Source organism: Lethenteron reissneri, chromosome 20 (assembly GCF_015708825.2).
Source record: "Lethenteron reissneri isolate LAM-NWPU_2019-01 chromosome 20, ASM1570882v1, whole genome shotgun sequence".
Taxonomy (NCBI): Eukaryota; Metazoa; Chordata; class Hyperoartia; order Petromyzontiformes; family Petromyzontidae; genus Lethenteron; species Lethenteron reissneri.
The window spans coordinates 14,307,434-14,451,612 of NC_083798.1; the positions used below are offsets into that span (position 1 = coordinate 14,307,434).

General features: G+C 49.5%; 1 protein-coding gene and 1 long non-coding RNA gene across 3 annotated transcripts; both read left to right on the forward strand.

Moving 5' to 3' along the window:
* The first annotated feature begins 5,871 nt into the window (after nt 1-5,871).
* LOC133344826 (uncharacterized) lies at nt 5,872-58,233 on the forward strand. Of its 2 annotated transcripts, XR_009755376.1 has the most exons (5): nt 5,872-6,121; nt 9,483-9,644; nt 48,818-48,916; nt 49,109-49,245; nt 57,816-58,233. It is a non-coding gene; the product is annotated as an uncharacterized LOC133344826 (long non-coding RNA). The 2 variants fall into 2 exon arrangements; XR_009755377.1 differs by lacking the exon at nt 49,109-49,245.
* Nucleotides 58,234-62,553: 4,320 nt separating this feature from the next.
* LOC133344821 (homeobox protein Hox-A1-like) lies at nt 62,554-75,204 on the forward strand. The gene is made up of 2 exons (XM_061555039.1): nt 62,554-64,150; nt 69,025-75,204. Exons 1-2 carry the CDS (start codon nt 63,382-63,384, stop codon nt 69,498-69,500), a joined length of 1,245 nt encoding a protein of 414 aa, XP_061411023.1. The 5' UTR covers nt 62,554-63,381; the 3' UTR covers nt 69,501-75,204.
* The last annotated feature ends 68,975 nt before the right edge of the window (nt 75,205-144,179 follow it).

A 144,179-nucleotide genomic window follows, 5' to 3' on the forward strand; every position in this document is an offset into this window, starting at 1 on the left:
TAAAATAATTATTATATATATTGGGTCAGGCTTGGGGCAATGGTCCTCTTTCATAGCACATGAAGCAAAAACCATGTGTCGTAAACATAAGCAGCGGCGAATAAAGTATTTCGCCTTCAGCCAAGACACCGTGTTAAAAGTTGCAACATCCCCTCCCCGCCGCGTCTATTGTATTTCGTCCTAGTTTTTACACATCAACGCTCGCTCTCGCCTTCATCGCCCGCGAACGTGTGTGCCCTCGTCTCACCCTTGCCACTCATCATCACTCGATAGCAACATCGTGGGGGGGGGGGGGAGTCACTCCCCACCCGCCCCCCCCCCCTCTGTCGCGTGGCCCCCGCGGGAAGGCTATTTTTACATTCACTGCACAGGGCGGCTGGGACTTCGCATTCCTGCATGGGCGAGAGCCGTAGCGACGCGCCGATGTCTCTCTCCCCGCAAGCCGGAGCGCCACATATTTCGTGGCGTGACTGCACTTGAATGTGGCTGGAACTCTGCCCCCCCCCTAAACTTCTCCCCCCCTCCCTCCACCGCCCCCTCCTCGTTTCTGCTTTACACCACCAACACCACCACCCCCGGCCTACCGAATATAAATGGCGAAACTATGAGAGAGTCAGCGAAACCACTAAACGTGGGTGAACGGAATACATCACTCGCGATGCCAACGATAATTGTAACCTCATGAACCACCTCGTAGCACCGATCAAAGCACGGAGTCTGCCAAATATCACCGACTCTGACCGCGGAACGACCGCGGCACGGCAAATGTTGTAAAATTAACAACGCCAGCTCGATTATCATAACCATACCACCAACCCTAACCCACAGCACCAACATCTAACCACAGCCATTGCACAAACCCTTAATCATGCGCCAAATAGCACACACTATACTAAATATAACGCAAACTCGAGCTGTATAAATACCACAGACGCATTAATAAACATTTTAACAAAACCACAATCATACCACCAATCTCTAGTCAAAGTATCATCTACAAGGCTGATACCGTAACCGTAGCAACATCTCTATAACCATAGCCACAGCACAGCCTCTAAATCGATATAAACGCAGCGCCGACTCTAACCAGAAGCCTACAGTACCTGCTCGAACACGACCAATAACTCCTCTAACACGAACCACACGCTAATGCACACCATGAATATATATCCACAAGCATGTCTCCACCATCAGCGCCAGGCGCGTGGTGTAGACACAATAAACACAACTTTGTATTTTACCAAGTAAGGCCCACTGAGCTGTATAGCTCCTTTTCAGAAGCGATCTGGCAACAAATGATAGCTCAACGAAGTGGTTTGTCTTCTGGAAATGTATAGCAGCCAAGTACACTAAACGCGTGTTTCTAAACGTGGATGGAAAAACCGGAGGACCCGGAGAAAACAATCCACGCGACCACGGAGAGAACACCGCAAACTCAAAATACCGAGGCATCGTCATGGTCGGACTCGAACACAACCTCCTGTATACCGGGCGAAGCCGTGGACATCTCGCTTCCGCGGCCGCCGGATCAGAATCAGCGAAACCACAACATGACCACAACCGCCGCAACAACGGCTGTAAGAGATTTGTCAACGACTTTAAAGCCACTCGTAGTGCACGACCGCACGGATAGCGATTGTGTCGACAGCAACAAACAAAAAACTGCTTCCAACTTGTCACCCGCATCGCCTTCCTTCTCGCTGGGTTCCGTGCGGGACCTTGCGAAAATAAATTGCATCTTCTTAGTAATTCGTAACGAATACTAAGCGATTCGTCAATCAATATCGGTTGTTATCAGCTCGCGAAACGTGTGCGTACATCGAATAGGGCGCACGTAAAACATCGATGTCTGTGTGTGGTTTAGTATTCGTACGTCTCGTAAATAATGGGTTCATGTTAGCCCCCGTACGTAGCCACTAGCGGAGCTAACATTCATCACAATGTCATACTATATTCGAAAAAGTTTTGCCGGCTGGTGGGAGGAAGGGATGGATAGTTACGGCCAAAGGACGCGCGGGTTGCTAGTTAATAAAAAATTAGCCCGTAAAAACAAAGTTTTTCACTATAAATCCTTTATATGCGTGGCGGCTAGAGTCCTCTCGTCCTCTGGCTTGAGATAGCTGCCACCTATGGGTCAGATGATTGCCTGGCACCATTAAGCAATTGGTAAATAAGTATAATATTTTTTTCCTAAAAAGTGTAAAATTTTGGAGAAAAAAAATTCACGAAAATGTATTGTCACGCACAACGGGTCTGTGTGGAAAATGTCAGCTCGATCGGATCACGGGAAGTGGGTTAAAAAACGACCGAAAGATTTGCACGGTCGTAAGCGCGCAAGCAAGCAAGCAAGTGAACTTAATATAAAGGATTAAAAAAAGAATGGCACCTGTAATCGTGAACGCCGACCACTAAGATATGCTTCGTAGGTGTATTGCTCGACACCTACCTAATGATAATACCGCTACCTACCATCGCACGGCACTCGGGGTGACCAATGCGTGGGAATTCTGTGAGTAATAGTGCCAGCGCCATAGTGAGCTAAGATTCTCGCGATAAAGGAGAAACGCAGTGGTATTCGGAGTGTGGCTGCCAAAACACATGTCACGTGGGAGCTGTGCGTCCCTTTAATATCGCTTCAGGGGGTGGAGAGGTGGCGCATTGATACATGATGCCGAGAACCTGACCCACCCGAGACAGATTCCCGGCCGCGGCAAACGAACAGCAGCACCAGCGGCGAGCGATATCTGAATCTGTACTGCGACTCCATTCACCAGCCCGCAAAGACCATCACGGTGGGTTTACGATCAGTCATCTTTGCCTACACGGCATGGGAGGTGGGGGGTCGGGTCATCCAGCAGTGGATTGACAAAGGGGGGGGGGGGGGCTGTACGTTTTGTTATTACATCGCAAACGCGAGGCTCGACAGAAAGTTAAACTGACGTTCAACACGCCTTCTCACTTGGATGTCTACAGCGAGTTACCTGTTCATATGCACATTCCATTATTGCGTTGATGAACACGGGCACTGGTTAACGCGCCGCGTTCACTGGTGAGACAACCGCGGCGGGCTTGGGCAGGGCACGTCGGAGTTTGATAGATTATTGCATTGCGGGACCGCTAGATAGATCGCAGCTGCTGCTGATGATGATGGGTTATATTGCATTTTAATACTTATCACTGCGCATTATTGCGTTCGCATCAACTGTTCGCCGCTTCTCGTTGTTGCGCAAGTTGTGCCGATGTGTCACCTCCATTATCGCATCAATCAAAGGTATACACCTGCACGCAGGTTTCTCTCGATTTATGCGGGTTCGGTTTTGTGCGATTTCGCACATATGCGGCTAACCTGTTTCTCGCCAAAATTCGCCTATAGATGCGGTTTGAATTCGCTCGTATGCGGCTATGCGATCGGACGCGGGACAACATTGTCTGCACTGTACGCCTGTGCCGTAGGCAGCTGTCTCGTGCGATGCATTGTGGGGTTGGGTGACTGCGCTCTATGCTGCGCAGATTTCGCTTTGTGCGCCGTTTATTTCGGAACGCATCTGCTGCCGCGTAAAGCGAGGGAAACCTGGACACACATTGGCCTCCGGTCTTTCAAGTGGCGGACCGCGGGCCAGATCTCTTACCCGCGAAGGCTCTCGGAGTATGACGTCGAGAAGACATCAGTGGCGACATGTCAGTCACGTTACATTGTGAAGTCGCTCGCCGGGAATAATATCGAACTCTGATGTGGACAAAATCGGTTGGCTTTTTTTTTTAAATCCACAAGTCAGCATTTAATCACGGTGTCCCACACCAGTGCTGCCCCTTACAGATGGTAAACTTCACCCGAAGACACGTGAGCCCTGCGCAGATAAATCACCTGCGCCTGTACCTATACATCTGCACCTGACCACGCAAAATTTGAATAATACAATGATTTATAATTCTAGATTTGAAGCTTTCGTGACTGCAAGGATTCATACTCTTAGTTTTTTTCGGTAAAGTCACGTAGGTAAAAAAGAATAAAATTATAATTATCAATTTTAATTTTATTCTTTTTTACCTACGTGATGATTTATAGACGATTGTGTCGGGGAATAAATTAATTGGGACGTACAGCCCCTCCTCACTCCCCTGTTGCTCGTGGGGGCTTTAATGACCATACTTCCCCGCCACTGGTAAGCGTGGGTTGTTGGAAAAAAAGACGTGGAGTTAAAGTGCAGGTAAATCTCTCGCTACGGATGTTAGCCGTGGCCGAGAATCGGTCAATAAAGCATAATTGTAAACATAATCAGGAACAGAACACTTAATAAAAAAAAACTAAAATCTTGAGAAACAATTTTTTAAAGCCACAATTTAATCGAAATTGTTTTAAAGGTTTTACCCTTTCTGGCATGAATACATGAAGTATATTCGTGGTTCTTTCTTACGTGATTTTTACCGAAAGAACCAAGAATATGAATCCCTGCAGTCACGAAAGCTTTAAATCAAAATACAGGAAGTGGTTAAGGTGTTCGGACATCAACTAGACACCTCTTGCAAGGGATCAAGTCTGCATTACGCACACAAGCTTGTGGTAGAACATACGAACAAACATGCTGTGATAATAACATAAGTATTGTCTTATTATATATATATTTTTGTTTAATAATTTTGATGCTGGCGAAAGAAGGTGCCACAGTCACAATTTAGTTTTCTTTTCTTAATCGTGACCCTTAATCGTAACCATTAATCGTGACCTCCTGGCGCTAGTCACAGAGTACAATGCACGCATTGATGCTTTAGGGACCACTGCATTGACCATCCAGAAGCACGCGTGAGTTCATTTCCATAACCTTTTGTCAAAACTTCTTCGCGACCTCTCGCTGACCCCTAACCCCACCCCCTCCTCCAACATCCAGCACTAAACCCTGAAAACTGATTCATAACCCTCAACTGAAACCCCATTATATGCCTGGTTTTCCTTAAGAAGAAAAAAAGCCCTCTCTCAAATCTCCAAACCTATGAGCTCAACTCCTATGACATCACCATCACTAACGATGACCCTAACATCGAATTCTGACGTCGACTTGAAACACCTCACCCCAAATACCAGGGCCCTTAACCGTAACCTTGAATCCTGATCTCTTCACGTTTTCTTCACTCACGCGCCCGTAAGGAACAGTAACACCTCCTCCCCGAGACAACAAACCCCATAACACACACAAGACAAAGATCCCCCGTATAGACTGTAGGGGCAAGTGCTGTCAGCGAGCATCTATGAAGGCCGGAACAGTACACGAGGAGGTGGGTGGCCAGCACCACGCCCGACCGCCTTTGTCTCCCCAGTGACGATGTTGTTTACACACCGCACCGGGTACTCATTTGCGGCTGAGTCGACCTAGGGGAGGCCCGGGACCGGTTTAGATAATCGTCACTGGTGTTGGCCGTGAACGGGAATCGAACCCGGGTCGCCGGGTTCATAGCGCAGCGCGCTGACCGCTACACTACCGCTCCCCACTGCACTATATACTGCACACACACACACATATATACTGCACACACACATACACTGCACACACACACACATACACACGGCTGTCGCTGGACACTCGTCCCCGTAACCCTCTCACCACCTAAGTCGAGTCCGCAACCCGCCCGCAATGTAACCATCCGCGCCATTGCCCGGCACGGACCCTTGGCCCGCGTCTCTCGCCTCGGCAACGCAATTCGATGCGCCCCGATCCATTCCCACCACACAGTGGCTGCGGAGCGATGAAGCGGGTTTGTTGGAGGGGTGGGTGGGTGAGGGTTTGAGGGGTGGTGAATCGTGGGGGTGGTGGTGAGTGGTTTGGGGAGAGGGGGTGGGGGTGGTAAGCTGGCTGGCTGAGTTGGTGGGTGGGTGGATGGTGGTGGTGGACAGCGTGAAGCCAAGTTCACACGGAGTTAATCCGTCACTCGCTGCTTAAAGGAGAGAAGGAGAGAGAGAGAGAAAATGAGAGAGAGAGAGAGAAGAAAGAAGCGAGCAAAAAACAAGGAGGCGCCCAAGTTTGACAAGAGGCGAGTTGAGAACGCGACCCCAATGGAAGCCGTGGCGACATTCACTTCAAATCTCATCTCTCGGCCTCTCTCGGAGCCGCGCCGTCGAGTGAGTGTGGTGAGTGTGGTGAGAGTGAGTGTGGAGAGTGTGGTGAGTGTGAGTGTAGTGAGTTTGAGTGTAGTGGGAGTGAGTGTGGTGAGAGTGAGTGTGGTGAGTGTGGTGAGAGTGAGTGTGGTGAGAGAGTGTAGTGAGAGTGGTGAGTGTGGTGAGAGTGAGTGTGGTGAGTGTGGTGAGAGTGGTGAGTGTGGTGAGAGTGGGTGTAGTGGGAGTGAGTGTAGTGTGGTGAGAGTGAGTGTGGTGAGACTAAGTGTGGTGAGTGTGAGTGTGGTGAGTGTGGTGAGACTAAGTGTGGTGAGTGTGAGTGTGGTGAGTGTGGTGAGAGTGAGTGTGGTGAGAGAGAGTGTGGTGAGAGTGTGTGGTGAGAGTGGTGAGTGTGGTGAGTGTGGTGAGAGTGAGTGTGGTGAGTGTGGTGAGGGTGAGTGTGGTGAGAGAGTGTGGTGAGAGTGGTGAGTGTGGTGAGAGTGAGTGTGGTCAGTGTGGTGAGAGTGGTGAGTATGGTGAGAGTGGTGAGTGTGGTGAGAGTGGTGAGTGTGGTGAATGTGGTGAGAGTGAGTGTAGTGAGTGTGGTGAGTGTGGTGAGTATGGTGAGAGTGAGTGTGGTGAGAGTGTGGTGAGAGTGGTGAGTGTGGTGAGAGTGAGTGTGGTGAGAGTGAGTGTGGTGAGAGTGAGTGTGGTGAGTGTGGTGAGAGTGAGTGTGGTGAGTGTGGTGAGAGAGTGTGGTGAGAGTGGTGAGTGTGGTGAGAGTGAGTGTGGTGAGTGTGGTGAGTGTGAGTGTGGTGAGACTGAGTGTGGTGAGTGTGGTGAGAGTGAGTGTGGTGAGTGTGGTGTGAGTGAGTGTGGTGAGAGAGTGTGGTGAGAGTGGTGAGAGAGTGTGGTGAGTGTGGTGAGAGTGAGTGTGGTGAGTGTGGTGAGAGTGAGTGTGGTGAGTGTGGTGAGAGTGTGTGGGGTGAGTGTGGTGAAAGTGGTGAGTGTGAGTGTGGTGAGTGTGAGCGTGGCGAGTGTGAGTTTGGTGAGAGTGAGTGTGGTGAGTGTGAATGTGGTGAGAGTGAGTGTGGTGAGAGTGAGTGTGATGAGAGTGAGTGTGGTGAGTGTGGTGAGTGTGGTGAGTGTGGTGAGAGTGAGTGTGGTAAATGTGTGGTGAGTGTGGTGAGAGTGGTGAGTGTGGTGAGTGTGGTGAGAGTGAGTGTGGTGAGAGTGGTGAGTGAGTGTGGTGAGTGTGGTGAGAGTGAGTGTGGTGAGTGTGGTGAGAGTGGTGAGTGAGTGTGGTGAGAGTGATGAGAGTGGTGAGTGTGGTTTGTGTGGTGAGAGTGGTGAGTGAGTGTGGTGAGTGTGGTGAGAGTGGTGAGTGAGTGTGGTGAGTGTGGTCAGTGTAGTGGGAGTGAGTGTGGTGAGTGTGGTGAAAGTGTGTGTGGTGAGAGTAAGTGTGGTGAGTGTGGTGAGAGTGGTGAGTGTGATGAGTGTGATGAGAGTGAGTGTGGTGAGAGTGGTGAGTGAGTGTGGTGAGAGTGGTGAGTGAGTGTGGTGAGTATGGTGAGAGTGAGTGTGGTGAGTGTGGTGAGAGTGAGCGTGGTGAGTGTGGTGAAAGTGAGTGTGGTGAGTGTGAGTGTGGTGAGTGTGAGTGTGGTGAGTGTGGTGAGAGTGAGTGTGGTGAGCGTGGTGAGAGTGAGTGTGGTGAGTGTGAGTGTGGTGAGTGTGGTGAGTGTGAGTGTGGTGAGAGTGAGTGTGGTGAGTGTGGTGAGTATGAGTGTGGTGAGTATGAGTGTGGTGAGTATGAGTGTGGTGAGTATGAGTGTGGTGAGTGGTGAGTGTGGTGAGAGTGAGGTATGAGTGTGGTGAGAGTGAGTGTGGTGTGAGTGTAATGAGTGAGTGTGGTGAGAGTGAGTGAGGTGTGAGTATGGTGAGAGTGGTGAGTGTGAGTGTGATGAGTGAGTGTGGTGAGAGTGAGTGAGGTGTGAGTGTGGTGAGAGTGAGTGTAATGAGAGTGAGTGTGAGTGTGGTGAGTGTAATGAGAGTGAGTGTGATGAGTGTAATGAGAGTGAGTGTGGTGAGAGTGAGTGTAGTGAGTGTGGTGTGAGTGTGGTCAGTGTGAGTGTAATGAGAGTGAGTGCGTGTGAGTGTTTATTTCGACGCACATTCCACTGTTTTGAGGCAGTGTTATCGCAAGAGTGCTCGCTGTAGGACAGCTGCCATAGGTAGTGTGCACCTTACGCTAAGCAGTTGTGTGCATGTGTGTGTCTATAGCATGTGCTTTGGTACGTGCGCTTATTTTCGTATGCGGGTTTCTTGAGTTGTAGAAGGGGTTTTTAAATGTGCACACCCACAGAGATATGAGTATAAATCGCGATATATACATACGCACAGACAGACATACATACACATGTAAAATATACGTATTTGTAAACACACAAATACACACAAAGACACACACAGCCCAGACTCAACAACAACAATCGCCGCTCGCCGCTAAAGTAGCGGTGACGTCACCACGGCGCTTGTGCCAGGCTAGGTGCACTTGTAGGATACGCTGGCAGGAGGGGTGACTGACTGGGATGACTGACAAGACACGCACACACCCGTATAGCCTTAATAGACTGTTGGGGCAAGTACTGTGAGCGAGCGCCTATGAAGGCCGGAACGGCACACGAGGGGGTGGGTGTCCAGCACCATGCCCGTCCGCCTTTGTCTCCCGAGTGGCGATGCTTACACACCGCACCAGGTGCTTATTTGAGGCTGAGTCGACCTAGGGGAGGCCCGGGACAGCTTCAGATAATCGTCGCTGGTGTTGGTCGTGAGCGTGAATCGACATCCACAGACACCCAAGCGTGCAAAAACAAAGACAGATACATCCACACGTACACACACACAGACATCCACCCGTACACACACACAGACACACACACAGAGACACACACAGACACACACACACACAGACACACACAGACAGACACACACACAGACACACACACAGACACACAGACACAAAGACACACAGACACACAGAGACACACACAGACACACACACAGACACACATACACAGACACACATACACACACACACAGACACACACAGACAGACACCCACACACAGACACACACACAGACACACACACAGACACACAGACACACACAGAGACACACACACAGACACACACACAGACACACACAGACACACACAGACACTCACAAACAGACACACACACAGACACACACACAGAGACAGACACACACACAGACACACACACACACAGGCACACACACAGACACACACAGACACTCACAAACAGACACACACACACAGACACACACACACAGACAGACACACACAGACGACGCACGCTGCTCGCGCCTTCTCGTTCAGCTCACGCCGACCGCGCGAGGAGTCCGCGTGTCCAGGCGAGGCGAGGTGGGGGACCCTGGGACCCACCCACGGGGGGAACAGCAGCGACGCGAGACGTCGCGGTGCCGGCTACGAACCGCCTTCATCGCCGTGACTCGCAATGAACCCTAAAGCACGGCGCCTGTAAGTAATCAACACACACACAAATACACACGCACACAGGTACACACACACATACACGCGCACGCACACAGGTACACACACACACACGCACACAGGTACACGCACACACACACATGCGTGCGACGTCCAACGTAGACTGTTGGGGCAAGCGTTGTTGGCGTACGAGAGGGTTGGGGGTTTGTATCGGGCCTATCAAATGACTGGCCTTTTGTGTCCTGCCCGGTGCTGATGTTTAGACAGCGCTCCAGATGTGGAGGCTTTTTTTTGTTTTTTTAAGGCTGAGCCGACCTAAGTGTTGGCGCTGGATCGGTTCACGTGTTTTACTCGAGGGAATCGAACTCGAATGGCTCGGTTCGTGGCGCGGTGAAACTACTCACCCACTGAGTCGCGCACAGCGCTACCGCCCGATAGCCACGCACAGTCTTACAAAGATAAATATCCCCCGTGTAGCCTATATCAGGCTGATGGGGCAAGTGCTGTTAGCGAGCACCTATCAAGGCGGGTACGGCGCAACGAGGGGGTTGGTGCGATCAGAACTAGCATGCACGTACGTATTATTCAGAACACACGCTGTCTGTGAGCACGTATCTCGCAGCGTACAGACACAACATACAGCCAGGCACCGTATAGCCTCAACAAAATGTTGGGGCAACATACAGCAGTCACACACACACAGAGACACGATCACACGTCGTATCCCGGGGGGTATGTATCGTGCAGCATACAACGCACAACGATCCCCAGTATAACCCTAACGTACTTTTGTGGGAAGTGCTACAGACAGACGCACAAACACTTTCTCGGTATGTGAGTGTGTATTATGCACAAAAACAAAGATCCCCCGAGAAGCCTTAACAGACTGTTGGGGCAAGTGTGTGACTGCGCGTAGCGCGAGCCAAGCTGGCCGCTACCGCCGCTGCCGCTGCTGCCGCCGCTGCTGTTGTTGTTGTTGTTAAGTTCGCGATCTCGGTGGCCTCGCTGGCGGGGTTGAAGGCGGCCTTTGTTTTAATTCTCTGGTCTCGACCATGACAATGCCACCGCCGGTTCAAGCAGAGGACACCCACCCCCCCTCCTCCTCCTCCTCACCACCTCCTCCTCTCACCCCCTCCCCTCCAACACACACACAACGTTCTCCGATTGAACGCGGTGGAAGGCGTCGAATCCTCCCCTGACCTTCCAATCTTTTGACCCTCGGGTGGACAAGTTGTTGGCGCTTTTTTTGTCACTTCCTACGGTCATAGGGGGGGGGGGAGACAACGGGGGGCTCAGTTGCGAGTCGGGCCCGCTCGAGGGGGAGAATAATGGAGCCGAATCGAGGGGTCACCAGCTGTAGAGTAGATACGGCTCCCAATACAGACCGCTCTGGGCTCTCAACCCCCCCCCCCCCCCCCCCACGGTTTGGAACGCGGTGCCAAGACGCTGCTGCCGCTGCTGCGTTATGCGTCATCACCCTGATCACAATGAGCCTTGGCCAATCCACTGCTGGACGGTGAGCTCCCTCCAAGCCGCACCGCTACTAAATCCCTCGCGATTCGGCGACGGGAACGATCCATCTGGCAAGCTGAGCTGCACGCGAGCCCCGATTTGATCGCTCCATCTCCGCGGTGGTTGGACGACCCCTTATCGGATGCATTCCATTCCCTCCCTGGCCGCCGCTGCTGCTGCTGCTGCTCTGTCATTATTCTTGACTGCCGATCCATCAGCACCCCCCCCCCCACCACCAGTGTGCACGGCGTAGGCGATTGGCCTGCGTATGTCCGTCGGAAGCTTAATTTCAACTAAGTCTGCGACCCTAAAGATCATTTACACACCCGGTACACCACGGCTAGTGTCCCTCTCGCCTCTGCATGTGGTCATCCGGTCACCCCATCACCTCCTTCCGCTAGCCAGTGAGGAATAAAAGCCTGTGTATTGTATCTATAGGACTGTGGCATTGCATCGATGAATATTGGTTGCTCGAGTGTGTGTGTGCGTGATAATCGATTATTGACCGTTCATGACAATCTGACGTTCAACGTAACAACTGAGCTGATGGAGCCATGGAGACAAAACGAATACAAAACTGACAATCACAATAGGATACAGCACAGTCGAGGCGGCCACAAGAGAGAGGGTATCTAACTCAGATCGCCGGGTTCGTAGCGCAGCGAGTGAACCGCTACACTACCGATCCACATACATACATACAGACACACTTGTATCATAACACATGCCGAAACATCCGTAAGCACTGACTTAGGCCACACACAGGCGTACACACATACATCCGAACACACATCCCTGCATAAACACACACGCCAGTGCATAGTACAATATTAAGTAAGCCATTCCTCTTCTTGGTTCTTTCGGTAAAGTCACGTAGAAGTGAAATAATACAATAATAAAAAGAAAACATAATAAAATAATTCTCACGACGTTTCGGCCACAACGCAAGCAGCCGTCCTCAGGTGTGCGTTGTGGCCGAAACGTCGTGAGAAATATTTTATTATGTTTTATTTTTATTATTTTATTATTTCCCTTCTACGTGACTTTACCGAAAGAACCAAGAAGATGAATCCCTGCAGTCACGAAAGCTTAAAATCGAAATTTAAGCCATTCCTATTTGTGCTACTGAAATAACGCACGCGTGTCTCGTTAAGTAAACCATTCTCGTATAATTTAGGAACGAATATGCGGACTGTAATTTCTGTAATGGGAGTATTTATTTGGCTGAGTTTAAAATCCAGGTGAGAGGTAATTACTGCGTGAAATATTCAGCGCTATAGCTCCCGTGCGGACCGCGCGTGGCGATGTCGCATTTGTATTTTCCTTAATGAAAGCGAGGTTTTTATTTAAACATATATAATATACAAAATCATTCATCGCGTTTATCTGCGTCGTATATATAAAAAAAAGTGTGTTTACGTTATTACCCTCTGTTGAATAAAGCGTCGCCGCCCTCTATCCGCGCGCGTGTTTTATTTGCAGTGCTATTCGCCATTATTTTCGCGGCCAGAGTTTTTGCAGCCTCTGTAAATCCGCTGCTGGATGAAGGCCCTCGTAACGCGGTGTCGGCATTATGTAGGGTCGTTGAGTTCCACACTCGGTGATAATATATGAATGGTAAACTTTTGTTTGGTGATCCTATGCTGTGCTGTTTTTTTTTGTTGCGTGTGATTCTGTTACGGCGTTGATTTCGATCTGTGAATATGGTACAACATCATTTGGATAAACTATCGCTGTGCAATTCTAACTTGGGTTCGTGAAACTTTCCTAATATAAAAAAAAACACTTCAGCGTTCAACTCAATTTGCAACATTTTGTGCGATTAATCGATTCAATTTAGTTGAGCTCAAAATTGATTATTCATGAAATCGATGCCACTAAAGTGGATTTATTTTCGTGGGAATAGCTACTGCCAGTGACGTTGATAGTACTGCTACTCTATCGTACGAATACTGACAGACACCCGACTAACACGTACAGCCATATTCCATTTAAATAATTATCGTAACATTAATTTAAAGAATTCTCGCAACATTCAGCCTTTTTGTTGATCCATTGGCGGGTAAAGTTGGGCCTTCCCAACGCCGTGTCGACGGTCATGGTGATCGATTGACCATACTTCACCCTGCCGGTCGGTATGGTGTTGATGACGAAGAGTTGAGTGTGTGTAGTGAGAGTGGCACATGAGCCGCTTCAGACAGATGTATCACGTCACCGCTCTCACGCTGTACGCATCTGAGCGGTGACTTGCCACGTTATAGTGCCTTAACCACTGCGCCACCGCTCCCTCCACCCCGGCTTCCTTTCGCACGTCCGTTAAAGTACCGCCGTCTCGACAGATATACGGGACCCAGCGTCGGGACACAAATAAGTCCGCGAGACGCGGTTTAAACATATATGTGTGTGTGTGTATATATCTACACCGGCCACACACCGCCATAAGTCAATATTGCCAAAGGTGGGTCTCCTTCCGTTTCGCTGGGCCTGGCAATGTTTGCTCACTTCCAAAGAAAATGAGGCGAGCAACGTTACGAAAAACAACTTCCGCTCAGGCACAACTCCAAAGAAAAGAGAGAGACTGACTGATCACATTCAATACGTTGCACACTATACAGTACCGTATACAGTAGCAGGCCGACGTTTCGGGCAATGGGTCCCTCGTCATAGCAGAAGGAGCAAAGAGGGGCACAACTGCTCGTGTAGAGTGTGGTGGATATCGTGGTCCTGGGCATCACCTAGGTCGACTCAGCCTCAAATGAGTACTGTGCCCGGTACGGTGTGTAGTGAACATCGCCACTCGGCAGACGTGGGCGGCCGGGCGTGGTGCTGGCCACCCCCTGCGGCCCCCCTCGTGTGCCGAGCCGTCCTTCATAGGTGCTCGCTAACAGCACTTGCCCCAAGAGTTTGCTGAGGCTACAACTAAGGAGGGGAGGGACCTTTGTTTTTGGAGATCGCGCGTGGCTGCAATTGGGAGCCTTCGATAAGAAACAAATTCCAACTGGAACTGGGGAATGTATTTGTGACGACAACACATGAGTTGAGCATTTTTTATTTTAACTTAGGAGTGATAGGTTATTGTCAAGCGAGCACTTGTAAAGTATGTAACAATAGCTACGATGGAAACTCAATGTAGTCACGAGTGGAACGCACACAATTTACTTGACTGTCGGCCCACGTGGAAGGCCGAGTCGGTGACTAAAGCCTCGGTGGCTAAAGCCTCGGTGACTAAAGCCTCGGTGACTAAAGCCTCGGTGGCTGAAGCCTCGGTGACTAAAGCCTCGGTGACTAAAGCCTCGGTGACTAAAGCATCGGTGACTGAAGCCTCGGTGGCTAAAGCCTCGGTGACTAAAGCCTCGGTGACTAAAGCCTCGGTGACTGAAGCCTCGGTGACTGAAGCCTCGGTGGCTGAAGCCTCGGTGACTAAAGCCTCGGTGACTAAAGCCTCGGTGACTAAAGCATCGGTGACTGAAGCCTCGGTGGCTAAAGCCTCGGTGACTAAAGCCTCGGTGACTAAAGCCTCGGTGACTGAAGCCTCGGTGACTGAAGCCTCGGTGGCTAAAGCCTCGGTGACTAAAGCCTCGGTGACTAAAGCCTCGGTGACTAAAGCATCGGTGACTAAAGCCTCGGTGGCTGAAGCCTCGGTGACTAAAGCCTCGGTGACTAAAGCCTCGGTGACTAAAGCATCGGTGACTGAAGCCTCGGTGGCTAAAGCCTCGGTGACTAAAGCCTCGGTGACTAAAGCCTCGGTGACTGAAGCCTCGGTGACTGAAGCCTCGGTGGCTAAAGCCTCGGTGACTAAAGCCTCGGTGACTAAAGCCTCGGTGACTAAAGCATCGGTGACTAAAGCCTCGGTGACTAAAGCCTCGGTGACTAAAGCCTCGGTGACTGAAGCCTCGGTGACTGAAGCCTCGGTGGCTAAAGCCTCGGTGACTAAAGCCTCGGTGACTAAAGCCTCGGTGACTAAAGCCTCGGTGACTAAAGCCTCGGTGGCTGAAGCCTCGGTGACTAAAGCATCGGTGACTAAAGCCTCGGTGGCTGAAGCCTCGGTGACTAAAGCCTCGGTGACTAAAGCATCGGTGACTAAAACCTCGGTGGCTGAAGCCTCGGTGACTAAAGCCCCGGTGACTAAAGCCTCGGTGACTAAAGCCTCGGTGGCTGAAGCCTCGGTGACTTAAGCCTCGGTGACTAAAGCCTCGGTGACTAAAGCCTCGGTGGCTGAAGCCTCGGTGACTAAAGCATCGGTGACTAAAGCCTCGGTGGCTGAAGCCTCGGTGACTAAAGCCTCGGTTACTAAAGCCTCGGTGACTAAAGCCTCGGTGGCTGAAGCCTCGGTGACTAAAGCCTCGGTGACTAAAGCATCGGTGACTAAAGCTTCGGTGGCTAAAGCCTCGGTGACTAAAGCTTCGGCGACTAAAGCATCGGTGGCTAAAGCATCGGTGGCTAAAGCCTCGGTGGCTAAAGCATCGGTGGCTAAAGCCTCGGTGGCTAAAGCATCGGTGACTAAAGCCTCGGTGAATAAAGCCTCAGTGGCTAAAGCCTCGGTGGCTAAATCCTCGGTGACTAAAGCCTCGGTGACTAAAGCCTCGGTGGCTGAAGCCTCGGTGACTAAAGCCTCGGTGACTAAAGCATCGGTGACTAAAGCTTCGGTGGCTAAAGCCTCGGTGACTAAAGCTTCGGCGACTAAAGCATCGGTGGCTAAAGCATCGGTGGCTAAAGCCTCGGTGGCTAAAGCATCGGTGGCTAAAGCCTCGGTGGCTAAAGCATCGGTGGCTAAAGCATCGGTGACTAAAGCATCGGTGGCTAAAGCATTGGTGACTAAAGCCTCGGTGGCTAAAGCCTCGGTGACTAAAGCCTCGGTGGCTAAAGCATTGGTGACTAAAGCCTCGGTGACTAAAGCATCGGTGACTAAAGCATCGGTGACTAAAGCCCCGGTGGCTAAAGCCTCGGTGACTAAAGCCTCGGTGGCTAAAGCCTCGGTGACTAAAGCCTCGGTGAATAAAGCCTCGGTGGCTAAAGCCTCGGTGGCTAAATCCTCGGTGACTAAAGCATCGGTGACTAAAGCTTCGGTGGCTAAAGCCTCGGTGACTAAAGCTTCGGCGACTAAAGCATCGGTGGCTAAAGCATCGGTGGCTAAAGCCTCGGTGGCTAAAGCATCGGTGGCTAAAGCCTCGGTGGCTAAAGCATCGGTGGCTAAAGCATCGGTGACTAAAGCATCGGTGGCTAAAGCATTGGTGACTAAAGCCTCGGTGGCTAAAGCCTCGGTGACTAAAGCCTCGGTGGCTAAAGCATTGGTGACTAAAGCCTCGGTGACTAAAGCATCGGTGACTAAAGCATCGGTGACTAAAGCCCCGGGGGCTAAAGCCTCGGTGACTAAAGCCTCGGTGGCTAAAGCCTCGGTGACTAAAGCCTCGGTGAATAAAGCCTCGGTGGCTAAAGCCTCGGTGGCTAAATCCTCGGTGACTAAAGCATCGGTGACTAAAGCATCGGTGGCTAAAGCCTCGATGACTAAAGCCTCGGTGGCTAAATCATCGGTGACTAAAGCCTCGGTGAATAAAGCCTCGGTGGCTAAAGCCTCGGTGACTAAAGCCTCGGTGACTAAAGCCTCGGTGAATAAAGCCTCGGTGGCTAAAGCCTCGGTGGCTAAAGCCTCGGTGGCTAAAGCATCGGTGACTAAAGCCTCGGTGGCTAAAGCCTCGGTGGCTAAAGCCTCGGTGACTAAAGCATCGGTGGCTGAAGCCTCGCTGACTAAAGCCTCGGTGGCTAAAGCTTCGGTGGCTAAAGCCTCGGTGACTAAAGCCTCGGTGGCTAAAGCATCGGTGACTAAAGCCTCGGTGGCTAAAGCCTGGGTGGCTAAAGCCTCGGTGGCTAAAGCCTCGGTGGCTAAAGCCTCGGTGACTAAAGCCTCGGTGACCAAAGCATCGGTGACTAAAGCCTCGGTGACCAAAGCATCGGTGACTAAAACCTCGGTGACCAAAGCATCGGTGACCAAAGCCTCGGTGACCAAAGCCTCGGTGACTAAAGCCTCGGTGACTAAAGCTTCGGTGACTAAAGCCTCGGTGGCTAAAGCCTCGGTGGCTAAAGCCTCGGTGGCTAAAGCATCGGTGACTAAAGTCTCGGTGACTAAAGCATCGATGACTAAAGCCTCGGTGGCTAAAGCCTCGGTGGCTAAAGCCTCGGTGACTAAAGCATCGGTGGCTGAAGCCTCGCTGACTAAAGCCTCGTGACTAAAGCAGGCCTCAGGTCCCGCTGTCCACAGACCGTGCAAAGAGAGTGTATCTTCGCGATTAGTGCGCGCGTGTGTATGTATGTAGTACCCACGTGTATGTATGTAGTACCCACTTGTATGTTCTTAATGAGTGTGTTAATTCATTCATTGATGCCACAACGTCGCAACGTCTGCAGCGTAGGTATACTTGTGTGTATAGATTTTTTTTCAAGTGTCGTGAACACCTACAGCTCATACAACATAGCGTGCACTGTGTGTGTGTATAAATACAGCGGTAAGTCAGCAGCTATCGTTGAGCTATCGTTTCATCGACGTAAGGCCTATTATTGAGCCTTCGTGGTTTAAATAAACGTGTGGGTTTTTTTGTGTGGCTTTCATAGGTGATGGCTAACAGCACTTGCCCCCTCAAGTGTGTTGAGGCTATACGGGGGATCTTTGTCACGTTGGCCTTTGTGACGTCCTCGTCATCATGAGCAGTCATGATCGTTGAACTGCTGGATGAAAGCCTCAGAAGCAGTCGTTATTGTAATTTGGCATTGATTTGTCATTCAATGTTCGACGCTTTGAGTTAAGTTTAGTGTACAGTATACATGAATATACATGCACACGTGTTTGTACAGTGCACGTATGTATGTTTCAGGCATGTTTTGGCGTTCTCCAGTATGAAATAGAATTAATAATCATCATGTATATTTGTAAGTCGCATTTCATCCGTAAAACAAAGACGCACCTCCCCCGTGTAGCCCAGACTGGCTATTGGGACAAGTGCTGCTATCAACAAAGACAAAGATCCCCCGTATAGCCTGTAACAAACTGTAGGGGCAAGTACTGTTAGCGGGCACACAGACATACGAAAAAGTAAAAATAATCACATATATGACACACAAATGTGTACACAACACACGCCCACACGTGTATACAAGACACTATAAAACAAACATATACACAAACACACGTGCGCACAATACATATATATATCACACGCACATACAAGCGTACACACACCACACATACAACACATTCCCAGCACATTCCCAAACACACAGACGCACTAAATACACAACACACACACACACGCCACAACACACACACGCGACGCAGGCACACATCACACGATGCACATACACAACGTGCGTCTCGTGCACGCACGTAACACGTTCGTACACAGACCACGCGCAATGCACACCCGCACACACCGCACACACGCAACACAACAACATGCACACACACACACCACACACAAAGCACACGCAACACAACAACATGCACACACCACACACAACACACACAACAACACAACAACATGCACACACCACACACAACACAACAACACAACAACATGCACACACCACACACAACACACACAATACAACAACATGCACACACCACACACAACACAACAACACAACAACATGCACACACCACACACAACACAACAACACAACAACATGCACACACCACACAACAACACAACAACACAACAACATGCACACACCACACACAACAACACAACAACATGCACACACCACACACAACAACACAACAACATGCACACACCGCACACAAAACACAACAACACAACAACATGCACACACCACACACAACACAACAACACAACAACATGCACACACCACACACAACAACACAACAACACAACAACATGCACACACCACACACAAAGCACAACAACATGCACACACCGCACACAAAGCACACGCAACACAACAACATTCACACACCACACACAACAACACAACAACACAACAACATGCACACACACACCACACACAAAGAACACAAAACATAACAACACAACAACATGCACACACACACACACCACACACAAAGAACACAAAACACAACAACATGCACACACCACACACAAAACACAACAACATGCACACACCACACACAAAACACAACAACATGCACACACCACACACAACAACACAACAACATGCACACACCACACACACAACACAACAACATGCACACACCACACACAAAACACAACAACATGCACACACCACACACAACAACATGCACACACCACACACAACAACACAACAACATGCACACACCACACACGCAACACAACAACATGCACACACCACACACAACAACACAACAACATGCACACACCACACACGCAACAAAACAACATGCACACACCACACACATACAACGCAACGCGCGCACGAGACGCACACACGCACGTATGCTGAACTGTTTTCCTCTGCACCGTACACGTAGCCGACCGTGCGCTAATCGGAGGCACGGAACATCGCACGGGACAACACGGATCGACGCAGCGCCAGCGAACACAGCAACACACCAGACACATTTCTAGAGAGCGAGAAAGAGAGAGGGGGGTGGGGGGGGGGTTTGTGGCTGGAAACGACAGGAGGCGCCCAAACTTTGCGGGACACGTGAATTTAATTTCGGTGCCGTTGATGAATGTGTCCCCGGCGTGCGTAAACGTGGAGTGGGTTTCAATGCGACTGTGCCGGCAAGCTGAACTCTGCACGACCCCCAACCACCCCACCACCAACACCCACCACCATCACCATCACCACCCACCACCACCATCACCACCACCCACCCACCACCACCATCATTACCACCATCACCGCCCACCACCACCACCATCACCACCACCCACCCACCACCACCACCATCACCACTATCACCACCCACCCATCACCACCATCACCACCACCCACCACCCACCCACCACCACCATCATCACCACCCACCCACCACCACCATCATCACCATCACCGCCCACCATCACCACCACACACCCACAAGCATCACCAGCCACCCACCACCACCATCTCCACCACCCACTCACCACCATCACCGCCCACCATCACCACCACCCACCACCCACCACCACCACCACCCCACCACCACCACCACCACCCACCACCCACCTTCCACAATCGCATAAATTATTCCCGAGTCGCGACAGGGTCACAGACAGCCCGCCGGCACCGATACAACATCAGCAGCAACAGCAACAACAATAAGAGCAACACCAGCAGCAGTAGGAACAACAACAGCAGCAGCAACAACTGCAGCAGCAGGAACAGCAACAACAGCAGCAGCAGCTCCTGTGATGTTGGCAGAGTCGCCGGCTGCGGCCTCCACTGCTGTGTGGATCTGTGGTGCTCTGTGTGTGTGTAAGTATCGTGTGTGTCTGTAAGTATCGTGTGTGTGTGTGTGTGAAGTATCGTGTGTGTGTAAGTATCGTGTGTGTAAGTATCGTGTGTGTGTGTGTGAAGTATCGTGTGTGTGTGTAAGTATCCTGTGTGTGTAGGTATCGTGTGAGTGTGTAAGTATCGTGTGTGTGTGTAAGTATCGTGTGTGTGTGTAAGTATCGTGTGTGTGTGTGTGTAAGTATCGTGTGTGTAAGTATCGTGTGTGTGTGTGAAGTATCGTGTGTGTGTGTAAGTATCCTGTGTGTGTGTAGGTATCGTGTGAGTGTGTAAGTATCCTGTGTGTGTGTAGGTATCGTGTGAGTGTGTAAGTATCGTGTGTGTGTGTAAGTATCGTGTGTGTGTGTGTAAGTATCGTGTGTGTATAGTATCGTGTGTGTACGTATCGTCTGTGTGGTGTCAGTATCGTATGTATGTGTAAGTATCGTGTGTGTAGGTATGCATCCATGTATCGCGTGTGTAAGTATCCTATGTGCGTGGTATGAGTAAGTATCGTGTGTGTGTGTGTATTGTAAGTACCCTGTGTGTGGTGTGAGTGTAGGTATCATGTGGGGGGAGGTGTGTGAGTACCCTGTGTGTGTGTATTGTAAGTACCCTGTGTGTGGTGTGTGTACCGTGGTTGCGAGTGACGCTGCTCCAGGCCGTCATTATATGAGACGAAAAAAATCATCCTTGGGATGTAATCTCTGCTTAATTGTGTGCGCGTGGGCGCGTATGGGTTTGTGTGTATTCGTGTCCGTGGTTGTGTGTGCCGGGCGTGCGTGTGCCGTGCCCGCCTTCATGGGTGCTCGTTTGCAGCACTTGCCCTAACAGTCTGTTAAGGCTACACGGGGTGTCTTTGCGTGTTGTGTCTGTGTGTGTGTATTGTGTATGTGGGGAGCGGTAGTGTAGCGGTTAGTGCGCTGCGCTACTGAACCCGGCCACCCGGGTTCGATTTCCGCTCACGGCCAACACCGGTGACGATTATCTGAACCGGTCCTGGGCCTCTCCTATGTCGACTCAGCCTCAAATGAGTACCTGGTGCGATGTGTAAACATCGCCACTGGGGAGACAAAGGCGGTCGGGCGTGGTGCTGGCCACCCACCCCCTCGTGTGGCGTTCTGGCCTTCATAAGTGCTCGTTAACAGCACTTGCCCCTACAGTCTGCTAAGGCTATACGGAGGATCTTTGTTTGTATTGTGTATACGTGTGGGTATTTGTGTGCCATGTGTTCGGTGGCGAGTTATATCAGAACCGGTCCTGAGCGTCACATAGGTCGACTCAGTCGTAAATTTAACACGGCGGCTTTCGCGACCAATATCATCCACCTGATGAAGCTAGTTGTAATTACTGGCGAAACGTCGTACTCAGATTGTAAATGTTGTGGCTTTGCTCTCCAACACACCGGTGTGCTGTACTAGTATACTGCACTATACACTACACACTAGTGCTGTACTCGTAACGAATTTACACGTTTTGTTTACGTGACAAACCTTACTAATTGGCTGTGTCAGGTGGTGGCGGGTTTAATGACACATTTATATTTACGCGATCTTAGCTGTATTATGGAAAAACTCAAACGCTTATACCAAGTACCGCAGTGTAACGGACGTGCATCAAGTAGTAAGTTATGTAACGGGATTTTGTGGTATTTAATTTTTAAAGCAAGCTCTTAAAAACAACACAGGTTGACCATCAGTAGTCTGCAAACCTGTAGACCGCTTCTGCCCTTGTATTACAACAGTATTTACAAACGAGCTCAATCGCCTACATATCATTCCATATTTTTTTATATATAACATTATTCGCATAGAACGCAATGGGTTTTTATCTTCTTGAACGTAGCCCATGCGTTGCATGTAAACCGAGAACGCGCCCATGGCATGGATGGTGTAATCTGGTGGTATTTGTACGATAAAGATCCCCATTATATCCTTGGCAGACTTTTTGGGGCAAGTGCCGTTTGCCAGCACCTACGGTACACGTGCCGCCTTTGTCTCCCCAGTGGCGACGATCTTTACACACCTCACCAGGTGCAGCACTCATTTGAGGCTTGAGCCGACGTCGAGGGAGGACCGGTTGCGTTTCAGCAACATCGTCACTTTCGTGGGTTGGCCGCGAGCGGGAATCAACTCGGGTCACCGGGTCCGTAGCGATGCGCGCGCACAAAACCGCTACACTCCCCGCTCCCCACACACACACGAGCACGCCTCTGTGATAAGGCTGTCATTTGTCACCGCAGCGAGCGCCTTGGGTTCACGCCCCTAATGTGGTTTGATTTGCAGCAGCTATTGAAACGTGCTCCCACTGTAAATACAGGCGCGGCAACGGCCTGGCCCACCGCCCCGTGCTGTATCTTCACGTAGAAACATCGCACCCCCCCCCCCCACCCCCGCGCCTTTGAAATTGCAGCGACTCGCGTAAAAGAAAACATCAACGGAGGCAGCAGAACGATGAGCCCATCTTTTTGGTTGTACCTAATGTATGAAAGTTCTCTCGTGCCGCGCGTGGCCAACCGTGATGTTCGCATGTGCCTGGGGAAGGACAACAAACTAAGAAATGAGTTTGCAATCATTGATTGATAAATAAATAAATAAACAAGCCACGGTGGTGCGACTTTGGCCATGCAACCGAAACTATGGGCCACATAGTAGACCCCATCGGGACTTGTAGAGACGCATTAGAGACAAATAGTGACGCAGTCCATAGACAAACGTTTAATACAAACCACAGCAATGCGATTGTGGTCGTGCAACCCAAACTATGAACCACAGAGGCAACCATTGTGGTCTGCGCGCCTTCAACGGAGTATGAGCAGCAGCAAAACCACACGAACTCTCCCCCACGAAAATCCCTCTGGACGACATCGGCATCTGTAGCCCCTGGACGCATTGCTGCTGCCATTATGCGCAAGAAGAGAATTACAAATCTCGTGCTGACTATAAACTATTAAGAATATAATTTTTTAGAAGCGACCTGGCCACAAATGATAGCTCAACGAAGTGGCTTATCACGTGGAAATGAATAGCAGCCGAAAACTCTTAAACGCGTGTTTCTTAATGTGGAGGAAAATCCACGTGACCACGGGGAGAGTGACACGCAGACTCCAAATATACCGGCGTCAAGGTCGCGATGGAACCCACAACTTCCTGTATAGCAGGCGAGGTAGTTAACATCTCGTCACCTAAGCGCCACGGTATACAACCCAGTGCCAATCAGCAGCTGGATAAAAGCCTGCTCACACACAGTGTCGCTCCTGGATGTTGTATTGACCATATTTCACCTTCTTGGTCAGTGTTGGTTAGTGAGGGGGGGGCAGGGGATGACGGTGGTGGGTGGGGGGGGGAATCAGGACGGGTTCAGAAATCACTTGGCACTGATGGTAACCGCGTTTATAGAGCAGAGCGCTAATCACGCCATCACCACTGCTCCAGTCTATACCATACAACTTTTTTTTAGTAAATAGTGATATGTTTTTTCAGTTATTATAATGTGTCAAACACAGTCTTTTTTCATAATCAACGTTTTTGGGTTTAGATCGCGTTATTTATAAATGTGTCGTAACCCTCCACCACCCGACACGGCCAATCAGTAAAAAAGTGTCACGTTGATAAAAGACATAGTTCACTGCTTTAGTCCACCGGTGTGTTGAAGCGTGAAACCACAACATTTACAATCTTTTGTAAACCCAATAACGTTGATTATGAATAATATTGGTCGCGAAAGCCTACGTGTTAAACTGACAGTCTTTTTTTATACACGCATACTCCTGCCTCCCAGGTTTGAAATCCCAGGAGGCAAACACTCATTCGTGGAATTGGTCAAACATCACAATTACAGGATCCTCCTCCTGACTGAGACTCTTAATATTCAGTGGGTAAAATCATATAATAAAAGACCACCATTGCACGTGCATGCAATCGCAATGCTTCGTGTACAGATATCGGTGGACGCAAATCGATACATTCATAAATACATTGGACCAATACGACCACGCGATTATGGTATGACATTGTGAATGTTATTCCCACGTTGTTTCCCTGAACTGATCCCGTTCGTGTCCCCTTGTTCCAGTCCTTACCCCCAAGTTCCTCCTCCTCTCTCCTCCTCTGCCTTCTGATTGGCTGCATTCATCTTCCCATTTGCCCTGCCCTGGTGGAGCAAGCCAACCACACAAACCTACATCTTCGGCGCCTGCGATCCAGTGGCGGATTAAGCTAGTGCGGGGCCTGAAGCGTATGTTTTAAAGGGGCCCTAATTTTATTTTTTTTAACACGTAAATATTAAAACACAAATTGTTTTACTTGCATAGTAAATTAATTTTATTTTTTTAATTTGCTATACAGCCAGATAATACGACCAATCGCTAACCTTAAACACCCAGTCGATAATAAAAGTTGAAGACAGTATAGTACTATAGTTATAGAGCAAGTGCAGGATCACTGAAGCGGAATTGATATCTTGAAATCATTTAGCGCAGGGCCCTTGAAAGTGCGGGGCCCTTGAAAGTGCGGGGCCCGCAGCATATGCAGCTACTTTTGCTACGAGGATAATCCGGCACTGCTGCGAACCAACGCGGTTACAACCCATCGTGCCCCGTTCACTCCTTGTACATCTCCCGGACACGTGCTCTGTATTCGAATGCTGCACGGCGCCTTTGTGTGTATCTGCGTCGCCGTGCTGTGGGTGCTGTGCATACGGAGCGACGTGTTACAAACTCGCACACTCCGGGGGATGTTGTTTAACGAGACGCTCGCCGTCTCTTCCGAGCAGCAATTATGCGGAACAGACTGCTATCACAAGCCGCGATTGGAAATCGATAGCGTGCGCGCGTGTGTGTGTGTGTGTGTCAGAGAGAGCGTGTGTGTGTGTCAGAGAGAGAGAGTGTGTGTGTGTCAAAGAGAGTGTGTGTGTGTGTCAGAGAGAGTGTGTGTGTGTCAAATATAGCGTCTGTGTGTGTCAGAGAGAGCGTGTGTGTGTGTCAGAGAGAGTGTGTGTGTGTGTGTCAGAGAGAGTGTGTGTGTGTCAGAGAGAGTGTGTGTGTGTGTGTCAGAAAGAGCGTGTGTGTGTGTGTCAGAGAGAGCGTGTGTGTGTGTCAGAGAGAGAGTGTGTGTGTGTGTGTGTCAGAGAGAGTGTGTGTGTGTGTCAGAGAGAGTGTGTGTGTGTGTGTCAGAGAGAGTGTGTGTGTGTCAGAGAGAGCGTGTGTGTGTGTCAGAGAGAGTGTGTGTGTGTGTCAGATAGAGCATGTGTGTGTGTCAGAGAGAGCGTGTGTGTGTGTGTCAGAGACTGTGTGTGTGTCAGAGAGAGCGTGTGTGTGTGTCAGAGAGTGTGTGTGTGTGTGTGTCAGAGTCAGAGAGAGAGTGTGTGTGTGTCAGAGAGCGTGTGTGTGTGTGTCAGAGGGAGTGCGTGTGTGACTGCGTGTACACATGTTGGGCTGCGGTGGTGCAGTGGTTAGCGTGCTGCGCTACGAACCCGTCAAACCCGAGTTCGATTCTCGCTCATTGCTTTCGCCAGCCACCACTATTATCTGAACCGGTCCTGGGACTCCTCTAGGTCAATTCAGCCTCAATTGAGTACCTGGTGCTGTGTGCAAACATCGCCACTGGCGAGTCAAAGGCGGCCGGGCCTGTTGCTGGCCAGCCACCCTCTTCGAGTGCCGTGCCGCCGTTCATAGGTGCTCGCTAACAGCACTTGCCCAAAAAGTATGTTAAGGCTATACAAGGGATCTTTGTCTTTGTACACGTATACTCGTGTGCATATGTTTTTTTTCTGCTTGTGTGTGTACGTGTTTTATGTTCATCTGTTTATTATTGTGTGCATGCGTGCATTTAGCAATGTGTGTGTGTGAATACGTACGTACTCTCACATGTACAAAGACAAATATCCCCTAATATAGGCTTTAACAGACTCTTAGGGAAATGGATTTTAACGATACGTGTGTGTGTATGTGTTTGTGAACATAAGTACGTGCGTGTGTGTTTGTGACTATGTGCACGTGTGTGTCTCTGAATGAATATGTATTTGTCTTTGTGTGCGCGAGTGTGTATGTATGTGTGTGCATGATTGCGAAGTAGGGAGCGGTTGTGCAGTGGTTAGCATACTGCACTTTGAAGCCGGCCACCCAAGTTTCTATCCCGGTCACGGCCAACACTCGTGACGATTATCTGAACCGGTCCTGAGCCTCCCTTAGGTCGACTCAGCCTCAAATACGTGCAGTACCTCGTGCTGTGTGTAAACATTGCCACGAGGGAGACAGAGGCGGTCGGGCGTGGTGCTGGCCACCCATTTCTTCGTGTGCCATTGCGGCCTTCATAGGTGCTCGCTCACGGCAAAATCAGGATCTTTAGTTATTCTTGACAAATCAGATGAGCTATGAAGATTTTTATCACAACTGTCCGGTAGGGGCGGGGTCAGAAAGTTACGACAAGAAATAAAACAACAAACGCTAGGAGTGCAAAGTATAGGAAAGGTAAGCAAAGCACTAAAATGAAATTTTAAAAAATATCCTAAACTTTGCTGTTTTTTTATTTGACCGGGTAAAGCCCACTGAGCTATTCGTTATTTTCGAGAAGCGACCTGGCCACTAATGTTCGCTCAACGAAGTGGCTTATCGCGTGGACATCCATGGCAGCCAAATAATCCAAACGCACGTTTCTTGCACTCGCCCCTAAAGTATGCGAAGGCTATACGGGGGGCCTTTGCTCGTTGTGTCGTTCGTCGTGTGTTTCCGAGTCGGGATGTTTCTTTAGCCGATAAACAACCAGCCCGGGCCCAGGAGCCGTCTGCATCAAACTCAGAAGTGGGATGATTATTATTATTATGCAGGCTACGTTTGCCATTTTCGAGCAGTGTTAGCCGAGGTGAGGGAGGGAGGGAGGGAGAATACAATAATTAACTGAAGGTGTTTAATGCAATCAGCCACCGATTTAAAGTAAACGCGCTGCGGCTATAAAGCCCTGACTCCCGTTTGTATTTAAAAGTGAGCGATGTTGGTTTCAGTTTCATTTATTAGGTATAGCCCTGTGAGCCATGCGGCTCTTGAATCGGGTGCAACCGCAACAAACAAACACCATGAACAAGAAACATCTTGAAGTGACTACGCGCAAACAGAAAAATCCAGGAAAAAACAGCAAAGTCTTCCAGAAAAAAACACCAAACATAACATCTCAGATACGTTAATTTATTTAATCACGAACCAAAGTGTATATTTCGCGATGAACAAAGTTTTTTTGTTTTGTTCAAATGATCACCACCGTTTTTTATTGACGACAGCCTTCTGTATAATTGGGGAGAGGGCGAGCGGTGGCGCAGTGGTTAGCGAGTGACATCCGCAGCGGTTCTGCGGAGCTCCAGAACGTCACCAACTCGCCCTTTACCAGCCGTGGTGAAGTATGGTCAGACGCCGTCCGTGACCGACACGGGAGGAGAGGAAGACCCTCTCTAGCACTGGATTGAGAAAGAAGGTGTGGTCGTAATTTTGTTTTATTTGAATCACTCCATCAACATGAGTTGTTTTCATTGTATAAATGGAACTTCCGAGGTAAAAAATTGCTCTTAAAATGTTTATTCGGTAAAGCAGATGGATACCGTGCGGGTAATTGTGTACAATTTAACATCGAAAGTCATTCTTGATCAATAAATCATCGCACTCCTACGCCACGGAGAGTGGACCCTGTGGGCCAGATCGACTTCTTTGACGCGGGGCGATTTGCCCCGTGATTGGGAAACATAGAGACGACCCTCGCCAACAGCACGCGGGTCGGAACCGGGACACACAAAGACAAAGATCCCCCGTATAGCCTCGACATACTGGTGGGGCAAGTACTGTTAGCGATTAGCACCTACGAAGGCCGGCACGGCACACTAGAAGGTGGATGGCCAATCACCACGCTTGGCCGCCTTTGTCTCTTTATTGGCCATGTCTATACATCACAGCAGGTACTCATTTGAGGCTGAGTCGACCTAGGGGAAGCCCAGGACCGGTTCAGATAATCGTCACCGGTCTTGGCCGTGAGAGGGAATCACGCACACTTACATATGGACACACGCACACACGCACACGTACACGCACACACATACACACGCACACGTATACTCACGTACACGCTCACACGTACACGCACACACATAACGGTAATTTGCTGAACTGTTTAAAAAAAATCATATTCACGCGTAAGACGTCGAATTAATGAGGTCGTCAGAATGGAGTTGACCTCGTTAGGATACACTCGTCAACAAATCGGTCAATGACGAAGGATCATTGCTCGAAACGTTCGCCGCTTATATATTTTTTTCATTGTAAGGCCACGCAGTGTTGTTATTTGGCGACTGTGTTTCAGTTGTTGTTGTTGTTTGTGCACCACTTCCAACGCCGCAGCAGCAGCAGCATCGCCAGATCATGTGTTCAGTATCAACGTGAATAGCAGAAATATAAATATACAGTCGCGCGTGTGGCTGAGCCAGTGTCACTGTTCATAATAATCATAAATCTTGCATATATTTTTTTTCAATCCGGGAAGGGGGGGGGGGGCAGCGGTTAGCACACTACGAACCCAGCCACCCGAATTCGATTCTAAGTCTCGGTTAACATCAGTGGCGAGTGATGTTATCTGAGGCGGGCCTGGTTTCGCTGAAACCACAAACGCTGCACTAAACCTCCTCTGTTGACCAGCGTGGTGAAGTATGGTCAAACAAGTCCTCCCCCTGCCCAACGTGGTGTGGGGGAAAGCCTGCATATTGATGCATATCTGTAGATTATAGGCTATAGTTTGTATGTGAAATAGTTGCCTTGAATCAGCTGAAATTCTACCCACGAATTCCCATCGCGACGAATGCGTCACAAGCTTTGATTTATGTTAATGTTTTAAAATAGTACATATTCGTATTGTGTTCTATTTTTTAAACGCATTAATCACAAGGAATGCAAACAATGCGATGTCAATCACAGACCACTTTATTTCCACAATTAGAATGTTGAGAAACGACCAACACAATATCTTATTACATAACAAATCCGCGCGTGTGTGTGTATATATATTTAAAAAATGTGGCAATCTGACAGTCATCTCAAGTCAGTCAGCCCTGTTCCGTGACCACCTGCACCTAGCCTGGCACAGCAGTCAGCCCATGGCACCTGGGTCTGTCCCGTGACCTCCTGGCAGCATCGAGCCGACGGCACTTCACGTTACGCATTTACGGCCTCAAAGTGAACCGAGCCTGGCACGGACGCCGTGGTGACGTCAAACGGCGGTTGTTGTTCTGATCATACCCACGTGTTGGTGCGGGCATTTTAGTGTGATCCTCTTATTGGGGTTTCTCCAGGCAGTGTTGTTCTCCTGTTATATATATAAAAAAAAAACTTTAAATAATTCGGACAAATATTGCCCCAATGTGTGATCGCTTCGCAAGAAAAAACAAAGCCGAGTCCTCGGCCTCATCAACGGTGAGCGAAACATTTGTGGATAAATATTACAATGAGCGTGAACGCACGAAATTCCGGTGACTCACAGGCAACGCAACATTGCAGTCGGATTGCAAAGTAAAATTACGGACGCTCACAAAACAACAGAGTGGCAAATGGGCGAATATATAAATACGTATGTGGAGTTGCCAATTAATCGGGATGGACTGTAGGCACGTGCATACATGTATGTTGAACTTCTTTCGCACCGTACGACGAGCAGCAGTTGGTACCTGCTGCCTCAGAGTCTCATTGTCGATAGCAGCAGCAGTGCCTGCTGTATGTCATCACCAGAGCCTCATGGTCGACAGCAGCGAGCAGCAATGAGGCGCTGGTGATGACATACGATCGGCGCGCACAGGCTGTAGTAGTGATGCTCGCTCTCTTTGCAATAAAGGACTTGGCGAGCGAGTGTTTTAAACAACTATAAAAGAAAAGCCTCGTTTATTGCAGCAATAAAAGACCATGCGCTCCAGTCATTCCACACCCAACCTACCCCCCCCACCCACCGCTCCCTCCATCAACCACCCGTCCCACCATTCCACACATTACTGCAGACACTCTCTGATGTGGCAATGGTCGGTTGTATGTGCTTGAAGGACGTGGCTACGCGTTTTGGCCCAATGGCAGAATTAGCCAAATTGCCCCAAACTGCGCCTGTTCGGTACATTCAAGGGCCGTTATGAAACAATAAAGTTACGAGACTCCGCGAGACACTATACTGGGGTAAACAGGCGTCATAAGTAAGGCAATAATTTACATTTGCTGTACGGGAAATGTGTGATTATTGACGAATGTGTGTTTTGGTTTGTTGTGCACTGATGATACCCAGCGGCAACGCGCCATCACCAAACGCCATTTTGTTTACCTATGCGCACGTGTCGGATTTTTATTTATTTAAAAAACACGACCTCAGACAATGTTTCGCTGTGTTCGTGTGTGCAATGCTTTTTTTTACATTTAAAGTGATTTTAAACGACAAAAAATATGAATTATATTCTTGCGGATGGCAATATGTTGAGGAGCTCGATGACGAGAAGGCTTCAGGAGAGAGTTCGTGTAGATTTGCTGCCCTGTTGAAGGAGAGCAGGCTGCAATTTGTTTGCTATACGATCCGTGGTGTGGGTTGGATGGCCATAATCGCACTACCGTGGTTTGCCTTTCATTTTATTCCTATGTGTCTCGATTTATCTCTATGTGTCTCTATGCATCTCTATGCATCTCTACGAGTCTCTGTGGGTTTGCTATACGACCCATAGTTTGTGTTGCATGGCCACAATCGCCCTACCGTGGGGGTGTGTTTAATGTTCCGCTTGTAAGAATTGATAGCCTGTGGTTGTTGATGGCAATAATTTACTGTGGTGGCGAGCTCGCTATTTCGCCCGCTAACATAGCCAGGTGTAAGTTCTCATACTAGGAACGGGGGGAACTTGAGAAAGCAAACGGCACAAATGGTAACAACAGCAACGCGGAATCACAGTGAAAACAAAGCAATTACATGCAGCGCTTGAAATGTATATTAATACAAGCCGCTGTAAGAAGCACACACACACACACAAAGACAACGTTTCACCGTATAGCTTTTAATATACTGTTCGGGCAAGTGCTGTTCGTGAGTAGCACCCATGAAGGCCGGCACGGCACACGAGGGAGTGGGTGCCCAACTCCATGCGCGGCCGCCTTTGTCTCCCCAGTAGCAATATTTTACTCACCGCACCAGTTATTCTATTTAATTCTGAGTCGACCTAGGGGAGGCCCAGGATTGGTTCAGATAATCGTCACCGCTGCGCCACACACAACCACAAACACACGCACACACGCACGTGTGTATATAATAGAGAAAGAACCGTGCATCAAAAAAGTAACATTTGCGTGACCTTCACCGCAGTGTTTCGCAGAAATAAATAAATAAAAGCACGACATAAGCGGAGTAAAGTGTGGCTTCAAGAGAACGATAATTACACGTTCAGGAACACGGGCACCAGCATTGCGTGATTTACTACGCGGCACAGCTCTGAAGTTGCTCGCATCGGGGTCATAATTCGCCATCGGCTCCTCCAATTGAATTTGTCTTTAACACGCACACCCCAGTGGGGGGCGGGAGGGGGGATAGAGGCGTTCATCCAGCAGTGGAGTGGCTCACCATGGCTGATGATGGTAGCCACAGCAAGCGAGACGCATTGAGCACACAGCACGGCATCGGCCTCCATAGCTTACAGTGGTCACTCATTGCCTAAAGGGTTGCCCAAGGAATGCTGTTTGCGTGGTGGCTGCGCGTTTGAATTGCTCGCCTGCTCTGTCTGTCTATGTCCGGTGTCTTGGTGTTCCTCGGTCGGCTCAGCAGTAAATGCCCTGGCGCGGTTTGTATGCGCATCGGCGTCCGGGCACGGTTATGATCACACAATCCCCTTAAAGGGTGCTCCTAACAGCGCTTTCCCCAACAGTCCGTGCAGGTGTACACGCGGGAGGATCGGTACTTTTGTGAGTGTACGCGTGTGCCTTTGCGTATATTGTGTGTACGTTTGTACGTGTGATTTCATGTCGTCGTGTGTATGCGCGCTTGCGAATGGCTCATCGCGCGTGATCACGTGATGTGTGTTTGCCACGCAGAGTTGGATTCCCATTCACGGCCAACACCGGAGACGATTTTGTGAAACCGGTCCTGAGGTTGCTCACCTAGGTCGACTCAGCCTAAAACGAGTACCTGGTGCGGTGTGTGCGGGACAAAGGCCGTCGAGCGTTGCACTGGCCACCCACCCCACCGCCATCGTGTGCCGTGCCGCCACTCGGAGGTGCTCGCTTGCAGCACTTGCCCCTAAACGTCTGTTGAGGCTGTGCGGGGAACCTTTGCCTTGTGTTGTAGCGTGGCGCAGTCGTTAACGCACTGCGATACGATCTCCACGGCCTGAGTTCGAACCTCGGCCGTGGATAACATCAGTGGAAAGTGGTTTCTTGCTTAGCCTGTCCCTGCCGCATGTCCGAGGTTGACTCAGATTGAAATGTGTAGAGCTGGTGGAGCTTGCGTGTGAAGCATCAGAACCCGGGGAAACAAAGGAGGCCGTGCGTGTTGCTTACAAAACCACCACCACCCTTAATAGATGCTCGCTAACAGCGTTCGTCATTACAATCTATATGGATGAACGATGCTTTTTTGGCGTCTGTATGTATTTGTGTGTAAGTGTGTTGATGTTATACACAATTATTGTGTTGCGTATATGTGTGCTAATAACAGTGCCTTTGGCATGTACGTGTACAAATTGTGTTCATGCACGTGTGAGTGCATATGTGTGTTGATTTGTGTATTTTCCTCTGTAGGTATGCGTGCGTATGTGACGGCCACACCATCCCATCCGCACCGTTCCTGCCTTAATAGGTGCTTGCTAACAGCACTTGCCCTAACAGTCTGTGAAAGGCTACATGGGGGATCTTTGTTTTGTGTGTCTGTGCTTCAGTGGCGTCGTAGATAGCGCGCTGCGTGTTCGATTCCCGTTCACAGCCAACAACAGTGACAAATATCTGAACCGGTCCTGGGCCTTTCCTAGGTTGACTCAGCCTTAACTGAGTACCTGGTGCGGTGTGTAAACATCAGCAATAGGGAACCAAAGAGGTTCTGGCCACCAAACCCCTTTGTGCGCCATACCGACCGTCATAAGTGCTTACTAAGAGCACTTGCCCCAGCAGTCTGTTAGGGCTATACGGGGGATCTTTGGCCTGTGTCTGTATACTTGTGCGCGTGTACGACACGAAGAAGCATCATCATCACACACACGATGCCGAATAGCCTCCGTCACCTTCCCACATTTTAATAAATTACCCGTTATAACGCCCTTCCTATCATCTTTTACCATGCAACTTTGACATTTGACCTTCAGTGATATAACGCGCAAACAACAACAACAATAACCAGGATGAAGGGGAGCTCGTGTTCTATGTCCAAGATCACCACCGGCATCACAGCAACAACAAATCCTCACTCAAATAAACCGCACATCAACCCACAATAAAAAATATATATAACTGCTCAACCCGAGCTGTAAATGCTCTGAAGCGTGCAGTGTCTTTGTACTGTTCGCCTCGTGGCGTTCTCTGTTCAGACACTGGTGAGACACGGCTGGTGTAAGACCAATCAGTTTCAAAAACAATGCATATCAGAGCATGTTTGTTTACATGTTTTTCCCACACGTAATATGTGGTTAATGCCTTGCAAAAAAGCCATCTAGTTGGGTATTTGAACGTCTTAACACCTCCTGTTTTATTGCCAGAAAGAATGGCATCTATGTTTATAATTTCATAATTTTGATACGGGGGAAAAAAACAAGGTCCCATCGATATATCAACAACAACAACAACACGAGTTGCAAACATTTTAAGCCGTCACCATCACCACCAACCAACACGTTCGTTCCGTGCCTTCGTTTTGCTCGCATTTTGGTAGGAATATCACAGTCGCGTGTAAACACCTCCACCCCCGCCCCCCCCCCTGTCCAGAGCCGAGGCTGTAATTTATAAAATGCAAGTAGCGATTTTTTTCTCTCTCTCTCTTCTGCCCCCGCATTGAAATACGATTTAAGCCGAGTCTGGGCCGTAGGCGCGGCTGACCCGACCGCAGCAGATCTGCCCAGAGCATTGTAATGAAGCCGTGATTTACGAGCGGAGCGCCTCCCTAGCCGGGTTCAAGTAAAGTTCAAGCTGGGGGCCCCCAGCAGCTTTTGTTTCGCTGAGAAAACGAGAAGGGGAGAAGCCTGCCTGGGCTGCATGTTGGAGCCTCTGCAAGTGTACACCGTGTATATACACACACACACGTGTACACGCGTGTACACGTGTGTGTGTGTGTGTGTACACGCGTGTGTGTGTACACATTCACGCGCACGACACACAGACGCGTCGCGCATTTTGCGCGTTGTGGAATTGTGTGTTCAGACTCGTGTACACACACGCGCACACAGTTGCACGCGTGCGTGCGCGTGTGTGTACACGAGTCTGAACACACACACGCGCACACACAGTTGCACGCGTGTGTGTGTTCAGACTCGTGTACACGCGCACACAGTTGCACGCGTGCGTATGTGTGTTCAGATTCGTGTACACACACGCGCACACAGTTGCACGTGTGTGTTTGTTCAGATTCGTGTACACACACACAACGTTGCACGTGTGTGTGTTCATATTCGTGTACACACAGTTGCACGTGTGTGTGTTCAGACTCGTGTACACGCGCAGACAGTTGCACGCGTGCGTGTGTATGTTCAGACTCGTGTACACACACGCACACACAGTTGCACGTGTGTGTGTTCAGATTCGTGTACACACACACAGTTGCACGCGTGTGTGTGTTCAGACTCGTGTACACACACAGTTGCACGTGTGTGTGTGTTCAGACTCGTGTACACACACGCGCACACACAGTTGCACGTGTGTGTGTGGATTATTATCACGCGCCACCGGTCGGGATGTGTTTTTAACCAGTTGTTAATTTATCGCACGTACACACGTGTATGTACACGTACGTTCACAATTTGCACGCACACACACACACACACGTAAACAAATACAAAGGCCCCCCGTGTATCCTACCGCAGGATGTCATCGAGCGCCTATTGAGAGCGAGGTCGGAATGGCGTAGAACGCGGCATATCCACAAGCAACTGCCCGTCCGCCTTTGTCTCCACAACTATTGATTTTTATTGTTATATACAGTACATACACCGCACCGGGTTTTTATTTAAGGCTGAGTCGACCTAGACATGATGAGCTCGGTGATCGTGCGCGCACACTGTTGCCCACGAGATGCGTCTCGCGTGTAGATATATCACGAAGTCGATTCGACGCGTGCTCTGTGTCTGCGTGTGGCATGGGCGCTGGACTGTTGCACACGCGATGTGCGTGTGTGTGGAGCACGTCGCGTCTCTGGCACGTAGCACGTGTTGGTATTGGATGCTTGGCGCAAGAATAGCGAGCTTTGAGAAGAATGCAGTTGTGTTTTTTTTGGGGGGGGGGGTCATGAAAGCGCCCATTGAATACGTTTCAGGTTGGATGAGCAATAACGCCACGATAAATTAGCCCTATCGATTTAGAATATAGGGTATATTTGGACGTCTATTTTTGGATCAATTGATGCTCGTGTCGTATTATGCACACGTATGAAATTCAAGTATGCGGCGATCATTTTTGTTAACGGGTACTAGACGATTAAGACGAGAATTATAGTGTGTTTGCAGGACACCTGCAAGTTAAATAAGCCAGCAAATCATACGCTTGCATCTATGTACGTGTGTACATGTTGTAACGTGTACACGCGCGTGTCTGTGTGTATATGCAAGCGTGTGGGTGTGTTTTTATATGTGTATGTCTGTTGTGTACGTGTGTGTGTAAGTGTGTACGTACCCCGGTGACCCGAGTTCGATTCCCTCTCACGACCAATGACAGTCTCGAATATTATCACCGGTCCTGGGCTTCCGATATGTCGACTCAGCCTTAAACGAATACGCGGGGCGGTGTGTAAATATCATATCTGGGGAGACAAAGGCGGCCGGGTGCGGTGTGGTCTGTGTCCGTTAAACATCGCTTCCCCAACAGTCTATATAGGCGGTAGGTAAGCTCCGTTTTTGTACAGTATACGCGTGTGCATGTATGTCTATGCGCATATGTATACACACATATACACAGAGATAATGTTTACAATGCCTGTATGTATGTGTCTGTGAATATATGCTTGCTGACAGCACTTGCCTCAAAAGCACGCCAAGGCTATACGAGGAGTCTTTGTCTTGTGAATACATACTGTAGGTGCACGCGATTGACGCATGCATATACACAATAACCTCTCCGGCAGGAGGTGTGTGTGCCCGCATGTGTGTACACATATGTGTGTGAGTATGTGTGGGAGTATATGTTTATCACTATGAAGCGATGTATGCGGTTGTGCTCGAATTAATATTATTATTCTATCTATGCCGCGCTGTTCATCAAGGATACCAAGCAGCAGACACTCACCGAACAAATAATGATATTATAAATTATTTTTTTATGATAGAATATTTAAAAACACGACCAGAGTTCACCTATTTCGCTATTATTGACGCGTGTATATGAAGTCGATTGATTTTTTTTGGGGGGGGTGGGGGGGTCGGGATGGGCGAGAATTGCGACTAATTTAAAGCTGTATATAAATTAAATTAGCACGCATTATATTCGGATAACGAGTGCTGTACGTGATAGGCGGATAACGCACGCGGTGTAGTTATTGCTATGTAGGGCATACCTTACAATATATTTGTTTGCAACAAAAAACATTTAAATTATAATTTAAATTATTATTATTTATTTCCTGCTGCTGCGTTAACAGTGGAGCACAAATAACAACAACACAACACATTTGTCAATAAAACCGTTGGCTTAAAAATAAAAAAAATATATAACAGTTAGAGAGGTCACCCCTCTGGCCTCTCCATATGCTCTAAAGAAGGCCTATTGTCCGAAACGTCGCCTATTATATTATTTATTTTTAAGGCAGTGTTATTGACGAATGTGTTGATTTTAATTTTTTTATTGAAAATAGCGGATAGACGAATAATATGCGTTCGTACGAGGAGCGGTGGCGCAGCGGTTAGCGCACTACGCTATCAGCTCTCCTGAGTTCAATTCCTGTCCACGGCTCACGTGAGTGACGAGCGGGATATCCAAAGCGATCCCGCTCACTCCCACCGCCCCCTCTCGCTTCACCCACGCGCACCGAGCGGCGGGGTGAAGTATGGTCAGAAACCCCCCGAGGGTCCGACACATCGGAAGGGGGCATCTTTCATCCTGAAGTGGATTGACAGGTGCCTGTAAATTATGAATACCGTAACCGTTCAGCCTGTCGACAAAAACACATTAAGACACTCACGTTATAATGGTAACCTCTATATATATGACGACAGTAATCTCCATAGGAGGCTGTTGCGTCAAATTGCAACACTAACCCCCTAAGCCTAACCCTATATAGCATTAGTCTTAGTGCTATAGGGTTAGCGGGCGATCGATACAAAGTACATTAGAATCCTATGGAGATCACTTCAATAGAACCCAGTGAAATGTGAAAGGAGGTTGGGATGATACATCTCCATGAAAGTGAACGACGTTCACTAAAGGCAAACATCATCATCAGCAGCAGCAGTAGCCAGGATCAATCCACTGCTGGATGAATGTCTCCCCCAAGACGTCTCTTCTTAATCACGACCTTGCGATGTAGTCGTCGTTCGAGCGGCTGCACACGAGCTGATTTCGTCGTTCCATCTCCGCGATGGTACCGCCTATCGGACTCGCACTCTCTCTCTCTTGCGGCGTTCCACTCCATAGTTAGGGGCGCCACGGTGTTAACTACCTCGCCTGGTATACAGGAAGTCGTGGGTTCCATCCCGACCCTGACGCCTGTTTATTTGAAGTTTGCGGTGTGTCTCTCTCCCCGTGGTCGCATTTATTCGTCTCTGGGTCCTCCTGTTATTCCCCTCCACATTTAGAATCAACATCGCGCGTTTCGAGTATTTAAATCCTATACATTTCCACATGACAATAAGCTACTTCGTAGAGCGATGGTTGGCAGCCAGGTCGCTTCTGAAAAACTAACTATATAGCTCAGTGGGCCTTAGCTGGTAAAATAAATTGTTTTAATTGAATTAGTACTCGACCACCGGCCAGAATCATCTCTTCTAGCGACGCGTCCGACACCCAGTCGACATCGCGCCTTTAACCTGCGAGTCTTCCTTTCATTTGACGCATCTCATTTAATATACCGAGTCAACAAGTCGTCACTTGCACGCACATTCCATGAATACAAATTGGGAACACATCTTCCGTGCGGCACAAGTTGGAGTGGCGTTTGTTAAAAATAATAATAATCACAATTCCCCGTCTCGCCAAGTAAAAGCGCGGCTCTGATTTGGCTGACGTTTGACTCTCACGAGAACCGTTTTGTTCGGATCTAAAATTATTAAAGGTCACGACTCTCGCCCCTACCCCTATCCCCCGCCACCACCACCCCCACCCTCCCCCCGCCCACGCCCCCGCCCCCTGACCCGCCGATCGCCCCAGCACCCATGGTAAGTCTGCAGACGAGAAATGTTCCATGTGCCACCGCTGCCGTTGTTTAGAATCAGAAAATAGATTTATACTTGAGGAATCCGATGTGCTATAAAGCTCTTTTTTCCACAGATGTCCAGTTTAGGGTATGCTGGCAATTATTATTTCTGCTGTCGTCCGAAGACACCCTTAACGTGAAAAAAAGATTTGACGACTGTATCCTTTAAACGATTAACAACACATCGTATTGCTAAAATATATACCGCAGATGTTGTATATTCTTACGCCCCTTTATCAACCCACTGCTGGATGAAGGCCGTGTGTTGGTCACCATCACCACGCCGCTGCAGTGGGTGGCCACGTTACCCCAGAGTGCGATGGGGCGACGGGTGGACCCAGCAACCGGTTCAGATGTCCAACTGAACCCCACCGATGTTAGCCGTGGCCGAATTTCGAACTCGCAGTGCAGCCCGGCGCTAACTGCCTCCCGCGTCACATCCACTCATTATACTTCCCCTTGTTGCCACGGCAACTAGGGAAACAGACACAGCGCTAGTCGTCTGTCAGAGTCAACAAAAAACATAATGGCAATCAAAGCAGTGTTCTATAGTCCAGGCGTCCATTAATTAGCGTTCCCAACCAGTTTTCATCGCAATAACAGCGCATTTGAAATGCAAGTCGTGAAAATTCGTTCGCGTTTGTGACCGTCAAATATCTCGTTTGTTAGGGTATTTGGCTGCTTTGAATGTCCACGTGATAAGCCGCATTGTTGGGCTATCATTTGTCGCTCCTGAAAAAAAAAACTCAATGGGTTTCACCTGCTAAAATTAAACATTATTTAGTTTTAGTATAGTTCATTTTGTTGTTAGTAATTTGCTCACATTTTCTATACTTTGTACCCATATCGTTGTTTTGTATTGTTTGTTGTTGTACCTTTCTGAGCCGCTTCTACTAGATACCCACGACAGAAGGCTTCGTAGCTTATCGGATTTCTCCAGGATAAATAGAAGATTATGATTTCTGAACATTCGTTAAGGATCCTGTTCTGTACTCGTTCTCTGCAATGTTGATGGCGTTGTCTTTCTTGTTGCTGTTGTTGTTGTGCTCACGTAGCACCACGGATCTCCCGTGTAAAATATCCGGGCCACTGGCTAAACTGTGGATCATCCGTGTAACGAATATAATTAAATTAAATTATCATTGTGCCGTTGTTATCAAGAATCGCATCGAATATAGCTTAATTGATGTGAGTTATACGTTAACATTTTGTGTTTTTTGTGCGTATTCCACTGTTGTTAAAACATATCCAGGTTCCCTCGCTTCATGCGGGTTCGGTTCGTGCGATTTCGCGCTGTAAATGCGGCACACCCATTGTTACACAAAATTCGCTAAATGCGGTTTGAATTCACTTATATGCGGCTATGCGGTCGGACGTGGGACAGGCAAATACACCACTGCCGCCCCACCCTATATCAACTTACATCTGTATCGTGAAAACCAAGTTGACCATATAAATCATTACTTAACGAGATCAGATGCAACTGAATAAAATGTGTATTTTAGAGACATCAATATAAAAACCCATCGGTATCATCATCATCATTAATCTATCCACTGCGGGATGAAGGAGGCCTCTTCAAGCCTTTGGCGAGCTCTCACGGTGCCGCTATTCGCCATTTTCATGTTGACCCCCTGCCGAGTCGCCCCTGTTAACGAGCTCCGTAGCTCGGTGGGTTTTACTCGTTGGAAAAATAAAACGTCTTGTAGTCCACCTGCACCGGGAGAACAAACCACCCAGGAAGATCGCAGTTCCTGCCCAACGCGAGGTTTTTTATTTTTACAAGTACACCCATCAACTGGACGGTACCCATATTCTTAGGTTTTTTCGGTAAAGTCACGTAGGTAAAACATTCCACCTGAAGACGGAAGCTTGTGTTGCCTCCGAAACGTCGTGATTTTTATTTTATTTTACTTTTATTAATTTTAATGTTTTACCTACGCGACTTTACCGAAAAAACCTTACGAATATGAATCCTTGCAGTCACGAAAGCTTCAAATCTAGAATGGACGGTACCCCAAACACCCAAACAACAACAACACGTAGTATTCTTGGTTCTTTCGGTAAAGTCACGTAGAAAGGAAAAATATAATAATAATACAAATATAAAACAATTAAAATTCTCACGACGTTTCGACTGCAACACAAGCAATCATCATCAGGTGTGAAATCCACAGCAAGAAAATTTGAAAAAAGTGGTTTACACTACCAATATTATTTTTCGTAATAAAGTTTTTTTGGGTAAGATCGCGATCTAACCCAAAAACCTTTACTATGAACAACAACAACGACACACAACAAAGATCGTCACGTGACAGCCCCTCTGTCACCGCGACGCGTCACCGTGACGCGTCGTGTCACGTGACGATCGAGGAGTCTGCACGCTCAGGTGACCCGTATTCTAGACCCGCCCCCCACCCTCCACCCACAGCGCCTCCCACACCCCTCCAACCCCCTCGCGGTCGCTCCGTGCTACTGAGCCCAAGTAAAAAAGGTCACGGCCATAACTCATTGCAAATGCCGATCGCGTCTGTAGCGGATCAGAGATACCGCCATTACGATGGCTCGCCCAGTAAATTACGCCGCGTGCCGGGCACCGCGCGGCCATAACGCGTAATGTTTATTAATGGCGTCCGCCTCTTCGACTATTAATTACACCTCGCCCGCGCTCATAATCCTCAAGATTACGTTGATTAACAGATCCGACGGTAATAGCCGTCACCAGTTTAAAAAAATGTGTATTCCATCCATTCTCAATCCACCGTTGGATGGATGGGCGCGGGTGGTGGGGGAGGGGGGGGGGAGTTGAGGGGGGGGGTTGACCATACTTCACCACGCTGGTCAAAGGGGGTTCGTAACGGAGGGTGGGGGGGGGGAAGTAGGACGTATGCCCGGTCCGATTCCGATAGCACCCGATGTTGATGTCAGTCGTGGCCGGTAGTCGAACTTGGGTCAACGGAGTTCAGAGCGCAACGCTCTAACTCCCGTGCCACCGCTCCGTCATAGGTACGAGTGTGATTGTGTAACGGATGTGCGTGCTGTTTGCTGCTGTTGTTATTGTTGTTGCCGCTGTCATTCTCCGTGTACGTGGGATACGATAGCCCCACGCTTTGTGAGGCTGCGTCAAATCAATTAGCCCCCCCCCCCCCCCATTACGCCGTAATTGTATTTCTAAGCAAGTGAATATCCTCTGGGATGTACTATCTCTCTCTCTCTTTACAAGATAGATTTTATTCGAGGTCAGCTATTTGATGGCTGTGTGCATTATATTGCACTGAGCATCCACGCACGCGCATTGCTATGGCCTCCTTATGTCAGTGCAGGATTAAGGGTGAGCATCATGCAAGTTTTTAATAGAACGTTGCAAGACAGCGGCGGTGTTTAGATGTCGGCGCGTGATCGTCACTGCAAGTGGAACCCGGGCGATCTGGGTCCGCCGCGGTTTATACAAAGACGAAGGTCCCCCCCCCCCACCCCCACCGTGGAGTCGAGACAGTCCGTGGTGGCAAGTGCTGTCAGCGAGCGCACTTGTAAAGGAGCGGCACGGCCATCTCCACACACCGGTCGCCTTTGTCTCCCTGGTGCTGACTTCACGCGCACTCTGCACATTCAGAGACTCATCGCCGATGTTAGCCCCGGCCGGGCATCGAACTCCCGACTTTGTAAGTTCACAGCACTAACCACTACGCTACCGCGTGTTCCACCCAGGGGTTGTTTGTTTATTACTACGTTAACAGTGCTGATTGTTGCTCACCGCTTGGCGATTTTTGGAACATTTGGGTCTGTTTACAGCAACTGTGTTAATGTATACACAGTATGTACAAACAAAGACAACTATTCCCCGTATAGTCTTCACAGACTGGTTGGGGCACGTGCTGTTAGCGAGCACATATGAAGGCCGGCACAGCGCATTTGTCTCCCTAGTGGCGATGTTTACACACCGCACCAGATTCTCATTTGAGACTAAATCCGCCTCGGGGAGGCCCAGGACTGGTTCAGATAATCGTCGCTGGTGTTGGTGGTGGCGGTGATCGGGAATCGAACTCGGGTAGTAGGGTTCGTAGTGCAAACGCGCTAACCCGTGCGCCACCGCCCCCCCCCCCCCCGAATGTGTGCACAGCCGATGAGATACGCGCACGTGGCGTCACGAGGCGGATGTCTCTCTCTCACACTTGAGAGAGAGAGAGGGAGGGAGACTTTGAGATCAAATAAAACGCTCCGCATGGCAGTGACGACCGGGAGATTTGGAAGCCGAACCCTTGCAGAGCAGAAGGAAGAGGGTTTATGGAGTGGTGGGGGGATTGTTGTTTTAATCTCTCTCTCTCTCCAGAGAGAGAGAATGTGTGACAGTGCGCGCGACTTACACTTCGGACATGTGTTTGGCGACGTGCCAAAGGCGCCGGGAAGCAGTCGCTTTGATGACCCCCTCGCCCTTACATGTGAATCGGAGAGGGGAGAAAAGTGCAAGTCAGCTAGCTCCTGTGAGTTCTGCTCGACCATGTGTTACAGTCTTCCCCGTCTCCGTATACAGTCTACAATTAAAATGTTCTTTTTTTTTTAGCAGCGCTAAAGTCGCAACGTGCAAAAATCGCTTCGTAAAGCGATCTCCGAGGGGCGCGCACTCTGCCGACAGAGCGCCGCAGAGGTCAAGGTGGGCCCGAGATGGGACATTAACAGGACGCTCACTCCCGTTTATTAGTTTTTTTAAAATGTCACACCGAACGTTATTGCGCCCGTGCCGTTTGCTTTACGAGTACAATTTCAAGGATTCGCGCAGCGATATTAGGTTAGCCAGTAACGAGCGAATCGCTGAACGATGTATTTATGTTTGTGTTAAAGTCATAATCGCATTATAGGCGCCGTGCGATTGAGATGAATGCACTGGCATTCGGAGCTCTCGCAGAAAGCAGTGCACCACCTTGCGTCAGAGAACAGCCTCAGAAGATGAAGCCACGGCACTACCGATGAACTACCTTTCATTGCCTGGCTGTCCACACGAGGGGTGGACCTTTAATTTACTCTGAAAAGCATCAAGCATCGCCAAAGAAAATGTTGACGTAATGGGTTTTGTTTTGTTTGCTATTTGTGCGAACCTTTACCAAAAGTCAACCGCGTCAAAGTGATGTCCTGCTCAAATTAGCATCAATGCGTTGGTGCTCATCTCAGGTTTACGGTCCCGAGCCCTTGGTGGAATTCCCCATTCCTATGGCGGGCGGGGGCTGGTGGGGGGGGTGGAATATATTCATAGGACAACCATTATTGGACTTTCTCATAAATTGGTAGTAATTGTATCGACACCGGTGAGATGATGGGTTGAGTTAACCCCCACCCCAAAACAACACTCGCAACCTTCCGATTAGCAGCCGCTCGCTCACCGGCTCTGTCCACGCGACCGGAGTCACACGTGCGTTTTAATAATAATAACAACTCTTACACCGCGGCAGCATTACAAATGTATATAATGTAACGGGTTTTTTTTCTTTCATCACGATGATTCTGCTCGTTTACCCACGCAGGAAGGCGTCACTCAGTCTTCGGGCTCTTTTTTTCTTTCTAGATTTGAAGCTTTCGTGACTGCAAGGATTCATACTCTTAGGTTTTTTTCGGTAAAGTCACGTAGGTAAAAAGTAAATAATAAATAATAATATAAAAAGAATATAAATAAAATAATAAATCACGACGTTTCGGAGGCAACACAAGCTTCCGTCTTCAGTTGAAACCGTCACAGCACAATTGCTGTATCTTCTTCTTCTTCTCACGCGGACCCTTTGAAGGGCCATTAAACGTCCCCTCCTCACTCGGCGGCCAACGAAAAAGCCGCCACGTGTTTGCGATCGGGAATTCGTCGTCACCCGCCCGCCAACGCACGACCCCTCGACTCTTGCGCACCCCCCCCCCCCCCCACCAGCAGCTCGCGACGTCGACAGTTGCTGTCACAACAGCGACGCGGCCTCGTGACGCTGCTGTGCTTAGGCCGGACAGCTGCTACAGGCAACAGCAGCAGCATGCTGTTAATCCTGCATAATGCACATGCATATGCAGTACTAATCACATTCCTGCATTTCCCATAAATATGCTAAATTCCTTTTGATATGCAAATTCCTTTGTCAATGCGCCCAGCTTATATATATGCTCCAAGCTCGTGTGCTGTTTCATTCAGACTCTGTCGCCTCGACGGACCTGGTTTTCACCTGAGGACGGCTGCTTGCGTTGTGGCCGAAACGTCGTGAGAATTGTTTTATTATGTTTTATTTTTATTATTTTATTACTTCCCTTCTACGTGACTTTACCGAAAGAACCAAGAAGAAGCAGCAGCAGCGTTATTAATGGTGCTATTTATCATCAGCAGCAGCAGCACCGGCAGCGGTTAACGTCTTCATCAGCAGCGTCAGTAGTTTCGTTTCATTTTGACATGGCTGCTTCAAAAAAACGTTAACACTTCGGAGAATTTGCAACAACACCTCGAGAAATGTGCCGCCTCCGGGCTCTGGAGACCACCTGGAGAAGATTCCAGGCCACGTGTTGACAACGATGGCGAACGAGTGGAGACTCTTTGACTTTTTAAAGCTATTAACATTACATTTGTCATCATGTTACCGTGTGTTGTCCGTTCATTTTCCATTAAAAACGACATTCTCATATGAGTGTTAACATTTTTTGAAGCACCCTGTATGTTTGTTTTTCAGTGATTGTTCGCCTTTCCTATACTGTGCACTCCTATCGTGTTTGTGAATTGTTTGTTGTGTTACAACGCTGTGACTCGCCCCTGCTGGACATCTGTGAAAAAGAGCTTTGTAGCTAATCGGATTCATCCAGGATACATAAATATTCTGAGCAGCAAAAGCATCAGCAGTAGCAACAACAGCAGCAGCATCGTTAGCAGTTGCAGCAGCATCACTAATATCAGCATCAGCATAGATAGCATCACCATCGTCAGCAGCATTGACAGCACCTGTAGCTGCAGTAGTACGTGTATCATCAGTAGCAGCAGTAACAACAGCAATATTTCGATTTAAAGCTTTCGTGACTGCAGGGATTCATCTTCTTGGTTTTTTCGGTAAAGTCACGTAGATGGGAAATAATAAAATAATTAAAATAAAACATAATAAAAAAATTCTCACGACGTTTCGGCCACAACGCAAGCAGCCGAAACTCGTCTGCTGAGGACGGCTGCTTGCGTTGTGGCCGAAACGTCGTGAGAATGATTTTATTATGTTTTATTTTTATTATTTTATTATTTCCCTTCTACGTGACTTTACCGAAAGAACCAAGAAGAGAAAAAACAGCAGCAATAGTTTAGCTCTATAGCAGCAGTCTTATCTGTAGCAGCAGGAGTATTGTCAGTAACGCCAGTGGTATTGTAATCAGCAGCAGCAATATTATCAGTAGCAGCAGTAATGGCAACGGTACCCATCAGCAGCAGGAGCAACAGCAGCAGCAGCGTCAGTGACACGCCAAACAGTAGCAGCAACAGCAGCAGCCATCATCATCATTCTGCCTGTCTCCAAAGAAACTCGTCTGCTCGTGTTCATCAACAGCCTCAATTTAAATGTAAATTAGAGTGATTACCCATTACGTGCAGTTGTTAATTAGTATACATGTGTGTGTATATATATATAGTTTAACACGTAGGCTTTCGCGACGAATATTATTCATAATAAAGGTTTCTGGGTTAGGTCTCTACAGAGACGTGGAGTTGTTCTTAGAGATTCGGAGGGGAGGTCGCAGTGGGTGGGGATCACGGGGGAACCGAACCAGCCACACAAAGACACGGATACCCCTTAACAGACTGTTGCGGCTAAGTGCTGTTAGCGAGCACCTATGAAGGCCGGCACGGCACACGAGGAGGCTGGGTGGTCAGCACCACGCACGCCCAGCCGAACTTTGTCTCCCTCGTGGCGATCTTTACACACAGCACCGGGTATACTCATTTGAGGCTGAGTCGAAGTAGGCGAGACCCAGGTAGGACCGGTTCTGTAAAGTTGTCACTGGTGTTGGTGGCCGTGAGCGGGAATCGAATTGGGAATGCCGGGTTCGTAGCACAAAGCGATAACCCACGAGTCGGCAACCAAAATATGAAGAGACACATTTTTTTCGAATTCTGTAAACAAAATGAAAAAAGACCTCAATATTTCAAGAGGCGCAATGCACTGTGGTGGTGAATACGAGACGGGTGGGTCCTTAACAAAGAACTGTCACGAAGCGATGCCTTGAAGAGCCGCACGCGGAGACACTGGTTTCCGACCCCCCCCCCCCCATCCTCTGCTAACCGCTACGCTACCGCTCCCCACGAACAACACGGAGACACGCGCAACACAACTTCAAATCAAGACCCGAACACAACTCGTGCTATCTCGATGTTGCGATGGGGGTTTTCTCGTTACGTGGTACAATTGATTATTGGCCTCAGAGGTCATTGAAGATGTTTTATTTCACAATGCAATTACGCGCGCGCTCATCTCTCTTCGTCAGCCATCATCTATCCACTGCTGGCTCCTACCCCCTTTTTTGAGACTCAGCGACGATTTTTCGTGGTATTGACCAGCCTTCCTTCTTCCCCGCAAAATGGAAATGATTATACTATGAGACCTCCTTTACCAGTGGCAAGAAATAGTGATAGATTTTTACTCTTTCAACTGGTACAAAAACTGACACCTTTATACAAGGGATCATGTTTGCAATAACCGCAACACAAGCAGTCAAAATGTAAACAAAAAGAAACAACTCTGATAATGATATGCACTGTCCTTGAAGTTGATTGGTCCACACCCGAGACAGCTTTTCTTAGAGCCTAGTCTCCATTGGTGTTGGACCAGATGATGCCAAAAGGCGTACAACTCAAAAACAGTGCACTATCAGAGTATTGAGAGCTTGCGTTGTGGTTATTGCAAACATGATCCCTTGTATAAAGGTGTCAGTGTCAGTTTTTGTACCAGTTGAAAGGGTAAAAACCTATTACTGGAAATGATTATGTTGACTAAATATTCGCATAAATTTGCCTCGCTATAAGTAAGTCAGAACGTATTTTAAAAAAAAAATATTCAAACTGAGCGAGGAGTCCAATAATCGATGAAAATGATAATCGACTACTTTTTTATGGTCGATTAATATCGGGCCTCCCGAAGACGGGAAACCCCCGACTAGGTACACCCAGTGTGACGCGTTCGATGCTGCCCATGACGTCACAAAGGCCCGCCCATCAACTCCCGTCCAGCGACACACGTGGGCGCAAAAAGATATCAGATTGTTCGGCAACTATTTTCGAATAATCGAGCCGATGATTGGGAGAGTAAATTAATCGGTCGCGCAACGGAAAACACCTGCTTTATTTTACACCACTGAGATAAAATGATCAAAATTGTAAAGTGTGCTATAACGAAAGAGTCATGTCCCGAAACGTCGAATACGATACATTGATTTTATTGACGAATGTAAATTTGTATTGTCATTGTTTGTGCGTGTGCACCACTGCCAAAGGCAGCGCCATCACCAACCATAATTTGTTTGAATTCTAAAGCGAGTCTTGTGCTAGGGAGGAGGAGATTGATGGTTCGTTTTGTTCTCGCGAGATCTCGCGCGTTTTCAACTTTACACGAGATCTCGCGTAGCTGATGGAGCGTTTTTGTATTGAAGTTCAGTCGTGGTCTCCTCACCGTTTGACCCCAATAGCTCCATTGTACATCTCAGCAGACAATGCTGCAGCTGGGATCTTCCCCCCCATTTGCGAGAGGCGGCCACGTGACGGAACAGGCGGCGTCTTATAAAAGGATCGAGTCATGGGACCCGGTATGGCGAGTGAGGAGAAGCATCCACCCACTCACTCACGCACTCCTCATGCACTCACTCACGCGGTTCACGTGGTTCACGCAGAACGTACTTACATGCATACACACACTCGCATTTAAAATCACACACTGCATTCATACTCTCTCATTGGCACATTCTCGCAAAGACAAAGATCCCCTCCCCCCCATACAGACTTTGCAGACTTTTGAGGGCAAGTACCGTTCGCGATTCACCTATGAAGTCCGGCACGGCACACCAGGCGATGGGTGACCAGCACCACGCCCGGCCGCCTTTGTCTCCCTTGTGGCGATGTTTTCACATCGCACCAGGTATGAGTGATGAGTGGTGTTTACACATAACTTTTTTAGGCTAAGTCGACCTAGGGGACGCCCAAGACCGGTTCAGATAATCGTCACTGGTGTTGGCCGTGAGCGGGAATCGAACTCGGGTCGCCGCGGGTTCGTAGCGCAACGCGCTAACCGGCACGCCACCGCTCCCCACACATACATACATACAGATATACACACACGCACTCACTCATACACTCACATTGGCACACTCTTTCACGCACACATTCACACTCACGCTACCAATATGGTATGCAGTACGTAAACAGATGCATGTGGCGCATACACATACTCGCATTAAAAATCACGTACGACGTGAACACACATGATGCACACACTCATGCACTCACCTGCACGCTCACACACAAACGTTCACACTCACTGTTAATATGCTGCATGCATACGCAGCGCGCCTGACCCGGCAATCATTCACGTTCACGTGCCCACATTCACACACACACGCATTCACACACACACGCATTCACACACACACACGCATACAGATATCCCCCCGATAGACATGCAGACAAATATCCACACTCGCGTTCACATTCACACACTCGGACACAAATACATAATTCCCCTATATCACGAATACAGTCAGATTCACACTCATATTCACACACTCACAGAGTTGATGTGGGGACATACATAACTACACACACTACATATGACACACACACAGTATATATGACAAACACACTACATATGACACACACACATGTGCTTTCTCAGGCGACTGTGTGCGGCTCCCTGCTATTCGTGTATCATCGTAGTTTTCATAACAGCGCAGTACGCAACATCGCCACTCATGCAGCAGCATCGGCATTGGAGTCTCGCCTATGCGGTGGCTGCGCTCCTCCTGCAATGGCGGGGGTCACGAAACACACGGGGAGGCGCTGTGACACGGGAACGACAACAACAGGCCGCTTTGAAAAAAAACAAAGACAAATGTCCCCCGTATAGCCTTAACGGACTTTTGGGGCAAGTGCTGTCAGCGAGCGCTAATGAAGGAGCCGCACCGGCACACGAAGCGGTGGGTGACCAACACCACGCCGGCCGCCTTTGTCTCCCCCATGGCGGTGTTTACACACCGCACCAGGTACTCATTTCAGACTGAGTCGACCTAGGGGAGGACCGGTTCAGATAATGGGCACTGGTGTTGGCCGTGAGCTGGAATCAAACTCGGGTCGCCAGGTTCGTAGCGTAGCACTCTAACCGCTACACCACCGCTCCCCCCATATACAACACACAGTCATACACAGTACACATACAATTCAACTAAGCCCCCCTCTAGAATTATCCCTGGACCCCCCCCCCCCCCCGCGATGATGGAATGGACCCCCGTACCGGCACCTCCGACCCTGGAGAGGGGGGCTCACGAGGCCGCTGGGCGCAATGATTCGTAAGTATACCACGCCGCAACAAGTGAGCTTCCCGCATGAGTATCGGTTCGACAATGCCTATGCAGTTCTGATCTCGCGTATGGCAGCAATATTTGCAGGATCTGAATGGCAACGTCGAGGTCGCTGTGTGTCTGTATGGGTCGCTATGCATCTCTACGTATCTCTATGTATCGCTATGTATTTTTATTGCGTATGGCAGCAATATGTTCGGTAGCTAAATGCCAATGTCGAAGTCTGACCGTGGGGAGGTGTAAGGAAGTGCGTGAAATGGAGTAGGGTCAGATGAGAGGGGAGAGGTAGGAGAGTGCGTGGAGGGGAGTAGAGTGAGGTGAGATGGGAGAGGTAGGAGAGTGCGTGGAGGGGAGTGGAGTGAGATGAGAGGGGAGAGGTAGGTGAGTGCGTGGAGGGGAGTGGAGTGAGATGAGAGGGGAGAGGTATGAGAGTGCGTGGAGGGGAGTGGAGTGAGATGAGAGGGGAGAGGTAGGAGAGTGTGTGGAGGGGAGTAGAGTGAGATGAGAGGGGAGAGGTAGGAGAGTGCGTGGAGGGGAGTAGAGTGAGGTGAGATGGGAGAGGTAGGAGAGTGCGTGGAGGGGAGTGGAGTGAGATGAGAGGGGAGAGGTAGGTGAGTGCGTGGAGGGGAGTAGAGTAAGATGAGAGGGAAGAGGTAGGAGAGTGCGTGGAGGGGAGTAGAGTGAGATGAGAGAGGAGAGGTAGGAGAGTGCGTGGAGGGGAGTGGAGTGAGATGAGAGGGGAGAGGGAGGCTGGGGCGAGTCCATGAAGATTCTTGAAGACGGTGAGTCCGATATTGAAACTGATCCGGTTCAGGGTTATGCTTGTATGTATGTTGAACTTCTTTCGCACCGTACGTAGCCAACCGTGCTAATATAAGGTGCGGGGGAAGGACAACAAACTAAACACAACAAGCAGTTCTTAGAACATAGTGAGATGTACAAAATCACGCTGCAGATAAACTCGTTTATTGTGTTTTAGACGCTATATTAATTTAAATATAGTTTTGCTATTACACTCGAACTGCGTGCTACAGCGCCGTCACTTTGAAAGGGCAGTGGCTATGGAAGATATATTTTTATTGTTTTTAGCAATGAGAAATATAACTGTGATTAATAGTGGAGCCGACTGAGTTGTTTGGTAAGTTGCCGTGGCTTTGCGGACACGCTTATCGCACCCACGTGTCATCGGCTGGGGACATCGAGCAGACGGAAGGAAGCGATGGCGGTGTGTGGTGACGTCAACGGCCGTCGCTTGTGATGACCTCTTTGACCTGTCATAGGATAAGTTCAATGATGCTAGGGGGCTGCTCAGCGTTGAAAAACGATCACAACCTTTAGTCAGATATCGCACGGTGCACGTACAGGCGACGCGCCAGTGTCGATCCACTGCTAGGTGAGAGAGCCCCCCACCTCGTCAACGCCGTGTGGGGGTCGTGGTGGTTAATTGACCATACTTCACCACGCTGGTCAGTGCGGGTTGTTGGTGTGGGCGCGCGGGGAGGCGTGGGGGCGGGGGGGTCATAGTCGTAGGAATATTAGAATTACAAACAATGAGCGTGTCCGTTACTGCCCTCTACTGTCGAAAAATGTAGCGCACCTATAGCACCTGGTATGCATGGGGAGACCGGCAGCCCACGACGGGGTCGTTTGGGCGCTTTGGAAAAAAGAAAACCTCGGAAAAATTTGTAGCACCTTGTTCGAGAGCCACGGTTACGTGTACGTCTTGGGGAACGTTATTCGATTGTTGTTATTGTCGTCATTGTTGTTATTGTTGACCACGAACGGTGACCGAATTGGCCAAGTGTTCATTCACATGGCAGTACAATGGTGGGCAGGACGTCAGCGGCGTCGTATCTTTGGTTATCAGGAAAAGTAGCCCCTTCCCACCTCCCCGCCAATGCTCAATGCAAGGGTCATGCACGCATCCTGAAATAAACAGAACCATGACCACAACAACAAAAAAACACCCAGAAATAATCCCCGTATAGCCTCTGACACACTCTAGGGGGGAAGTGCTGCTCGCACCTATGAAGACCGGCACGGCACGTGGGGGGGGAGTGGGTGGCGACAACTACGCCCGGCCACCTTTGTCTCCCCCAGTGGCGATGTTTACTACACACCGCGCGAGGTACTCATTTGAGGCCGAGTCTACTTAGGGGCGGCCCAGGACTGGTCATTGTTAACCAGAAGTCATCGGCTGCGAGCGTCCGGTGCGGCGTATCCACACCGACCATTGTTTTTAAGTTTTGAAACATGTCAATTTAATTATTGTTTTCAATACTACATCTATATTTGTTTGTCTCTTAACTGTGATTCTTGAGATGTGGTGTTGTTAGTTTGAATGTTATGAGAGAAACACTTGGTCTGTGCTCTCCATTTGCCTGGGTGAAGAATGGGCTCCGGTGTTTTATTTTGTTCCCAATCCTGGCCCAGTTGGCTCAGCAACTTCATAAACAACCACACAGACAACTGTATATGAAGTCAACTATAAACGACGTATTTTGTTTATTGTACGATGTTAGGCCCACTGAGCTATGGAGCTATTTTTTCAGAGAAGGGGCCTTGGCCACGAATGATATTGCAACGTGGTGGCTTGTGTTACGTGGCTCGCGAGGCTTGGGTAGATTGTACCGGGCCCCTCCGTTCCAACCTTACCGACACCCGCACTGACCAGCGTAGTGAAGTATGGTCAAACAACCGACACTGCCAATGGACGGGGAGGGTAGGGTGGAGGGTGGATTATGGGAGTCATCCAGCAGTGGGTAGATAAAGGGTTGCAAATGACAGTAATATACATGATATGCGTATACTGTCCAATGCATGTGTGGACTTTTCGTAGTTCATGTACAATCATGAATAAACACAGGGCACGTATTGAACATCACTCGGGAGTTTATTTAGACCCGTAAATTACATGTTTACGAACGTAGGGCTGCTTTATTTCAGTAGGGTACGGACATTCTGGGACGCAATCTTGGTCACGTTTTAGTTGTATTCTGCACACACAACCAGCACAGTCACCTGCGAATTACGAGACGCTGCGGAAAGAAAGACGCTCGCCCCGCCTTCCGCAAGCTCTTGCAGGGTGCCCGATAACGTTTTACAATTGTGGTCACAAGCACACCCACCGAGATATAAGAACGCACCGCCAAAGTTTGCTTTAAGATACAGGGTTAAAAAAGGTGCATCTTATAAGCGGGACAATAGGTATTGTTTTGTCATGCAAGCACCCAATGCAGAAGACCCCCTGGTAGTTGACCGTTTCCTCAAGGTGTATTTGTGGCACGTCCTCTCCGGGGTTGCCAGTTCCGAGGGCTAAACGTGGGCACTGCACGTGATTTATCACCACCATCACGCAAAGCTGAATGGGGCTCAAAATAACTCACACACACACAAACACCTTGTGAAAGACGCAACGCAGAAGATCCCTGGGGTTTTGATCTTCCCCGAAGCTCATGGTCCACCCTGAACCGCATCCGCACAAACCACGGCAGTAGATGCGGCATCCTTGATGCACGAACGGACCGTTTCAAGCTCTCCCGTGTGCGACGATTGTCTGGGCTTGACCACCTGAATGAGGCATCGTAGTCGTGGCTCTGCATCTACATCCAGGCGTACGAAAGAGGAATAAGAAGATTCAAGCAGCAGCTGTCTTCATCTTCGGTGCAGACAGCAGCCCGATGGAGTCGGTTTACCTTGCATTGTGTCCCACGCGTGTGCGCGCGCCTGCCCGTCTCCCTCAAATGATCTCAAACAATATGTAGGCCCGCAACGAAGGACAACCACTGCGGAGACGGAGCGATGAGACGAGAACGTGGGAGCAGGAGCGTCATTTCATTGAGCCATCGCAGGACGGTGGCGAATTGGCGACGGGGTAGGGTTTGCCCTTCATCCAGCAGTGAATAGATCACGGCTCACGAAAATGAATAATGATGATGACGAATATTCTTAGGTTTTTTCGGTAAAGTCACGTAGGTAAAAAATTAAAATTTATAAAAGTAAAATAAAAAAAATACAAATCAAATAAAAATCACGACGTTTCAGAGACAACACAAGCTTCCGTCTTCAGGTGGAACCGTCACAGCACGATAGCTGTATCACTTGATCAAATGATACAGCTATCACTTGATCAAGTGATACAGCTGTGACGGTTCCACCTGAAGACGGAAGCTTGTGTTGCCTCCGAAACGTCGTGATTTTATTTAATTTTTATTTTACTTTTATCAATTTTAATTTTTTACCTACGTGACTTTACCGAAAAAAGCTAAGAATATGAATCCTTGCAGTCGCGAAAGCTTCAAATCTAGAAATGATGACGAATCCCTAATCAGGCAGAATTGTACAAGGGTTAGCAAATGTCAACTTTTAACTCGTAAAAAAAGTTATTGCTCTACGGTGAAGTCACGGAGCCGAGGAATGAATCGACTCGCTGATTGAAACCGATTCACACGCTTGTAGTACGCACATCGAATCGTGTTTTGTAGGAATCGATTGTGTCTGATACTTACGTGTTTATAGATCGCACATGTTAAGGTGCAGCCCTGCAATTTCGTTCCCACGTCACTGACGACGCTAGGGGTCTCCACTGGAGGGATGTCGAGAGAGAGAGAGACCTTCAAAGAGCGCTAAGTTGGTGGCGTTCTTTCTTACAACTGCCGCGCCAGGAGTTGAACCAGAGACATGTCGATTGCAATTCCTGAGTGCGCTACCCGTTACACCACAGCATCATCCCTTAATCTAACCTATATACTGCGTATAACATCGGTAGTGTTATGTTCGCAACATTACAGATGCTATGTATACGCGTACAGGGCGGTCTAAAAATCACAACACATAGGGTTATTTAATTTATTTTAACATTTTTAAAAAATGTAATCGTTTATTTTTCAAGTTGATATTTTATTTGTTATTATTATTTATTTTTCTTCTTATCCCAGTGGAGGTCATATCAAACCCGTCGTTAACAAAACTCGACCATGAAGAACCGAGAACGAAGTGAGACGAAACATAATTGATGAATGTTCAAAGATGACACCCCTAATCTTGACACCTTTATCAGAATCAGAATCTTTATTTAGACTGGAGGAATCCGGTGAGCTATGAAGCTTCTTATTCACCTCTGTCCAGTATGAGCGGGTCACGCCTGTAACCTTCCAAAAAAAATCCTAAATGAATTTCAAAAGAGAATTCATGCATCATGCATGAATGTTAATAAAAGTCAGATTGAATTTTGAAGAAAAGAAAACAATAACCCTACGTGAAATAGACTAACTCTAATGTGTCCTGTATGACTACAGATCACTCGCTGCATTTCGACTCACAGCGCAATGCGTCCTTTAGATTCGCGAGTTAAAATATGCTTTAGATACGAGTTAAAAGTTTACATTTGCTAGCCATTGTACAATTCTGCCTGATGAGGGATTCGTCATCATCATTCATTTTCGTAAGCCGTGGTCTATATCCACTGCCGCACCGAAATAATCGGTTTCTGGAATTTAAATCGTTAGCTCAGAATCGACACAACTTCTAGAATCGTGGATTTTACTAACATCGCTCAATCACTGTCACCCGTTGGGGGCGGGGGGGGCGGGGGGGTTGTTATTTATTTATTTTGATAGCCGCTTCCTCGACAGGGGCTGCTGTTACTGTTGCCGCTACTGCCGCTGTGACGTCGCCGCATCTCGACAAACCTCATTCACTTCGCGCGCCCTTGCCAGGCTCCCGTGTGAAACGGAACCATCGAGTCTCCCTCTCTCTCTCTTGCCCTCGTGGATAAAAACAAACAACCCGAAGACTAAAACAACAACAACAACATTTAAAATTTCAGCGACAAATAAGTAATGCAGTAGATAGCGCGTATGTATGTTGCACTGTTGAACGGGAAGGAAAACAAACTAACACACGCAAAAATCAGTTCGAAAGAAAACATTTTCATATTCTTAGGTTTTTTTCGGTAAAGTCACGTAGGTGAAAATTTTAAATTAATAAAATACAAATAAATATAAAACACGACGTTAATTTGTGTTGACTCCGAAACGTCGTGATTTTTATTTTATTTTTTATTTTACTTTTATTAATTTTAATTTTTTTCCTACGTGACTTTACCGAAAAAAACCTAAGAATATGAATCCTTGCAGTCACGAAAGCTTCAAATCTAAAATTATTTTTCAATCTCTATTTAAAAGTGCACAGCTCCCAGTGGCTTCTTAATATCGGAAGGAAGAGCGTTCCAGACGGCCCCATAAGCGCATCTGAAAGCGCGGTGACCACCGGTGTTTGTTCGATGGCCAGCAGGCAAAAAATGACGAGCAGTTAAAAGGCGGCAGCAAAAAATATGTACGTTGAACTTCTTTCGCACCGTACGTGACCAACCGTGTTCATCGGAAGTGCGCATGCGCACTTGATGCCATCGTCGTCGTGACCAGGCATGCTCAGTCCACTGCTGGATTAAGTCCCACCCCCCCCCACCCCCCATCCTCCTCTCCTCCACGCCGCTGCCATCTGTCAGTAACAAGTATGGCATTTGTTGTTGTCGTTCGTCCCACACGTGTAAACAGCATGAGTGTATGTGGGCATCCTCTAGGTCGACTCAGCATTAAATGAGTGCCTGGTGCGTGAGTATCAGCACGAGGGAGACAAAGGCGGCCGGGCGTGGTATTGGCCACCCACCCCTTCGTGTACCGTGCCGGCCTTCATAGGTGCTCGCTCACAGCACTTGCCCCAACAGTCTGTTAAGACTACACGGGGGATCTTTGTATTTGCTGTGCGTGTGTAGTCGTGCACGAATATGCTAAGTGGGGAGCGGTAATGCAGTGATCTGCGCACTGCGCTTTGAACCGAGTTCGATTCCCGCTCACTGCCAACATCGGTGACAAATATCTGCACCGATCCCGGGCCTCCCCTAGCTCCACTCAGCCTTAAACGAGTACCTGTTGCGGTGTGTAATACACATTAGCACTGGGAAGACAAAGGCGGTCGGGTGTGGTGATATCGAAACCACCGCTTTCGTGTGACGTGCCGGCCATAATAGGTGCTCGCTAACAGCTCTTGCCCCAAACGGTCGAGGTGCTCTCCGGGGGGTCGTTGTCGATGTGTTGTTCTGTGTGTACGTCTGTGTGTCTCACTGTTGTCACAGCCTCGTGGTTGAATCCGGTGCACGGCAATGCGAATGGCGACATTAAGTATCGAGCTCACGTGGTGTTCCGCGCTGTCACTCTGTCGGGCAAGGCTCTCCGCGAAGGCAAAGCCTCTGCTGTCTCAGACCGAGTGCGCAGGAGTTTCACAGATGGAGTGGCAACACGCGCCGTGTGTGTGCGCGCGTGTAATCCCAATGGAATCATATTGCTGGGTAGTTTTTTTTAGAATGTGGCAAAACTAAACAATGTTGGATCATGACGCCGGACACACAACGGCCTCCTCACGTCCAACGACGCGTGGCGATCTTAAACGTTCGCGGTAATGCGGGTGAACACAACATGCAAACATAAATTTCGATTTAAAGCTTTCGTGACTGCAGGGATTCATCTTCTTGGTTCTTTCGGTAAAGTCACGTAGAAGGGAAGTAATAAAATAATAAAAATAAAACATAATAAAATATTATTGATAAAAACATAATAACATATTATTATGTTTTATTTTTATTATTTTATTACTTCCCTTCTACGTGACTTTACCGAAAGAACCAAGAAGAACATGCAAGCAGTAAACCAGGGCGGACGGCCGGAGTCAAACCGCGAACTTCTGCAACAACAACAACAACAAAAAATAATCGACGACCGCGCCACCGCTGGTGCAACGCCACCGCCGTAATGTGTCAGGCTACAATGAATGGGCACCTTGTTAACTTGATACAAACAAAGTGTGGCAAAGAGAGTGCGGACACATCTAGCGCAGCTCGAATGGACGACGGTCCGGTTGCACGAGGCCGTGCGCGAACGGAGACCAATGAAAGGATGAGGCCAGGTCCGAGAGGACGACCACCGTGGAGAGATGGATCGACATGATCGAGGCCTCTCTTCGCGCTGGAGCGAGATGGATCGCGCAGGCATCGAAAGCACACCGTGATGGATAGGCGACCACGTGGGGAGGTCTTCATCCAGCAGTGAATAACAACACGGCCGCCCAGGGGTGGCGTGGGGGGCGGTGGGGATGGCACAACGCGGTGGTTACTGCGGTCAAATTGACACCCGGAGTGCGACGGAAATTCACACAAGATGCGATCTTGATTGAGAAGTAAGTTAACTCGCGCATGCCACGTGTTCTCGCGGACGCTAATCGTAGACCCGCATCGCCCAATGAGTCAAATCGCCCCGGATGCGCCACCAAATCTTTGTCGAAGCATCGTACGCTCAGCGGGATTTGCGCCTGGTTTGTGCTTCGATGGGCCACCACCACCACGCCTAGCACGCACACAATGGGTGCTGTAGAGTGCGCGGCGGCTACGTAGTGGTGGGCAGCAGACGGCAATGCAGTTGCGCAGGACTTTTAGGCTTTCGCGCCGATGCTCAGCGCCTTCACCAACCAACCCGTATCGAACAGCGTGGTGAAGTATGGTCGCATAGACCCACACACGCCGATGGGCGGGGGGGGCGTAACAGTAGATTCACAAAGGTGCTGTACACGTCTAAAGTAGATATCGCACGCCTGTGGGGCTTTCTTTCATGTTCGGCGGACCCGACGTGACTTTTTGTGACAAACAGCTGCGACGTAGCATCATGGCATGGCCAAAGTGACAACAACGCGTTGTCACTTTGGCCGGGTGCAGAGGCAGCTTGGCGGTTTGACAAATCGTAGCTCAGTGAGATGTTTTGTTCAATTCGTATTATTAAACCGGACTGTTTCGTTTTTATTTCTGAAATATTTAATCCGTTTTCTCCTATCATCCAACTATTCTCACTCGGGTTCGGCCTTTCTTGTCTCTCGCTGCTCTTAATATGAATAGAGGAATAGAGTGTATAGAGTACAGCACAGGCAGCATAGGCAGCCAATGTAAAAAAAAAACTCTCAACAATTTATAAAGTGGTGATGATGATGATGCTGTGCAGCCCCTTTGTGAAGGTATTGCTCCATGAAGACCTCTCCGCGCCGTGCAAGTCACATGGGGCGGGCGGGAGGGGGGTATTTGACCATACTTCACCACGCTGGTCAGTGCGACTTAGTAAAGGCTCGGGTATGAAGTTGGGGCGTGGGGAAGGGGAGAGGGTTTCACCTTTCTCCAGGATGAGTTCCAGACACCAATTCACAGCTGATGTTATCCGTGGCCGGTGAATCGAATTGCCAGTTTATAGACTCCTGCTAAACCACTGTGCCATCATCACGGCACCTATACGGTACTTGTGATGATCTATTGCGCTCGTATTTACGACGCTCGTGACGTTTAACCAAGCATTGTGTGGGTGGTCAGAAGCGTCGTTAAACGAGGCACTATCTGGCCAGTTAATGTCTAACCCGATGTTAGTTTATCCTTTTCTACAACACCCATTTGTCATTCGTCTTTTGCCCACTTACCCCCGAAGCGTCTGCACCGGGTTTATTATGAACTAACGATGCAATAGAATACACGAGACTTCCTCTCTGTCTCTTCCAAATATGCAAATGATAGATAAGTGAAACAATAATTATTCGTTCATACTGTATGCTATTAATTGACATGTTTTCATTTCCATTATATCAATGAACACGTGTTGTATTATTCTTAGATGTCGAAGTATTTGATTAACGCAGGGAATACATGGTCGTGAAAGTGGATCACGTAATTACACAACAAATACGTGTTTAGGCCACTACGTACATGGTACATGAAGACTCGCTTCTCACGTGCACACGTATGTGTTGTGTAATTATGCGATCCACTTTCACGACCATGTATTCCCTGCGTTAATCAAATACTTAGACGTGTGTGCAACACTGCGTAGCACGGTGCAAATATGTGTAGGGCGACATCCGAACGGGTCCTGGGCCAACCTGCACTCCTGACCAGCGTGGTGAAGTATGGTCAAACAACAATCCCTCCGTGAATGTAAGGCGTGAACGACGAAGCCTTCATCCGGCAGTGGCATTGACAAAGGGGGCTGTTCATTGTTGTGATTGTACTAAGATGTGCACGCGTTACGTGAAGTTGACGTTTCGGCCAATGTCTTGTGTAACGTAAAATAGTCATGACACTTTTATCACGGTTTGAATTACTTTCGTAATAAAGGCTATGAAGCAAACTATAGCAATCGTGCTTACATTATACACGCTTATAATATATACAGAGGAGCTTCCTGTGCATGGTTGGTTAAGAGCTGCCATGTCTATCTATTCTGTGTATACATAGCACGTGCAATGCGTCACCATTCATCCTACTGCAAAAGTCCTATACACGCCACCGGAACAAAAAAACACTTGTGGGGGGGGGGGGGGTTAATACAAAATCATAAAAATAAATACAACAAAGGAGAACGGGGAGGGTTTCAATGAGACAAATTACTTCCAGTGAGAGCGCAATGCGATTCCCGCGGAGGCTGATCTTTAAGAGTCACGGAGCGAGTAGGTTCTCACCACGAACCACGTGATGACACAAGTGAGCATTGAGGCGGAACTCATTGAGTGCAGTACCTACAGGTTAGCCCCCCCCCCCCATCCTCCCCGCCACCCTCTGAACAACTTTCAAAAATTTCGATTTAAAGCTTTCGTGACTGCAGGGATTCATCTTCTTGGTTCTTTCGGTAAAGTCACGTAGAATGGAAACAAGAAAAATAATAAAATAAAACATAATAAAATAATTCTCACGACGCTGTCTCCCCGACAGACCTGGTCTTCACCTGATGACGGCTGCTTGCGTTGTGGCCGAAACGTCGTAAGAATTATTTTATTATGTTTTATTTTATTATTTTTATTGTTTCCATTCTACGTGACTTTACCGAAAGAACCAAGAAGAACTTTCAAAAAGTTAAATAACGATGACTTCTCCTCTCTGTTCAATGTTGTGTCTGTGTTGTGTGTTTATAGTCTGTGATACGCCGAGGCCTATGGGACACACGTGCTAATAATCTAATGCTGCTGGGAAGCGTTGCTCCAGAAGGACCCCTTGCCTTGGTGAATGTACCTTACGTGGTGAGACATCGTGGCAATTAGCGTGCTAAAGTAGAATCGCAACAGCCTCCATGCAATCACTCACTAATTCAAATCGAATGCACGCGAAACATCACTCAAGGAGGTGCTTAAAACGTACGAAAGCAGAGTCGCGCTGGAATAATCTTCACTTAAACGGGTGGCAGCTTCGCAGGGGAAGCGATACACGGGCAGTTGTACTCATCGTAATAATAGCAACGAATAATTTCATGATAGAGGGTTTTTTTTGGGGGGTTAGATCGCGTAAATAAATGTGTCGTTAAAACCCGCCACCACCCGACACGGCCAACTAGTAAGGGTTGTCACGTAAACAGAACGTGGCCAATTCGTCACTAGTACAGCACTAGTGTGTAGTGTATAGTAGTGTAGTGTATAGTGTAGTGTATAGTAGTGTAGTGTATAGTGTAGTGTATAGTAGTGTAGTGTATTGTATAATAGTATAGTGTATAGTAGTGTAGTGTATAGTAGTGTAGTGTATAATAGTGTAGTATATAGTAGTGTAGTGTATAGTGTAGTATATAGTAGTGTAGTGTATTGTGTAGTGTACTAGTACAGCACTAACCGGTGTGTTGGAGAGCCAAGCCACAACATTTACCATCTAGTACGACGTTTCGCCAGTAATTACAACTAGCTTGTAACAACTAACTTACGTGACAACCCTTACCAGTTGTCTGCGTCGGGTGGTGGCGGGTTTTAACGACACATTTATATATTAACGCGATCTAACCCAAAAAAAAAAACTCTATCATGAATGAAATTGGTCGCGAAAAGCCTCCTACGTGTAAAACTAACGAATAATTTGTTGAGCGTGTGAATGAAGCAGCGTCTGAAGACTGGGACAGGGCAACTCTCCCAACTCTCCCAACTCTTTTGACTGCAGCCATGCGCGATTCTAAAAGACTTTGCTCGGAGGCAGGAAAAGTTCAAACGAACACATTTACAACCCTGCACTCACGGCAAATGCCATGGAATAAAAACCCGGGCCGAGATACATTCGAAGCCGGCTAGGGTTAAGTCACCACCAACAACATCAATAATAACAGGAGCAGCAGGCAACTACAGTAGCCCGGCCGGCCGGAAAACCTTGTAAAAATGTTTTTTACACCATTTCGCTAATCACTTCACTTTGAGTCCTCATGCCGTCGGCCTCTTACCTTCCTTTGAGCACAGCTTATAAATCGCTTTCTCGTGCAATTCCCAGAGAGCGAGAGGTGTCCACGCACGCACTCACGCAGTAGTTTATGACCCTGTGCCGTTTTAGCCACACGCACGCACGCAAACAAACGCGCCAACAACAACAACCAAACAAACAACAAACAAACAAAAAACCCCGCGCGCACTCTCGCAATGGAGCCGGCCGAGGCGATCGGAAAATATAGGATTTACTCCGCCTGGCAAGGCGAAGCCGACCCATCCATCAAACGTCAGCGGCGGCGAGGGGTTGCATCCCATTGGATGCGTGCAGACACGTGGAGCGGCGTTTTTGTGGTTGTCCGTGTCGAGCTTCGCTCGCGTTCACTCGGCTGCTCCGGGAGGGCCAGCGAGCGCGAGCCGTGGGGCTCACGGGGGCCACTTTGCGCAGACAGATGGACAATGCGGCCATGAGTTTCCTGGAGTATTCGTCATTCTGCGGCGGCGGCGGCGAGGCGGGCGGCTTCAACCCTCGCTCGTTCGCTGCGGCAGCCGCTGGGGACCCGTGCCTCGCTCCCTTCCAGTCGTGCGCCGTGAGCGCTGCGGCGGCGGGCGCGAGCGGCGGCGTCGTCGGCGTCGTGGGCGATGGGGAAGGGCGCTACCACAACCATCACCACCACCACCATCACCACCCTCATCATCATCACCACCACCACCATCAACAGCAGAATGAGCATCAGCAGCAGCAGCAGCCGCAGCAGCATCAGCAGAGTGGCTACCAGCCGCACAACTTCACCTTCACTGGCTCGTACGCCCCCGCGACGAACTCGGGGTGCTATTCGCCCGGCCAAGCGTACGCGGGGGCGGCGAGTTACGGGGTCTACTGCTCGCAGGGGGCCGACTTCGGCGGCGGCGGCGGTGGCGTTGGCGTTGGCGGAGCCGTGAGCGGGTTGCAGGCGACGCACGGCTCGCTCGGCGGTGGCTACGGCGCCTCGGCGTTCCACCACGACTCGCTGCAGGCTCCAGACCTCGGCGATCTTCAGCCGCTCGCCAGCTGCTGTCTGCAGCAAGCCGGCCCGGTGTCGCACACTCAGCATCACCATCAGCAGCAGCAGCATCAGCAGCAGCAGCAGCAGCACGGGTCGCCGAATGCGTCGGAGCCCACGGCGCCTTCGCACTGCACGTTCGAGTGGATGCGAGTTAAGAGAAATCCGCCGAAAACAGGTGAAATGTGGAGGTGTTTACGTGAGTTCATGGGATCCGACACGCATCCATTCCGCTGCACGTGGCGGAGAGCGTACGAGATTGCTACAGCTTGGTGGGGGGGGGGAGGCATTGTGGAGTCGTGAGTGCGATTGAATGAGTTTCAGGTCAAACGTGCTCATTCATTCATCCATCCTCGTTCGTTCGCTGGGGTGATGAATCGCTCGCAACTGCTTTGTGCCGTTATTTATGCTCCACTGATCGATGATGATTCGACTCTAATGTGCGTGTTCTTTTTTAAAGAGTGGTTATGTTCGTGTATGTGTGTACTGTATATATATATGTGCGTCGTATATGTGTGTATATGTGTGTGTGTGTGTCTTTGTTGGAGAGGGGGGGCGGTGGTGTAGCGGTTAGCGCGCTGTGCTACGAACCCGGCGGACTCCGAGTTCGATTCCCGCTCACGGCCACCATCAGTAACGATTATTTGAACCGGTCCTGGCCTTCTCCCTTAGTCAACCCAATCTCTAATGAGTACCTTCTGGGGTGTGTAAAAAAAACCCATCATCACTGGGGGAGACACCCTCCCACCTTGAGTGCCGTGCCGGCATAGGTGCTCGCTAACAGCACTTGCCCCAGCGGTCTGCTAAGGCTATACGGGGGGCCAGGGAAGGATCTGTTTTTAGTACCGAAAAAAGTTGTGCTAACGATAATGACCTACAGCAACGCACACTCATCCATTCACTCTACGTAACAATACAAAGTTGTTTCCCATAAACGATATATGCACACTTATGCCCTGGATTGTACTTTGCAAGTGCGGCGTTAAGTTATGCTACACACGCACACACACACATATATATAATATATAATCGCTTGTAATGTTATTATTTTCTGGCTGCTTAGATGTTTACGACAGCGCCCACGTGCACACAGCAAACAATAATCACCCCTCCCCCGGGGGATGATTATTTACGATTATGTTTCTACTCTGCGCGTCCAGCGCACACCACAACTTTTATTGCCGCTTGATTTAAATACAATGACGAACTCTGCACAATAGTAACGATGTTATTGATGCACAAATTGGCTATGTAAGTCAATCAACCGCCACCGTTCATCACGGAGGGTTGAAGGGAAGGCGGACGGTTCGAGCGTGGATGTTTCGCGCGATTTGTAAATGTTTCCTGCAACTCTCTGACAGAGGTGTCGGGCAAAAGTTGAGATGCTCAAAAAATGCAAACTTCTCCCCATGCAGTGCTCACGCAATCTCATCGACTGCTGCGGGAACGTTCCGGCTGCCTGTTTCATCATCATCACCATCACGATCACAGCTTTATTATCATCAACGTCATCAATCATCGTTATAATCATCAGTACAGTATTATTATTATCAATCGCCGTGATCAGATTTCCGAATGAAAGCCTCCCCCCCCCCCCCAAGTCGTTGTTTCCATCTGAATGGCGACTTCCACGTGAAACACAAATTTCAGGCGATGTCCGTGATTTTAATTTTTGAGGCGTGGATTTGAGAGCTGTTCCTGGAAACATCGTGACACGTTTAATAAGGCCGTGTTCTTGGCACTTGTTGTTTAAATTGTCAGGCAAAATAGCCTCACCCCTCCTTGGTGCACCGACATCTGCCTGACTCATTCTCCACGAATCCACCTCTCCTGCAGCGCCACTAACAAAATCTATTCATATATGTATATACAATAATACGACTGTATAATCAACAGCAAACTGGCGTTTCGGGCAATGCTCCATTTTTTTTGAGAAGGCGTCGAGCGCGCAACAGGCTCCAATTGTCGCCTCCGAGGAACTGCAGTGGTGGTGTGTGTGGGAAGAGTTCGTGGGGAGCGGTGGTGGAATGGTTAGCGCGCTGCGCTACGAATCCGGCGACCCGAGTTCGATTCCCCGCTCACGACCACCAACACCGGGCGACGATTATCTGAAACCGGTCACGGGCCTCCGCTAGGCCGACTTAGCCTCAAATGAGTACTTGTTGCAGTGTGTAAACATCGTGACCGTGGCAGACAAAGGCGGCCGGGCGTGGTGCTGGCCACCCACCCACTCACCCCCTTGTAACTGCCGTGCCGGCAACCCACAAGTGCGACTCGCTAATAGCCCTTTACCCCGTACAGTCTGTTAAGGCTGCGCGGGGGATCTTTGTCTTCGTGAAGAGTTCGTGCAGGAGGGAGTGGTTCGCATGGAAGTTGTTGCGCCGTTGTGCTTTCTCGCATTGATTTATGATTATACCTCCCCAACCCCACCCCCTCCTCCTCCCGCCGAGCATCGATGGATCAAACCGCTGACAAAAAGTCGATGTCTTAGTAATTATTTATTTTGTTTGCATGCATTCCCATGAAAGCATGAGTCTCGTGTTTAATATTAAACGCGAACAACAACAACAAAAGGCACGATACAAAAGGAGTGCTCGTTTTGTACGAACCGTCCTCGGGGCGCGTGATGTTGTAATCGACAAGTCGCGTGACGTATATTTACATGTGAGCTTCACACAAGCGGCGCGTGTCTTTTATATTACAACGGCTGAGACAACGGCGCAAGTGATTATGCGTGCCGAGTGAGAACCTCTCTATATAATACAAAAATGATACATATTTATTATTATTATTATGTAATAACAACATTTATTATTTGTATTTAACGAATTTAAGCGTGAAAGTTGGGGCCCTGTAAATATTTCATCAATGGTCGCCTTTTTGAAAGCCATGTGTCGCCTGTGCGGTCATAAATCACGCGCTTGTCAGAAATTCTATATAACATTAGTTATTGAGAGCGGGTTACAATTTACCCCCCTAATGGATGCGTTGCGGCCCCCACTTTAAATAGATCCGCGAAAGCGGATTTATTTTGAGCAGCAATTTACAGGGCAAACGTCAGACGTGTAATCGTGGCACGTGACCGCCACTTTGCGCGCTTTCGTTTTAGGAATGGGTTTACATTGATAGTGCAACACACGTGGACGGATGACATTAATTTTGTTTGTTTGAAACTTTTTTAACGGTGCTAATCGGAGGTGCGTGGGAATGGACAACAAACTAAACGCAAAAAAAAAAATTTTTCATTTAAAAGTGCATTGCTCCAGTGGCTTTCTAATAATATGCACGCTGAACTTATACATAACCTGCACTTCCATACGAAAGTATGTATACATTTATACACTGTACTGAGTGCGTTCAGAAAACGTTTTCATTAGTAAATCATGTTGGGTGAAATCGGTGTGCGGCATAAAGCCGCGCGTATATTTACTGCTATGCGAGCAAGTGCCGTGCCACTGCGAAACTTTAAGCACGGAGAGCCATACGGCACAATTATTTTTCACCCGTTAAACATTTTATTCGTTAAAGAAAAACATATACGCATAAGAGCCCAATTGAGAGCTCGCTGTAAGCATGTACGACGTCAGCGTGTGTGCCGTGTGTGCCGTGTGCTCTCTAGACACAAGCGAACTGGCAAGCGCTTCCATTATGCATAATGAGTCAGCCATTTCAGAATGTTAATACGACGCGCGCGCGTGTGTGTGTAGTAGGCGCGCGCTAATGCGTTCGCGTCTATATATAATCCAGCCATATTTTCACTGGGCAAGGGTCATTTGCCGAAGCTTTGACGAGTTAACACACGCAACGATTAGTCAGTCATTTTACTAACGACTGCGAAATGAAACGACTGCGATTGGCAAAGTGTTTTTTTTTTTTATCTGCAGGTTATATTGTTTCACACCAGCGTTAGAAACACGGGTACACAATCACCATTACGGCCATCATCACCGCCACCGTCATCGTTAGGGCCTAACCTAAAACACGAGACACAAACGATCGACACCATCACCACGACCACCGTCATCGTTAGGGCCTCCTCTAAAACAAGTGTTATCGCCACCCCCAGCATCGTTCTGGCCCGCGTAAACCACGTGAAACCCGTCACCACCATCACCACCAGGGCCTATCTCGATTGCTCAGTTTCACAACACGCGGTCTCTCAATGAACGAGCTCAGACAAATAATGCGCACGTGGCGACCGCGCCAGTTAATCAACCACCGCGACCACCGCGTCCAGCGACATTTCACCCGAACTCCATCCCGGCCCCCCCCCCCCAACCAACAGCGAAGGGGGGGGGGCGACTTTAATTTGCCCAGACGGGAGCACACGGGTCATCCTCTCCGCGCCCTCTGATCGCCACGAGACTTCGTACGAAGCAGCGACGACGACCCCCGTAATTACTTGCCGTGTCCGCTCTCCACTGCCCCCCCCGCCCATCATCACCCCCCTCCTCCCCCCCCGTCAATTATTAACCGAATGTGGCAGGCGACACGCGACTTGAGTGTGCTCGCATGAAAAAGCGTCCTTAATAGAGTCGGCAGTAGTATGGGGGAGAGGGCTCTTCGTCCGACGGTGTATTGCCCACAGCTCGTGATGATGACTAATATAGCGGACGAGTAATTGGGTGGACATCTCATTGCAGTTCCGTCCTGAGCAATGACCAGTGACGTTCTTCTGCGTGGAATGAATGATTGGGGGGGGGGGGGAGCGCTGATGTCGTTGAGTGCTGAGTTCCGTGTGCGAGGTGCGGAGTGAGTGGCTGAGCGAGTCGTGTCGCCTGTGCATGAGTTGTGTTTCTAGTGGCGGCATGAGTTGTGTGACATCGCGCGTCCAGTGACTTGAAGGTGCGACTCGCGTGATGAACGACTGCATGATTTGCGTTGCGACGACTGTTGGCTGTGCTATTGAGCGCGTGTTGGCTCGTCCCCACGTTGATCGTGTACACTGATGCTGAGCTCACGCGTGCCTGCGTTACACTTCACCGCCACGTGTGCGCCCGTTGTGTCTTTTGTCGTCCGCAAATGCTGCGCGGCCGTCGTCTCCACGCGCAGCGAGGATCGGCGACATGAGCTGCGCGCAAGTGGGAGCCCTGCCGTGCGGCTCGGGAGGAGCCGGAGGCGGCGGAGTCGGACTGAGCATCGGCGGGGGCAACAACGGCCTCGCGATGGGCGGAGGCATCGCGACCCAGCGGACCAACTTCAGCACCAAGCAGCTGACGGAGCTGGAGAAGGAGTTCCACTTCAACAAGTACCTGACGCGCGCGCGCCGCGTCGAGATCGCCGCCGCGCTGCAGCTCAACGAGACCCAGGTGAAGATCTGGTTCCAGAACCGGCGCATGAAGCAGAAGAAGCGAGAGAAAGAGGGCCACAGCCTGCAGGCGCTCGCGTCTCCCATCGCATCCGCTGCTGCTGCAGCAGCTGCTGCTGCTACTACTGGACCTTCCGTCTCGTCCGCGGCCTCCTCCGAGGGATCCTCGCCGAGTCGTTCGCCGGCGTCGGAGCCAGCGGCTGATGACACCTCGCCCTGACGGGTGGACGCGCTAGGGTGCATGCACCCCCAAACTCCATCCTCCCCATGCACCGCCCCCTACCCTCTACCCACCATACCTCTACAGTCTACATGAACCCCCCCCCCCTACTGTACGGACAACCTGTACTCTCCACGTGGTCTGTGAGAGTGCCGCCGAGACGTTCACGAGCCAAGAGCGACCTCCCTGGAACTCGGCGTGAGGAGCGGGGAGGTTTGCGACGATGTCGACCGCTTCGTGGGTGCACGCGCGACGGATGACGCGGACAGCATGCGCGCGCACGCACGCAATGTGCACGCGTGCAGTCAAAGGGCGAATGACAGGGTAGTGTGCAAATGATAACAGGGTGTGGTGATCATTGACTTTTAACGAGAGCGAATAAAGTATGTGGGCATCGGCGTCGAGGTATTTATATTTAAACACTTTACCAATCGGATTATTGGGACAATTAATCGGCTGCTCGTGGTCGCGGCACTAGAGACGGCGCTCCGATGTTTCGGGAAACGAGCCCGAATATCCATCAATTTATAATTGACTGAAAACAAGCAGTTTGTGTGTGTGTTTTTTTTTTATCCAGATCATCTCTTTGACTTGAGCTGTTAGTCATCATATGAGTTCGCTCGAATCAGCAATTTAAATCTTATTTGCGAGTAGAGGTCAAAATGTGTTGTATGGGAATAAAGATATTGCTAAAAGTATAGGATCACAGAAGTGTACTAATGGTTGCATTGACAGTAGTGTTTAAGTCGGGCCTACTCGTCCTAAGCAGTTCACGATGGAGAGAGGTGTAGATGAACGTTCGAACTCTTTCGCACCGTAGGTAGCCAACCGTGCATCGGAAGTGCGGGAAGAAAGGACAACAAACTAAACGTTGGAGATGACTGCCAGGGGACCGAGTGGTTTGTGAGCAGTGCAGTCATGTGTACGATTTGTACATAGTCAAGTACACATAGCCTGGCACAAGCGCCGTGGTGGGTAACGTTACGAACACATCCTTGGGGACATCTCAGTGAGCACGCGTTCTAGATAATCACACTGGTGTTAGTAAACTACCACTTGTCATATGAATAGTAAAAATAATAATATGCATTGCTGTGTCATTTACTCTACCCACAAAAGCCTCACCGAGTCTCAAGACTGTGTTTCAGGAGGGGCCTCCATTGGAAACGTTTGGCCACTGCCATATTCACGATCTTGTGTCTGCGTGTGTGGGGGATCTTTATATATGCGTGCACGTAACCTGGCACAGACGCTGTGGTGACGTCACCGTCACTCGGTGGCGAATGGCGGTTGTTGGGTATGGGATCTTCTTTGCTATGGGGAGCGGTGGTGCAGCGGTTAGCGCGCTGCGCTACGAACCCGGCGCCCGAGTTCGATTCCAGCTCACGGTCAACACCGGTGATGATTTTCTGAACAGGTCCTGGGCCTCCTCTAGGTCGTCTCAGCCTCAAGCGAGTGCCTGGTGAGGTGTGTAAACATCGCTATTGGGGTGGTGCTGGCCTGCAAATGTGCTCGCTAACAGCATATTCCCCAACAGTTTGTTAGGTTTAACACGTAGACTTTCGCGACAAATATCATCCAAAATAGAGGGGGTTTTTGGGTTCAGGCTATACGGGGGGTCTTTATCTCTACGCTGATCCCGAAACGTCGCCTATTATATATTGTTTTCCTATTCGAGATGTCCAGTGTTATGTTGACTCAGGCGTCGAGCTCATGTCGATTCGTGTTGAGCTTCATGTGCGGCCACCTGCGGGCCACGTCGCACCCGTTGGACAGGCGATACGATTCGATGGATATTATAATCAAAAGAGACCCTGGAACTTGTTGGAGGAATGGATAGATGATGAACTCCCGAGGTGACACGATCGCACAACAATGAATCAACGCGTAAAGTCGGATCTCATCAAGAGTCAAGGCGGTGTGCTTTATGAAGAAGGGCTATCGCCCGAAACGTCGCCGCGTTTACGCATATTTTCAGTGCAGCGTTATCGACGAATTTGTCGAGCTGATGTCAAAAATTAGGTGGGGAACCCAAGGGGAGGGGGAGAAGAAGCGGGGGGGGGGGTAGCTGAGCTTGCATCGCAACATCGATTTCCAGGGTGATTGACAGGAAGAATACAGCAACACACGCAACTCTTCTCGTCCAGCTGCGCAGACTGTCCGCTGCTCTCTGCGTCTCGGGCTGCCCGACGCGAGGTTGTGAAGAAACTTCGTTCAGCTTACTGCCGTCACGAACTTTAGCGAGGCCAACTGCAATGGCGTGTAATTCAAATGCAAGGCCGTGGGCGTGATTAACGTTACGTCACCACAGTTGATTTAAGTCTGTAGCTGAACCGTGGCTTTAAGTGATTACGTGATTCTTATTATCACTGGCGGAGCTTAAAAACATTGCTTAAAACTTGTTTTGCCCCCCCCCCCGCGCACCTCCGATTCGCACAGTTGGCTACGTACGGTGCGAAAGAAGTTCAACATACATACAGTACATTGTCAGACACGCGGCTTAGTAACGGAACTACAAGAGACGAGCCGATTTGTGGTTTGTGTGGCGTCTTGCTTGAATGGTACCGAGTGAATTGCCCTAGGAATTCCGTGTGTCCACCTCGTCACCACCGCGAAGGCTTTTCGCGGTTGCGCTGTGTACAGCCCAGCGATGTGTACAGCCCAGCGATGTGTCTGTAAATCGGTCCGTGCCGCGTGAAACAAAGTTCGTGAAAATGCTTCGGGCACGTGGGGCGAAACGTCGGCCCAGCATTCCGAACAACGCGCGGTGAACGGTCCGTCATGCTCCGAATGGACGGAGGGTTGTTGATGCTGCTGCTGCTGCTGCAATGATTTATTTTCCTGCTAAATTATTCCCACTCAATACGAACACCATTATTTGTTGAGTTTAGCTGACAATACCTTAAAGTGTTATTCTATTGTGAGCCACTTGTGCCGGCGTGCGGTAGCGATACAGTATTATAAACCGGATGATTTATCTTAACAAAGAATAGAGGCAATAACTATTTTGCGGAACGCGGGATGGGTGGGTAGTGTCGTGAGCGAGTAATCAACTCCCCGAATGAACCGGTGATCGGAATCGAACTCGGCTGAAACTTCGGGCTACAGCTTAAGTGGTACCCTGGGTGAGGCTGATCTCTGCTCCCCCTCCTACAGCCCGAGTGGAGGTGTGTTGCGTTGATGGCGAGGCGATCCCTAAATTCACCGGTTTTGTATTTCTCTTGCGTCGCTTGACTCTGCCGTGGCACACAATGCACAGACGTTATCAATCAACTTGCATCAACGGGGAAAAACCTTGTCACTACCGTATGACCCCGTACTCCCCAACCCCCCCTCCCCTCCCCTCCTCCCCCGAATAATCGCGTACGGGTAAATGTTTAAAATCGTCTGATTTTGACGAAAAAAACATCGATACTTCGTCCATCACCAACAGCCGCGAAAGAGTCGCAAAGGCGATGCGATGTGCGTGCGTGTGTGCGTGTGTCGGCCCTGCTCCTACAGTCTGTTGAGGCTATACTGGGGGGGAGGGATCTTTGTCTTTGTGTCGGCCCGTTTCGGACAACACGCGAAAGCTTACAGGGCGCGTTGGACTGATTTACATGAACTCGTTTGAATGCGGGCTAAGGGTGCGACTGTTACATCCCTTGCAACGCCGCTCTGTAACGACGTGAATTATCATTGTTGTTGTTGTTGTCGGCTAAGGTTATTCCACAACGCGTATTACCTCGACTGCCCTGCGCGTGAGAGCTTTCTAGTTTTAGTTCTAGTTTACGCCGCGCGAGTGTTTACACGTGTCTGAGCTTCGCCGAGTCCCAAGAGGAGGTCTCGCGCGACGCCAGCAACCCGGGAGGGGAGAGTGTCATCCGCACACGACGAAAGAAGCGTCGTTTGTTGTTGCTGTTGTTGTTATATGATTGCGACTTTTTGTTGTTGTTGTTGTCGAGTAACTTTAAATCTTCATTCAGGGAACCAGACAGGGTACAAAAAAATGCGTTGATTGTTATGTTTAATGAATGTAGTTAGTAACTTAATTGTTGTTTCGATTTAAAGCTTTCGTGACTGCAGGGATTCATCTTCTTGGTTCTTTCGGTACAGTCTTAAATAGATTAAATATACGCTGCCAAGCTTGGTGGTGTTCATTCAGACGCTGTCTTTCCGACAGACCTGTTCTTCACCTGAGGACGGCTGCTTGCGTTGTGGCCGAAACGTCGTGAGAATTGTATTTTATTATGTTTTATTTTTATTATTTTATTATTTCCCTTCTACGTGACTTTACCGAAAGAACCAAGAAGATTTATTGTTGTTTTTATTTTTTTTATAGTGTTACTAGACGCGTGCAAGACGTGCGCGCGCGAGTGTGTGCATATTACTCGCATCTTTTAGTCAAAGCAAATGCCTCTCTCATTTCCCCCAGACGCGCGTCTACACACAGGGTATATCTATCTAAATGTATATTGAAATACGTAATGCGTAGCCGACAGGGTGTTAATGAGTTGTGTCCAAAGATGTACAGTCGTAGCGTTGTCTATCACCGATGCCTTTAGTTTGCACTAAAGCCAGAAGCCTCTTCTCCTTCAGTTCCCCATCGCTTTAGAGCCGACGGTGCTTTACGCACACGCGGTGCGACCATTGGAGGTACGGGTAAATTGTGCTCTCGGCGCAGACCGAGTTACACACGCGAGTCTCGCGCAACTGTGCGGTCGGAGATTCACTGACCGACTCAGCCGACGTGACTGGCTGGCGCGTCTGTGCGTGAGGAGTGGTGGCGCAGTGGTTAGCGCGCTGCGCTGCAAACGCGCGCGACCCGAGTACGATTCCCGCTCGCGATCAGTAACAGTGGCGAATGTTTGAACCGGTCCCGGGCCTCTCCCCTAGGTCGACTCAGCCTCAAGTGAGTACCTGGTGCAGTGTGTAGTAAACATCGCCACTAGGGAGACAAAGGCGGCCGGGCGTGGTGTTGGCCACCCACCCCTCGTGTGCCGTGCCGGCCTTCAGAAGTGCTCGCTTAACAGCACTTGTCCGAAAAAGTCTGCCAAGGCTACACGGGGGGTCTTTGTCCTTGTGTGTGCGTGGGAGCACGTGGTCAGCTGCATCGAAGGTGTGCGTCGAAAATGCTGCGTATTGCTATGCAAAGCTCCCAGCTTCTCTTGTGTGAGTGTGTCACGCGGGCGTAGCGCCGCCTAGATTGATTTTCGCTTCTTAGCCTACATCTACACCCGTCTATGTGTGTGTGTCAGTGTGGACATGTGTCTGTGAGTGCATGGGGAGCGGTAGTGCGGTGGTTAGCGCGCTGCACTATGAGCCCGGCTATCCGAGTTCGATTCCCGCTCACGTCCAATCACAGTGGCGAATACGTGAATCGGTCTTGGCGCTCATCTAGGTCGACGCAGCCTCATATGAGTACCTGGTGCCGTGTGTAAACATCGCCACTGGGGAGACAAAGGCGGCCTCGCGTGGTGTTAGCCACCCCCCCCCCCTCGTGTGCCGTGTCGGCCTTCATAGGTGCTCGCCAACAGCACTTGTCCCAAAAAGTCTAAGGATATACGAGGGGGTCTTTGTCTTTGATGTATGTCTTGCTGTTTTCCTTTCTGTGTTCCGTGTGGCTTATGAACCCTGGCTGTACATTAAGATGATTTTACAAAAGGCGGTTAGAGGCTGTTTGAATGTTTATGTATCTTTAATATCCTTTAAAGATTTTGTAAGAAAAAAAATCTCATCGTCCGTGTCTTATTTGCTGTACAAGTCTTATTTTTGGAGCTACTATGAACACTACGTTTCCTAAATAACCCGGGCTTCATTTCTCAGGAACGCTACTCGGGGGCATTTATCGGTGTAAGGTACTACCACTAGAGCACAAGCCACGCATGTCCAAATAATCCTATAAAATAGTACCCTATATATTCCATAATCGTCGGAAGGACCAACATATGGCGAGACGGATGTGGCTGGGTTCCAACAATAATTCCCCGAGCAGCTTTCCGACCGTGCACCGTCTTAAATTAAGCACCGACATGAGCGAAGCGCCACCAATAACACCCCAGCTCACTCCTCTCCACTCTCGACTCAAATCTAAAGCGTGGACTCTATAATGTGTATAATATCTCTATATCTGCAATGCAACGTTGCATTCATTTATACAATGTGGCGGAGCAGTGGTTCACGAACATAGCAACAACAATGAAAAAAAAACATGATTTCGATTCCCGTCCACGGCCACCATCAGTGGCAAGTGAATTCATACAAACAAACATATATCTCTACATCTGTACTCGTCTCGAGCCCCCACGCGCCGCACTTATCAGCGCCGGTGAAGCACGGTGACACGGACACCCACGTGGCTTGACAGACAACGGTGCCAAGTCATCCATACATGTGTAGTCGACGCGAGTCGAGGTGCAGCAAAGTGCGCACGAGCAAAAGGGTTTCACCAGTGCCGGATTAGCCTCGTAGCACAAGTAGCTACATATGCTACGGGCCCCGCACTTTCAAGGGCCCCGCGCTAAATGCTTTCAAGCTATCAATTCCGGTTCAGTGATTCTGCACTTGCTCTATTACTATAGTACTATACTGCCTTCAACTTTTATGAACGACTGGGTGTTTAAGGTTAGCAATTTGTCGTATTATCTCGCTGTATAGCAAGTGAAAAAATACAATTACTTTACTATGCAAGTTAAAAAAATGTAGGTATTTTCATATTTCGTTTTTTATTTAGGGCCCCTTTATAACATATGCTACAGGCCCCCGCACTAGCTTAATCCGGCACTGGGTTTCACTTCATCAAACAACTCAAGGCGGGACGCCGCCCTCCCTCCGCCTACGACTCGCCCAAGTGTGCGCGTTCACACGGCGTTCACAGACGTTCTCACGCCACCACGCTACACGGCTGCTCAACACAGACACGGGAAGGGCTCCAACCGCGTCCCAGGCCCGACACGCACGCGGCGTTTGTGTCCGCCGGCAACTCTCACACACCACAAGCCCGGACGGGGCCAAGTGAAGCCAGAGTAATTTCATTATTTATCAGGGTGGGGGGGAGGGAGGGCGGGGGGCGATGGAACGTACAACGTTCTCAAGACAGATATTTACAAAAGTAATAAAATAATTGAACAAAAATGGCCCTCTATGTGTCCACCGACGTCATAACCACCATCGCCACAAGAGTCTCGTGACTCGTTTTCAGGAGGTTTTACGATCATGCCCCTTCGTCGTAGCGGAGGGATGGATCTGGTGGTGATCTCTGTTAAGGAGATGATTCGGTAGATATCGCAGCGTTGACAATGGTGCGCAATTACGGTGATTTTTTTGCTTTAAAGCGATACAATATTCTATACAATACTATTGTGTATTGCTGAACAGCGATACAGTCAATTTCGATTTAAAGCCTTCGTGACTGCAGGGATTCCTCTTCTTGGTTCTTTCGGTAAAGTCACGTAGACGGGAAATAATAAAATAATAAAACATAAAATAAAATTCTCACGACGATTCGGCCACAACGCAAGCAGCCGTCCTCCGGTGAAAAACAGGGCTGTCGGAAAGACAGCGTCCGAATGAACACCACCAAGCTTGGCTTGGTGGTGTTCATTGCTTTAAAGCAATACACTGCATTCGCCAATAACTACTGTCTTCAAAATTTCACACTATTAAAGGGCCATTGCCCGAAACGTCGCCTATTCTGCATCGTTTCCTCTTTAGGACGGTGTTAATGATGGCATGCGTTGAGTTGTATTGTTATTTTTAGTTTTGGACCCACTCCTCAAAAACTAACGAGGGTTACTCATCATCAGCCGCGTTCAATCCACTGCTGGAGAAAAGACTCCCCAAGCTCCCGTGATCTCTCACAATCCTGCCACGTAATGATAACAACAACAACACGCAGTCGGATTTAATATGAGGCAATGTTTCAAGTCCGCCTTCTTACTGCGAGTAAGTAGCATACGGTATGTATCAGTCATGTAACTAGCGGATTGAATCCAGGGCTCGCGTTTGGAAGGCTGCAAGGTCGATAAAACGAGTACCATTCTGTGGAAAGCCACCAGCGGCTGTCTTTTGTATCTACTTGTCCCCCGCCATAGGAATGTCGAATTTATGTTTTGGGTTTTGTTTTGTTACCGCTGGCTAAAGCCTGACGTGTAAGTAACAAACTCCATGATCATTTCAGCCAGAATCTCCTGAATTTACCTCCACACAAAACACACGAACAGCAGCTGCAGCCTGAGGCCTCTTGGCTCTGCGCTCTGCAACTACAAACAAAACATGGCACTCAAAAGAATGTTTCCGCTGATGGTCAGCGGCCACGATCTATCCACTGCTGGATGAAGGCCTCGCCATCTCTCACGATCCTGCGATTGTTAACAACAATCCATCTTCCCTGTCGACGTCTTCCACCGGGCGTGTTCCATCCCGACGTGTGGCCGATGTGAATCGTAATTAATCTACCGTTATTTAAAACAATTAATAAATACATCTAATGACCCCGGTGTGTATAATATACAATATAGACTACTATATAATGAAAATATATAATGTAAATATTAATAACTGGATCAGACACAGTATTCACTTTCCTTACCATGAAATGCATAGGCCTTTCCGTCTCTCTCCCCCCACTCTCTCCCCCCCAGCTTCTTTCCCTCTCCTTCTCAATCTAAAGATTGCGAATTGGCTAAAAAAGAGCACGGTGCCAATTCTGTCCCTAATCTGTAAGACAGATCACGACCCGGCGCTGCCCTCAACGCCACCCCCTTCTCTGTCGCATCACGACGCTCATTTGCATACCTAAAGGGTAATTCCAAAGCCCCCCCCCGTCCCCATCTCCCCCACCCATCCCCTCCCTCCCTCCCCCCACCCCTTGCCACAGGCCGCACCGCATTCATAGCGTGGCTTCAAAAGAGCCGTCAGTCCCGACCGGCTGCGTTCGTGCTACTCGCACGCGCCCCGTGTAGTCTGGCCACTTGTTCCTTCCCCAGGAGGTTGCGCGTAGGAATGATTATAAGGCGCTCCGGAAAGTAAGACGCACCCCCTACCACCCCTACTCCCCCCCCCCAAAAAACAATAATGTGTGTCCGGTTTCACTCAAGCTAGACAAATCTGGTCTTTTACACACGGTTGGCTAAGTACGGTGCGAAATAACGTTCATACAGCCAGCTGTGATGAAACCAATTTCTCGAGTGTAGTGAATTAATGCTCTCAGTCTAGGTCACCAATGAATGTACAAAAACGGCATTAACATCAAAAGAGATTGTGGCGATTGATTTGGCTAAATGTACATACATAACTACCGGATTATAAGACGCACTCGGCCTGAAAGTTTGACTTGTCGCTAAGTCTCGTGGCACAGACCTTCAAAAAAACGACCCTCCCATTGTCAGCGAACTAAGAAACTTTCATCCCAAGGAGCGAGGCGTTTAGGCGGAGAGAGAGAGCGAGCGATACCAACTATGGACGACTGCTATTTCATTGGCGTATACAGTACTGTATGTTGTATATAACACGCGACATATGTGATGTTTTATGTATATATAACATACAGTACTGTATGTTGTATATAACACGTGACATATATCGAAAGTTCGCACCAAAAACCACGAGACCAAAGTTTCGTCCAAAAATCGACATAGCCACGCTCATCTCCTGTTTGCAACCACGAGCCAGTTGTGGAAACTCCACGTTACCGTGCCGGGGACATATCTTTCCACAGGACAACTACTTTTTGGCGCACAATACGTATTTTGTACAGCTCACGCAATAAAGCGTCACGTGACACCCGACAGAAACCCCCTGGGGCGATTGGCACCCAAACGCCTCGGGTTGCGAGACCAAAGCGCCTCATCTCCCTGCCCCCTCCCTCGTCTTGAGCTCTCTTGTTTTATCCACAGATGCAGATGGGAGGTGATGAGGCCCGAGACGACTTTCGGTTCGATTCATGTGCGTGTGTGGGCGCCGCGGTGGCGAGAGACTTTAACCACCTCGCCTGGGATGCAGGATGGACGTGGGTTCGACCCCGACCCTGACGCCTGCTGCTGTATATTTGGAGTTCGCGTGTCTCGCTCTCTCTCCCCGTGGTCGCGTATATTTTTCTGCGTGTCCTCCGTTTTTTTTACCTCCACATTTATAATCAGCACGCGTTGAAAGTATTTGGCTTCAATCAATGTACCACGTGATAAGCCACTTCGTTGAGCTATCGTTTGTGGCCAGGTCACTTCTGAAAAAAGAGCTATGTAGCTCAGTGGGCCTTATCTGGTAAAATAAAAAAAATAGTTTATTTGAGTGTGCGTGTGTTCATGTGGTTAGGTGCGTTGCGCTACCAAGCCGATTAGCCGGGTTCGATTCCCGCTCACGGCCAACACTAGTGAAGAATATTTGAACCGGTCCTGGGCCTTCCCTAGGTCGACACAGCCTCAAATCAGGACCTGTTGTGGTGTGTAAACATCGCCACTAGGGAGACAAAGGCGATCGGGCAGGGTGTCGGCCACCCACCCCCTCTCGTGTCGTGCTGCTAGCTAACAACATCATAGTTTTTTTCCAAAGAGTGTAGTCTTGTATGATGTTGTTTTATATTCATATTGCTATGTGTATGTTGAAGTTGCCCTTTAGAAATACGTATGCTTTTGCCATGAGACTGTGGAATTTTCCAACACCAACTCAGGGCCTCTGATGGAGACGAGGTGCCTCGTTGTGGTATTTTACTGCAAAGCGAGGGGGGAAGGAGGGGGTCGGTGTATGGAGGGGTCAATCCAGACCTCTCTCCCCGCACACACAAGGCCGGTTGTTACTTCCGGGAGCTTTATCACAGCGCTCAATCAACCAAAGCAAGATTTGTAACGCGCCATATTCAGCAACAACAACAAGAACAAGAAAAAGCTGAGAAATCTGCGACTCGATGAAACTAAACGTGAGCGAAAATCAACGTCAACACAATCACCCGGAATGAGCGCCGGGAAGGGAGCGTGATGTCAACGCCTTTGTTTAAAATTCTCATTAACTCAACTTCAGACATCTCGTGTTTGACTGCCTGAGACGCGTAGCCGACAGAGGTATCTGCAAGATTAGAACTGTTTGTCTTTTGGGTTAGACGTGTCTGAGCGCCTCGTTACCCACAGACCGAGCTGGAGTCGCGTGTTGTCTCGTGGTACGAGACAGCGCGCGACCACGGGACACGCTGCTCGTCTGAGTTCGACTCCTCGTGCACCTGCGGCCGACTCGCCCCGTTGATTCGACAGTCCAGCGATCGCTCGATTAAGGAGCTGCGTTACAAGAGAGGCAACGGGGGATATACTGGACATCTGTGAAAATCAGCTTCGTAGCTCATCGGATTCCTGCGGTTCACGTTCTGATTGCGTAAATCCACGAGTTCTGACCGCGGTATTCCGCTTATCGCTACCAGGTAGAGAGGTTTTGGCACGACAATAGCGGCGCCGATTTGACTAACAGCCGGAATAAAAGCGAATCACGTGACAGCATGATTGGGCCATCAGGTACCCCTCTACGAAGAGACGGTGTTTTCGTCTTAATGGGATCTCACCCGGCCTACAAGGAACAGGACGCCATAATGGCAATGGTGGTGAGGGTGAGGATGAGTATGCAGTAAGGATAATGATGATCAGCGTGTAGTAGGGATGATGATTAGGGTGCAATGGGTGATTATATACTAATATACAGATTTGCTTTTATAGGGCGCTTGATTAAATGTCTCAGCAACTCAAATATCCTGTCAACAATTCCAATGACTTGCTGCGGTCTAGCCTAATGATAAACTAAACTATCTTTGATTTTACCAGGTAAGGTCCACTCAGCTATACAGATGTTCTTCAGAAGCGACCTGGCCACAAATGATAGCTCAACAAAGTGGCTTTTCAAGTGGAAATTTATAGCAGCCAAATATTCTAAACGCACGTTAATTGTAAAATTGGAGGGAAAACCGGAGGAACCGAATAAAAACCTATGCGACCACGCAGAGAAAGAGCATGCAAACTCCAAATTACCAGCCGTCAGGATCGGGGTCATACCTACGTCCTCCTGCATACCAGGCGAGCTAGTTAACATCTCGCCACCGTGGCCACAATGATAATGATGATGACGACGACGACGACACTAATGAACGGGTCATCACACAGTTCGCCCTGATTGTCCGTATGGAAACGCGTACACCAATCCCACCGAAAATGTCCACCCCGTTAATGGTGGCACCACCAACTTCTGCTCTGGCCCGATGAGACGCCCGTTCTTGGCATCAAGAGTAGGGCAAACCCCATGGGCCGCCGTGTCAGGCACCACCTCACCAGAACAAGACCAAGAAAAACGAAAACTCCTGCTCGTATCCGTGTCCCTACACAGAGAAAGACAGAGAGAGAGAGAGAAGGTGACCCGTGCTTTCCTTTAATTAATCCCCGACAACAAAGCGAGGAGCTGGCCGGCTGGAGGAACAGGTATAGCAACAATAGCCGCTAAATCCGAGGTCACCCGCCACTTCCCGTCCACTATTTGCTTTATGATAACGACCCACACTCGCGTGCTCGTGGCAAGGGGTAATAGGATGCGACGGGTCCAATATTTACCAGGAGCCAACCGCCGCCACCACTACTACCTGCCACGTGTGCGTGTGTGGGTGCGTGTGTGGGTGCGTGTGCACGTGCGTGTGTGCGTGCGTGTGTACCTATTTCTGGTGGGGGGAGGGGGGGTCAACTGGAGTTCAACACGTCCTCTTGTCGACAGGTAGGTATATATTTATACATCGCGCTGGAGAGGCACCGGTATTAACGGCGCATTATTCCACACGAGTCGATGCTTTGCTTTTGTTAAACTCATTGGGATATCGAGCGGAGCGGGGTGAGGAGGGGGTCCTCGGGAAATACGCAGAGTCGGTGTTTTTTCTTTCTCTCTCTCTTGCTGCTGCTGCTGTTGTGTTGTGTTGTTGTCGGTGGTGTAAATCTCCCACGCGATATTTATTGCTGAATGCATGAGAACACCTCGGCCGTTGTTGTTGATTAAAACGCGACGAATGGGTCGCGGTGACCCCGGGGGAGGGAGGAGGAGGGGGGCTCATATTGGCCGTGTCGGAACAATTCAGACGGCCACCGCTTTGAGAGGCTGGGTTCGATACCCGTGTCGTATCGATAGTTCAATTTGGATGTGCAATCTAATTCTCGTATCGATAGTTCAACTTTGATGGGCAACATTATTCTCGTATCGATAGTTAAACTTTGATGTGCAATCTTATTCTCGTATCGATAGTTCAACTTTGATGTGCATTCTTATTGAGGGACTGTGTGTTGCCTTGCTGTGGTTTTTGACTTTTTGTTTGTTTTGCTGCCTTGCTCAAGATCCCATTTGGTGTTGAAAATTACCAGGAAATCTACGTACTCATGCAATTTGTACTCGTACATATTTATTTGTAACGTGTTTAGCTTCCCTATACTTTGATAATTGTTTTTTTACCCTTCTATCTGGCAACAAAACTGACACCTTTTTTACAAGAAGTCATGTTTGCATAGACCACAATACCTGCAGCCATAATGCAAACAAAAAACATAACTCTGATAATATATGCACTGTCCTTGAAGTTGATTGGTCCACACCCGAGACAGCTTTCCTTAGAGCCTAGTCTCAAATGGGTTGGACCAGATGACGCCAAAAGGCGCACAACTCAAAGACAATGCACCATCAGAGTATGAGAGCTCGGGGTAAGCATTTACACCATTGGAACCTCATTTGCCAGTAAAAAATGTGATAATTGTTTTTTTACCTGACTTCTTGTAAGAAAGGTGTCAGTTTTGTTGCCAGATAGAAGGGTAAAAAAACAATTATCATATTTTTTACTGGCAAATGAGGTTCCAATGGTGTAAATTCTCTATACTTTGCACTCGTATCTGTTTTTGTATAGTTTGTTGTTGGAACTCTCTGGACCCGCCTAGCCTGGACATCTTTGATAAAGAGCGTCATAGCTCCAACTGATTCTTCCCGTCTAAATAAAGATTTTATGACAACAAATCCTTCAATGTCTTCGGGAGTGAGTCGATGGCCTCGGCTCGGTGCAATAACGACTGCGCGTTACGATGTGTTTGTGTTTAGTTTGTTGCCCCCCTCCCCCACCGGCACCTCCGTTTAACACGGTCGAGTTCGTACGGTGCCAAATAAGTTCAACATGCACTCCATACATACGTAGTTCGGTGATTGCTGAATTCCTGATGTTGTTGAATGGCGATGAAAGCACGTCGCTGGGCATATTGTGGATGTAATGGGGAGTTGTCTGCCTCGTCTGGTATGCAGCAGGTCGTGGGTTAGATGCAGACCCTGACGCCTGCTGCTGTGTATTTGGAGTTGGCGTGTCTCTCTGCCCGTGGTGGCGTGGATTTTTCTCCGGGTCCTCCGGTGTTTCCCTCCGCATTTAGAAGCATGCCCTTGGAGTCATTTGGCTGCTATAAATTTCCACGTGATAAGCCACTTCGTTGAGCTATCATTTGTGGCCAGGTCGCTTCTAAAAAAAAGAGCTACATAGCTCAGTGGACCTTACCTGGTAAAAAAAAAAAAGTTGACTATGGGTATGGTATAGTAATTAGACTCACCGGAGCGACTTGAACAGTTGGGGGGGGGGGGGGGCAAGGGGTGTTTACGATGGCATCTTGCGGGGTGGTGGTTGGGAGGGGGCGGCCCTGCACGAGCACAAGGCGGTGAACACCGCTCGTCGCGAGCGCTCCGGCCGGACATGCCCTCGCGCCATATCGCGGTGATAGCCAATGGCGATGGATGTCAACAGCATAGCTACGATACGGCGATGTGTGAAGAGTACAGGGGCAACAACTCGGATAGCAGCGGAGGTTTTCGTGGAACGAGAGCCACGCAAACACGCGTCCTGGGCGAGGTTGACAACCACGAGCACACTGCCACGTCTATCGTGTCTATCACGTGGTCTCTAGCAAGTATATAATATCTACCACGTGGTATCCACCACGTATAAAGTATCTACCACGTGCGTGGAATCCATCATGTATGTAGTTTATAACATGTATGTAGTATCTATCATGTATGTAGTATCTACGGTAGTTCAGACGAGGCACTCTTGTCAATAATAAGTAAGCAACCCAGCAACATTTGGCTAACGAGCCTGACTGCTGATGAGTTTCAGAAAATCGAAACCTCTCCAAGATGTCCTGTTTCTTAAACAGCTGCTGCCGGACAATACTGGGTCTGGTGAAGCAACAAAGCACGCGTTTATTTTTAGTTATACTTGCAAACAGAGAACCCGAGTTCTGCTAATATTGGCATACACCCATTTAGAGTGGTGACCTTTGACCTACTCACCCGTAAATCGCCAGATCTTCTCAGATCTCGGACCAGCGCGCGCGATGAGCGAGTTGTGATCAGGCTGATGCGCACGCTGCGCTGTGCAGAGGGACAGCAAGTGGTCGAATGCAACCGAAGTTAAATGTTCCAACCTTTGGTGTTCACAACAAGTCTAACCCTAACGCTGGTAGAGAACCACTCGGTAGGTTCACCAACGTGAAGAGCACGCGCGCCAGCCACGCACGCTACAACAACATGCACGCATGCCATGATCCTACTCCCCACCTCCTGCTAAACTGAGCTAAGCTATATACCGTTTTTGTTTTACCAGGTAAGGTCCACTGAGCTATAAAGCTCTTCTTCAGAAGCGAATTGGCCACATATGATAGCTCAGCGAAGTGGCTTATCACGTGGAAATGTATAGCGGGCAAATACTCTAAAGGCATGTTAATTCAAAATGTGGAGGGAAAACCCGGAGAAAAATCCACAAGACCACGGGGGGGAGAGAGTGAACACGCAAACTCCAAATATACAACAGGCGTCAGGGTCGGGAACGAACCCACGACCTGCTGTATCCCGGGCGAGCGAGAGAGCGAGCGAGACGGCAGTTAACATCTCGGCCAACGTGACACCTGCCGCTCTTGCCTCCGCCTTGTCTCCTCCTGCGATGTCAAACCTCCGCGGGCCGCCACGGGTCGCCGAGCGGTGCGCCGCTCAGGGCAAGCCCTTGCAGCTGTTTCCACCTGTCGCCAGGTATCGAATCTTATCGCGAATTGCCATCGTCGAGGCCAAACAGCACCGCGCCGCATGAACAAATCAGCCCCCAAAGGCGCTCCCGTGCTAACCCCCCCACCCACTCCCGTGCAGCTGCATTGTCACCAGAATCAGCATCTTTATTTATCCTGGAGAAATCCGATGAGCTATGAAGCTCTTTATTTTTTGCAACACGTGTCCAGTAAGGGGGTGGGTCAGAGAGTTACAACAAGAAAGAATATAAAAAAAACTAAGATGGGAATGCAAAGTATAAGAAAAGAAAGAAAATGACACGCAGAAATAAATAAAATAAAGTGTTTAAGCAGAGCTTCCCCGTGCCCTTTGCATGCATTGGGAAAGCGAGCAAATGAATTCACCACTAAGCTAAGCAGAGTTGAGCCCTGGTTAGTCGCCTACTGGGACGGGGCACTTGATGCTAGGAATACAAAGGTGACGAAGGCTTGCGCTCTCTGCGAGGTGGCCAGGAGACGTGACCGGGCAGTGGACTGGACCCGTGCTATCTGTCTGTGCACAAGCGAGTTACACTCTAATGTTTGTGGTGGGTGTTCTCCGGGTTTTCTCCCACATGTCAGACGGACGGACAATCGTCATTATTGAATTTGGCCAAACATTCCAACGCAGGACCCTCTTGGAAATTACTCTCGAGAATCATTAAAACTTTCTTGGATTATTACTTTAAATTAAGTCAAACGGTTAATTCGTCTTCCACGATTTTATGCTAACCAGACGCATTTGTTTAATCTCGCGACCTCGGGATCTATTTGGGGTTAACATAACTCTGAAAGGCCAATTTGCCGGTAGAAAACACACACACACGCACGTGCATAAATACATGGGGGTTTGATGCGTAGATGCTGAACGGTTGTCGATTTATACATCTTGTTAGCCAGATATTCTCCACTGCAGCTGATAGCCCACCCAGCTCAGCGGCTTCGTCTGATGGACGGGGCAGTTTGTCCAACCCCGAGCGAGCTACACGATCGGCCCTCGTAGTCCCGATTAGCGACCCAGGCAGGGCATCACCACAGCTGTCGACACTCACAGGCGCCCAGTGTTGGGTTACACATTTCGACAGAACTCGTCCCACCGTCTCAACCGCCCTCCTCCCTCCCTCCCTCTCACCCCTCCTATGGCGCGCCTGCGCGGCCTTTCCATCACCTCGCTCCCTCCCTCCCTCTCCCTCCCCCTCCACGCCACCTCCTCACCTGGCTCACAGAGAGCCGCTATTATCCATTTGTCTCTCTCCCCGCGGCGCTCGCGGCGGGAGCGGGAGCCGGTGGTGTCACGGGGCTGCCGTGCTAAGTGGCGTCATTTCAGGGTTTGTGATGTGGAGGGTGGGGGTGGGGGGGGGAGGTGGGAGGGAATGGGGGGTGGGAGGGAGGGCAGTCGAAGGCCAAGAGGGACTGTGTGGGTTGTGGATGAGGTGGGTTGAGATGGGGGCGGGGGGGGTAGCAGAGCTGTGTATTGATGAAACGTCTTCACGTGGCCTACAAACAAAATTAGAATTCCAGTCAATTGCTCCTAATGAAGGGGAGAGGTTAACATTTGAAGACAGCTCTATTAGCGCGTCATTACCTGCTTGAAAGCAGGGCTCAGGGACGAGCCTTGGAATGGAAAGAGAGAGAGCAGTTTAAGACATTCAAATCGTCCCTCCGAGCTATCAAAACGCGCGCGTCCTTAAAATTCGATTTCCAGCTTTTTTTTTTTGCTCCGTTTCATTGGTTCGATTATGACGATAAATACAGCAACGGCATCGCTTTGTGTGTCAAAACCGTGGCTTTTCTACCGGCAAACAAAGGGAGGATGACATTGATTGCCCTTGTGCGGAGCGCGCTGCGTAATTGCCATGGTGCTGATTGGAAGAAGGCTGGTGGCCAGGAGACATCGGATGCACTCGAGTAATGAAAATGTTCCTGCTGAGCGTACACAGACCCACGTGTGTTATGCACGGGAATTTGCATAGATACAGAGATATATATATATACTATCACTGGAGGGCCTATGGCTCTGCTTAATGGGGATATATTACGAAGCATATGTCCGTGTTAATGTATTGCTTCGGGCAGTGTTTATTTGCTCGTGGCAGTAGATTTGGAGTCGATGTGAGCGAGGCTCTGCCGTTCATGTCGGTGGCTTTATTTGCATCAATTACAATTGCTAGTCTTGGTTTGAAGCTTTCGTGACTGTAAAAATCCACAATCATTGGTTCTTTCGGTAAAGTCACGTAGAAAATGTGTATTATAGCACGACGTTTCGCTCGCCGCATAAGCGGTCGTCCTCGGGTGGGAAAGGACGACCGCTTGTGCGGCGATCGAAACGTCGTGATCGATTTTTATTTTCCTACGTGACTTCACCGATAGAGCCAAAGAGTACAATTGTTATTTTCTTGCAATCGTCGGCATCGTCATTGCCGCCTTCGTTTCGAAGGTTGGCCAATTCGCGGCACGATCTCACGCGTGGCGACGATTGTGACCGACAGGCCGGCTGACCGAGTGAAGAGATAGAAAGGAGGCATTCGACACGAGCACAGTCGAGTTTATTCTCGTGCCAACAACAAAACATGAAAATTCTCAATTTGGGCACGGAGAATTTTGTTGGTTTTATATGGAACGGAACGCGTCCTAAAGGATGTGCGCTAAGAAAATGGAGCGACTAAAAATGATATCAGTTCGTGTGGAAGTGCTGGGTGTATTATTACATCGCTAGATTGGCGGGGGAGGGGGGGGGGTCTTCATCCAGCAGTGGCTTGAATATGGCTGATGATAGTGATGGCGTGGGCGATCTCGTCATCCAGCAGTTGCTTGACCATTTCCGACGACGACGGCGATGGTGACGATGATGATGCAGGCGAATACTCAAGTTGGTGTGTGTGCATTGCCGTGATGGAGAACGTCAAACACCTGGAGTTTGTGAGATTCACGCAGAGAGCACGAAGAGGCGAGGAGCCCCATCGGAATAAACTCTGACCCCTTGCTTACCCCTCTTCTAGTAACCCGAGAGCAGATCGCCTTCCAGATCAAACACACGCAAGCACACACACACACAGTTACCTTTCTCTGGCCACTCCTCACAATCACAGGGCCCTCGGGCTGTGTGCGCGCGCGTCACCGCTCACTGAACCGTCTCATTACACAGCGCTCAGATGGCCCCAACGATAGGCGATCCAATTGCCCCCCCCCTCCACCGCCACCACAAACCTCCTGCACCCCCAAACCAGCCTCTTCCCCCCTCCCCCCTCTTTCCCCAATGAAATTATCTTGCCAAATCAAGAGGTGCCAAAATGCGTGTGGTGACATTCAGAAGTCACCACTCACCACCACCCTCCCTACCCTTCCCTGGTCTCAAACTCTCAGACATTTACGAAGGTAACGGCGCAGCCCTGCATGCTCTTCCTTACGCCACTAGAGGGAGCTGTAGAGAGCCCCTCTAGATGTAGAGTATTTGGCCAACTCTTCCACACGGCCTGGCCACGGCCTGCTGGGTGGACAGTAGGCGTGGGCATTTAACAAACTTGTTTTTTTTTGCACCGTCATTTTCAACTGTCGCGCCGAGGAGGTCAAAACCTGCGACCCCTGCATTGCAGTCACCCACCACCCCCTGCCCCCCCCCCCCCCCCCTTGGATGACCACCGCTCGTCATTTGTCCGCACAATCACTGTGCGCTGGCTGGCTTGGCGCGTCGCGCGTATATCTCCATGCGCGCCCCATTTGTCAACTCGCGACTGAACGCGGTGGTCTATTCACGCCGCGCGAGTAGTGGGGATTTATTTGACCGTAAATCACCACGCCGCTCAGTGCGGGGCTGGTGAAAGGCGGGGCGCATAGATCGAGCTCGGTACGTGGAAGCGCGGTACAGTACAACGATTGGGTGTTTCGCTGCACTGCCTCCAGCACGTGCTGTCTGCGTGGTCGCCCATCCAAGCACGGTCCAGGCTCGACGAGACTGCTTGGCATCTCAGATTTGGCAACGACACGGGCGCATTCCGGGCGGTTTGGCCGCAAGCGAATGAGTGGATAATAGAATAATGCATGCATATTTAAGGATATGTTCCAACAACAAAACCACGAAATCGTCTCGGTCCATTAGTCTATGAGCCTCACGGATCACTGTTTAATTGTCAGGAATGTTTTAAGAAATCGGCTCTCACTGGATCGGTTTTGACGTCGTCTCTGAATATCATCAGCAAGATGTTGTTCGTATTCTTGGTTTTTTCGGTAAAGTCACGTAGAAGGGAAACAATATTTTTTTATTATTTTATTGTTTGCAGTCACGAAAGCTTTAAATCAAAAGATGTTGTTCGTGAAGTAAATGCTGCTGGGCTGACTGGTGCCGAATGCACGCGGCTCCCACTCTTCATCGTGAACAATAATATCACAATCAAGAGCTGCATCATCATCATCATACCGACATCACCAACACCAAATTGTAACGCGCCTGTCCCAAGCAGTTGGCTGTATCGCGCGTCCATGCTGGGCTTGTATCCGAACGCGAGAGATGCAAAAGCAAAGACATCTGGCGCTGGGGAAAAAAAGAGCCAAAAATAACGCGAGGAACTTTAGCCATTGCCTCTCTGCCTCGCTCGCTCGCTCTCTCTCTCTCTGCCCGTGCGATATTTTGCTGAATCAGGCGCGGGTTTTCAGTTCTGCGCCGATGCTTTTTAGCCGCGGTAACGCGACGCGACGAGCACAGGCGGGTCTCGAGTTGGAAACATTTCTACCGTTTAAGTCCATCTCACGTTTCAAACAATGCGCCACACCAGGCCCTTTCGGGAAATTTGAAACTCCCACTCGAACCCAGTAGAATTTTGCGTGAAATTTATTGCCAGGTCCTTTAATGAGATTTTTTATTTAATCCGCTCCCCTTTTCTCGAGGCGAACATCCAACAGAATTATTTCTGTGCAATGTGGATATAACACGAGCCTGATTAGTCCTTGCAATAGCGACGTCCTTTGGAATGCGAGGTGTTGTAAGCTAGGGCTGGTCTGTCCATGTATCTGAATCCAGATAGAGACTGAGTCCGCGTTGTGGAGGTCGTGGCTAGATATACCTGCAGGAATGATACAATCGCAAACATAATTGCGTGGAATTTTAAAGTCAAGTGAAGTAACTTGAACAATGCTCGCAAACGTACAGGGTTCAAAAAGTTAATGAAGAACACATAAAACAATCTGTCGCTGCGCTTGGAGTGCTGAGTGCTATTTCTTCTTGAGAAGGGGGGTTTGTCTGGATAATCCGGAGTCCTCTTCCCCATGCCAAACACTCAATAATAGAAGTGGCCAAACATCCCAATGCAGGAGCTCTCCTGGAAAAAATAAGAAAAGACTCTTGAGACGCCATGAGTCTTTAATAATAATAATAAAAAAGGATGAAATGGTCATCGTCATCATCATTCTTATTCGGTTGACGATCACAGTGACAGGATTAAAGTACAGCCCGCAAGGCCAACATGTCCAGCCAAGTGAATTGCAGCGATTCGGAATGTTCCACGTGGATTTGAAATCAAGTACACGAAGACACTCCGGAGAATTCAGAAATGTAGTCCAAGAAGGGACTCAAATGATAACTGCAAAGCGTGGGATCACGGTTGAGTGGCTTTGCAATGGTGGACTCATCACGACACACACACACTGTTGCCGGGAAGCGGGCCCAAGAGCCTAACTTTCCAGCAACACACGGCATGATTGAAGGTGCAATAAATTAAGAGTGCATGCCTTTATTGATTTGAACAAGGTTAATGTAAGAACTTGGCTGGAGGGGGCGGGGAAAGGACATGGCAGGAAATTCCAAAGTCGAGAGATGAAGCAGAGAGAGAGAGAAGTATCAAGGTCTGGCACACAATCGCGACCGTCCGTGCCAGGGCCGCTCAGAGGTTCTCGGAGGCCCGGGGCTGGAGGATGCCACGCGGAGCCAGCCCCCTTGCTGTTCATTAGGGACACTAAAAATTACAGGTCCATTGTTGTGGGTGCCCTCGTTTGTGTGAAGCCCGGGGCAAATTTTCTCCCATTTTACCCCCGATTTTGGGCGGACCCTGGCCCGTAATATTCGATCTGCATGGGTGGGATCACAGAGAAACCGCCACCAGCATCTGCAGACAAGTACAGCGTACATCTGCCACTAATGCCGCGGCGCCGAGACGATCCACTCCTGCCCATTAATCACTCAGCATCGGTAATTGTGCGCACACACGGACACACGCACACACAAAGATAAAGATCCCCCCCTCCCCCCGTATAGCCTTAACAGACTGTTGGGGCAAGTACTGTTAAGGCCGGCACGACACACGCGGGGGTGGGTTGCCAGCACCCCACCTGGCCGCCTTTGTCTCCCCAGTGGCGATGTTTACACACCGCACCAGGTACGTTATTGAGGCTGAGTCGACCTAGGGGAGGCTCCGGACCGGTTCATATAAACGTCAGTGCTGTTGGTGGCCGTGAGCGCACGCGCCCGTCATAATGGTCCCAGGCGTGCACGTGGCATGCGCCGTCGCTTAGAGCGCACGGAGCGGCTGCTGTCTCTCGCTCCGCTCTTTATGTTCTCCCAAGAAGCAGTTTGTATTTAATTAAACAAAAGCAACGCGCGCATTGCTCGGGGCCGGCGTCGCCGCGAACGCCCTTGCCAAGCTTAATGGTGCGAGCAGTTAGCGGCGCGTCTTAGGCATACACAGATGAGTAAAAATAAGGGATGTGCATGTTTCTTTCTTCGACGAAATGGGGTTTTCATGACCGTCTCGCATAATTTTACACGCGACTCGTTGTACACGTGTCGGCATCCTTGGACGAGTGGCCAGTGCGTCCTCCGGAACGGCGCCGACGTGACACTTGGTCTCTGTGTGTGAAGGTGCGTGGGTGTTGTCCACGTGGTGTGACACCGTGTGCGTCAGTGTGTGTCTGTGTGGGGAGCGGCCGTGTATATCTGTGCGCGCACACACACACAGCTCCTCCACTTGTGGGGAGCGGTGGCGCAGTGGTTAGCGCACTGCGCTACGAAACCGGCGACCCGAGTTCGATTTCCGCTCACGGTCAACACCAGTGATCGTTAGCTGAATCGGTCCTAAGTCTCCCCTAGGTTGACTCAGCCTCAAATGAGTATATGGTAAACATCGCTACTAGGGAGACAATGGCTACTCGCTAACAGCACTTGCCCCAAAAGCCTGTAAAGGCTACAGGGAGATCTTTGTTTGTAGTCTACGTGTGCCGTGACGTCCTGCCAGCGAGCCATCGACACTTAATTACGTGGCCTCAAAGTGCACCTAGCCTGGCACAAATGCCATGGTGACGTCACCGCCACTTAGTATCGAAATGCATTTGGTGTTGTTGTTGTTGTTTTTGTGTATGTGATCGGTAGTGCAATAGTTAGTGAACTGTGCAAAGGACCCGGTGACCTGGGTTCAATTCCTGCCCATAGATAACATCGGTGGGACGTGATATCTGAACCTGTCCTGCCACCTTTCTCTACTCCCCCCCACTCCCCCCACCTCTGAGTACCTGGCGTGGTGTGCGCGTTCCTCAGTGCTTGGGGAGACAAAGGTGGTCGGGCGTAGTGTTCACTCAATCATACACCGACCCAAATAGGTGTTTCTCTGACACAATACACGCCCTGCGAGTGTGTGCGTCTGTGCACGGGGGATCCTTGCACCAGCAAAGCATTCCCTCAATTGGCTTGAATAGGCACTGGGCACCGATTAACGTCGGCACGACGTACGCGCGTAACGCGTGGATTTCAGAGCTGCGTTCAAATCTCGTTTGCGTTGTTAACTCCTTCCCATCGCCTCGTTTGTATTGTTTTGCATCGCGTTGCTCTTCCCTGCCTTGTCTGCGTCGGTTTGTTTTGCTTCATTAGACTGAACGTACCATTGGCGTTTTTCAACGCGGAAGCTTTCGCGTGCGAGATTATGATTCGTTAGTTGACGTTTGGGTCGGATCGCGTTCGTAAAACGTGTGTCGTACACCGTCCACCACCCGACACAGATAATTGCTGAAGTTGTCACGTCAACGAACGTAAATTCTGTCAGCTGCCTGATAATGCTGGCTTTATCTATGGCAGCGAAACGTCGGGCTACCTTTTTTGGTAAACGTTGTGGAGTGGCCACGTTTGTTCATCACGTGACAACGGTATTAAATGGCTGTGTCGGGTGGAGGAGGGCCGCGCGACACACAAATCGATAAAACGTCGATTCTTACACACGGGGTTCGATGTACATGGCATATTCTAAAACTTTACCGTGGATATTAATCGATCAACACTTAAACCCCAACTGCAAAACCAAATTAAATAAACGCACGGGGCGATGGCCCTTATTGAGATGTTCAATTCGTCACCACCTACCCCAAGTGGCGAAGTCTACACACGCGCACCAGGTTCTTATTTGAGGCTGAGTCGACCTAGGGGGAGGCCCAGGACCGGTTCAGATAATCGTCGCTGGTGTCGGCCGTGAGCGGGAATCGAACTCGGTTCGACGAATTCGCTAACCGCGACACCGCCGCCCACCCCACACACACACACCGCGTAACGCGTGATCTCTGACTATAGAAACTGTCACATCAGCCAACCTCGCTCTGCCGCGCTCTCTCTCTGCTCTAGAGAAGAACAATTGCCCGAAACGTCATCCTGGGCTGCTATAAATATATATATATTATTCATCATTTATGATGATGATCATTATCACCATCATCACGAGCAACCATGCTCGATCCACCGCTGAATAAAGAAGGCCTCTGGCCTAAACCCCCAGCAGCCACCTCTCACGACCCTGCGATTGCGAGCAGACGAATCCTCGCGCGCCTTCGATTTCGTTTCATACGATCCTTCAAAAATCCCTCATTCGTTCCTTTCAGCAGGAAGGAGGCGGGGACGGAGGGAGGGCGGGAGTCTTGCACGCGTCTCGGAGACGCGGTGACATTCGGCAACCTCGCTGGCCCCCTACCCACCTCCCCCTTGGCCCCCCACCCCTCCCACCCCTCCCCCTGCCCGCTATTGTCATGCAGCCCCACCCCCCGCAGGGTGTCCCGTCAGTAGCCGGGTGCGCGCACCTTCCAACCGCTCGCGTCCCATGCATCATCGGGGTGTCTTTCAGACTTGTTGCTGGGAACAAGAGCGGACTGGCCGCCCCTAGCGCAGGAAGGGACAGCGGTGGGGGGGGGGGGGGCAGAGTGGGAGGGGGGGTGGTAGGGGAGGCCATAGGCGAGAGAGGAGCCAGAGTCGTAAGCTTTTCCATCACGCGCGACAGACAGGCGCGTCAAAGAGGGAGTTTACAGCGGCACCCATCGCGATCTGTCGATGGGTCCAGACGCCACCACCAGTGTGGCAACAATGCGACGCTTGGCTCGCCTGGTATACCACTTAATTGTGGCCAGAGAGAGAGGGGGCTTTGTCTCACTGACGCGGTCTTTGATTGCTTATTTATTTATATTCTTGTTCGCTTGCTTGCTTATGCCAGTGTTACCCCCCCCCCCCACTACCACCATCCCCTGCCCTATGACATTTGGGATACGTAACAATTTGTGTGGTGGTGGATGCGGTTGTAGTGTTAGTCGTGGTAGCATCTGGAATCGTGTAATCCCAGCATAGTTACCGTAATCTCCGGAATATGAGACGCAATCTCGCAACCCCTTTCCTCCCCCTGTACTGTGTTTTAAATCAAGAGTTGCGGGTGAGAGTAGCACAATGCGTTGAGAGTATTTGGCCCACTGAGCTATGTAGCTCTTTTCTTAGAAGCGACCTGGCCACACATGAAAGCTCAACCAAGTGGCTTGTCACGTGGAAATATATTGCAGCAATAAACTCTAAACTCATGATTCTAAATGTGGAGGGTAAAAACAGAGGACCCGGAGAAAAATCCACACAACCACCGGGAGAGAGACATGCCAACTCCGAATATACAGGCGCCAGGGTTCGGATCGAACTCACGACCTCCGGTGTACCAGGCGAGGTAATTAATATTCCCCACATTCCATAAATGTGGTGCATAGTACATTTTGGGTCTCGTATAGTTTTTTTGTGTATAGTTACACTCATTATTCATAATGCTAGAAAACATGGGCCTCTTACATCTATCACAGTTGAGTACATTTCTTTTTCCTTTATAACTACGGGAAATTTGTTTTCCCTTAAAAAAAACCATTGCTGTGAAATATGTATCAGAAAGATGTACTTTGACCGGTAAAATTGAACATAAGCTGAAAAGTGTGCAAAGAGGCCTACAGAGATGCATGCCGGGATTGATGACACTGAGAGGCAGAACACGGAACACGTGGGCCGCAGACTGCACAACGCAAATTGGAGGCACCACGTTGCCCGTTCAATTGGGCAGGACACCGGTGGCCAAGACTGATGACGGAGTGGCAGCCAAAGGAGGAGGGGACACGTGCGAGCGGACGTCGGCCGTGGAGACGGAGCGATTGACATCAGCTCGTAGCGCAGGAACGCGATGAATTGTTGATCAGGTGAGATGGCGACGGCTCGAGGAGGCATTCATCCACCACTGAATAAACCACGGTTGTTGATGATGATGATGAATGTGGCAATGATAAGTACGCTGTGGATGATGATGATGATTACGATGGTTGTGATGATTACAACGACGGCGATGTGCTGCGAATGTCGATGATCGTAACTCGTCTGCTGTAGACGATGACGATACTCGTGCTGTCGATGATGACTGTGACGACGACGCCATGCTGTAGATTGTGATGACGACGATGATGATAATTGCGGATGATGATGAAGTGGGCTGCTTCTGTTGCTCTTTCTGATGATGACCGTGAGTAAGTGTGGGAGCCCTTGCACGCGCCAGGAGACGGGGCTCGCTGCACGCCGCAGTCAATCCGGGTACAGGGGCGCTGGTTCAATAGAGGCCGTTGCCGGCAACATGCATCACCCGCGACTCGGGGCGATCAATTGAGTGAGGGATGTTTATATTTGTGTGCGGTCCCCACACAGTGTATGTGAGCATCAATGCGCTCGTCTGTGTGTGTGTGTTTGTGCTGTTCGGCCGGATAGATAGGGCTAAACGCGCAAGGTACGGGCTAGAGAAGAGAGGGACTGATGTGGTACAGAAGGATGTGGAGTTTATTGGGCTTGCCGATGACTGACACCAGCGGTGTCAAGATCGGCCTCTGCGGAGGAGGTTTGTGAAGAACGCTGCTGGGATTGTTGGAAGCAGTGGTCCTCCAGCAACAACAGAGGGCAGAGGAGCGACGTTCACAACAACGAGTGGAGAGCCGGGCGGCTAAAACGCAGAGAGTTGGCACAGTAGGGAGCACAGTTGGTGCATCTGTCAGCCATCTGAGTCAGTGAACCCATGGCACCTGTGTCTGTTCCGTGACCTCCTGCCAGCGGGCCTTCGCTATTTCACGTGGCTTCAAAGTGCACCTAGCATGGCACAAGCGCCGTGGTGACGTCACCGCCACTTAGTGGTGAACGACGTTTGTTGTTGTTGTTGTTGTTGTGTTTTACCAGCCTTAATATGTGCTCCCAAAGAGCACTTGGCTCAGCAGTCTCCAGAGGTTTACACGTGGCGGTGGGGAGGATCTTTGTGTGTCCGTGTCTGTACATGGGTTTGATGGAGCGGTGGGGTAGTGGTTATCGCACTGTGCTCCAAACCCGGCTACCTGAGTTTGATTTCAGCTCACGGCCAACAATGGTTGTGATTATTATCTGAACTGGTCATGGGACCGGTCGACTCAGCCTCATGTGGGTACCTGGTGTGATGTATAAACCTCACCACTGGGGAGACAAAGGCGGCCGGGCGTGGTGCTGGCCACCCACCCCCTCTTGTGCCGTGCCGACCTTCATAGGTGCTCGCTAACAGTAATTGCCCCAAAAGTATGTTAAGGATATACAAGGAATCGTTGTCTTTGTGAATACATTTGTGAATAAGCATTTGTGAATTTGGTTGAGTGCGGGTTGGTGAATGTGGGTGCCCGGGACCAGATCAGACAGATATCGATCGCCACTGATTTTGGCCGGGAATCAAACTCAGGTTGTCAGGTTCGTCGCCAAAGTGCCATGACCACCGAGCCGCTGCTCCTCGCAATGCAATATTGCTTTTACTCTATTTGTTATCGAATAATGCAAAAATCAAACAACAAAAGCTCTCGGCATAGTGACAGAAAAAGCGCCTGTGATTAATTTTAATATTAATAAAAAATAATCACGGCAATGGCTCTGGAAGGTCATTGCATATTCATTGCGTTGCCGCCGCTCTTCTTGGCCGAGTTCCAATTCATTAACAAATCCCTCCTCCTCCTCCAGGACGAGGGAGGCCACATCACACACAAAACTGCCCACTACACTCGGGCACTGATTGACATTCATTACCAAGCCAAGGCTTAATTTCACATGGAATTTTGTTTTGTTCGTGAGGTATCCCAAACCCCCACTCCCTACAGATGCCTCCTCCCCCCCTCACCACCCCCCCCCCCACGCCAGCCCCCCACTTTCGCCCCAACAGTCAGTCGAGAGTGAGAACATATTTCTCAGAGCTCAGCCCCAGACATCTCCGGCTGTAATTAAGCTCTGCTGCACGTGCATCGCCTTTATTGAAGCACCAACAACATCAGCAGCAGTAGCAGCAGTACATCTCGATCGTTCGCTATGGATTTTATAAAGGTTCCCCGCCCTCCCCCCCCCCCCACCAGCTTGGTATTTTTTTGTTTTGGGGGGAGGATGTAACGGGAGTCGGGGTAACAGATTGTGGGGGTTAATTTGTCTGCCCACAGACGAGGCCAGCGTATTGTAACCAAACGCGTCTTTAAATAGCGATGTGAAAGTTCACTGCGTCGTGACGTTGCGGTGTGGCACTCTTTTATTATTAATGACGAACATGATCAGGGCGGCACTTCGAGCAGAGGTGACCGGGGCTGAGCTTCGGAAACATACTTCCCTGCCACCCCCCGCGCCCCCCACCGCCCCCACTACCACTGCACCCCCCCCCCTTTATCGCTGCAACTTCCATCTCAAAACGTGCGCGTCGAGTGACCGCGGGAAGAGAGGAGCAGCAGATGTATTAAATTAGATTCATCAGCTCAAGATCTAATCACTCCGAATGCGCTCGATCTTGGTCAGATCTCGCGAGGTCAGTGGGTGCTACAAGCTGCTGCTGCTGCTGCTGAGAGGTTACGTGTAGGGCAGCAGACAGCAGGGCAGCGACACTCATTGTTGTACTGCACTTCAGGGCTACCCGCCTTCACCAGCCGACGCTGACCAGCGTGCTGAAGCATTGGTCAAGTAAACCCTCACGACCCGCTATGGGGTGAAGAAAGCTTTATCAAAGAGTGTAGCTGCTGGATGAAGCGTGTGTGTGTGCGTGTGTTTTTTTTAACTCAGTCCACTTAGACGCACCCTGATTTGCAAGTAACCAGATGAAAGATTGCTAAACAATTAAAGCAGACTCACGCATTTGTGGGTCTCCAGGGATGGAGCTTTTGGCCAGCGTAGCCTGCAGATTGAGACGACAGCCCATGTGGGACAAGTCTGTTGGTCTCTCAAAGCCTTTGGGCTGATGGACTAAACCACAACGTTATTTATTTATTTGTGGAAAGACGGAATGGAGTTCTCGCCTGGCCTGCATGGGAGAGTGTGCAGAAGCACTTCTGCAAGCAGTGACGTGAGCGGTGATATTGCAGCGCTGCACCTTTGCACCTGTATTTGCGTATATGTACTGTTACCCATGATGCTCCACTGAAATGCATGTAATGAGTTTGCGTGCGAGTTTTGTTGATTTGCGTTTAACAGTGGGCGGGGGGGTAGGGGTTATAGGGGAGATGGGGGCTCTTAATTTCTGCGGAGTGCTCTTGCCAATAACTTAACAAGCAGCTCCTGCTCTGCTGATGAGACCCAGAAGATGAAACAAAGCGGCCCAGAGTCTGCTCTGGACCGGATTTGGAAATCCAATTGGCTGATGGACGAAACATGTTTTGTATTTGTGTGCGAAGAGACAGACCGTGGTTTCTTTCCGTGGGACTTTTTTTCCTGTATCAAAATGATGAAAATTAGGCCAATCAGTTTCAAGGACAATGCATAAATTACCAGAGCATGTCTGTTTGCATGTTCACCGCAAGTGCGTGTGGTTAATGGGGACGTGGTGCCTTGCAATAGATATTTCTTAGGTGTTTGAGCATCTTGACACCTGTTTTATCGCCAGAAAGGGTGAAACATTTTCTTATTTCTTTTCATCAACGTGAGTTCTGCTTACAATTTGCTTTTCACCCATATCGGCAAGGGATCACATCCGACGGGCGGATTGGCCCAATTTGCCCAGCAGATGCATGCATACATGCACCTCTGATAAGTTATATTGATTATGTTGATTTACACCCAGACAAACAAAGACAAAGACCCCCGTATAGCCTTAACATACTGTTGGGTCAAGTGCTGTTAGCGATCACCTCTCAAGGCCCATACGGCACAGGTTTGGGTGGGTGGCCAGCACCACGCCCGGGCGCCTTTGTCTCCCAAGTGGTAATGTTTACACACCGCACCAGGGTATTAATTTGAGGCTGAGTCGACCAAGGGGAAGTCCCAGGACCGGTTCAAATATTCCCCACTGAGCTGGAATCGAACTCGGGTCAACATGTTCGTAGTGCATTGCGCTAATTGCTACACTACCTCTCCCCCATTACACCCAGCGTACACACACACACACGCGCGCGCCCACTCTCCCTGTCTCGCGTGCACTAATTAGTGGCCGATGTGTTGATTAATTATTTGCATAGTGCCCTAATTTGTAATATCGTTTTAATTTATTTTTGTTTTCCTCCCGTCGTGTTTGCATGCGTGCCCACCGCCAGCACCTCCTCCGCCGTCAACCACCGCGTCTCCAACAGGAAAGGTCAGGGAAGGCCCCCGTGGCTGGGTTTGCTTAGGGGACGTGTGCATGTCAGCGCGCTAACGACGCGGATTACGATGCATGCGTGACCCGCGCGATCCGAGTTTTGATTGTTCTGTCAAACGCGGCGCGCTCCCCGCGTGATGGATGCAGCGCGCGGGGCCTCCTTGAGGCGCGGCCGGCACACGGGGACAGCGGAAGGGTCAAGGATTTTTGTGGAGGGTTGGGAGGGGGGGTGCGTTGGGGAGAGAAAGCGCATGTTGTTGTTTGTGTGTTGTTGTTGTTGTGTGGTGGTGGTGGTGTGGGGAGCGTTAGTGCAGCGGATCGCACGCTGCGCTAGGAAACCGACGGCCCGAGTTTGATTCTCGCTCAAGGCCAACACCGGCAATGGTTATCTGAACCGGTCCTGGGCCGCCTCTACGTTGACTCAGACTTAAATGAATACCTGATTCGGTGTGTAAACGTCGCAGCTCGGCGGACAAAGGCGGCCGGGCGTGGTGTTGGCCACCCACTCCCTCGTGTGCCGTGCCGGTCTTCATACGTGCCGCTCGTTAACAGCACTTGCCCCAACAGTCTGTTAAGGCTATCAGGGAGGTCTTTGCCTTTTTTTGGTGGTGATGGTGTCCGGGGAATGATTGGGCAAAGTGTTGTTGCAGAAGTATTATTGTGTTGTTATTATTCTTTGCCTCCAACTTGTTTATGATGAACGATGGACGTCAGCTGTTAAGATATGTGATGACACGTGGGTCTGTCGGTGTATGCCAGTGCTTGTTTGAACCACTTTGGGTTTATCTTCTTGGTTCTTTCGGTAAAGTCACGTAGAATGGAAATAATAAAATAATAAAAACAAAACATAATAAAATAAATTCTCACGACGTTTCAGCCACAACGCAAGCAGCCGTCCTCAGGTGGAGAACAGGTCTGATATGATTCGGTGGAGCTGATGCTGCTGCTGCTGTTGAATTGGCAGTGTTGGTGTACAAGCACAATTAGCAACAAAATCAAAATTCGTCAATAACAGTGTGTGGACTTTAAAGGGAAAAAATGTATAACAGGCGACGTTTCGGGCAGTGGCTCTGTTGTGGACACGTCCGTTGGCTTCTAGGTTATATCCGAGTGGTGATGTTGCCTTTTAATATAATAATAGTGATGGTGGATTTCACTGACAATTTGGCTGTGGATGTTGATGATTGTGGCAATGCTGCGGATGAATGTGTCGATAATAAGGGCAACGATGATGACAAATGTGACGTAATGAGTGTGCCCTGGACGATGATGACGATGACGCGGTGACGTAATGATGCGTGCGCTCTCGATGGCGATAAATGTCGCAATCTGACGACGAGCGTGCCGACTAATGACGGGCATGATGATGATGATTATTTTGCTTGGTAAAATGAGAAACGTGGACCTTGGGGGAGGGTATTCATGGCAGCTCGTGGTGACCTGATCATTCCGCTCACTCGCACGGTAAGATGTTGGCTCTCGCAGCTTCGCGGTCAGCAGTCTCGAGGCCTGGAGGTCACTGCCCGCTGCGCGAAGTTCAGGACTCTACAGACATTTAACCAGTTCGGTAAAAAAACTGCAACACGCAATTGTTAAATAGCGCTTACAACGCATATGAATGTTGCACGTTCGTGATAACCTGGGTTATGAGAGCTGCGCGGGAATAGATGCACTTACATGGACTGGTGTTGATACTGACTGCAATGTTTGATGTTCACATGGAACTCATCACAAGGAGCACCGGAGTGGAGATGAAGATGAGCTCAGAGGGCTCTCTTTTAACGCGATCTGCATTGCTTTGAGAGACACACAACAGCAGACGCCATTCGCCACTGCTGTAATTAATTGGCGGTGACATCACCACAGCGCTTGTGCCAGGCTAGGTGCACGCTTAGGCCATGTCAAGTGTCGAAGGCTCGCTTGTGTTACACACAAAGACGACGATCTCCCCGATATAGTCTAAACGGGCTGCTGGGGCAAGTGCTGTTAGCGAGCACCTATGAAGGACGGCACGGCAACACGAGGGGGGCTGGGTGGCCACCACCACGCCCGACCACCTTTGTCTCCCCAGTGCTAGAGGCGATGTTTACACGCCGCGTCAGGCTACTCACATGGGTCTGAGTCGAAGCACATACTCACCCACTCGCCCACCCACTCACCCACACACCCACTCACCCACACACCCACTCACCCACCCACTCACCCACCTACTCACCCATTCACTCACCCGTCCACTCACCCACCCACTCACCCACCCACTCACCCACCCACTCACTCACCAACTCACCCACCCACCCACTCACTCACCCACCCACTCACCCACCCACCCACCCACTCACCCACTCACCCACCCACTCACTCACCAACTCACTCACCCACCCACCCACTCACCCACCCACTCACCCACCCACTCACCCACCCACCCGCGGCATTCGACTTGCACAGTCTCTACTGCCTCGACAGCCACGCCGCCTCCGTGCCCAGCCCTGGCGCGGACGCTTTGACGGCGGCGATTTGTGGAGTAATCCGACCTCATGGGCGCGCGCAGTGCCGACTGCGGACTGCAGCGGAGTGCGGCGGCGGAGATGGCATCTGGGCCATCGACTCGGACGGAACCCGAGCCGATCTGCACAGCCCCCGCCCCCAGCCCCCTCACCTCGCCACTCAACACCAGTGGCACCCAGCGGTGGCAACACATTCAGCGGTTGGTGGCCACCCCATGACCCCGACCACCACCGCGACCACCCAGCACCCGCACAATAACCCGTGTGGACGAAATTCGTGATGCGTTACCGAGATAAAGATGTCACCGTGGCCAGAGCTGTTGTTGCGAACCGCCGCACCTACCTCCAACGCGCTCTACCCTCTGACAACAGCGAGAAAACCCACAGCATCCTGACTAACAATTTTAATTGAGACTGATTTTCGATAGATCTGCCCTGACGGTGTCTCACCTTCTGTTCTTCGATCTTCACCTTAGGGTGAGCCGCGGTGGCAAGATGTTAACTACCTCGCCTGGTGAGTAGGAGGCCGTGGGTTCGATCCAAACCCTGACACCCGCTGTATATTTGGAGTTTGTATGTCTCTCTGTCCCCCTGGTCGCGTGGAATTTTCTCCGGGTTCTCCGGTTCTAATAACCGTGCGTTAAGAGTATTTATCTGCTGTTAATATCTACGTGATTAGCCACTTTGATGAGCTATCATTTGTGGTAGCCAGGTCGCTTCTGAATAAAAAAAAATAGTTAGCTACAGATAGTTAGTACATCGCTTGCCACTGCGATGTGTGTCCTGGTAACCGCGCCATTACCATCCTGCCCACGTGCCCCGACCTAACGGGGCCGTTTGTTTTTTTTGGGGCCAAAATCAAATCTACAACACTCACTTGTCATGTTCCCTTCCGGATTGGTGCACTACTCATCGTCTATCATGACAAGAAATTCCCAACATCCGTCACAGACACCCGCACTCCATTGCCAACAACATATTTTCTGGCTGCTTCAGGTAGCCTCCAGATTTCTGAACAATGCACAAATAAAGACATCACATGCATCTCAAATACCCGTTTCTTTACGCTCGGGCTTTATCTCTCTTCTCTTCCAAAGTGGTTTTCCATGACCCATCAAATGATCTGTCCCGATATGCATCACTTCGGTATGTTGGCCCATTCCTGCCGATGGAGAACTTGAACCAAATAGGACCTAATTTTCTCACTGAATCTTGATTTGAAGTTTTCGTGACTGCAGGGATCCATACTCTTTGGTTCTTTCGGTAAAGTCACGTAGGTATAAAATGAAATCAATTAAATCACGACGTTTCGATTGCAACACAAGCATTCATCATCAGGTGGGAAAACCACAGCAAGAAAGATGCCGTAGTAAGAGGTTATATCGGTACCTATCTAACCTCTTACTACGGCATCTCTCTCCCACTTCAGCAAAAACATTTTCATGCTGTGGTTTTCCCACCTGATGATGATTGCTTGTGTGTCAATCGAAACGTCGTGATTTAATTTAATTTATTTTATACCTACGTGACTTTACCGAAAGAACCAAAGAAAATGTTCCTTACTGAATATTTCCCAACTCGCTGCTCGACAGCAGATGGTGACCCGTGACTGTCAGTCACGGTCACAGCGAGAAGGTACACTCGATACGGTGAGTTGGGTGCCGAGATATTCTCCGGGTCACTGACCCGGCTGAAATGAAGCTCTGGACCCCGATGCGTAACCATCCATCCGTCTCCCATAGCCGGTCTAGCGGTGATGTTGAGGCAGCACGTTGGGTGCTCTGGTCGTGGTCTCTCTTCCACCTCACCTGGCCCTCAAGCTCGCAGATCAGCAGTTTGTGGTTTGGAGTCGTCCAATCCGTGACGTTTTGAATCCACAGCTTTGTCGGTCGCCCTCCTCATTTTCAACCCCTTTCAATGGGGCCTCGTGGCATGGTTGTGGATAGGTGTTTTATATTATCGATGAATTTGCTCCAAATAAGTCCAGCTGTTTCCATTAAATGGTGGCGAGAAGTTGTTATTTTCTGTCCTGGTTGCGTGGCAATTGTGGCCCCACGTGTAGTCGTTAGTTAGGTAGGCTGTACGTGGAAATATTAGGTACTTTTAAAGGCGTTTGATTTCGTCGAGATGAGAATGTGGCCTCTGAAATCCGAATTATGTGGTGGTGGTTTTTTGCGAATGCTCCTCCCTTCAGATGATTTTTTGTAAAAATGTGCCGATAAATTGGGGGGGATCAGATTGCAGAGGCGATTATGTGTTTTGACCGTTTCCTCAAGGTGTAAATCTGGCACGTCCTCTCCGGGGTTGCCAGTTCGAGGGCAAAACGTGGGCACTGCACGTGATGTATCATCACCATCACGCAAAGCTGAATGGAGTTCAAAATAACTCTCACACACACAAGCACCTTGTGAAAGACGCAACGCAAAAGATCCCTGGGTTTTGCTCTTCCGCGAAGCTCATGGTCCACCCTGAACCGCATCCGCACAAACCACGGCAGATGCGGATACCTGCTGCACAAATGGAAAATTGTAAACGTTCCAGTGTGCGACTGTGGTCATCGAGAACAGACCGTACAATATACAACGACGCAATGCCCGATCCACAAATTCGAATGAGACGTCACCACGGCGATACACTCAGCTGCTCCTGACGCGGCTGTCTGACTTGATCACCTGAATGTGTAATTGTAGTTGTTGCGCTGCATCTACATCAGACACAGGAAAGAAGAAAATCATCGCCACCAGCACCAACCACCACCACGTCACTTGTTTATAGCCACGTGAGAGCCCATTGGCACCAATGCTATCTTCCCACGTCTTGACGATTGCTCATTTTTGTCGAGATGAGAATAAAACTCGGCGCTACGCATACTTAATTTGGAGCTTTCGTGACTGCAGGAATTACTCTTTGGTTCTTTCGGTAAAGTCACGTATAAAGAGAAAATAATAAATTAAATACTAGCATACGACGTTTCGATTGCAACACAAGCAATCATCAGATATATATGAAATAGAAACACAAATCTAGTATACTTAGAAATGTAATGTAATACAACAGAGAGTCGGATAACATAACAGTCAACACCCTACCTGGTTGATTACGTTCTTCCTGAGAATGCTAAATTTGAGAGAGAGATAAAACACAGAACCAGAGACATATAGACAGACATATAAGTAGAGAAGATATCACAGAGATACATAGACACACAGAGAAACCACGCCTCTGTGTCGAGGCGCTACGCCTCTGGTTTCAAGGAAGGCCCAGGTTAAAACAAGCACGGAATAGAAGCACCGTCATTGTCATGAGCCGCGATGACATATCCACTGCTGGATGGAGGCCTCCCCAAAGCCGTCACAGCCTCTAGCGGTCTCGCGATGCGGCGAGATCATCTAGCTCTGATTCCATCGCTCCATCTCTGCGGTGGACGTGCCGTCGGGCGTGTTTGACCCATTGTAGCTGCAACTCCGTCATTAGTATCGACCGCCGGCCATCATCACCGCCATCATCATCATAATTGTTATCCCAAGTAAGCGACGTGTCCTGCCCAAGCCCACTTTATTTACTTTTTTTTCATGAACAGTCAATGTAGTGTCTCTAAATGTCGTGTGTGTTCTGTGATCTCGCGCAATGCATTCTCCGCGTGTCTCTCGCATGTGGAAAGAACTCACTCAGTCTGAACTAAACAACTATTAACTGAACAAAAAAAAAATCTTGATTTGAAGCTTTCGTGATATATTATTTTTTGTTTTATTGTATTTTTCTACCTACGTGACTTTACCGAAAGAACCAAAGAGTATGTAAAATTAAATATTCATTTCTTTAGATCAGTTTTTTGTCTATAGTTTGTTGGCCTTTCCCCCGCACCTCCGATTAGCACGGTTGGCTACGTACGGTACAAAAGAAGTTCAATATACATACATAAACTATTTCCAAACATTTTTTTTATTTTACCAGGTAAGGCCCACTACGCTATCCAGCTCTTTTTCAGAAGCGACCTGACGATCACAAATGATAGCTCAACGAAGCGGCTTCTCGCGTGGAGATTTATAGCAGCCAAACACTCGAAACGCGTGATGTTGACGCTAAATGTGCAAGGGAAAACCGGGAGGACCCGGAGAAAAATCCACGCGACCACGGGGAGAGAGACACCGAAAACTCCAACTATACAGCAGCAGGCGTCAGGCTCAGGATCGAACCCACGACTTCCTGCATACCAGGCGAGGTGGTTAACATCTCGCCTCCGTGGCGCCCACTCACGCACGTGGCACATGCGCCCCAGACCCCCAGCACCACCACCCAACTCGCCTCCCCGCCCCGTGATGTAGCAGCATCGCCTCCGACACCCACTTAGCAGGCGGGCGGAGGCGATCAAATATTAACGAGAGAGTACATTAGCGACTAGCCAGATACAAGCCCCACACACCCCGCGAGTCGGAGCCCGGGGGGGGGGGCGGGGGGGGAGACGCCCTCTCAGCAACGCGACACCGGGGCCTGGAGCCCGGTTCCCAACCAATTAGGGGTCAAGTGTGTAACGCCATAGCCTGCTGTTCTCGCTCGATGTATCCGTGTCTATGATATATATGTGTCTATGAGATATATGTGTGTCTATAGCGTAGGGGGGGGAGAAGTGGAGCGAGGGTTTGGGTGGCCGGGCTGCCGGTAGGAACCGCGCCCGGCCGTCTTTGTCTCCCCAGCCCTGATGTTGACGCACCGGCCACATATACTAATTAAAGGCCGAGTCGACCTAGGGGGAGGCCCAGGGGCCGGTTCAGATATTCGCCAGCGATGTTCGCCGTGAGCCGGGATCGAAGTCGCGTCTCTGTCGGGTTCGCAGGGCGGTGTGCTGACCGCTGCAATGCCGCTCCCCCAATTACGAGCACACGCACACACTTTAATACAGGGGGGGTGGGGGCTGTGGAGGGGGATGCGTCTTATAAGGGGCCGTCCATAAATGACGTCACGCGCCTCGGGGGAGGGGGGGTCAGACGTTTGTGACGATGTGTGACGAGGGGAAGGGGGGTTTGAGAAATGTGACGTCACATCAAAATGCGCAACTTTAAATAAATATAGACAACACGTTCGACAAAATTAAATAGACTTTTGAATAAATGTTTTCTCCTACAACATCAGAGTGCAGCGCCACATTAAATACGCACTACAATGACAATAGTTTACAGCGATTTGAAGCATTTTTATTTGTGGGGGGGGGGGGGCAGAGCTTTGTGACGTCATATTTGAGGGGGGGGGTCTGACTTTTTGTGACGCCGTGTGACGAAAGGGGGGGGGGAGTCAAAAATCGTCCAAAATCGCGTGACGTCATTTATGGACGGCCCCCAATCCGGAGCGATACAGGCAACGTCGGTCGACTTTTCACGGAGAGCGTTGCAACACGTGACTTGCGTGTTGTTAGTCGGGACCGTCTGCGCGCGTTTGATGTCACGACGCGCGGAGTGCAACGACAACAACGACAACAACAACAACGACAACAACAACAACCCTGGCCGGTCCCGCGACGAGACGTCCGTTTTTCATTGGGGGGGTGGGGGAGGGGGCGGAGTGGGGGCTGGGGGGGGTGGCACTCGTTCGTGAGGGGGGGGGGGGGTTGGCAAATAACTGCACGTGCCGCAATTACTCCGCGCGTGTCGCCCTCGCTTCATTAACTTCTTCAGGCGAGCGGGAACTTCAAGTGAGTGGGACTTCACGCGAGGGGGAACTTTACACTAGAGGAATCCGCACGCCCTCACGCATGCAGGGAGGCGTGGAGCGCTGGCGGAGGGGATGCAACAATCCGTGTCGCTGCCGCTACGGCGCGCTTCTGTAGTGATCACCGCCATCAACCCACCCACTCATTCACCCCCTGCTGGCAAATTTCGGAAACTCGTGCATGTCAGAATCACGGTCTCTTGTCGGAATTGGACGAAACCGATGAGCTACGAAGCTTTTTTTTCCACAGATGTCCAGTAAATATGTGGTGACCTCCTCCAGCCACTGGAGGCCGCTACGTTAATTGCGATTTTTAAAAAATATATGAATTGATTATTTCAATCAAATCGACAGAAGGGGCACAAATCGTTAAACTTCCACTCCGCGTTTCACAATTTTCTCAACCGGCTCCATCCACACGCTCGGCATGTCATCAGGGTATAATCGATTAATCGAATACAATAGATTTTAACATTCACGATGTATTCATTGTATTAATCGTCCGCGGGGAAATTGATTATGAAGGACAAAAACAAACCACTCAGAAGCAATACAAGTTAGATTACCTAGAATAATCGTAACGAGTAATCGAGTCGTAATACGCGATCGAATGCACGAAGACGGTATTCAAACGATTAAAAACTATCGACACTTATTCATACAGCATCAGCCATTATCAATCCACTGCTGGATGAAGGCCTCCTCCAAGGATGTCACCATCGCGATTTTGCGACTTAGCGTCGATTGTTTAAATCTGACTCCATTTATATCGCATGCATTATATAAAACTGCTACGTTAGCTATATACTGTGTGTATATATACGTACTTAATACAACTTCTTGGTTCTTTCGGTAAAGTCACGTAGACAGCGTCTTCCCGACAGACCTGTTCTTCACATGAGGACGGCTGCTTGCGTTGTGGCCGAAACGTCGTGAGAATTATTTTATTATGTTTTATTTTTATTATTTCATTATTTCCCTTCTACGTGACTTTACCGAAAGAACCAAGAAGATGAATCCCTGCAGTCACGAATGCTTTAAATCGAAATTTACTTAATACAAATTCGCCGAGTCGATAAGTTCGCGTTTTATACTGAACACGGTGACGCGTACCCAACACGAATATAACGCGGACACATCCACAGTGCCCACGTGGTCTTGCGGAGCTGAAAGAGAAAGTGCTGTTAGCGAGCACCTATTAAGGCTGGAGCGATGCACAAGGGCGTGGGGTGGCAAGAACCAACCCCAAAGCCTTCGTCTCCACATTGCTGATGGTGGTTACAGACAGCACCAGCTACATCATCTACGGCTGAGTCGACCTAGGGGCAGGTTCAGATACAACTTGACACGAATTATATCCAGAGCCGGCAATGGAATTCTCAGCGCAGGGTTCGTGACTCATTGCGCAAACTACTGCAATGACAAAGGACCCCCCCCCTCCTCTGGATAGCCTTAACAGATTGCTGGGGCAAGTGCTGTCGGGGTGGTGTGCCGAACACCGCTGCGTTCAGTTTGTTGTCCTTCCCCGCTACCTCCGATTAGCACGGCTGGCTACGTGCGGTGCGAAAGAAGTTCATCGTGCATACGCACATGCGTGCCTTCTCTCCTCTTGCGTGGCTTCGTGCGGGACCCGCCGCTTCAGTTGTTGTGATCGAGGGGAAATGTATTCGCCCTTTCTCAGTCAAAGTCTCGCTCGTCACCGTGGCGTGCGCGATGACCACCACCACCACGTGACTATTATTTCGTGTTGTGCGCGGTGCTTGTAGCGCCACAGCGCGTGGATTTGTAGCGTTTATTTTCATTTGTGTTGCTGGTGACTTTGTGTAATTCGAATCGACATCGCCTCCAGTGCTGTTGTTGCTGGCGGCAATACAAGTTGTTTAAAAGTAAAAAAAAAGTCTCCCTTCTTCGTAGCCGACCCCACGGGCCCCTGTGCAGTTGCACCGCCTGCACACTCCGTAGCTGCGCCACTGCACAGGCAACTTGAGACTGAGATTCACAACTTTGTTGTGGTGTACGGGTTATGGTCGCAAGATTACAATGAAGTCCTGTGTTTAGGTTATTCGCGACGTTTTTATTTTAAGCAACATGATTTACCATCATTGCTTTCAGATGTATACAGTTTAGATAGTGGCTCGCGTTTATTAATTTTTTTTTATATCCAACAATTATGTTTAAGAATGATTACAATTACGTGAAACGTTGCCCCAAACATGATCTTCCCGGAAACAGAAAGCTTCCCAAAATGAGTCTTGAAACTCGCTGATACGCATGCATCACACCACTACGCATGCATCATACCGATACGCATGCATCATACGTCTGTAGCAATTGTTGTGACTGGCCTCGAGTGTTCCCAGGATAAATAATAAAAATAAGTGTTATCAGCCACTCCGCTTGTGGGGAGCGGTGGCACAGTGGTTAGCGTGTTACGTTACGAACCCAGCGACCCGAGTTCGATTCACACTCACGGCCAGCAACACTTATCTGAACCGGTCCTGCGCCTCCCCTAGGTCGACTCAGCCTAAACAAGTGAGTACCTGGTGTGGTGTGTAAACATCGCCACTGGGGAGACAAAGGCGTCTCGGTTGGGTGATGGTCACCCACCCCCCGTGTGCCGTTCCGGCCTTCATAGGTGTTCGCTAACAGCACTTGCCTTGAAATGCTTGGTAGGGCTACACGGGGGTTCTTTGTCTGTTTTTAATACGTGCGTAAAACCAAGTGGACTCAGCAGAGTGTGTCTCAGAAGCCTGGATGGGTGACAGAGTGGAGTTCTTTTTACAGCCGACGATGTGGTGTCTGAATATATATACCACCTACTTACTCGTCCCCATTTTAATTTGCTCACGCAGCCAGTAACTCACCCGGTCACATACTCAACCACCCCATGACACATTCACACTCACCCACACACACACACCCCTCACCCTCTCACGCACACAGCCACCAAGCCACTAACCCACCTCCTCACCTGCACCGCTCACCCGGCCATTCACCCATTCACCTCCTCACCCACCACGTTACCTCCTCACCCACAAACCCGCACCATCAACACTCATCCACACTCACCCATCCACTCGCTCAGGCCACTCACCCGCACACTCACGCACCCAATCCCAGCGTGCAATAAAACCCAGGCGGCCCCCGGTGCGAGCTCGCATTCCGCGTTGCGAGGCCATAAATCTATCGCTCCGTGGCCTCAGCTCCACCTCGGCCATAAACCACAGCCCCAGTGACACCGGGGGGGGGGACTCTGTGAGCCCCCCCCCCCCCCCCCGGGGGCTCTCTCGCTCGCTCTCTCTCTCTCGCCGGCAGCAGCAGCAGTCGGGCTTCACTCCCTGCAGAAAAGCTGTAGACAGCTCCCCTTACCGGTCGCGCGTGGTAAACCGGCGCCGGTGCAGACCTTTTGGTTGAGCGCCGTGATGATTGTGATGATTTGGCAGTGACTTTCGTGATAGATTTTTTTTTGTTCGCGTATTGTACGCAGGGCTTAATTTCTCACTCGATGTTTTTTTTTCTTTCAGCAACGCTCCTAGGCTGGCTTGAAATAGGCATTATTGGCGCAAGGCACTACCACTAGAATACATTATATGCCGATGCATTAGAGTCCTATACTACACACTATGTTTCTACAATCCTATGAAGACAAAATAAGGAGATATGGATGCGGCTGGGTGTCAACAATTATTCCTGGAATAGTGTCCCGGACTATTCTGACTGAAATTAAACACGTATTATAAGATTTTGCATCTAACTTTTAAACATATATAAAATAGACCACACATGAAATGCTGTACTTTACTTCTAAGCTCCCTCGTCTACGCTCGCCACCTTCATTAACCGACAATGACCAGCGTGGTGAAGTATGGTCAAGTAACGCTTAATCACCAACATGGCGTGCTTCGAGAGGACCTTCATCCAGCAGTGGATCGATAAACGGCAGCACATGTTGAATACAGACTTTGAGGTTACAGCCGTGGGTATAATGATTCTGATGTTCTCCATTTACTCGGGGAAGCTTTACTAACATTTAAGATATTCAATATTTTTTTAAAGGAGAGTCCTGCATTGAGAATGTTTGACCAATTCGAGGAATGATAAGTAAGGGTGTCAACTGTGGGAGGAAATCAAAGTGAATAAGTGTATCACGAGTGGCTATCAATCTCACGCTGCGAAGTAATTTGTGGAGCGAGGTGTTTACATATGAAAGGTTAACGTGATGTTTGCATTAATTGAATATTTCTCACGCTCTATATTACTTTAGATTATTTTCTTTGCCTCGGCGCTCTCTGAGATCGCCACCATCAGCCACTCGGGGCGGCTGTTGTTGAACTCTGCTGGAATGCGACCTTGCCCCGTAAATGGTCCTCGGAGCGCACATTTCAAGTGACGCGTTCCCGGACCTGGCAGCTTCACGCGTAGAGACGACCCTCATTTGCATGCCTAATTCTCGACACCGGGCAGCGACCAACGTTTTTTTTTAGCAGTCGATGAAAACCGCAGACAAGACGGCCAACAACAACAAAAGAAGACAACGGAGTTCGCCATTGTCTCCAGCAAGAATGCACCAGGCGAGAATTCCATCGCTTTGACAACAAACAAAAAAAACAAGGGGATTTGTTTTATTATCCCTTCTTCTTCTTAAGCAACGGGGCAACGGCCCGACCTGTCTCAACTAAATCTCAGCAGCCCACAATGCACCCTGGGTAGGAGCCATAACTCGCGATCTGCAAGCCTCCGCAGCAGCCGCGGCCACCGCTAGCCCCCGCCGCCTCCTTTGCTACGGGCAGCCTGCTCACAGCTTTGCCCTCTGACCTCTGACTGGGGTTATGCGAGTCCCAGGGAGGGGTCAGGCGCGGGGCAAGCCCGGGCCCAGCACACGGAGCAGCAGCGCGGGTTGGGGAGGGTGAGGGTCAGAGGTCGCGAGGAGGGAGGAAGGCGGCTGGGCGGGCGAGATGACGAGCGGGCGGGTGGGTGGGTGGAGCAGGGTGGGATGGGCTGGGGAGCAGGGAGCTAGGAGAGGGGGGAAGCAGGGGCAGGAAAGGGGGAGATCGGGAGGGAGGGAGGGAGAGCGAGGGATGGTGCTTTAAAGTGGATTTGCTCCCAGCCAGGTCGTGGGTTTTTTTTGCCGATTTTTGCAGCAGCTGAACTGGGCGTGACCCTGGTCTCGCCTCGCAGTGCACAGAGAGGGAGAGAGGGTGCGTGTGGAGGGAGAGGGTGGAGGGAGAGGGTGGAGGGAGAGGGAGTAGGGAGAGGGTGTGTGTGGAGGGAGAGTGTGGAAGGAGAGGGTGGAGGAAGAGGGTGGAGGGAAAGGGTGCGTGTAGAGAGAGAGGCTGTGTGGAGGGAGAGGGTGTGTGTGGAGAGTGTGTGTGGAGGGAGAGGGTGTGTGTGGAGGGTGAGTGTGGAGGGAGAGGGTGTGTGTGGAGGGAGAGGGTGTGTGGAGGGTGAGTGTGGAGGGAGAGGGTGTGTGTGGAGGGAGAGGGTGTGTGTGGAGGGAGAGTGGAGGGAGAGGGTGTGTGTGGAGGGAGAGGGTGTGTGTGGAGGGTGTGTGTGGAGGGAGAGGGTGTGTGTGGAGGGTGAGTGTGGAGGGAGAGGGTGTGTGTGGAGGGACAGGGTGTGTGTGGAGGGTGAGTGTGGAGGGAGAGGGTGTGTGTGGAGGGAGGAGAGTGTGTGTGTGGGGGAGGGGTGATGTGGAGGAGAGGGTTGAGGGGAGGGTGTGTGTGGGGGAGAGGGTGTGTGTGGGAGGGAGAGTGTGTGAGGGAGAGGTGTAGAGTGGAGGAGAGGGTGGGTGTGGAAGGGAGAGGGTGTGTGAGTGAGGAGGGGTGTGCTGTTGGAGGGAGAGTGTGTGTGTGGAGGTAGAGAGGGTGGTAGGGTGTGTGATGGAGGAGGGTGTGATGTGGAGGTAGAGGGTGTGAGGTGGAGGGAGAGGGTGTGTGTGGGGAGAGGGTGTGTGTGGAGGGAGGAGGGTGTTGTGGGGAGAGGGTGGTGGTGGAGAGGAGAGGGTGTGGTGTGTGGAGGGAGAGGGTGTGGTGTGGAGGGAGAGAGTGGTGTGTGGAGGGAGAGGGTGTGTGTGGAGGGAGAGGGTGTGTGTGGAGGAGAGGGTGTGTGTGGAGAGAGAGGGTGTGTGTGGAGGGTGAGTGTGGGGAGAGGGAGAGGGTGTGTGTGGAGGGAGAGGGTGTGTGTGGGGAGAGAGGGAGAGTGTGGAGAGAGAATCCCGCATGCATGGTGTATCCTCTCGAATTTATGTCCTTGCTCTTCCTATTCTAAACCAAAAGTCCCATTACCACACGGGGTAGGCTGATTCTCATACGCATCGTACGATATATAACAGTCTCAATGCATTTTTCTTGTGTATAGCTTGTATTGTCTATTGCACAATCAATATCTACAAATTATAATTTACATCCATTGCCAGTCAGCTGCTGGATGAAGGCGACTCCACGCGGTGTTGGTCGCGGGTATTGTTTGACCATACTTCACCATTGTGGTCACTGCGTCTTTCAAACAAATGTGTTTCTGTTGCGCAGCTGGAGATCTCTGTTAGGAAGTGCGCGTCGTGTGTAAAGATGATGACGACGTTGTTGGTACACAGGAGCGCGTAGGTTCGATCCCGACCCCGACGCCTGTATATTTGAAGTTTTCGTGTTCTCTCTCTCTCCCAGATAATTTTTATCCGGGTCCTCCGGTTTTTCCCTCCACATTTAGAAAAATGCGATTGGAGCATTTGGCTGCTATAAATGTCCACGTGATAAGCCACTTCATTGGGCTATCATTTGTGGGCAGGTTGCTTCTGAAAATAACTATATATCTCAGTGGGCCTTACCTGGCAAAATAAAATAACTTAATTGTTTAATTAACCGCTTGTGTCCATCATTACCACCACCACCACCGGCCCGTCTATTATCGCGGTCTCCACAAAAGCAAAACAAAAAAAAAACGCCTTCGAGTCAAAGCGTCGTTAGGGTTATAAACCGTAGCGAATATCCATTTCACATCTAAACTTTATAACCGCACGCACAAGTCAAGCGCCACGTGGGGCACGTGTCTGCGTGAATCACTCGGATCGTCTGGCCCTGTTCACGCCACTTGTTGTCGCTCGAGCCGGGGGCGGAGGATGGGATGGGAGGGGGAATTACAGAATCCACGCATCAGCAGTTGGGGCTTCGGATTGTTAGCCCGTAAAGCGGCCGAGCAGTCCCGCGCAGTAATGAAGTTGGCAAGAGAGAGAGAGAGAGTATCTGCAAAATAACAAAACAATTTGCCGTCTTCCATGCCTCATAAAGTGGTTGATTGTCCCTGCACGGGAAGCAGCGAGTAATTGCGTGTGTCCGGGGCCGCCCCGTATCTGGCGGCGTAATGAGTTTGCGCTCTCCATTTTGTGCTGCCCGGCCGAAATTCAAGCCAAGATTGTGGTTCGGTCATTTTTTCTCTCTCTCTCTCTTTCTCTCTGCGGATTCTCAGGGTTCAAGGCGAAATTCCTGTGGCTCACAGAGACGAACCGAGGCGGCCTGACCGCATAACATTACACGGGAAAATCCTTACGGTCATTGCAATTATTGGAATTTATTTTGAATCGGAACATTTATTTACACTGGAGGAATCTGATGAGCGATAAAGCTACATTTTTGTTTACAGACGTCCATTAGCAATGGGAGACTTCCAGGGATTATCCAGGCGTTGTAGACTTTTGCTCGCAAAGGTTTCATCGAGGCTCAGGACTCGTCTCTTCTACGATAGTCCTGGCGCATCGGGACTTTTGTCCGGTCCCGTGGATGAATGTTTGACTCTGCGGAGGAAACCGGAGCACCGAGAGCCACGCACCATGCGTACGACGAAGAAAGCACTCTGAGCTTCGCACAAATAGATGCACGAACCAATTTGCTGTGCCGGCATCTTCTGGCAACTCCGGACAGCAACAAGTCTACAACACCTCGAATGATCGCTGGAAGTCTCACATTCTTCGACTGTCATCCGACCTTTCTCCAAATCCGATTTAGCTTCCGAGAAACGACGAGAAGGGGCGCGGTTCACAATGGATTATTCATAGGCAGTAAGACGAGATCGTTTATGGTTTCAATCGCATCACGGAGTTTGATTTCTTCCAAAGGACCGCTGTCGAGGAGAAACGGCGTGTGAGCGCTCCGTGCTCGCGAGCTTCAGTGCACAAACGCGCGTGTGGCATGGCCAGCTCGAGAAATATCACCTCCAGCTCACGTGCCAACCAACTCTGGGCAGACGTTAACCCCCCCCCCCTCCCAGCGTCATTCGCAAGAGTCGTGGTGCCACTGTATTGCCGTCGTCATGGTCCGCATTTGCCACAGTCAGAAAAAAAGTTCACCGCAAATCGCTCGTGTGGGATTATACGCAGCAGTCATCGCCCCCCCCCCCCCCCCCCCATACTGGGAGACAAATACCCCCCGGTCACTTTTGTTCTATAACTTTACGTATATGGTCTCTTGAGTTCTCACCCGGTTATATTCGCGCACGTGGCAGCGATATTTTCCGGCACTAAATGCCAACGTCGAGGTCTGCTAGCCCACGACGAAAGGGCTTAGAGGAGAAGGTTCGTCTATTTTTGCCTATTGCTCCTCATCCCCCTCCTCCCCCTCCTCCCCGTCCAATAAAGGAGCGCAGACCACAGTGAGTTAACTTCTGCGGTCCATAGTTTGGATAACCATGGGCACACAAACGTCACCTGGTCAAACCAAAACATAAACTTGAAATCGCTGTGTACAACGCCGCTCGCAATAAAATCTGACTTCTTATCCCCCCAAGCAGTTCGCCCCCCACCCCCGGCCATCCGGCCGTCCGACGTTGCCGCGCCAGTTGTTGTGGTCGACAGGGAAGGCCTCGCGCGCGTTCCGATAACGGGCGAGCCTCGGAAGCCGCCTCCCTCCCTGGCTCGCTCGTGTTGGACCACGCGCCGCGGGAACGACGCCGCCTCCGTCGGAGACGAAAGTTGGATCCATTCCGAGCGACCCGACGCTGAAGAGCGCGGCAGAGACGGAGAGAGAGAGAGCGGAACGATGAGTTAAACATCTCGTTGAAATGTTGCTTCTCAACGCGATGGCCATAATTGTTATTGGGGGGCGCGGGGGGGGGCGGTCGATGGAACCAGTCGCCGTGCACGCATTGTCCTGACGTTACTGCCACTTAGGAACGAATGCCCGTGCACGAGCCTGCATGTGTATGCAGCGTGTGTGTGTGTGGGGGGAGCGGCAGTGTCGTGGTTATTGCGCTGGACTACGAACCCAGCGACCAGAGTTCGATTCCCGCTCACAGCCAATGTCAGTGACAATTTTCCGAACCGGTCCTGGGTTTCCCCTATACGTCGACTCAGTCTCACATGAGCACCTCGTGCCGATTAGCACAGTTGGCTACGTACGGTGCGAAAGAAGTTCCACGTACGTACCCACTCCATACATACCGCGACTTCAGCGCTGCGAAATAACAAACTCACGGTTGCGTCTTTGTGGCGCACTGGGGGCGAGAGCGTCTTCCCTGCGAGTCGTGAACGAGGGGCGGCAGAAACTAAACCGGTTCGTCGAATCACTCCCCACTGATTTGTTTCAGCCGTAAACGGATTAATAAATTAGATTCGTCGGGGTTCATAGATTGTGATGCTCATCACCGCACCACTACAGCACATGCACACTTGCATTGCATAAGAAGAAGGAAAATAATAACAATACGAATACTAGAAAGAGCTACGACTACTTTCACCGTGTCAGATGTAACGTAATACAATGTTTATTGCGCAAAAGAAAAATGGCATCATCATCATTATTATCAGCCATGCTCTATCCACCGTCTCTCATGGTCCTGCGATGAAACCACGTGATCCACGCAATGAAACCACGTGATCCACGCAACGAGACCACGTGATCCGTGCAATGAAACCACGTGAGCCACGCAATGCGCTCATGACAATGGGGTAACTCGGTATTCGCCATCGTACATGACTCTGGGACATAGATTACAGCAGTTAAGCAGGCAAGAGTGATGTCTCTCCGCTTGCAACAACAACAACAAACCACATGCATCTTAGTTCATCGACCTATGCGCCTTTCAGACCGACCCACCGTCATTTTAAAGCAGCGTTTATTCAGACAGGCGAACTCTGCGCGTGGCTTCGACTTTGCGAGCCTCATCAGCAGACTTCGGCCTATGAAGCAGACCTGCTTAAACAAATGCTGGTGGCAAACATTATATGTGGCTGGTGGGGGGGCGTAGGGGGCTTTTCGTGCTGGACGGCGCGTGCGATCCAATAATCCTGCTCGCGCCTGGTAATGGAATGGGAAATCGTTGCGTTTACATCACGCGGAGCACGCACAAAGACAGAGGTCCCCCGCATAGCCTCAACATACTTTTGGGGCAAGTGCTGCTAGCGAACACCTATAAATACCGGCACGGCCCGCGAGGGGGTGAGTGGCAAACACCACGCCCGGCCGCCTTTGTCTCCCTAGTGACGATGTTTACACATCGCACCAGGTACCCATTTGAGGCTGAGACGACCTAGGGGGGGGGCCCAGGACCGGTTCAGATAATCGTCACTGATGTTTGCCGTGAGCGGGAATCGAACCCGTGTCGCCAGGTTCATACCGCAGCGCGCTAACCGCTACACTACCGCTCCCCACACTCACACACACACACACGTGTACCCCCCCCCACGTGTGTGTGTATGTGAGTGTGTTGTTGTTGTTGTGTGGGAGGGGGGTGCCGTATTTGTGTGTGTCGCTAAGGTCGGCAAGGGCAAGAGTCGCAGCGGAACATTTTGACGGACGCTGTGGGACGTTTTGTGTCTCTGTGTCCAGGGCAGGCCCCGGAAAAAAATAACAACAGCAATCATACTGACGTGTATCGCTATATCATTACTCGCGCTCGTATCTCGGAGAGCATCGTTGATCCGAAGGCACTTCTCGTGGCGGATTATAAATGTGCCTGATATCAGCCACATCGACATTACTGAAGTGGCTCGTGGGTTCAAATATCCACGGGACCATTTTTGCCGATATCAGAAATTATGAGAGAGAGAGAGAGAAAAATGCTAAAAAATACACGATTTGAAACGGATTGCCTTTGATATTTGCATTGCCTGCGTGCTGTTCGACTATGTGTTGTTCGCCTCTGGTCTAACACCGGTGAGACGAGGCCATGAAGGAGGCCGTCTCTGGTGTAGGCCAATCAGTTTCAAAGACAATGCGAATATTATAAGAGCATGTTTATTTGAATGTTTTACCACAAGCATGATGTGTGGTTAATGCAGACTCGCTGCCTTGCAATGTGTGTAGATGTGTATGTAAGTCGAACTTCTTTCGCACCGTACGTAGACAACCGTGCGAATCGGAGGCGCGGTGTTTGAACATCTTAGCACCTCCTGTATTATTTGCCGGAAAGAGTAGAAGCCAATTCTACGTCCAAATGAATTACATCCTCCATAAACGATACATACATACCACGACCAACAATGCAATGTTGCAGCCCTCCGTTGTAAGTAAAACGCGTCCCATTCAAACCACGCCGGAGCTCTGCCACTGCACTCTGTGGGCAATTGGCGTCCGCGGCTTGTTGCCCCGTGCGAGCTGAGATGATGCCGCCTCGTGGACTGAGCTCGGAGTCGACCCCCCTCCCTCCTCCTCTTCCTCCTTAACCTGCCGGATCCCACTCAACCCCCGGGAGAAGCGCCTCTCAACCCCAGTCCTGGCGACCTTCTCCCCACGATCCGCCTTCTTGTGATTTCCGAGACCGTCTTTGTTATATCACCACGAGTGTTTATAGCGTTTTGTCGATCCACTGCTGGATGAACGCCTCTCCCCCCCCCCTTTTTTCCTCCTCCTCCCACCACCGGGTCTTGGTTGTCCTGGGAGTTATTTGTTGACCGCACTTCGACACGTTACTTTGCAACTGACGTCAGCCGTGTCTGGGAATCGAACGCAGGTTCCAATAGTTGCCGGTGCACTAACCAATGTGGCCAAATGACCTCGTCACCAACGACAAACCCCAATGAACGCAGCGATCAGCTGGTGTCAAACCCATGTGCTTATCCAACGGCAGCTTTTGGGCTTAACGACTCGCGACGATGACTCCGATGACGATTCGTGATGAAACCGACGGCGCTCCAGCGCCCACTTCATTCAAGCATCGCGAACACCGAGTCTTCGTTAACGGCCGACATCATCGTTGCGACAATACCACGGAATCATGAACTAAAAAAGAAACATACCAATTTTTTTTTTACCAGGTAAGGCTCGCTGAGCTACGTAGCTCTTTTTCTCAAGTTACCTTTGCCACAAACGAAAGCTCAACGTGGATGTGTAGAGCAGCCAAACACTCTGAACGCGTGATGTTGATCCTAAATACGGAGGGAAACCCCGGATGACGCGGAGAGAAAGCCACGCGACCACGGGGAAAGAGACACGCCAAATATACAGCAGGCGTCAGGGTCGGGATCGAACCCACGACCTCCTGTATATCGGGCGAGGTAGTTAACATCTCGCCATATTTATGCGGCGCGCGCCCCGCGAACAATAGCACCTCTCCTCCTCTCTCTCTCGCTCTCTCGCTGCTCAGTGGGGCACTTCCCCGCCGCGGCTGATGGATGGGCCCCGGTTGAGGGTGCCCGCGTGCACGTGGCAGATGTTGCCACCTCCCCCCGCCGTGCCACGCTGGGGTTGAGGCCGCGGGCCGCGTGACGGCTGCCAGGGCGCCGTCCTTCTTGGCAGGCGGTGACGGTAGTGGTTGGTGGTGGTTGGTGGTGGGTGGTGGTGGTTGTGAGTGGTGGTGGTTGGTGGTTGGTAGTGGTGTCGTAAGGGTTTTGGACCACCTACTAATGCCCCCCCTCCCCCTCCAATTGTAACTGTTAGCAATGGAGATAAAGCAACGTTCTTATGGGAATTCTGATGGAAATGAGAAATCGCTGAGATGGGAATACCCGTCGTCTCAAAGCGCTCTTATCTCTTACAACGTTACTTGAACTGTTGAATTTCCACCATGGTTATTGGATGTAAAGAACGCTGATGCATCAATGCTTATTTGATCAGCAGAACATCACTTTGACTTTCTCTTGAGTGCTGTTGTTGCTGGCCGTTTGGCATTTTTAGCCATGATTGGCAAAATAATGTATAAACCCTGTGTTAGTCTACTGCTGGATGAAGGCTTCCCCTCCACCACGTTGGCAATCATACTTCACCATGCTGGACAGTGCAGCTTGGTGACATGGGGACACGGGAGCAGTTCTGATATCACTCGGTAGTGCCGGTGGCTACCGGGGTCAGGAATTGAGCTCAGGTCGCTGGATTAACAGCGCAGCGCAAATAACTATTGCACCACCATTCCCTCTGGATCAGCGTTATATGGCACCTAAAACAATGACTCATTGCAATATTCAATTCAAGAATTCCCAAAACATGGCAAACTACAAAAGAAATGTGTCCTTAAATTAACAAGTGTGTTAAAAAAAAACTTGAACTCATGCCCAATTAGGAATATGTGTGAGCTTGAATAACCGAGCCGTCCTGGAAAAAATATATTTAAATTTGCCACGTAGATATACTCACGGAAACATTAGTTTTACTTTCTTTAAATTACCGTATTAATATCCTCCTATAAAAATATTTAACCGTTCCTTGTACGATTAACCTGAATAGTGAAATATAGAATTACATACACGCTAATAAAATGCAAATGTTCAGATGCACATATGGGTAAAGTGTTGTTAGCGAGCATCTATTAAGGTCGGAACTGCACACGGCATTGTGGTGTGGAAGGTTCCACGCCCGGCAGCACACACACACACACGCAGATGCATTTGCCAGCAGTTATTGACACATTCTGAAATAAATCAAGCAGAGTCAATAACAAATATGTGGAATGAAATATGCAAGGACTGGTGGCCAACATCGCGACGTGATCATACCCAAGCGCATTAACTACACGTGCCCATTAAACCATACTTTACCATAAGTGTCCCATTAACGTGTATCGGTCAGACTGAACAAGATTGATCAAAGCCGCCCGCCATGCCCAGGTTCAAAAGTTCAGCCAATTCCCCGGTGGGAACTTCATTTCCTCCTGATTTCCCCGCAGACTTGCCGCCGCGTAAAATTGAGGTTTTTTTTTATGTAATGGGATGCGAGTTTTACAATATATCTAATATCACTCGGCTATTAAGTCAAAGCGATGGTTCCTTAATGCGCTATTTGGCCCAAAAGGAGCGGCGCCTTTGACGGCGTGGCGATTCGAGCGGCAGGGGTGCTCGATGGCTGAGCTGAAAGGGCGCACTGGTGTCCCGCAAAGTTTTGCCAGCTTCGTGGTTTTTTGTTTGTTACTTCTTCTAAGCCGGACCAAAAGAAGGTGACCAACGTAGAGGTGGGAAAAATGTCGCGCGGAATCGACCCAACGAGACGGTGGCCAACAATAGGACGATTGAAAGCGGTGTTGTTCGGAAACATGGAACGGAACTGGAAATAGAGGAAGACCAAACAGAGAATGGCTTTGACGACGACATACGAGGTTGGTGCCAGGAAGATGTGGGCACGACTTGAACATATTGGCACAAGACAGAGGAAAGTGAAAACAAATGGCGTAATGTGCAGTGAGCACCTACGGGATATCTGCCCCTTGATCGTGATGACGACGACGATGATGATGATGATGAGGATTTTGATTTACCCAGGAAAGCCTCACCCAGGGTGGGGTGGCACGGTGGTAACGCGTATGCCTCGCAAGCTAGATGCGTCCCTGGTTAGATTCCTGACACGGGCGCCTTACTGTGTTGGAATGTGCATGTTTCTCCCCCTTGTTCTGATTCTGACAAGTATAAAATATAAAAACATTCAATTGAACTGGTATTGGCCAAATATCCAAATGCTGAAAAGAATGTACCTGCAAACTACACGATTGCGATTAGACAGCGGCAGGACCCACCTGAAAATGTATCTTGAGACTCAGTGAGGCTTTCATAAATACAAACAAACACAAAGTTTCGCAGTTTGGGGGCAGCGACTGCTGTCTGTCTTCTCTATTGAGTCATCTGCGAGTACATTTGTAGTTTTAAGCAAGTTTGGACCTCCACGTCGGCGCACCTGGCTTACACCGTGGGATATGTAATGTGCGCTGCGAACTGACGGCGCGTACGTTTCATGGTTCGTATACACCCGCCGTGTTTACCAGGGCGGCCGTGTGGAATTGAACCACAAGCCCCTGTAAGCGAGCAGAAAAAGGGTGACTGCTCGGCCCATGTCACCGCTTAAACAAACAAAAACACGAAAGTTAGGAAAAGTCGTGCGATTGAACGGGTTCTGTAATGCTTTTCCAACATGCTCGGGTTTTCAGAAATTATTGTGAATTATGTAATGAGTGGTATGGAAGCTGGAAGGCAGCTGTCAGGGCAAAATACATTTGGAAAAATAGTACCTTTTGCTCCGGTTTGGATTACCATTTTTGGGCAATACTTTCATTAATTTGACAGATTTTCAACAGAGCAATTCCCTAATAGTGACACATCATTGTGCTAAAGTTTTGTCCGTGTTAGATCACCGTTGCGTGAGTTATAGCGACCCCACGTTACAGACGGACGGACATGCAGTGCTAATTCATTAACGCGTTTAACCTTGGTCGGAAAGTGTAAAAAAAAAACGTAGCGCTCAAAACCCGGCGAGTCTTCCACAGTGACCGTGCTGCGTGTAACGGGGTTGTGTGCATGGAGTGAGAGCCTCCATCCCAGGGGGGACTCTTGACGTTGCCACAAAGTCAAAATGAGACCTGCAGGAGATGGTCGGGTTCAATCCGGGGTCACGGACGCTGAGCCATCACTGCTGACCGCCACGGTTCGAATCCGGACTTACAACCTCCTCGACGATGTTGATTCATTTGGGTTCTCAAGCCCAGCGAGTCGATGATGTCGGCTCAAATACCAATGATTGTACGAGCATGTCATCGTATAGCATATGGTATTCCTGTTAATTCGGCTACATTTCAGCTTTGAGAGACCTGTTCTTCACCTGAGGACGGCTGCTTGCGTTGTGGCCGAAACGTCGTGAGAATTATTTTATAATGTTTTATTTTTATTATTTTATTATTTCCCTTCTACGTGACTTTACCGAAAGAACCAAGAAGATGAATCCCTGCAGTCACGAAAGCTTTAAATCGAAATTCATTAAATAACTTTGACTTCCATGCGATGAACACTCGAAGGGTGACTCCAGCAGTAGTTCTATGATATCTCCTTCTGCAGACCTTTTCTAACGCATGGGTTGATGCATCGCTCTCTGTGAGTTTCCGAACGGACGCCTCGTCGCGTGATGATTCCCGTTGTCCAATTAAAATGCAATTCATGACAAAGACGATGTCTGCAACAAAAATGTTCCACACGGGATCGGGTCGGCAGTGTTCACCTATGCTTGGGTAGCGGTGCACTTGCAGTCACGAAAGCTTTAAATCGATATTTGATGGTAACGGTTTGAGTGGCCCAGACGTGGGAATGGTGGAGCGGCCACCATCATCAAAGCAAGGACACCGAAACTAAATTGCGCTATATAGCTCTGTTTCAGAACCGAACTGGCCACAAATGATAGTTCAACGAAGTGGCTTATCACGTGAGTATGTATAGCATCCAATTACTCTAACCGTACGTTGGTTCTAAATGTGGAGGAGAAAACCCGGAGGAACAGGTGAAAAAATCCACGCGACAATGGGGAGAGAGACACGAAAACTCCAAATATACAGGCGTGATAGGTTGGGATTGAATCCACGACCTCCTGCACACCAGGCGAGGTAGTTAACATCTCGCAACCGCGACACGCTGTAGCCCAGCTGCGGCCTGGCTTGCATCAGGGAATAATCTGTGTTGTTAACGTCCATGCTGTGTTGTTTTATTTGTGTCTGTTTGTTTATTTGTTTGTTTTTCGGCACGGGCTTGACGCTGTTGTCTCCCCCATCCCATCCTCATTTCCTCGTCTCGGTGCCGCCTCGCGAATAGAGAGGGAGGGAGGGAGGCGAGGAGGGAGGCTGGGGGGGTGTACGGTGGGCGGCATGCGCTGGAGTGTCGGTCAGACGCAGCAGATGGGGCCTCGGTGCTGTTACGCTACTCTCAATTTCCCATCCGTTTTCACCCGCCCGTCAGATGTCCGAGCGAGGCTTCCTCGCGGCCCTTTGTGCTTCTCGTACTGCACCCAACTCCTCTTCATGTTTTATTTCACTGCTATGCAAAAGCGTCTGCCGGCTGCGTTGCCATTTTCATTGAGGATTCCACTTTTTCTCTCTCTCTCGTGTGTGTTCCGAATGTTTTGTTCCTTTTTTCTTTAGCATCGAGCCTGGCGATACTGCTCTTTAAATAACATTTTTTTTAAACACACACACCGATGCATACACACGCACTCGTGTCCCTTGGTGGCAGCAGTTGCCCAGCCCTGCGATTGACGGAAGGGCTCCTCTTCCACAACATGGTGGGAGTGCCCACATTCTGCCTCACCACACGTGGTCTGCAGATCGCATAGCTGCTGAGTGGGTACAGAGGATGGGGCAAAATTGCCACCATTGTGTCAACGGCTGCAGGCCAGCGCAAAAAAATGGTGAAATTTTTTGTCTTCTAACTTTGGGGGCTTGCATTATATTTTTTTATCATTGGATGTTTGTAGGTATAAGCATATACTTGCCTATATTTTGGTAAAAGTTCAGCTTTTTGGCCATTTGTTTTGGAGATCTTTGGAAACCTAATTGAACAATTTCAGATTTTAAAATCGTATGCTTATTTGGATTCAATACCCTTCGAAACACCCAGATACCAACTTTTGTAAATTAGGGTAAAGCTAAAAAGTGATGGTGCCAATAACGAATTATATTCACAATAATTACAATCGCAGCCACATTGGTAGCTTAGACGGTGACGGCTTGAGGTTACGTCATCGGTTTGAGACTGTGGTGGCTTGGGAGAGGCCTCCATCCAGCAGTGGACTGAACATGACCGCCGATGAGAGCTGTGAAGTCGTAATCTAAAATGTCAATATCCAAATCTCACCGCAATTACAATTCATTACGGACCACGCAACCGCAATATCAATTGACCCCAGGTTCGGGGTCATGTTCATGGCGTTCAGGCCCTGGCTGTGAGCCGTGGCGCGTGCACGATTTGAAGGGCATGGCAGAGGAGGCGGAGGGGGGAGGAGGGGGTGGGTGGGTGGAGGGGTAGAGGGGGGCAGCAGGTATCCCCACGGCCACGGTCGGGGGAAATGGGGTGGGGGAGAGGGAGGTGGGGGCGGTGGACAAGCGAGCGAGCGAGTCGGGGGGGAGGGGGGGGTCGAGCAAGGCGAGCGTTCTGTCGACCGCCTGCTGCACCGTCGCGCCGTTGTGGCGGTGGCGGCAGCGGGGTAATGAAAGAGGGGGCCCTGGCGGGTAAATGAGCTCGAACTGGGCCCATCGCTCACGCGTAATGGGAGATACAGTAGCGACCTGGCCTGTCGCTCAATTACTCATCGGTATAAATCGCCTGCCCGCGCCACGTGCGCACTGTCTCTGAAAGTTAAGCATCCCGCTTGTCAGCGGTTGGTAGTGTGTTAAGGGTCTGCTGCCTGCCCGGCATGCAGGAAAAGACGAGGTGTGGGTAGGGGGTGGGGGGCTTAGCGGTGGGAGGTGGGGGGCAGGGTGGGTGGTTGGGGGGGAATGCGGGCGGGCGGGGGGGGGCGAACGGGCTGCCTGCCAACGATTGGGCCCTCGTAGCCGTGGATCATGATTTTCGTTCGGATTGCCGCTCGCGCGCGGCGATATATGCTGGGCTCACAAGATAATTATTTTCCCTTTATATATGTAGAGAGAGAGAGAAAAACATCTGGGAAGAAAATTGTTCTGGAAAGTATTTCGGCAAGGAAGGTCGCCAGTTATAATGTCATTTTGAGTGTCGGCTCAGCCCGTCCTCGTCCCTCTGGGGGCGAATAAAATTGGTACCAAAAGCGGTGGTGGCGGTGCCGTGTGGAGTATGAGGATTCGTGCAAATTTTGGCGTCAGGTTCAAGACAAAAATTGCATTTGGTCCTAAGCCACATCATGAGCTTCACTCGTCTCCCCCCCCCCTGCCTGCCCCACCTTCTGACCTAAATATGTTTGTTTCCATGGAATTGCATTGGAACCATTGCAATGCCTTGTTAATTCCACTCGATAAGGAGACACGGCCAATATTGACCGTAATTCTCAATTATGTAAGTATCGTGATGGAACCCAGGCTTAATAAGCCTCTACTTGTCAACTCTGGATATATCCATCTCTGGTAGATATATTTAAATGTATATTTAAGTCTGCTTTGAAAACCCATCTCATCTTTTTAAAGTGGCCTTCCCTCTATATTTTGGTCGGTTGCCCTGATTCTGTTTTTGTTTCACGATTTTCATGCATTGTGCATTGGGATCCTAGAATGGAATTCGCATTATACATTTGAATACTTATCATTATTTCTCTCTCCTCTCACTGTTACTGCATCATTGTTTTCTTCCATCCCTGCCCAGTACAACATATTAACTATTTCATGTCCGGGCTCGATTTTCCCATGTAAATTGGACAATAGTTTCTCGCCACCCCCCCCCCCCCCCCATTCTCCTGGTTATCTGCCCCCCCCCCCAACACACATCAACCAGAAAGCGTCGAGTACATGGGGCCTCGTGGATATTCGCGTGCGGTCGTTTTGTTTTTGTTTGGCGCCCAAAAATCTCCAGCGGGCATTTGTTCTTGTGCAAAAAGAAAAAAAAACTATCTCATGTGCTCATGTTCGTACAGCGTTATTGAAATCCAAATTGTGTCGTTTGTCTATAAAAACAATTCTAATGATAACTACATGGCCCAGCATCTAAATGCAGGTACTCCCTGGCTCTTATGGAATATGCTGTGGAAGCATTTTCAAATGCAATAGTACTAATAATGCTGAAGCTCGTTGTAAGTACTGGCGAAACGTTGTACTCAGTTTGTAAATGTTGTGGCTTGGCTCTCCAACGCACCGGTGTGCTGTACTAGTATACTACACTATACACTACACTATACACTACACTATACACTACACTAGTACACTATACACTACTATACACTACACACTAGTGCTGTACTAGTGACGAATTGGCACGTTCTGTTTACGTGACAACCCTTACTAGTTGGCTGTGTCGGGTGGTGGCGGGTTTTTTTATGACACATTTATATATTTTATGCGATCTAACCCAGTAAACCTCTATTATGGATGATATTGGTCGCGAAAGCCTACGTGTTAAACTGATTAATAACGTCCTTTTCCAAACTCAGCAAAGCCTTCATCCAGCAGTGGATCGACAAAGGACGGGAAATGAATGCATTGATGCAGAGCAAGGGAGGTGAACTGGGGGTGAAGATGTGATTCAAGAATACCGTACATTATTATTGTTTCGTGTGACATTGTGGGGAATGTGGCGCCTCTAGTGGTTACAACGTTCACCGGGCATCAATTGTCTCAAGAGTACGTGTGTGGAGTGTCAACGATTCAGAGTTTCTAGGAGGCACCTTCTTGATTAACAACTTTCACGGTCTCGTTCGCACACTCTCCACAGTAGCTCAGCCCAGCCTGTACATTACACTAGCCTAGCCTGTACACAACACTCGCCGCCTAACACTGATGGCGCTGACTGAGATTGACGACTACTCTCTTGTAGCGCAACATCTAGCGGAGACGTTTAGCGACGACGGCGACGAGACGACAGCGACGACGAGACGAGTCCACTCCCAGAACCGGCAGCCCTGAGCCCCCCACTCTCGGTTCCTTTTATTCTCCCAGCGCGCCTGGCTCCGCCCTGATGGCGATTCCTTCTCGAACCCACTAGAAGGTTCCAGGGGCCTCCCGATGGAGTCCTCCATGACTCTTGCCCCAGTTCCTCCTCTCTGCCAACACCCCGTGCGCTGTCTGTCCACCACAGTTGCTGCCACTGTCCAATAACCGGCGCCATTACACTACACGTACATAGGAAAAATGAACCGTGTTTGGCGAGCATTGTAATATATGATATTGAACGTAGCTAACCGTGCTTATTGGAGGTGCACACAACACACACAACTGCAACACACACACGTTCAATTCATTTATTCAATGTAAATTTTGAGTAAATACTCGCCCCCACTAAAACGGGCATCGCAATATTTTACAGTATAAATAAAACCTATAAAATTAAGACACATGTATAAAATGTGAAAATTAGGGGACATACTCAAGGAAAAGCACTCTTACGGACACAACACACACGAATGTCAATTTGAGGCCGAGTAGACCTAGGGGACGCACCCAAGATGAGCCCCACGATGAACGTCGCGGGGTGAACGAGGTTGGTAGATTCACACGTAAACCCCGTTGCCGGCTTGAATCAATGAAATGATGCATCGTTGCATGCATATACCGTGACGGATCAACGTGGGGGTCGGGTGGAGGAAGGTTATCGTTGTGTTTGCCGGATGCGGTGACACACACACACACGCACACCTGTGATCCGCTGCGGTGGCGAGATGTTATCTACCTCGCCTCGTATACAGGAGGGTTATGGGTTCGACCCCGACCCTGACGCCTGCTGTATATTTGGAGTTTGCATGCTCTCCCCGTGGTCCCGTGGATTTTTTTCCGGATCCTCGGTTTTTTCCTCCGAATTTTGAATCAACATCACGCGTTTAGAATATTTGGCTGCCATAAATTTCCACGTGATAAGCCCCTTCGTTGAACTTTCATTTGTTGCAACGTCGCTTCTGAAAAATATCTAGATAGCTCAGTGGGGCCTTACCTTCTAAAATAAAAATTGTCAATTTTTGTTGCGTGTTTGTTTTGTTTGTTCAGATCCAACGCTCCCGAGGCAATGGATGGTAAATCAAGAAGGGGTTCCAAACCAACAAGATGTGAAGATCTCCCCTCCGCTGGGGGCTGTAAGGTGACCGGGAGACGACAGCACAGCGAGGGAGTTTGCCAACCTGTCTGCGTGTGACACAGGAACATTTTATCCTTGCAAACGTTTGTTGGTTTTTTATCTCTGGGTGCCCTGATATCCTCCCACATGCACTGGCAATAGCACTGGCATGAACCAGTCAACGCAGGACAGACACGTCGTGGTCGATCATCTCGATCAGGTCCAATTCGTTGTCAATCTTCACACACACACACACACACGTGAACAGACCTGCCGATACTGCTTCATCAACACACCGGCGTGTTGGAGACCCATCCACAATATTTCCACATGCCGGTGAATTGGCAAGTTTTGTTCATTAGGTGTGTCCGGATGGAGGAGGGTGTAAGACACACGTGATCTGGCCAAAAAAACAATAACAATTTTGTTTTATGTTGGTCGCAAAAGCTGACTTGTTGAATAGATCAAGTTGCACAGATCTTGGTTGTACAGGAAGACGATTGCTTGTGTTGCGCTCGAAACGTCGTGTTTAAAAAAATATTTTTCTTCTATCTACGCGACTTTACCGAAAGACCCAAAGAGTATGAATGTCTGCAGTCACGAAAGCTTTAAGTCAGAATATACGTAAAATTGCTTCAAAAAATCAAATAGTTTCCACTCGTTCGCCATCGTTGTCAACGCACGCCTGGAATCCTCTCCAGGTGGTCTCCAGAGCCCGGAGGCACATTTCTTGTGGTGTTGTTGCAAATTCTCGGAAGTGTTCACATTTTTTTGAAGCACACTGTATTTTCCCAATTCTGATGTCGGCATCAAACTGTCATGAGACAACAAAACAATCCAGCGCACCACCCCGGTGTGTTAGAGGACGGCCCGTGGATAGCGATTACCACAGAGTTACTTCTGAGATCACTTTCAGTGACATTTCTATCCACGTGCCAGGGCACTGCTCTTCCCCGACATGTCCTGCTTTAGTCCATGAGTCCGGACTAGATATTTCACTGTGTCGGTACCACCGGAGATGGTATAGCTTCGGTAGTTACAATTTCTCTATGTGGCCAACAGCAGTGAATTATGCGATACCCAGATTTGAAGTTTTCGTGACTGCAAGGATCCATTAGTTCTTTCGGTAAAGTCACGTAGGTAAAAAATAAAAGTTATTTTTATTTATTTTTACTTTTATTTTTTTAGCTACGTGACTTTACCGAAAGAACCAAGGAGTATGCGATACCACACTTGAAATGAGCGGGGTTACCAATTAATGTACTCTCATCAGCCACGTAAATTGATGGGCACTACTAAGGTTTCGCCATCTAAGGTAATGCCTATTTCTTCTCTCGTCCATGAACTAACTAGAGAAATGTTCATCACAGGGCAATATATTTTTTAAAATAAAAATTCTAACGGCCATACATTTTTCGTGCCAAATTAAGTAAAACACCAAATGAACGTGATAGCTTAAAAAACTTGTATTTCTCTATAAAAAGTCGCTAGTGACTAGACTGACGCCATCGTGTCACTAAACTTGAGGATCCGGTTTGAATAATCACGGGAGGATCTCAGCGGCTGCCACTCATCGGTCTCTGACCTCTGAGCCACCCCGGGCCGCACTCGCGCGCGCTCCCCAACACCGGCGGGCGCGCGCGAGCGCGAGCTCCCCGTCGCCGCACCGCCACCACCGCGGCTGCTGCCGTCCGCTGCCACCACCCCACAGCCTCCAGTCCCAGACGACGGCAGAGACCCGCCGACGTCTCCGTTCCCAGCGGCCGCCGAGCCCACGCACGCAGACAAAGACCCCCCCCCCCTCCCCCGTATATCCTTAACAGACTATTAGGTCAAAGTTCTGTTCGCGAGCACGAGACGGCACGCGAGAGGGGTGAGTGTGGCCAGCACCCCCCGCCCGACCGCCTTTGTCTCCCGAGTGGCGACGTTCACACACCGCACCAGGTACTCATGTGAGGCTGAGGCTACCTAGGGGATGCCCAGGACGGGTTCACATAATGGTCACCGGTGTTGGCCGTGAGCGAGATTCCAACTCGGGTCGCCGGGAACCGCTACACTTACCGCTCCCCACAAAAGATCAAAGATCCCGCAAGTGCTGTTAGCGAGCACCTATGTAGGCCGGAACGGTACACGAGGGGGTGGGTGGCCATCACCACGCCCGACCGCCTTTGTCTCCCTAGTGGCAATGTTTACACACTGCACCAGGTACTCATTTGAGGCTGAGTCGACATAGGGGAGGCCCAGGACCGGTTCACATAATCGTCACTGGTGTTGGCCGTGAGCGGTGAATCGAACCCGTGTCGCCGGGTTCAAAGCGCAGCGCGCTAACCGCTACACTACCGCTCCCCACTCACACGCACACACACAGACACGCACGCAGACCAGCTGTTGTCCGACGGCGCCGAGTCTGCAGAACATAATAACCCCGGCAATTTACAGAGCGTCGCCGCAGACGCTATCACAGCGCTCGCAGGATCACCGAATTACGAGATTTCTCACGTCAGCATTCCACCGTTGATTTTACGATGGGGTTGGGTGGTGGGAGGGGGGCAGCTGTAAATGTACCGCGTACGATTTCGCGGTTGTGCTGTAGACCTCCTCCGACGGGCTTGCGGGTCGTCCTGCGCGCCGTTTGACATGATGTCCGACGTTTTGGTCGAAGTGCCGGGGGCTAGTTCAGGAGCTGGAGAAGCTCCCAGCACGTGCAGCGAACAGAAGAAAAACATCCCAGCATGTGTAATGAAACGTCGGACGTCATACCGAACAATATGCGGGACAACCCGAAACCACATCGGAGATGTCTGTATTGTTTACACTCGGTTACGGCAAATTGCAATCGCCCGGAGCCTGCTTAGTGGGACACTGCTTGGCATCCCTGACAGTGTGGGCCTGTGACTGCAAGATTGACCACGTGATGGGCAGTACAGCGATAGATTATTGAGTCCATCTGTACGGTGCATCGATGGTTACCCTAATGTACGCGTTGGGGTTTTCCACGGCTGTGACAATTTCCCACCCACGAATGGAACTGGCCAATCATCCCAATGCAGGAGCCTCCTGCAAACGAATCTTGAGACTCGTTGAGATTTCCCTGGCTAAGTAAAGACATTGTAGTTACCATTAATATTGTACAGCTCTAAATGTGACTGTTTCAAGGGCAAAACATTTCTGGAATTGGGAGGCCGAAGTGTGAATCGTTACATCCATAAAGGGAACGGTAAATTATCCTAATGGCCGTACCCCGGGTTACCATATAATACAAAATGGCCGAGGCAATTAAATATTTTATTTCTGGGACAATATTTTTGTCCAGGGGTGTACTCCACTCCGCGACCGGGGTACCAATCAATCCGAAATCGGTGCTGCTCCGCGATGTCGAAACGCAGCGAGGACGATTGCGCTGAAACCTTGATTCTCGCACGTGGCACCGTAGTGGTGCATCGTGAGTACAACTCGTCGAGATGAGTCAAATGCCGCATCACCGACCATCAACAGACTAAAAATGACTGCATCACGGACATTATGCTAGAGCGAGGGACGATGGTATAAGGTTCATATGGCATGCATTTTTTTATTTTACTGTTACACTTGCAATCGCTTGAATTGTCTGCATTTTAATTGCGATTGTAATTAACTCTCGCGCATCTTCACAACGCTCAATCGCAAGAGGCTCCTATTAGCGCGGTTGGCTACGTACGGTGCGAAAGAAGTTCAACATATATAAATATAGAACCGCGAGTTGGCAAATTCTTTCCCCGCATGTTTCGTCCGTGCACTCTCCGCACACGCGCGCGCACAGTTGCCGCGTATTTATTTTTCTTGCAACTTTCACGGTGTTACCCCGAAGCTGGTGGCCAGAGACTTGGTGCCGTTGCAACAACAAGGGCCAATGGAATTTTTATGGCCCCTGCTCAAGTGTTGGGGTGCATCAAAGGGACGCTAACTGCCACCTCAAAGGCATCGTCAGATGGCCCAGAATGGCCCACAAAGTCTTCAGAAAAAAACACGTTTTTTTGGCGGATGGCTGTTCGCACATTCGCGGATGTTTTCACACTGGGGCCCTTTCTTATCTTCTGCACTTCTTTGTGCACGGGTTTTTTTTTTCTTCTTACTGGAAGCAATGCAAGGAAAGCAGGGTAGAAAGTGTTTGAGAATATATGAACTCAACTATTTTTATTTTATCAAGTAAGGCCCACTGATCTATTTAGCGATTTTTCAGGCGTGACCTGGTCACAAATGATAGCTCAACTGAGTGGCTTATCACGTGGATATGTATAGCCAAATACTCCAAAAGCATGTTTCTAAAAAATGTGGAGGGGATACCCGGAGGACCTAGAGAGATATCCACACGACCACGGAGAGAACATGCAGACTCCAAATATACAGACGTCGGGTTCGGGATCGAATCCACGACCTCCTGCATACAAGTCGAGGGAGTTAACATCTCAACACCGTGGCCTCTGTGTGTGTGAAACTTAGGAGCGGTAGTGTAGCGGTTAGCGCGCTGCGCTACGAACCCGGTGACGCAAGTTCAATTCCTGCTCACGGCCAACACCAGTGACGATTATTTTGAACCGTTCTTGGGCCTCCCCTAGGTCGACTCAGCCTGAAATGAGTATCTAGTGTGGTGTGTACACATCATCCCTAGGAAGACAAAGGCGGTCGGACGTGGTGCTGGCCACTCTCTTCCTCGTGTGCCGTTGCGGCCTTCATAGGTGCTCGCTAACTGCACTTGCCCCAACAGTCTCTTGCAGGCTATAAGGGGGATCTTTGTCTTTGTGTGTAACTCATTTGGGTCATTTAACTCCACGTGCCGAAGTAGCTCCCGGAAACGTGAAGCGAAACGTTGGACGTTGTGCCGACCAATCACGCGCTCCGACTCAAACAACATATACATGTCAGATGTATGTGATGTTTGTTGTTAAGTTTATTTATGTTAAGATAAAAAAACATCGCTTTAGATAAATTACGTTGCGACTGGGGGTGGACGCAGAGCAGTGCCCTAGTGGTTAGCGCATCGCGCGCTAAACCCAACATCTTGAGTTCGTCTTCTTGGTTCTTTCGGTAAAGTCACGTAGAAGGGAAGTAATAAAATAATAAAAATAAAACATAATAAAATAATTCTCACGACGTTTCGGCTACAACGCAAGCAGCCGTCTTCAGGTGAAGAATGAGACACTGCCAAGCTTGGAGCTTATATATAAGCTGGGTTGGAGGTGGAAGAAGAGCGCCTTAACAAAAGAATGTGCATATCACGAGGAATTTAGCATTTTCATGGGAAATCTTGAGTTCGATTCCCAGCCACGGCTCACACCAGTGACAAGTGACATCTGAACCAGTTCTGGGAACCCCGAGCCCCCCATCGAGCCCCCACCAACCGCCACTAACCAGCATGGCCAAATATGGGCAAACAACCCCAATAATTGGCATGGGGAGGCTTTAACCCAATAGCGAATTGACAAAGGGCTGTACATTGTTGCTATTGTTATTATGCTACTGGAACACAAGAGGGATTCGCTTCCTTGTGGATGTGATGATTTCATATTGTATCTGGCTGCTGGCAATTCGGTTGATTCAACCTCGTCTCGTCGGTAACTAAGGAGATATTAAAATGTATCGTTGCTGGACAATGAAGACAATCGAATCACAAATGGTGAAATAGATACAATATTTTTTTAAGTTTGTGAGAATTATCTGATTAAAATGTCCTGCCAAGAAAGATGTATTCATATTAAACACCAGGATGGAATCGTATGACCACAATTAATGCATCATGTGTCGGTGCCTCTAAGAGTAACATTTTCCATTCTTACACCTTGTACGAAAAGAGACTATTGTTATTATTATTTCGTGACGCTGCCTTTGCATTAATACACAGGAACATTTAACAATAACAACAACAAGCTCAACACGACGTTTTAGCCAATAGCCCGTATTCGTGTGCTATTATAAAAGGTCATTGCCTGAAACGTCGCCTATTATAAATGGATACTTTTTTGAAGGCAACAGTATTATTGAAGAATGTTGAGTTTATTTTAAGTTATATGTGAAGCGTTCACGTGATCTCTGCTGCCGCGAGAGGTCGCTACATTCACCGCAGTTGAAGATAAAAATCATTTTTTTTACTTAAATCGCTGCTCTGAATCGTGACGATTTAATCGAATTAAATGGGGGTGGGGGATGTGTGAAATGTTTTATCAGTATTATAGAATACACCACATGTGATTATAAGCTGTTGAGGATACACAGCTAACAAAAACCCTCAACAACACCGGCTCAAGATCCTGAACACAGTAGATGCAACATGCTCATAGGGGCCGTCCATAAATGACGTCACGCACCTAGGAGGGGGGGGGGGGCAGACATTTGTGACGATGTGTGACGAGGTGGGGGGGGGGGTTGAGAAATGTGACGTAATATCAAAATGCGCAACTTTAAATAAATATAGACAACACGTTCTACTTAATTAGACTTTTTAATAAATGTTTTCTCTTACAACATCAGAGTGCAGCGGCACATTAAACACGAACTACAATGACAATAGTTTAAAGCGATTTGAAGCATATTGTATATTTTGGGGGGGGGCAGAGCTTTGTGACGTCATATTTGAGGGGGGGGGTCTGACTTTTTGTGACGCCGTGTGACGATGGGGGGGGGGGGTCAAAATCGTCCAAAATCACGTGACGTCATTTATGGACGGCCCCATACAAGGACAACGCTTACATAGTAAAACAAATAAATACACGGATATTTGCTACCCGGGTAGACAGTTCTACACAACGTGAGAGAAGTAAATGTTGCCTTGGATAAAATACCTTCCGGGAAGTTGACGTCACCACTGCGACGTGTCTGCCGATGGCTCCCTGCAGTTCAGCCCAAGCAATGCAATGTGACACATGCAGTCTTTGTTTCTGTGCTGGTGCACCTCCATAACCATTACCCCACTCTGTGGCACGAACATGAACCGATGAAGGCCTTGACATTGTGAACCAAGCCGATTCCGTGACCCCTTTCCGAACCAATAACATCCCTTCCTTTCTCTCCCGGCAAGCGTGGCGCCAATTCGTGGCGTGCGTTATGTAGTCAGTTGTTTAAAACAAGCTAAAGCTGCATGTAGATTGATGGGAGGTTTCTTTTTTTTTTGTTATGAAAAGACAACTTCATATTCTAAGTAGTGGTATAATGTGACCACTGTTTGGTGCGGTGGTTTTTTTGGAAGATTGCCGTTCTTTATTTCCCCGAGATAATTGCCAGGGAGAATACTAGATTAAGCATGCCAATACATTTCACACGCTCGCCACAAATGCATTTTTTTTCGGCGCGATTCGCTGCGCTTTTGCCGCATCTTCACGGCCACCACTTTTCATCGACGTGAGTTTAAACAAATATACATCAAGGAAACATTACGTGAGAGCGCACTGACGATAAATTCGGCCGTGTCCTTCCCTCGTGTGAGTAAGTATTTGCTCACACTGCTGCTTCTTCTGCCACCAACGCGTTGGCGAGCGGTGCACGAGCACCCAAACAACAGAAGCAACCTCAACGCATGCGTCAATAATAATAATCAAGCACCGTGGCCGTAGAAAGTAAAACAAAAAGTGTCCAAATTGCGACGTTTTGGCCATTGTCCCTTCTTCACAGCACACACAGAGACCACAGCAGTCGAGTCCGTCACTGAACAGCGGACTCACTCGTCGTTCAGTTTCACAGAAGTAGATACAATTTTATTTAAAAGCAGGTCAAGAGCCAATTGGAGACTTAACGTATATTCCGACTGACCTGGCCAAATGAAGGCGACACGATACGGACACCGTAATCGGCCATTGTCAATCCACTGCTGGATGGAAACCTCCCCAAGCCCCCTCTCTCCCTCACTCTCACCACGCGTCTGTCCACTCAGCAGTATAAATGTGTGTGCCACGTGCAGCCAGTCGAGTGGCAGGTTACGTGTTGTGTGGGGGGTGGGGTAGAGCGTGGGTACTTCCATGGGTAGTCCTACCTCTACCACGGCCAGCGTGTACTGGTACGCGAAATACCCTCCAGGTAAAAGTGTCAAGCTTCTTCTTGGTTCTTTCGGTAAAGTCACGTAGAAGGGAAGTAATAAAATAATAAAAATAAAGCTTCCTCGAGTGCAGCGGTTCTGCTTCACCTGGAGGTGCGAGATGCCCTTCTGCGGGATGCGAGACGTGGCCATATTTTTGTTAGAAGGTCAATAATCGAAACTCAAATTAAGCAAGGGGCACGTAGGTACAACTACTTTGTTTCAACAAACCAATGTATTTATTAACATCATACTTGGTTTGTTTTTTATCAACGATGGCGAACCAAAGGGGTGCAAGTTGTGCAGTGAAGGTTCAGAACCTCTCGTGGCAGGGGCCCTTCTATTCTTAGGTTGTTTTCGGTAAAGTCACGTAGGTAAAATTTTTTAATTAATAAAAATAAAATAAAAATCACGACGTTTCGGAGGCAACACAAGCCTCCGTCTTCAGGTGGAACCGTCACAGCACGGTAGCTGTATCAGGTAAGAGAAATTCCCAAAAAACAGTCCTTGTATATATATACTGGTTGAGGGTGGGAGGAGCCAAGGTAGGCCCTGGATATTATTATTGTGAGGTTCGGTGCGGCTGAAGCACGCTGTTAGGAATGAGCCTTTGTTGTGTTGACTGGTTGAAAAGATATTCTTGGTTCTTTCGGTAAAGTCACGTATAAGGGATATAATTTAATAATAAAAATAAAACATAATAAAATAATGGTTGAAAAGAGTTGTTAAGGTGAGGCTGATGTAAAGGTGCGTGTAAATGGGACTGAGCCTTTTGTTATGTAGAGGTGGTGGCCCTTCTGACCAGCAGGGGCGCGTGAAAGCAAATTGCACGGCCGCACCTTCACATCACCCCTCCCTCGTGTTGACTAAACGTTTCGTAAGGAGGCTTCGGAAGTGATACACGTGCTTGAAATCGAGGAGACCTCTTCTCGTGTCGCCTGGCGGTGAGACGGCAAGACTGCGCCAACAGCAGCAGCCGCTCGAGACGAGAAGGCGGGAGTAGGTGGTGGGGGGGGAGACATGGGGAGGACGAGGTTGGAGAGGGGCCCGGTGAGTGATGCTGCCCTTGTCTCGCAGTCGCACGCTCGCTCGCCTTTCTCCGTGGCGGTTCACGGTGAGGTCGCGCTCCGCGTGGAGCCGAGTGTGAGTGGGGGGGGGGGCTAAGCAAGCCCCCCTTGAACCCACCCCATTGGGGGGGGGGCGGGTGGAGGGGCGGGTGCGTGAGGCCAAATGGGGCGGGGGGGGGAGAGGGGCTGGTGCTCAGCTGTCGAGGTAATGAGGTGGTGCCTCTTAAATGCCGCTCCTCTTCATGTCCCGGTGCCTGGACCGCTCCGGCCCATGAGCCCCAGTGCAGTTGCACCGCCTACGGGCTCAGCAGCGATGCCACTGAGCAACGCCGTGCTCGTTGTTTCCCGCTGCGGTAGACGTTGAAGTGTTATTGTTTTCCTGTAGCAGGTGAGAGCTGACTAAGAGATAGATAACGTGAATAGTGCACTGCACTATGAACGCGGTGGCACGAGTTCGTTTCCCGGTCAAGGCTAACATCGAATGGTTTCTGAACCGGCCTTGTCCCTCGCATTCGCCACCCCCACGCAGACCACAGTGGGGAAGTATTGTCAAACAATTTCCATGACAAGGCTCAGCGTGGGGTTGACAAAGGGCTGTGGATTGTTTTCTTAATTCGAATGAGTGACATGCGCGCTGATTGCATTGACAGAAGATATGAAAACACAGCAAAGAAATTCCACCCCAAAAATTACAAATCGTGCCTGTTACTGATTATCCACATTGTAGCAATTTTACCGATGCTCAACTTCCATGATTTATTTGATGAATTTAATTTAAAAAACGATGCGATGGTATGCAAAGCTCGTGCAATGTCAACATGACGGGTGTGCGTGTGGCCCAGAGGTCAGGGAAATGCTGAGATCCTATGCTCGCACCTCCGATGAGCATGATTGGTGATGTACGGTGCGAAAAAAGTTCAACATATTGTACCTACAGGCAGCTGTGATGTAACCAGCTTCTCGAGTGGATCGAATTAATGGTCTCAGCCCGGTCACCAATTATTGGGCCGAAAAAATGACATCCACATTAAAATTGATTTTGGCACTTGACTCGGCAAAATTTCATCTCTGAGGAAAATCATCAAATTATCCATGATAAAGGTGTTTTGGGTTAGATCGCGTCACTATAAATGCGTCGTTATATTTACGCGATCTAACTTTAAAACAACAACTTTATTATGGAGAATATTGGTCGCGAAAGGCAGAACGAAAACGTTCGGAAGCGACTTGGTGTGGCCCCCATTGCGGACAAGATGCTTGAGGCAAGGCTTCGGTGGTACGGCCACGTGATGCGAAGTGAAGAGTCATCAGTGGCCAAGACTGCCATGCGTATTGAGCCAGAGGGCCGCCGTCCACGCGGACGTCCGAAGAAGCGATGGATGGATCGAATAAAGGAAGACGTGAAGACGGTCAACGCATCCCCCGAAGATGCCCTGGACCGAGCCAAATGGAGAAGACAATGCCGAAAAGCGGACCCTGCGCCACAGCGGGAACAACGCTAGGAAGAAGATTGGTCGCGAAAGGCTCCGTGTTAAACTGAAAACCAAGTCACTTCCGTGCAAGAGCAACGCCTCTCTGGATGTGGATGTGTGGGAAAGTGCGCGCTCTGGTGGATGGTTTAAAAACATCTCACGAGAGTTCAGCAGTGGCCCGATGATGTCCCCTTCCATGAGCCGTTCCCTGACACGGGGAGAGACGCACTGGCTTGCCGAGGGTCTTAAATAGAAACGTCTTCTCGGTCACGAAAGTGTTCAGTCTAAATTCCTACCTCTACCAAGAGATCTGGCCAGTTTTACACGAGTCGACCAAAATGCCCTCGAGAGAGGGGGTTCCTATCGCTCCCTTTGGCCGGCAGTGACGGTGAGGAAGCATTTGCAGGGCTGCACTCTTACTTTATATACTAGGGCACCGGGTTGTTGAACACGACGACTCCTGAGCTCATGATACGTGCATAAAGTATCTATGCGTGGGAATCGATGAATTTCATTTCATGCGCATATGCAATTTTTACGGCAAAGTGTCATATTTTGGGTAACGCAGTGTAAAACTGTACACAAACGGGACAGAAACTCACAATAATAATTTACAGCACTTTGTCAATCCACTGCTGGATGAAGGCCTCCTCAGGACGTGTCGGTGATGAATCTTGTTTGACCATACTTCACCATGCTGGTCAGTGCGCGCTAGTGAAGCGGTGGAGGGGGGGGGCAGGGCTGGTTCAGATATCACTCGCCACCGATATTAGCCGTGACCGGGAATTGAACTCAGGTGGCCGGGTTCGTATAAGCGAAGTGGCCTCTTGACCCCTGCACCTATAATCTAAAGGATACCCCAACAACAACAAAAAATACCAACCATGACACAACCGCCAAAAGCTCAATTCTATAATTGGCCAGAATATTTTGGAGTCAATTAGAGGACAGTTCGCAATCCATTTGCAGTTCGTTATAAATGTAATTGGCGATGACAATTTTACTGCGGATTCATGGGGTGCCTTGCGGGGGGCTCTGTGACGTACAACGGCACGGAGACTTCCCCCCCCCCACCTCCTGGAAGGAAACACGCCACATCAGTGCCAGCCAGCCAAACGGAGCCAAGTGCAAAGGTCACCATTCCTTATAGGGACATTTATAGACACTGACCAATTAAGGTGCTACTCAGTTCATATATTATTCACCACAATAAATGCTGCCCTTAAATAATTCCTAAGTGTGCGCGCGGCGTTGTATCGCTTCTGCATTATTTAAAGTCGCATGTGGCAAAAAAGGGACACGCGCAAAAAAAAAAATCCTTAACAAGGCAGCGCCACCGCAATAAATGTCAGCTGTTAAATGCATAATTTGGCGCGTGAAGCGTGCGTTTATTGCGCTGAGTTACGGCCGCGCCGTAAAGTTCATCACAATGCCGCGTTATTAAAGTGTCGCGCGCCAGGGACCCCTGTGAGAGTGGTGGTGGTGGGGTGGGGAACTCCAGGCAGGGGGTGTCCTCGGCTCAGGTGTCTCGTTGGTGGGGCGGGGGGGTGGGGTGGAGAGGGTGCGGCTGGGGGCCTTCCGCCAAACGGCGCAGGTCACGGGGAGGCCACGGGGAGTGCTGTCTTGCAGTGCCACCACGTGGCAAAGTGCCAACAGTGGCGCGGAATTGGGCTGGCTGGAGCGGCGAGCTGGGGCGCTGTGGGGGTTAATGTAGTTCGAGAGCCGCATCACACTGCAGAGCTAATTGTACACATACGCAACCATAGCAGGTCTACGGCATATGGCAAACACACAACCTGACTTCAATAAATAAAATAGGTGATGGAATAAACTGCGTCTATTTAGTCCCCCCCTCCCTCCTCCTTAATTATTCTTTAACAAATAAAGTTTGGCTGTCGTACATTTTGTTGACACCAAGACATCCCACAGTGACTCATTCCTTGCCACATTTAATCAATACATCTTTACGTTAACTTACATTTAAGATTAAGTTTTTTTTGTATTTCTTTGTTAAAACGGCTTCCCGCAAGGGGGCAGCCAAAGAGCCGCATGTTGCTGACCCCTGGGTTCATGCATGGAACTCTCTTCGTTGCTGGCAACTACCCTTTTCCGCCTGACCCCCCCCCCACCACCACCTCTGTCTCTCTCTCTCACTGCTTTCAATTCCCTAATCTAACTTTAGATTTGCTGGAGCAGTCAACACCTGATGACGGTTGCTTGTGTTGCTTCCGAAACGTCGTGATTTAATTTATTTTCTCTTTTTTACCTACGTGACTTTACCGAAAAAAACAAAGAGTATGGACCCTTGCAGTCACGAAAACTTAAAATCTAGAATTAACTTGGATTATAACTTACCTGTCCTTATAAAAGCGCACTAACTTTCACAAATATATTCGGCCCCTTGTCAATCCACTGCTTGCCACACAACCCTCCCTCCATCGTGTGCCGTGCCGGCTTTCATCGGCGCTCACTGACAGCACTTGCCCCAACCGTACGTGGCCGACCGTGCTAATCGGAGGTGCGGGGGGAGAACAACAAACTAAACACACAAAACTAATTTGAGGTTAGATCGCGTAAATATAAAAATGCGTCTTTAAACCCGCCACCACCGACACAGCCAATTAGTAACAGGGTTTGTCGCCTAAACAAAATATGCCAAAAACTAGAGATTAGTTTTTCAATCTAGATGATTTAAAAGTGCGTAGCTCCAGTGGCTTCTTAATATCGGAAGGGAGAACTTCCATACGGCCGCAGAAGCGCACCTGAATTTTATTCTGTAACCCATGGAGCTGTGATGAAGCAGCCGCGTTTGGAATTCCCCGTATCTTGTCTGGCTCTTGTTGTTGTTGGGTTTGTTTGGGTTGTGTTAGGGTCAGCGGAGGGCGACAGGAGTCAAATCACAGGGTCAGCGGAGACTGAGAGCGCAGAGTGATAGTTAGGGACCTTCAGGTCAGAGGTCAGCGGCATTGGACGCGTCACTTCCGGCAGGAAAGGGGCAAGTGCTGCCCCATGCAGAACTGTCACACCCTTCGCACGTGAGGGCCTCACAAGCGACGTCATCGCATCTATACCTCTATTTAAGGAACGAAAGAGGAGGATTTCTACACAAATCTAGCTGTC

What these genes read in the sequence shown, in the direction of transcription:
- LOC133344821 (XM_061555039.1), top strand. Translation starts at nt 63,382, where the DNA reads ATGGACAATGCGGCCATGAGTTTCCTGGAGTATTCGTCATTCTGCGGC. An exon ending in GAGAAATCCGCCGAAAACAG is followed by an intron (nt 64,151 to 69,024) that starts GTGAAATGTGGA and finishes CTCCACGCGCAG; the next exon opens with CGAGGATCGGCGACATGAGC.